The sequence below is a fragment of the Haemaphysalis longicornis genome, unplaced genomic scaffold, assembly GCF_048455015.1.
Source record: "Haemaphysalis longicornis isolate Haplotype H1 unplaced genomic scaffold, Haemaphysalis longicornis Haplotype H1 scaffold_10, whole genome shotgun sequence".
In the NCBI taxonomy this organism is placed as follows: Eukaryota; Metazoa; Arthropoda; class Arachnida; order Ixodida; family Ixodidae; genus Haemaphysalis; species Haemaphysalis longicornis.
This window is the reverse complement of record NW_027526204.1, coordinates 91,382,441-91,526,619: the sequence shown is the minus strand read 5'-3', so window position 1 is coordinate 91,526,619 and position 144,179 is coordinate 91,382,441. Positions and strand designations below refer to the sequence as shown.

Sequence of the window (144,179 nt, the reverse complement as noted above, 5' to 3'; positions counted from 1 at the left end):
GCCAACGGAGTCAAAATTGTACTGAGAGTCGCAAACTGTCATTGGCCAAATACACTGTCCTTTTGTCCTCGTTATGGATATGCATATTAAAGTTAGCTTTTCTGACTTCCACACTTCAGTTCTTTCCCCAGAGTGTACGTAGTCGTTCTGCAGTCAGTCCGTATTTATTTATTTATTTATTTATTTATTTATTTAGATTACTACATTCGTCCAAAGGGAATTTTTGTGGGAGATACATAGAAGAATGTGTACAGTACGAAAATGGACTGATCAATCTCACACTAAGGCAAAAATTATACGCATAAAAATATACAGGGACATTTATTAAAAGATTTCAACTAAGAGAGTTGCTCAACATGAAAGAAGAGCAAAGACAAAGGGGAAAATTAAAAAAAAGGAAAGAAAGAAAAACGCGAAACAAGAAAAAGACGGACATCATATGACACTAATCAAAGGGGTGATAAAAACTTTGCAATAAGCAGCATTGTGAAGCAGTAACAAAATATAAATACACAAATAAAAACCGGAAAAAATTCATGACAACTGAAGTTATATATGCTGCGTTCTATGTATTACAACGTTGTTTGCTACACTATATCCCGTCACTTAAAGTAATGAACTGGCGATTTTTTTGGATTAATATTTTAAAGAAGAAAGATAGCGAGAAGAAAGGCACAACTTCAAAGAGAAAAGGCAGTGAATGAAAATTATTCTGCACAACAGAAACAGAATGCAGATTTACGCGCCCTAAGCCTGCTTTCTTTTGGCTCTTTTTTTCTTTCGTTTTCTGTTTTTCTGGGCAAAACAGGGGGCCAGCTCCACTCACTAAATCTAAACGCAGAAACTAAAACTCGCAAACTAAAAAAAAAAAAAAAGAGAGAGAGAGACGTCGCGGTAGCCCTCTTTCCTCTTGACAGGAAGCCCTCCGCTGTGCCCGCAAGGCCGTGCCCACGCAAGAGCCTCTCTCCCCCCCCCCCGCAGGGAGAGGGGCGAGCAGTTTCCACGGTGCTTGTGGCACGGGTAGAGTAGCACGCAGGGGAACGGAGAGGGGGAACAATAGCGGGAATTTACCTAATATGTTTTCTGGTTGAAATGACATTTAATCACAGTTGTATTTTTGGGATGCCTGTGAAACGAGTAATCTTAGCGCTACTAACACGGTGACCTGACCAGCTGTAATATTGATTAGTTGAGCCCACTAATTGGGGTTATGGAAATCGGAAAAGGTTTAGGTTGCATTATTACTGGTGGACCAAAAAAACGCGTGGCATCACTGTCCGAAAACGTTCGTATCCCACACAGAAAAAAGCGTTTCTTGCGCCCATACCACCAAGAGATACGAAAACAAAGGGCCGACTGAAAAAAAGAAAAGTTTCCGCAGTGTCAAATCAGGGACTTAAATAAAACGATTAAATTTTGGAGAAATAGTCGCATCAGCATACTTAATAGTTCCTGGTTGGCTGTATAACATTACAGAATAGCAGAAATGTCGGTTTTAGCTGAAGCGATGAACAGAAGCAACGCATTAACTTATTATAATAGCGAAAATAGAGATAGTTGGTGGAAAGATATTACAAAAAATAAAAGGCAGCAAAATATATAAAAGTGAACATACGAGATCAAAATTAGGCACCTTATATATCTCCCCCCAGATAAAGACACAATAAAAAAAAGCCTATAAAAGAAGTACCGGTTCACGAAAAGAAAAATACAAAAACGGACCAAGCACTTAACATCCTGCGGTTGTGCGACATGTGTGATTGGCTGAGTTAACACACTTAATCGTTATATTTAACTTAAGCGGAAAGAATGGGTCGAACAAAATAATACGGGAAAATAAAAAATATATATATATATAACAGTATACTTGCGAAATATACCATATTTTTACCCCCTAAACACAGACTTAGAACAATGAAAAACCCCTCAAAACAACGACGGAAACAGGAATAGAAAATTGTCAAAACTTACCGTAGAGTGCCGTGCATCTGCCCGAAAATGCGGAATCGGCGGACGTAACACATTTAATTGTTATAATAGCGTAGATAGCGATAATTAATCGCAGGGAATGTGAAAAGGCATGCATACAAAAACGTAAAAATCCTAAAATATGTACGAAGAGTACCAATGAAATAAAATTTTTTTACCTTATATGCCGCCATCAGGAAGCGACGACAAAATTAAAACGATTCTTTTTTATCTTATAAGCCGCTCTCACGAACCGACGACAAGAATTAAACAATTCTTACAGGATGACGGAAACACGAATAAAAAATTACGAAAAGCACCATCGCCCAAAAGGCATTGTTGTAGGAGATGCATAAAAGAATGTGCACAGTCCAAAAATGGACTCACCAATCTCACGCTAAGGCAACAAATATACAAGCATAAAAATATACAGAGACATTTATTAAAAGATCGCAGCCAATAGTGTTGCTCTACACGAAAGGACCGTCGAAGAGAAAGGAAAGAAATAAAAAAAAGGAAAGAAGTTTGGAAAAGGCGAAGGAAGAGAAAAAACGGGCATCGTATAAAACCAATCAAACGGGTAATAACAATATTGCAATAAGCAGAACTGGGCAGTAGTAATAAAATATACAAATAACAAATAAAAGACAGGAACAAATTCACGGCAATTGAAGTAATGCTGCGTTCTGCGTGTTACAACGTTATCTGCTACAATATCCGGTCACTAGAAGTTCTGCCTTGGCGAGATTTTCAGACTTATTTTTAAAGAAAAAAGATAGAGAGAAGAAAGACCAAATTCAAGGAGAAAAGGCAGTAAATAACAATTAATCCGCACACAGGAACAGAATGCAGTTTACGCGCTCTGACTCCGCGTTCTTTTACCTCTCCCCTTCCCCCGTGTTCGGTTTTGCTCGGCAAAAAAGAGGGGCTGCTCCGCTCACTAGAACTAGACTCTCAAACAAAAACTAAAACTCACAAACTAAAAAAAAAAAAAAAACGTCGTGGTAGCCCTCCTTCCCCTTGACCGTAAGCCCTCCGCATCCAAAGAAGTTCACAAAGGCCGCGCCCACCCGTGGGGCCCGCGCGGGGAGAGGGGCCAACAGTTTCAAGGGTGGTTCTGGCACGGGTGAAGTCGCACGAAGGGGAAAGGAAAGGGGGGATTTCCCCGCGTGGCAAGTGACATGCGGGGGAATCGGCACTGTGATTTCGGAACGGGAGGATGGCCCGCGGGGGGCGCGTGCTACACCCTTTCAGCCGATGGTGTAGTACCTGGTGTAGGAATTTCAAGCGCGCCACTTTTGCTCTGTCCGATAGTGTTGAAAGACCCGCAAGAAGTAGCAAGTTCGTGGGCGAGTACCTGCTGTAGATGAACCTGATGGCTTTTCTTTGTACCCTTTCTATTTTATTTCTGTTGGAAATTGTGTGCGAAAACCAAACAACGTTGGCATACTCGAGAATTGGGCGTACGAACGTGGTGTAGGCCAGCAGCTTGGTACGCCATGGGGCGAGTTGAAAGCGGCGCCTAAGAAAAAATAACTTGCGCAGAGCAGCTGTAGTGATGATGTCGATGTGTGAATCCCATTGAAGGGTTGATGTTAGAGTGACAACTAAATATTTGTGCTGGTTGACTTTGGTAAGGACGGTTCCTTCAAGAACGTAGAAGTTAGAGGGATTCTTTTTCGCTGTAATGGTCATACACTAATTTTTTCTGTTGATGAACATTTGCCACGTGTTACACCAGTCGGCAATTTTTTTGAATGAACTATTTAGAGTGCAGTGGTCTTTCGGGCCCTTAATTTTTTTGTATATGATGCAGTCGTCTGTAAAAAGTTTAATGTGACAGTCTACGTTGCAGGTGATGCCGTTAATGAAAATGAGGAATAACAGAGGTCCTAACACTGATCCCTGGGGGACGCCTGAGGTGACGGTAACTGTATCGGATGGTGCTTGGTCGCAAACAGTGTATCGCAATATGAATGGGGTAAAAAAAATTGGGACCAAAATTTTAACACCATAGTGGATGATCCGTGGGAGCTTCTCGGGTGTTGTAGTGTCAGTGCCTTCTTTTCTGGACGGCATTATTTTGGTGTGTAGGAGCGCGAAGCTAGACAATTGCTTTTCTTGGGTTTCATAACAAAGAAAGGGAACATTGCACTACATTCATCAGTACCCAGCTGGGCTTTATCTAGGGGGTGTTACCTAGGACAGCTGAGCGCAGCCACATTATTGGGATGCCAAATTCTGATAGGGTGGTCCTGCTCGAGCTGCCCTAGCCCACACCACCTAGATAAAAAAGCCCAGCTACATACTGACATAGCACAAATACTAATGAAATGAGCAAGCGGCAACTACCGAAGGGAACTGCTTTTCTATGACAAATTAACGCGGTGTATGTTTGTAGTTGTGGTGTTAACTTGAGCTCTAATACCTCTCTTTATTTTTCAGCGTTCGTGCCCGAGTTCCGTTTCTGCAAGTACTTTGCAGATCCTCGATCTCTCCGCAGTGAGTACCAAACTTCTTTTTGGTGTTTCCGTCATGCTACCTGTTGATATTCACCTATCTGGTGCCGTGCCTGCGGAACTGCACAAAAAGATCACCACTGATTACTATACTCCCGAAGGAGCCGACTGATCGCCACCATCTTGGCCTTGGTTTAAAGCTTGTTTCTTTGTGCCCATTTAGGGACATCTCAAAATGGCGTCGCTTGAGTAGAACCAGTAGAACGACCGCCCTTGCTAGTTTTCCGAAGGCGCTTTCTGGGCCGCCGATTGGCTGGAGTGCGCGTGCGCAGTTTGAGTTCGTCGTCTGACGTCTCCCATTGGTCGGGTCCAGTGCACATCAGTTTTTTTTATTTTCGCCATCGCGGCGTCTGCTACGTGCGTCTGATGGACTCTCCTCTTCTGGCGCAGCGCTCACTTAGAGAAGTTTTGCTAGACATTTTTTTGGTATCTTCGGATTCTTCCATCGCACATTTTCATGACTGATGCCAGGAGACGTTACGTTTGAAGAGGACGACCCGTCGTGCGTACGGGAAGCGAGAGCGTCGTCCGCCCGCGTGGTGCGACTTCGGGGCGCTCGACTCAGAGGAATGAGAATTGTTGGCCGCGTCGTATTGCGTCTCCTTTCCCTTCGCCTGGCCAACTACCTCCGGAATCTAGACCTTGTCCAAACACATCTTGTCGACTTGACAAGGCTTTACACGGCGGAGGAGATCGCCGCGTGTACGGAACACGCAGACGAGATCAACCGTGGTATGGTGATAAAATGAGCAACGCAGCGTAAATTTGACCTCCTTGAAGCGGATCTGGAGCACTCGGTGGAAGAATCCAATCACAAATTTTTATTAGTGGATATGGCAATGCTTAAAGATATTTTTGCGTACCTAGAGTGCGGCAAGCGCTGACTGGCGGTGCCGGATTTGAGAACAGGCAGTACGGACTCGCCGTGAAGCTCAAGGTGACGTGCTTGGTTTACGAACATCGTGAGGAGCGTTTTTCGTCACCAAGGACCGAAGGATCTGGCAACATCACTTTTTTCGAGGTGAACGTAACGACTTTGAAAAGTATTCAAAGCATCGGAAAGGGGCTGACTGCTGTGTCGGATTTTTGTGCTGGGATAAACTTATACTATATCCTACAGAGGCCTACACAACAATACGTTCCAAGCGCACTTGAGAAAAGTGGTTCAGGTTTGCGAGGACACTGCTGCAGCCTCTGAAGCAGATAGTGTGTGTGTCGCAAGGCCTTGTACAGGGGCCTTGCCCAGCCGCCAAACAACGTTGATGTGATGTTTGATGGCACATTGATGACAGGGAACGGTCGTCACACATTGGAGTGGTACAGCAAGCCTTCTGCAACTTGTGAAAGCCCCTCCCTTCCCCCACTTAAAATTTCAGTGTTGCGAACTCAAAGGTCTGTTTTGTCACAGGATTGCCGTAACGTTTTCTGCTATAGACCAACAAAGCTTGCCTTTCGGCTAGTTTTTCCCCCCAAAAGGCTCTTTTCAGGGCCAACGACGTGATGCATTTGCAGAGAATGCACTGCGCAGTGTTCCACCCCTGTATGCTAAAACTTCCTGCGCAAGAACCGCGAATAAAATAAAAATGGCCTCACCAACGAACAAAAAAAAGGGGGGGGGGCATTTAAAGCAAGTCACCCCTCCCTCCTTTGCCATACCCAATATTCTGGGTAACAAAGTGCACTTTAATGAATGATGGCAGTTTACGAAAGACTGTTGCAGTTTTTACGACGCCAGCGAGACGACGCCAGATTTCACAACACTTGCAAGACGCCAACCGATTTGAAGTCAATAAATTTTGCTGAATTCCTGATGGTGTACGTTACTTGGCCTCTGGTATCTCCAGTTGTAGTTGACATTTTTGGAATCCAAAGACAGAAATGAGAATGGGAAGGACATGTCTTGCTTACAAAAAAATATTGCAGTCACATTACTGGCTATTCATTACATACCACATGGCCATCTTCTAATGCAGTTTTCTCAGTTTCATAATTTTGGTCATTTACCTCAGCCTTACGTAGCTTTTTGGGGACTTCTTTGTGCTTCATAAGGTCAATCTTGGTTCCATTTTTTCAGTACAACCTGGGGCACCCGATGACATTCTTACTTTTTCTATTATGCCATGCATATGACTTTGATATATTTTATTATTTTGATAAGCCAAAATATTGAATACTGCCATCGTTTATGCCTGACATATTTCTTTCGGATGCCATGGCTTTAAAAACGAATGTAATCGGGTATGGGAACTCTCTGGTTTTTAATTCATGTACTAAAAAGCTACAAAATGCAATGTGAAAGTTCATTAAAGCTGCAAAAGAAATTAGCTTAAGTACTGTGTTTAGACTTAGTAGGACACCTTTGAAACTAGCAGCAGCAGATCAAATATAATTGCATATTTGAAATCGACAGAGTTTCTGCCCATAAATAAAAGCTAGTTGTAAGACCCTCCGCCCCCCAAGCAGTTGCTGCAGAGATCCACACGCGAAATTCGTTTTTTCTGCTCACCGTTTCAACATGCTCTGTTTCTAGTGACTGCTTCTGTCGCACCGTTGTCTGCTCTGCTTTTGTGCTTGCTTCGCTATCAGTCATTCACCCTTTCCTTGGCTCCATGTTCACCCCTTGTCTTCCTTCCCTGTGCCCCCCATTCGCTCGGTTCCTGTGGTGGCCAAGCACTGCAGCGGTGGCTTAAGTGCTGGGCTCTGAAAGTAAAGGGCTGGAGACACAGCGAGGCATTCTGTGTCTATGAGGAGCACTTGTGGTCCTCTAAAATGTACTCTCGCTCCACGGTGGCCTCACCTCATCCCACACTGGCCACAAATTTAGTATAATTGAGGGGATCAGCCTTAGTGTCAGCATGAGCTGGTTGAAACTTTTGCGGTTGTTCCTGTGTGGAGCAGGGGGTGCACTCGTGTGGAACTACTTTAAGTCTGCGTTTCGTACATGAGGGGTGGGCAGGAGGGTTGTTTCACCTGACGCTGCGACATTTAAGAAAAATGTATTCAGTAAGGGAATTTCGTTGAACAGTAGCAGGTCTAATGTGCCACACTTAACTCTTTGGTGACACTTTTTGCGTTTCGTGGTCGCGGCAGGTGGGGCCTGTTGTAAACCTTGCTTTGAGCTTTCGAAACGGCAACGCTGTGCCGAGGCGTCCAGAAGACGATCTGGGCATGCTTCCAGTATTGTAGAGTGGGTCGGTGGGCATGACGAGCACGTACTTGGGCTTTTCAAGTGTCAATGGTATGCTGAGGTTTCTGAAGATTGCTTGTTGTTGCGGGCTTTCATCATTGTCTCCAAGAATGGCGGGGGTGACAAGCTTGTACTCTGTCCTCCTTGCATCAAAGTTCTCCGATGCGAGGTTAAGGTTTGAGGCAGAATGCAGGCAAGTTTCTTAAGAAATTCCTTTTGTGGCGACGTGGTTTGCTTCGAGGTGGTCAGTCTTGTTGCGTGGCTTGGTTGTTGGTGTGAGTGCTGCTGGGCGACTGCGTCTGTTCATGCTTGAGACTGGAGGAGGCGGAGGAATAACTTTATTTTACGCTGGTTAGGAAAGGGTGTCGTTTGCTTGAGGAGGGCAGGTGCCCCTATTCCAGGGCCCCTGTAGCCCTGGCTGCACTCGTGGCTCGTAGTACCAGCTGTCGCTGACCTTCCGGGTCCGAGCTGAGCAACGCAGCTTTCCACTGCTCAAGAGTTGGGTTGGGTATTCGGGGAATGTTTGGAAGGTCGGGGCAGGCCCACGTAACGTGGTAAAGGGAGGTATACTGAGTTGTGCAAGAAGGGCTTTTGTTCGAAGGGTGAATGTTAGGATACATGGCGTGGAGCCTTCCTAGGTGCGGGAAGGTGTTTGTTTGCAGTTGACGCCGGAATGTCGTTTCTTCTCTTGTTAAGGATTTGTGCGGAGGAGGAAAGGCTTGTCGGGTGAGCCGCTGGCGCTGTAGAATTGTGTTGTATTGCAGCATTATGGGCTCCGGGTAATAATTCTCCAGTGGCGCCCGGGAAGCATGGGCTCGGGCGACAGCGTTAGCTCGCTGATTGCCACAGAGTCGTGTCCAGGAGTCCACAATATTGTAACACTTGGGAGGTGTTCTGGCGCCTTGCTGGCGAGAATGCGGTGCACTATAGAAGAGACCCTGCCCCTTGCATAGCTCCAGCAGGTGGCCTGAGAGTCGGTGATGACGCGTACGTGTTTTTGGTTTGACGCGCTGGATACTATGGCCATGGCTATAGCTGCCTCTTCTGCCTCTGTTGGGCTGCTTGTGTTGACGGAGGCCGAAGATATCTCCTGCAGGTCTGGGTCGATGACGGAAATTACCATCGCTGACCGATGCGGACATTTGGCTGCGTCCGTGAACCTCGAATCTGAGTGACTGCCGAATCTGCACTGAATATATTTGGATCTTGCCGATCTTCTCCCTGTATAATGCACGGGGTGCATGTTCCAAGGTATTGGTGCCACGTTCAGTTTTAAGTGCGAATGCACTTCTTAAGCGACCCTGAACCTGCGTCCACCGGCGATCTCCGCGCACGTGGAGATGAGCGCGCGCAGCCTGGCCGCTGACATGGCACATACCCACGTGGGGGATTGGCCAGGAATCTCCTCGTCTTCCTTGGCAACGGGGGGAGATGGGCGCGCGCTGCCTGGCCGCTGACATGGCACATACCCACGTGGGGGATTGGCCAAGAATGGGGCGTGAGAAGGGCTAATGCACCTGCTTAAAGGAGTACTGACACGAAATTTCAAAGCTGAGATCCACTCTAGCAATCAAGTACAACAACACAAATAGGTGTCTGTGAATAAATGCATCTTTCTTTCTTTTTAGTTGTGTGTGTGTGTGTGATCTCTCTTTCGCGAACATTACCGAACCGCGCAAATTCAACTCGTGCATTCGCACTTTCACATTCTTCCCCTCGGGGAAATGCGGGGAATTTTCTCTCTGAGCTCGAGGCGTAAAGTCTCCGTCTTCGCGGTATGCCCTCCAGCGTTGGTTGAATATCCCAGATGACGGAGTACATGTCTTCCGGTAGGAGTGAGCGTGAGACGTTCCCGCTGGCTTATAAGGTGTGCTTCGATATGCTCCTCCACCGTGTTGTAGACGCTTAAGGAGAGGAGCTTGCCAGTTGCTGTGGTGGATGGTAGACCGAGGGCTTGTTTGTAAGCCTTGCGGAGGATGGTATCAAGCTTTTCCTTTTCGTAATTCTTGAGCTGGATATACGGAGCTGCGTACACGAGCCGGCTGATAATGAGGGCTTGAATAAGTCTCGTCACGTCTGAGCCCGTGATGTCTGTCGGTAATTCGGCCAATCATTCGCATTATTTGGGCTGCTGATTGTGTAATTCGTGGAACTGTGTATCCGCTCTCCCCATTTTGCTGTATATGCAAGCCAAGGATGCGCGCTCGATCAACAATGGGAATTTCTTGCCCGTCCAAACTCAATGTGACCTGGGGTTGCTCATATGCGAACCCTCGTCGCCGGCGTTTAACTGGAAGTAATTCCGATTTCTCCGGCGCGCATTGGAGCCCACTCGCTTGTGCGTATTGCTGCACTGTGTATACGGCTCTTTGCATTTTTTATTCTATCTCGCCATCCGATCCCGTGTCGGTCCAAATCGTTATATCATCGGCATAAATAGCATGATGGATGCTTTCAATCTCGTGCAGTTTCGATGGGAGCTTCATCATGGCTATATTAAATAGGGTTGGAGATAGTACAGCGCCTTGTGGCGTGCCTTTGTTCGGGGTTCTTATGGTGTTTGTGCGGAGATTTCCGATTCCTATTGTGGCCGTTCGGTTCGTCAGAAAGGATCGGATGAAGTTGTACGTTCGTACGCCACAGTTTGTTTCCATTACATTTTCGAGGATAGTATGATGGGCTACATTGTCAAAGGCTCCTTTCAGATCTAACGCCAAAATTGCCCTTACGCCGTGTGTAGAGGCCTGCTGGATGATGTCCTCCTTTAGTTGTAGCAGAATACCTTGGGTTGATAGTTTCGGTCGGAAACCAAACATTGTTTCAGGAAGAAGTTCGCGATCTTCCAAGTATGGCTGTAGACGGTTCAGAATTATGTGCTCGAGGAGTTTCCCTAGGCACGACGTGAGCGATATCGGTCTCAAGTTGTCTAGGGTCGGAGGTTTATTCGGCTTCGGGATGAGTACTATGTGGGCGTGTTTCCAATCTTCTGGTACGGTGCTGGATTCCCAGTGTTTGTTGTAAAATTTCGTTAGGGCTTGAACGGAAGAGTCGTCCAGATTTCTTAGGAGTTGGTTTGTAACCTGATCTATGCCCGGAGCTGTGTTGCGGGTGAGAGCAGCAAGTCCTTGTTTGACTTCAGCCAGCGTTATAGGGCGGTCTAGTAACTCGTTCGGTTCCCCTGTGTATTCAGGGTGTGTTGCATTTTGGATGTTGGAACCTATATATTTCTTAGTAAGCGCATCTAGGATTTCGTCATCAGTACCCGGGTGTTGATGCACGATGCGCTGAATGGTTTGCTGGCGCGCCGAATTGCTCCTGGTCAGATCCAGCAGGTGGCGGAGCAGTGACCATGTTTTCGCCATGCTCAATGTGCCTTGCAGGCCATTGCATAGCTGCTGCCAATTTAGTCGCGTTAACTCTGCGGCATAATTTGCAGCCTCCTCGGTAACTTTGGCTATCCTCAGTTTAAGCTTTCTGTTGTGCCTCTGCCGCTTCCATATTTTTCTCAGACATCTTGCATCCCACAGATGTAGGAGGTGCGAGTCTGCCGCAGGTGCATCTTTAGTTAGAGCAACTTCTGTGGTGCACGTTTTTACGTCGGCGTGTATCTGGGCAATCCAATCTTGTATGGATTCTATTTCAGATGTGGTGCCATTTCTGGCGGTACGGAAGGAGTGCCAATCTGTAATCTTGGTAGCCCCTATTTTCTTCTTGGTATGGGAGACTGGAAACTGGGTAGCGACAATATAATGATCACTTCCCAGTGTTTCTTCGGTATTCTTCCATTCGGCGTATTCTGTGTTCTTATAGTTAAATCAGGACACGTGTCTCTAGACACGCTATTTCCTACCCTTGTGGGGTGCTCCGGGTCTGTGAGCATTGTAATTCCGTGGTTTTGTATTGTCTCCCATAGGCGAGCGCCCTTGATTGTGGAGACATGATATCCCCACGCAGGATGAGCAGCGTTAAAGTCGCCCACAATGATTAGGCGGTTTCGCCCAGTTATTTTAGGTGTTTTGGCAAAAAGGTAATCGAAATAATCTTTTCTGCGGCTACGAGGGCTGTATACATTCAAAACAAATGTGCTTAAATAGCAGCGTTTTGGTGGCAATATTTCCACTATAACATGATCAACGTTGGTTCCATCTATTGCGTGCTGTATGACTGTGATTACGTCTGACCAACATGGCTGTCTTGCTTTCTGGATCGGTTGTGTATGTGGTGTATCCGGTTTGAGAGGGTGGAACTCCTATTTCTTGCAGAGCTTTTACGTCCGGTGGTTCTTCTAGACTGGAAAACAAACCTTCTTCAGCAGGGTTGGGTGGTGATACGGGCAGAGGTACTTGGATGGGGAAGTAGTGTCCATTTTTTTCCTACCACACTCGTAGACGGACCTTAGTGGCCTTGTGAGTCTTCACAACCATGAAAGATCTGCCATCGATAGAGATGAAATTATTAGCCACTCTTGCTCACCAACGGATTAGTATTTTTTTAGTTTTTGTACCGCAACATGAGCCGTGGATTGCTGTCAGAGACCTGTTATGTGTTAGGTGCAGAGGTTGGGTGCAGTGTAGGCTCCGTTAAAGTTAGCTTGATGCTTCCCGTCGTGATATTTCGGGAAAGAAGCTCATTGTCTTCAGCTAGGTGCATTAATAGCTCTGCTATACACGTGAATATGTTAAGGAGCGCCGGTAGCGCCAACATTATCCAAAGACAGTGTACCTTATGGCAGTAGTAGCGTACCCTGAAAAATGACATTGAGTATGGGCAGTAGTTTGGTCTATACATTTTGTTGTTCCGCCCTGAAAGCTTTCCATTACGTATCTTTGGCATGCGACCACTTCATTGCGTCGGGTCCGACTTACCCAGGAGGTGCTGTAGAACTTAATCAAGCCGTGTGAGAAAAGCGCGCAGGAGACACAAAGCAGTTCCAAAATAGGCCCAAAACAACGGTCGCTAAAGCACACAAGGCCGTTTCGCCAACGTGCCCGGCAGTGTGGTCATGCACCTGCGTGAGGGGAACGCTGGGTAACCATTCGCTGCGCCATCTACACTGTTCCGTGCGTGAAAACCACCCTCCCCCTCTTCAGCTACGTTAGAAGTTTCTGGGCGCGCATGCCACGAATGAACCGTTGGATGGTAGAGGTACAAAGTTTGGTTTAAGGGAGCACACTGCTATTAGAAACCTTTTTTTGCTTTCGAAGCAATTTTGACAAAACGTCATGGGCTTGTTTAGTTTTTTTAGCTGATTTTAAGTATCTAATTAGTGATGAGGGATAACTAGTTTGCGAGTGAATTAAAATTTCCAATATTTATTTTTGAGAACAATAAAAAAAAACTATTCAACGAACGATTACCAACAAGACATGAACAGATACCAGATGTTCTGTAGAAGGAAATATGGGAAGCAGTTTTTTTGTTTTGCAATCACATACACGTTTACACCAATTCTAACTTCCAAGTTTGAACTGCTCCTGCTGACCAATGAAAAATATTGCTAATTAAACAACTACTAAAACACAAAATGCAAAATCTGTTTCCCATATCGCATGGTTTAAATAAACATTCAGTTTCACCGTGCCAAAAAAAATAATCTTTCTAGCTGCACTACATGCTGGGATCTACCTCTCGAGAATTTTGTATCAGTGCTGTACCACTCGTGGTGAAAAGGTGGGGAATTATGGCAAAATATTTATTTCTTTGTTGAAATCGGGGCTCCATGGCTTTTATAAGCACCTGGTTCTGATGCACGTGCAGAATTGTTGGAGGAAAAAGTGTGGAAATAAAGAGAAGTGATGCGTCGACAACTTTTGGCAGCTCGACACTTAATCCCCACATATAATTTTTAAAGGGACAGACAACCGATTTTTGTCGAGTATATATTCTCTATCCCAAATGAAAGGGCATCACTTAAAGCACCTTGACGAGAAACGGTTTTGCTGATAACGCCGTAGAACTTTTTAAATCGATTTTTTTAGATCTACTAGCCGTATGCGTCCCGCCCAAAAATAGTGCTGGAAACCAGGACATAGAGTAGCTCGGCAACATACTTTTGTCTGTATGCGAAATGAAAAACGATATTGAAAAACTTGTTCCCAGCTAAAGAGTTTGAATCACAGGCTTTTCGGTTCCTGTATGTTTTTTTAATGCGACGGTCTATTTTGCACGAATGCGCCATCTGTTGGGATATACGATAGAAGGAATCTGACTTCACGTTGTGGAGGTGGTAGGTTCGATTCTCTCCGGGCGCGATGTTTTTTTAAGCTGCCATTGGCGTATTTGGAAACTGAAATCAAATGTTTTGCAAGAACAAACGCTCTTGACTCAGGCAGAATCGTCAAAGCTCCTTCACTGGGTCTGTTTACTGAATGGTGCCGTTGGTTCTGGGCATGAAGGCTCAGTTAGCCACACTGAGAGCAACCCAGCGACGGCGGGTGGCGTGTCTTTAAGATTTTCCAAATAATGTTTAAAAATATGTATACAAATTAACCACGTTTAAATACTTGCTTTAAAATGTTTTCAATACGTAAATAAACGTTTCAGCAGTTGCAGTAGCGGCCAGGTTTACAGGTCACGTGACAGGGACACATCGTAGCGTCAAGTTTCGACTCTACGAACCGCCACCCTTGCGATTTCACGAAGTTTGCTGCGAAAATAAAATTATTTCCGCCAATTTGTTTAGAAATTGCTTGTGGTTACCGGGCTATACAAAACGCTCACTTTCATATGTGCTAGAGAACATATACGCGGCAAAAATCGGTTGTATGTCCCTTTACGAACCTTGAGAAGCAGGAGGTGTCAAAACAAAGGAAGCAAGTGGTTTGCAAAGTTTACGCCCAAGTGAAATTGATGCAACCGGGACTCTCTGCCATTTCCGCAGTGCATTCGGTTATACAGTGTGCTGGCATAAGTGAGCATATGCGTAAGCTGGTGTGCATGTTGCTCTTTCTAATACTGCAGTCGCGCTATGTAAGCACGCTACACGTCTGTGGTTCTGCCCAGTTAAGTGTTTACAAATTAGTGCATGGCCTCAAAACTGCAACGGTGACGAAATTCACTTCACTTCAGAACATTAGAGAGTTGGAGGGTAAGTCCACGGTCGGTCTGAGTTCTCCAATCAAAGCGTTGGCTTTTCTTTGGGAACAAATGAACCGTGGGGATGGAAAGGCCGATATGCCTGCATAATGCTCGGCCATCGTGGTTCAGCGCACTCAACCCCGGCACCCTTGTGAAGAAATGAACTGTAGCAAATGTGTATCTGTCACGCCAAAACTCAAGCCGAAACCAGTTTATCGGGAACTACTTTGGTGCAGTAACACAGAGCAGTTATCTCCCCCCACCCCCAGAGCCTTTTGTCTGTTGCCACAGAGTTGTCCCCGAGTATAGATAGCTTTAGTAGCGCTGTGGCTTGAGCATTTCTTTCCGTGCAGTCTGTGATGGCCATCGCACAGGGAACTATTACTAATTTGTGTGTGTTAACTATAATGTGGTGTAATGCAATGAAGAAAAGTTTGTTTTTTATACATTCATTTCCTCCTGGTTGTTGGAATTTGTTGGGTCAAGACCGCAGTACACTGAAAACACCGTCGATTTACGCGCTGAAACCAGCTAGGAATTTTTCGGGTTGATACTATTCAGAAAATTAGTAATTGTGGGGCATAAAAGTCGAAATGTAATGCCTGAAAGCTTCAGAACCAATGCTAACATTTACGTTGCTGTCCTTAGCCCTAACTGCACCCCAGGTGTGTGTATCATCCTCGCGCAGTTGCTTAGAGCGAGACAGCTGTTTTCGCCAGAATTTAGCTGCCACGTTTGAAAATTATATACAGAAGTGCAGAGTGGCAGTGCGGTATTCTCAATCAGTCGTGCCGTTGCTCCGTAATTGTTACCATAATTTAACACCTGTGCCAGATGATCAGCAAACCTGACACATGTGGAGGGTCTGTGGGCAGCTTCCCGGGTGTTGTAGAGTCAGTGCCTTGTCTAAACGGCATTAGTTTAGCGTGTAGGAGGGCGAAGCTAGCCAATTGCTTTTTGGGGTTTCATAACAAAAAAAAAAAACAGAACATAGCACTACATAATTAGTACACAGCTGGGCTTTCTTATCTAGGGGGTGTTATCTAGGGCAGCTGAGTTCAGTCACGTTATTGGGATGCCAAATCCTGATAGAGTGGTCCTGCTCAAGCTGCCCTAGCCCACACCCCTAGATCAGAAAGCCCAGCTACATACTGACATAGCACTAATACTAACCAAATGAGCAAGCTGGCACTACCGAAGGGAACTGCTTTTCTATGACAAATTAACGCGGTGTATTTTTCTAGTGGTGTTAACTTGGGCTCTAATACCAGACATCATTTTTCAGCGTTCGTGCCCGAGTTTGGTTTCTGAGTACTTTGCAGTTCCTCGATCTCTCCGCAGTGAGTATCGAACTTCGTTTTAGTGTTTCCGTCATGCTACCGGTTGATCTTCACCTATCTGGTGTCGTGCCTGCGGAACTGCACAAAAAGATCACCACTGATTCCTATACTCCCATTGTGAAATTTTAGTGTAGCTGTTATTTTGCGATAAATTTAGTGCAGACGTGAGATAAGGTGTGTGTACTGCACTGTACTTGGCCTGCTAGCACAGTAGTCAGTGTTAGCGCAGTGCTGGTGCTGCGCATAGCCTAAACGGCATCACTTTGAAATTAAAATCGTTCTCTTTCTCAGGGATTGCATACGAGCCTCGAATTCTATTTCATGCACTGCCATGTGCCAGCTCGAAATATTTGTGCACATGAAATAAGAACCCTTCCCATGCCTGGTATGGTTCAGGGTGTCCTCGATTCATTGCAGGGGGGAAATGTCTGTCCCTGTGGTTTTCCTTGTGATTTCTTCTATACAAGCACTACTTTGGCAGTCCAGTGGCTTTTCTATGGCATTCGTGATTGTTGAGTGCAGCTGCACAAAGGGTAGGCTCCACGGCAGCACAGTGACTAGTAACCGTTGTAAGGGTGTCAAGGCGTTCATCTGATATACGGCCTGCTGGAGCACAATGCACGTATCGCCAGATGCCATCTTCAATTTTGATTCGCTTGTGTGATGCCGATTCAACCGATGCCCACGCAACGCTGTGACCATTCTCATAGCTTTAAAGCTGTCACCCATCCTATAACATTATGTAATGTAGTTTGTTCCTCTCATTTAAGCAATAGCTTTCTCATTGTTACCAGTCTTTTGTCTTTTTTCCAAGCATTATTGGTCAATACTGCCCCATGTTTCTGGTTTAGGAGCGTATCGTTTGTCGCTGCACTTGAGCTACTAAGAAAATGTTGAGAAAGTTTGATGATTTTCTATAATGTGTAAGCAATATTTTGCTCTGCATTGTAAAAACTGTTTAATCGTAACACGTGTTTTAACCCAAGAGAGGAAGGATTTGTTGTATTATTTTTCTGTAGCTATGACCACTCCAAGGGATAAATGCTGGGGCAGTAGTGCCCTGCAAGCAGCTTGATCGCAATGGGAGATGTGAAAGTGGTTTTGTCATAATAGGTGCATGACCTAGGGCCATGGTTCGTCATCTGGAATGCCTGGTGGGTAATGCTCCGGCCAATGGCATGCGCCACCTTATTCCTAGTTAGGCGTGTATGCGCTTGACGCTGTAGGGCGTGTAGCCTTGACGCTGCGCCCTAGCTGTCAAGTGCTACTGCAAATGCGCGCTGTTTCGTAGAACCGCCCGCACCCTGGTGGCGGCACGCCAGTTCTAGACATACGACAGATTTATTACGATGTGTCGTGGTGTGCCCTCCAGTGCTTACATAAAAGGAAATCCTCTGAATTCGCTATGGTTCAAGCCTTTGGCGAATAAGCGCAAGCTTCAGCTTTTTTAGATGCGGATCGTCTTATGCTCGGGGGTATGACTCGCGGCGTCGGCGGTGGTCCGGCGTCCGCACACCACCTGCGCATGCGCTCCTCCTTCTGATGATGATTTTGGCAGGATGACCCTAGGGATTGGCCTTGGGATTGACCGCATGCTTCGCTTGTCTCTGGTTGTGCTTGCGCTAGACTCCGTCATTCTTCAGATGAAGTAGGATGGAAGCAACAGCCCCGTCAGTGAGTGTGCTGACGCAATTAAGTGCGAGCATCAGCACAAACACAGACCTTTAGATATCACTGGGGAACCGCTGAAGACGAAGACAAAGCTGCTAAGAGGAGGGCATGTACGTTGCTGTCGCCCCGTCCGCAGCGCTTCTATGATGATTTTGGCAGGATGCCCCTAGGGATTGGCGTAGGGATTGGCCGCATGCTTCGCTTGACTCCGGTCGTGCTTGCGCAACAACTGTGCTCGGTCGCAACAGACCTTTAGATACCACTGGGGAACCGCTGAAGACGAAGAAGTAGAAAAAACAGCTGCGAAGAGCAGAAAAATTACACCCATAAGGAAAATTACACCCATCTCCCCGAAGGGAACCATGAGTAGGCATTACGGGGTTCACTACAATTCCACCAAATGTGGCTAACCAACATAACGGAAATGCAAACGGAACCCCCATGACGCTCCGCATCTTGCTCATGGTTTCCTTCGGGGAGATGGGTGTAATTTTTGTACGTTAGCTGCAATGCCAGCGATGTTTCTTATTGCGAACTGTTATCAGGCTATCTGCGAGTCGGTGAGCATGGAAATGTTCAAGGTTGGGGCACACACACCACAGCTGAGGTGATAGGTGATAGTTGAACCTCGCTATTGGTGTGGGTTCAAATAAATTATCCAGTGTTATGCAAGCTCAGCTGAAGGAGTTTTTTAGGCCAATAATTGTTGATCTTGTTGGTATTTTTGTTCTTGAGAAGTTTATAGGGTGTTCCATAAGTTAATCTGCTGGTCCATATGCCCTGCACGTATCTTTTTCGCTTCATGGTGGTGGGAGCAGATGCATTAGGCTGGACCAGTTTTGCTGTTAAAATGTCTCCACTTTGGTGGTAGCGAATTGCCAGGATTTGAAGTGTTTGCGCTGAGAGAGCAACTTTCCCTTTATGGAAGCTATTTGATCTGGAGAGGGTGGAACCGATTGTCCTGGTGTCATTAAGTGCATGCTGACTTGCACACGTTTATGAACCTTATTCGTGCACCAGGCTAATCTTCTCTGATCAACCTGTTGAGAAAGCACTGTGCTTGTTTCTGCAATCCCAGTTGAAATGGCTTACGGGAAAACTTCCATATGGGACCAGCAGGCTCTTAAGATCAGCAGGCTGTTTACTGGTCCAAGCTGGGAATGTGATGCTGGTTCCAGCTAGAATTAGTCACTTAGTAGGTAAAAGAAATATTGCCACTGGCATGTGCCTCCAGCTTCAGCAGCATGTTGTACGCCATACCCTTAATGCATTCGTATGTATGATTGTTTGCTCTAAAACAATTCAGCCCTGTCGCTTTTACCCTGTCGTTTTTATAGACGTAATTTCCTGGTGTCTTGTACTACCTAGGAAACACTTCTATGCAATGGCAATTTAACATAATTGCCATTATGAAGTTACATCAGAATGGCATTCACCTTCGCACTGTAAATAATGTAGGTAGCGTCTTTTCTTCGTTTGGTATTCAGTACACAGCACCAGCGGTGGTGGCTCAGAGGTTAAGAAATTGTGTTGCTGAGCCCAGAGACGCGGGTTTGATACCCGGCCATAGAGGCCGCTTTTCTGATAGAGCAGAAAAGCGAAAACACTAATGTTTTTGAGATTTAGGCGCACGTGGTGTCTTGTACTACCTAGGAAACACTTCTATGCAATGGCAATTTAACATAATTGCCATTATGAAGTTACATCAGAATGGCATTTACCTTCGCACTGTAAATAATGTAGGTAGCGTCTTTTCTTCGTTTGGTATTCAGTACACAGCACCAGCGGCGGGGGCTCAGAGGTTAAGAAATTGTGTTGCTGAGCCCAGAGACGCGGGTTTGATACCCGGCCATAGAGGCCGCTTTTCTGATAGAGCAGAAAAGCGAAAACACTAATGTGTTTGAGATTTAGGCGCACGTTAAAGACCCTAGGTGGTCAAAATACATCCGGAGCCCTCCAGTACGGTGTGCCTAATCACCTGTGTAGCATCTGCACGTTAAACCCCAAAATTGATCAATTCAGTACACAGTGGAGGAGAACACGTCCTCTAACAAAGATGTCTGAAGCACTGAGTTTGAAGTGGAGAGTCCTACCACACAAAAATGGGATGGATTGTGGCATTCACTACATTCACACTAAATTTCAAAAACGGTCTTGCTACTCGAAAAAGGTCTTGATATGTAGATCCCTTTGATGCTGAATTGACTACATGACGCTTAGTTTCTGCCATCTTCTCTTTGCGTGGACCTATGATCTCAGACTTTGTAATACCCGCCTGATTGGCTGTGCAATAACTATCCTGGCAGGACTTCAGTTCACCTCACTGGAAGTTGTTTCTTGCACGGGACACCTTGTGTATTCAAGGTGACGGTATTGGCAGCATCGCAGGCCTCGAGCCCAAAGTAATTGTAGCTCCATTAAAATACCCATTAGACGCTTCGCTCACTGCGCGTCACTGGGGCTGTTAGCTGTATATTCCTATGCGACTGGTACACCAGTCGAAAACAAAGTACAAATAAAGGCGAGAAATGGCAGTGATGTTAATATAGGTAATATGAAAATTAAATCAGCCGCAACTTTTATTGTGAGAGTAAAATTAAGGTGCCTGATGAGCATTTTTTGTAGGGTCAGCAGCACAATGGTCAGCAATATGACCACACGTCTGCGATCACTTTTGTTGCCTAAGAAATGTGGCCGCAAGGGATATGTTAAGATTTGAAGAACGCTTGTTGTAAAGAACATCTAAGCTTCTGGGAGTGCTAAAACAAAAAACAGCCTATACTATGTATGCTGCCTATGCGATATAAACAGCCAACTCGAAACATGTATGTTTTTTGTTGACACATTCAGCCCAGAGTGTTTTTTCTCATTTTGCAGGCAAGATGCAGAGCAAGGTTGACATGAGTAAGCATAATTTATTTTTTATGACAGGCAGCTCGTCCTTATCTTTGTTGTAATGTTATCGGAATGGGCAGAAATAAAGAACTCTAACTCTGCCTTGTGAAGCTTTACGTCAGGGTTGCAGAGCTGCAGGAATTAAGGTTCGTAGCGGTGTTGCTGTGTAGCCCAAGAATTTGGCACACATGCTTATGGCACATCTTTTTGCATCTCAGTCCCGCAGGGGCACCTTGTCTATTCAAGGTGACGGTAGTGGCGACAGCGCGGGCACGGGTCTATGAGGTTTGGACCCACCCACGCACCGGCTGTGCGTGGCTTAGCCGTGTCCGAGGAAAAGGGCATCCTGGTGGCGGAGCCAAAGCCAGGGTTGTTTCGGACCTTTAGAGCCTCCTGGTACCCCAGTACTGGTACACCAGTCGAAAACAAAGTCCAATTAAAGGCGATATATGGCAGTGATGTTAATATAGGTGATATGAAAATTAAATCAGCCGCAACTTTTATTCTAAGAATAAAATTAAGGTGCCTGAAGAGCATTTTTTGTAGGGTCAGCAGCACAATGGTCAGCAATATGACCTGACCACACGTCTGCGATCACTTTTGTTTGCTAAGGAATGTAGCCGCAAGGGATATGTCAAGATTTGAGGAACGCTTGTTGTACAAGAGTTAAGGAACATCTAAGCTTCTGGGAATGCTAAAACAAAAAACAGCCTATACTATGTATGCTACCTATGCGATATAAACCGCCAATACTATACATGTATGTTACTTGTTGAAAAATTCAGCCCAGAGTGTTTTCTCTCACTTTGCAGGCAAGATGCAGAGCAAGGTTGACATGAGTAAGCATAATTTCTTTTTAATTATGACGGGCAGCTCGTCCTTATCGTTGTTGTAATGTTATCGGAATGGTCAGAAATAACTATAACTCGGCCTTGTGAAGCTTTACCTCAGGGTTGTGAAGCTTTACGAGAGCTGCAGGAATCCAGGTTCGTAGCGGTGTTGCTGTGTAGCCCAAGAATTTGGCACACATGCTTATGGCACATCTTTTTGCATCTCAGCCCCGCAGGGGCACCTTGTCTATTCAAGGTGACGGTAGTGGTGACAGTACGGGCAAGGGTCCATGAGGTTTGGATTCACCCATGCCCGGGCTGTGCGTGGCTTAGCCGTGTCCGAGGAAAAAAAGGCATCGCTGGCGGAGCCAAAGCCAGGGTTGTTTTGGACCTTTACGGACTCCTGGTGGCAGGAAGACGCCACTTTGGCCCCTGCTTCCAGCAGACGGCACTCCAGGATTGACCCGCCCTGGGGAAAGCAGCCAGTCGCCTTTTCCTGTCTCCCTCACCCTCTTTTTCTGACCGGTCATCTTTCCATGCCTGTCTTGTCACCTACTCCTTTACCCTCAAGCGGAAAGGGTTATCTTTGTGCAAGATGGCCTACCTAGAAGATTTTACATAGTGGCCACGTATGGCTAGCGTGAATGCCTGCACGTTCCCCTGGTTGGGCTCCATGGTGGGCGGGCAGCCTGGCTACCGAAAACCGCATAGCTAAAAGCAAAACACCTCCTGATCGGTCCCTGAAAAGGACACGGACCGAAGTGACTGTTCAGTACTATTCTTTGTTGTTCAAGGAGTCGAAGAGCCTATATTCCCTGTAATAGCCAAGCCACTGAATCAGCTAGTGCGGAAGAATTACAGTGCCAGGAAACTTGAGAATGGTGATGTACTGGTGGAAGTCCACACCAGTCAACAAATTGCCAAAATTTCGGAACTTGCAGAGATAGAAAAAACAAACGTGACAGTGACAAGCACCGCTCACTAAACTTCTCCAAGGGGTTGTCTCCGAGTCTGAGCTATTTCACTTCTCTGACGTGGATATTGAAGATGAACTGGCGGAGCGAGTGGTTGCAGCACACAGAATACTGATCAGCAAAAGCGGGGAATAAATTAAGACCAAACATGTAGTCCGAATATTCAACTCGACGACACCACCGGACTCGGTCAATGCAGCGTATCTGCGTTGCAAAGTGTGGCCCTACATCCCAAACCACAAGGCTGTGCTTTCAGTGCCAACTGCTTGGTCACGGGTCCCAATCATGTCGCGGCAAACCGTCATGCACTAGGTCTGGAGGAAAAGCGCACAAAAAAGCGCTCGAGAAAGCACACGAAAGATGCGGAAAAAAGCAACACTGCGTTAAAGTTTCTGGGAACCATGGTGCGTTTTCCAGATCCTGTCCGGTCTGGAAGAATATAAAAGATGTAATGACCATCAAAACCACACAGAATGCAAAAAGGAACTTTTCAGGAGGTGGTGTGGCGGGGGCCGGCACAATTTCTGATGTATGTAGGCACGTAGGTCCAGAGGAAGGACCCGGCGTCGGCGTACAGTGCCCTCGGCAACCCTTCGGTTACCGTTTTTTTCGGCCGTTTTTTTCGTCGGCCGAAGGTTGGATACTTTTCTAACAGATGTTGTAACAGAAGGTTAACTACACAGCAGAGACAGAGAAAGGAAGAAATAAGTTCTGGAAAAATGAGTACATCTGCGTAGTTATTTGGGTGGTAATGGGCAGCAAAAGAGATTAAAATTTTTTCGGGGCACTTAAATACGTTATTTGAAGGCGAAAGTATCCCATGACAATATTTATTAGATATTCACTGGTGCATCATGCTTGAGCCTGTCTTCAGCTTCATTTCCTAGCCCTATGATATTTTGAACAGGCAGACAGGCGACAATTCATGCCACAGCTTATTCAGTATAAGTAGTTCTTTTCTCCACAAGGATGAGAAGCACATTAGAGTAAAACCAATTTGATTGCGTTTTCGCTGGTTGGACGCAATGTATGCACTGTTAGGGTTTTACGTAAGCTATTGGAACGCAAGCTGAAAGAAAGGTGCGTTGTCAGCCAAACACAGTTCCTTCATACCTGTACCGTAACGTTCCGAGCGAACGCCTACCCAAGAAACATGGGTTACCTCTAAAAATTGATGGCTTTAGCACCGATGAGTGAACAAAATAAACGTGAAATATCTATTCATGTGTTGATGTGGTCACGCATTTGCTCTTCCCGCACTTGAGCCGAACGTTCGGCCATCTGGTATTTTCTCTTTTCTCTTTATATGTCACGATTTTGGTTGGCGGTGCGGCCACGTTTTTCTAGTTTTTCGCACCTGACCCGAAAGATCCCCCATTTTGTATTTTTCCCTTATAAAATGCAAACGGTAACGATTGTGTGAAAACTTTTCTGTCTTTCCAACAGCCATCCGCGGCACTGCTCCAGTGGCCCCAGGTTGGTAATATATATTTTGTAGTACTGACGTGTAATTTAAAACCAAAGCTTGAATAGGTGATAAAGTGCGAAACAGGTTATGCGAATATTTTCAGCAACGTTTTGTGTTGAGTTACAGTTGCAGGCGTCAAGCTAATGCTGATATATGTAATTACATAGCATGAAAAATAGTCGGAGACAGAGTACAGTTTATATCACAAGAGTCCCGTAAAAACCGAAATTACCTTTCTTATATATTTTATTGGGAAACGGTGAGGAAGAGACAGAAGTGTGTGTGTATCCAAGTGCCGCCCATCAGTGTCGGTCACCTACCTTTTCTTGAGTTGTTTTGTAGTTCAGTGAGGACACCTGCATTTCAAGTGAACGTTTTGCGCTCATTTTTTTTTTCGTCCGCGGTCAGCACCCGGGGCGGTGGCTCAAAGGTTAAGGAATTGTGCTGCTGAGCCCAGGGACGCGGGTTTGATTCCCGGCCATAGAGGCCGCTTTTCTGATGGAGGAGAAAAGCGAAAACACCCACGTGTTTGAGATATAGGCGCACGTTAAAGACCCTAGGTGGTCAAAATACATCCGGAACCCTCCACTACGGTGTGTCTCATCACCTGTGTAGCATCTGCACGTTAAACCCCAAAATTGATCAATTCAGTACACAGTGAAGGAGCACACGTCCTCTAACAAAGATGTCTGAAGCACTGAGTTCGAAGTGGACAGTCCTACCACACCAAAATGGGATGGATTGTGGCATTCACTCCATTCACACTAAAATTCAAAAACGGTCTTGATACTCGAAAAAAGGTCTTGATATGTAGATCCCTTTGATGCTGAATTGCACTACATGACGCTTAGTTTCTGCCGTCTTCTCTTTGCGGGGCCCCATGATCTCAGACTTTGTAATACCCGCCTGATTGGCTGTGCAATAACTATCCTGGCAGGACTTCCGTTCACCTCACTGGAAGTTTTTTCTTGCACGGGGAACCTTGTGCATTCAAGGTGACGGTATTGCAGCATCGCAGGCCTCGAGCCCCAAAGTACTTGTAGCTGCATTAAAATACCCATTCGACGCTTCGATAACTTCGCGTCACTGGGGCTGTAAGCTGCATATTCCTGTGCGACTGGTACACCAGTCGAAAACTAAGTCCAAATAAAGGCGAGAAATGGCAGTGATGTTAATATAGGTAATATGAAATATAAATCAGCCGCAACTTTTATTGTAAGAGTAAAATTAAGGTGCGTGAAGAGCATTTTTTGTAGGGTCAGCAGCACAATGGTCATCAATATGACCACACGTCTGCGATCACTTTTGTTGCCTAAGAAATGTGGCCGCAAGGTATATGTTAAGATTTGAGGAACGCTTGTTGTAGAAGAGTTAAGGAACACATAAGCTTCTGGGAATGCTAAAAGAAAAAACAGCCTATACTATGGATGCTGCCTATGCGATATAAACAGCCAATACGATACATATATGTTACTTGTTGACACATTCAGCCCAGAGTGTTTTTCTCACTTTGCAGGCAGGATGCTGAACAAGGTTGACATGAGTAAGCATAATTTCTTTTTATTATGACGGGCAGCTCGTCCTTATCTTTGTTGTAATGTTATCGGAATGGGTAGAAATTAAGAACTATAACTCTGCCTTGTGAAGCTTTACGTCAGGGTTGCAGAGCTGCAGGAATCCAGGTTCGTAGCGGTGTTGCTGTGTAGCCCAAGAATTTGGCACACATGCTTATGGCACATCTTTTTGCATCTCAGCCCGCAGGGGCACCTTGTCTATTCAAGGTGACGGTAGTGGTGACAGTACGGGCAAGGGTCCATGAGGTTTGGATTCACCCATGCCCGGGCTGTGCGTGGCTTAGCCGTGTCCGAGGAAAAAAAGGCATCGCTGGCGGAGCCAAAGCCAGGGTTGTTTTGGACCTTTACGGACTCCTGGTGGCAGGAAGACGACACTTTGGCCAATGCTTCCAGCAGACGGCACTCCAGGATTGACCCGCCCTGGGGAAAGCAGCCAGTCACCTTTTCCTGTCTCCCTCACTCTCTTTTTCTGATCGGTCATCTTTCCATGCCTGTCCTGTCACCTACTCTTTTACCCTCAAGCGGCAAGGGTTATCTTTATGCAAGATGGCCTACCTAGACTATTTGCATAGCGGCCACGTATGGCTAGCGTGAATGCCTGCACGCTCCCCTGGTTGGGCTCCATGGTGGGCTGCCAGCCTGGCTACCGAAAAAAGCTAACCGCATGGCTAAAAGCAAAACACGTCCTGATCGGTCCCTGAAAAGCACCCGGACTGAAGTGACTGTTCAGTACTATTTTTTGTTGTTCAAGGATTCGAAGAGCCTATATTCCCCGTAATAGCCAAGCCACTGAATCAGCTAGTGGGGAAGAATTACAGTGCCAGGTAACTTGAGAATGGTGATGTACTGGTGGAAGTTCACACCAGTCAACAAATTACCAAAATTGCGGAACTTGCAGAGATAGAAGAAACAAACGTGACAGTGACAACGCACCGCTCACTGAACTTCTCCAAAGGCGTCGTCTCCGAGTCTGAGCTATTTCACTTCTCTGACGTGGAGATTGAAAATAAACTGGCGGAGCGAGTGGTTGCAGCGCACAGAATACTGATCAGCAAAAGCGGGGAAGAAATTAAGACCAAACATGTAGTCCGAGCATTCAACTCGACGACACCACCGGACTCTGAATGCAGCGTATCTGCTCTGCAAAGTGCGGCCCTACATCCGAAACCCCAAGGCTGTGCTTTCAGTGCCAACAGTTTGGTCACGGGTCCCAATCATGTCGCGGCAAACCCTCATGCGCTAGGTGTGGAGGAAAAGCGCACAAAAAATCGCTCGCAAAAGTGCACGAAAGATGCAGAAAAAAGCCGCACTGTGTTAACTTTTCTGGGAACCATGGTGCGTTTTCCAGATCCTGTCCCGCCCTGAAGAATGAGAAAGATGTAATGACCATCAAAACCACACAGAATGCAAAAAGGAACTTTTGAGGAGGTGGTGTGGCGGGGGCCGGCACAATTTCTGATGTATGTAGGCACGTAGGTCCAGAGGAAGGACCCGGCGTCGGCGTACAGTGCCCTCGGCAACCCTTCGGTTACCGTTTTTTTCGGCCGTTTTTTTCTTCGGCCGAAACTCGGATACTTTTCTGCCAGATCTTGTATATATACATAGCAGAGAGATATAAAGGAAGAGATAAGTGCTTGAAAAATGGGCACATCTGTGTAGTGATTTCGGTTTTAATGGGCAGCAACGGAGATTAAAATTTTTTGGGGCACTTAAATACGTTATTTGAAAGCGAAAGTATCCCATGAGAATATTTATTACTTTCACTGGTACATCATGTTTGAGCCTGTCTTCACCTTCATTTCCTAGGCCTATGAATATTTTGAACAGGCAGACTGGCGACAGTTCTTGCCCCAGCTTCTTCAGTATCAGTTATGCTCTCCACAAGACTGAGAAGCTCATCAGTCAGAGTGAAATCAATTTGATTGCGTTTTCGCTGGTTGTACGCAATGTATGCACTGTTAGGGTTTTACGTAAGCTATGGGAACGCAACCTAAAACAAATGTGCGTTGTCAGCCTAACACCGTTCCTTCATACCTGTACCGTAACGTTCCGAGCGAACGCCTATCCAGGAAGCATGGCTTACCCCTAAAATTGATGGCTTTGGCACCGATGAGTGAACAAAATAATCCCGAATCATCTATTCATGTGTTGATGCGGTCACGTATTTGTCCTTCCCGCACTTGAGCCGAACGTTCGGCCATCTGGTATTTTCTCTTTATATCTCATGGTTTTGTTTGGCGGTGCGGTCACTTGTTTTTCTTGTTTTTCGCACCTGACCCGAAAGATCCCCCATTTCGTATTTTTCATTTATAAAATGCAAAATGCTAACGATTGTGTGAAAACTTTTCTGTATTTCCAACAGCCATCCGCGGCACTGCTCCAGTGGCCCCAGGTTAGTAATCTATATTTTGTGGTAGTGACGTGTAATTTAAAACCAAAGCTTGAATAGGTGCTAAAGTGCGAAACTGGTTAGGCGAATATTTGGAGCAACGTTTTGTGTCGAGCTACAGTTGCAGGCGTCGAGCTAATGCTGGTATATGTAATTATATAGCTTGAAAAAATAATCGGAGACAGAGTACAGTTATATCACATGAGTCCCATGAAAACCCAAATTACGTTTCTTATATACCTTAATGGGAAACGGTGAGGAAGAGACGGAAGTGCGTGCGCATCCACGTGCAGCCCATCAGTGTCGGTCGCCTACCTTTTCTTGAGTTGTCTTGTAGTGCAGTGAGGACACCTGCATTTCAAGACACCTGCATTTCTTTTTTCTTTTCGTCCATGGTATCTTGTTGCCCCATGACCATAACCCGACTGTATACATACACCCCTTTCCGAAACACTTTTGATCCTTTCTCACCGTTTGGTATATAAGAAGTGTGGTCCAAGTCTTTATGGCAGTCATGATGTTAAGCGCACTTTGACCTGACGAAGGCGAGTCCTATTGCTGATTCGTGAGTAAACTCCTTTATTGTTCTTGCCGTGGGTCCAACTTGTAGGGGGCAGCCCTTTGGCGTCCATCTCTGGGCTGTGAACGATGACAAGACTGAATAGTGTAAGAACGCAAAGGACTAGAGTGTTGCGAAATTGGGAAGGGAGGGTGGTTCGCAGTGGCGGCGCCAGTGCTCTCTGAAAGCGTGAGGTTGACGTTGGCTGTATGCTGTAACAATTCTTGAAATTGTGAGGGGATGGCGGTTCGCCTTGGCGGCGCGATCGCTATCCGAAAGTGTGCTGGGGGGAAGGGGGGCAATGTGCTGTGCCCACACGAGACGCTCGTCTGCGTGACACTGGCGAAAACGTGATCGGGGGGGGGGGGGCGTGCATGTGACGTGTGCGTTCCAACCGAAGACGCTGGTCGCGGTTCCTTTCTGAGACGCACTTCGCGCCACCGACGCAGAGACTCATCATAGCTGCCATCGAGAGAACCCATGAGTGAATGCTGCGTCAGCGCTGCTCTGCGCCCAAATATCGCATTAGGGAGTATTGTAATCGTCAGCCATTTTTTACTCGTACTATTTCTGCGCGCTCCATGTGAGTTTACTCTCTCTCTACAACCTGTCGAATGTTGCGTAAAAATATAGTAATGGAATGTGGAATCATGTTGGCAGGTGGAGACAGTATTGCGGGGAAAAGGGGTTTATCGATACATATAACGAGTGCTCGCAGTCGAAGAAAGCCTACTTGGGCGTTAACCCTTAACCTTTGAGGCCCGGTATTGCTCAGGAGCAACAACCGCAAGAATATTTTTTCTCTCGTGCTTTGTGGTGGTTTTTACATTTAAATCAACCTCTAGACAAAATTAAACTTTACCTTCAAAAATTACAGGAGGCAGGCCCATCTCGTATTTTTCGTTTGATATCTTTGTACTTTGGGTGGGCATTCTTTCGGGACTTTATGGTAATACAAAACAGTAATGATTGTGTGAAAACTTTTCTTTCTTTTCAACAGGCATCCGCGGCACTTCTCCTGCGCCTCCAGGTTAGTAATCCATATTTTGTGGTGGTGACGTACAATTGGAAACAGGGTAGAGGAACATGCAGGTGTCAAGCTTATGATATATATATAATTATATACCATACGTAAATAGTCGAACACAGTACAAGAATAACGAAGTTTACTCACACATCGCGAATAGGACTTGCCTTTGTCGGAGTACAGTTTATATCACATGACCCCATAAAAACTTCGATCACATTTTTTACATACCTTAACGGCAACGGGCGAGGAAGAGAGCCATTAGCATCGGCCACCTACCATTTGTTGAGTTGCAGTCTTGAAGTGCAATCAGGACACCTGCATTTGCAAGTCTACTTTTTGTCCTCATTTTTTTTTCTTTCCCTCAACGGTCTCTTGTTGCCCCACGAGCATATACACCTCCCTAACGAAGCACCTTTCTCCTTTCTCACCGTTTGCCGCTAAAGTATATAAGAAATGTGTTCAAAGTCTTTAAGGCAGTCATGTGATGCCAACAAGGCTTGGGAGTGGGCTAGTTGGTGTTTTAACATCTTGAAGTGCAGAGGTGCGCTGCCTGACACGAAACTTGGTGTTTTAACATCTTGAATATGTTAACTGCCCCCCTTCACAAGATAATAAACAGTTGATAGTTTGCGCCTCACCTTGTCTGTTGTGTTATTCACCCTGTCCTACGTTTCGTGACAGGCAGCGCACCTCTGCACTTCAATATGTGATGCCAAGTGTACTCTGACCTCTGGCGAAGGCAGTTCGTAGTGCCGATACAGTAAACACCTTTGCGGTTGTTCTTGCCGTGTGTCCGGCTTTGTGCGCAGCCCTTTGGCGCCCGTCTCTGGGCTGAGCCGCGTCGCCGTCATAACCGAGTGAACGATGGCAAGAACGAATAGTGAAAGAAAGCAAAGGGGGAGAGTGTCGCAAAATTGGGAGGGTAGGGCGGTTCGCAGTGGTGGCACGAGCGCTGTCCAAATGGTTGTGGTGGGGGAGAGGGGCAGTATGTAGTAAGGAGGAGAGTGTCGGGAAATTGAGGGGAGGGTGGTTCGCCTTGGCGGCGTGACCGATGATCTGCTCAATACTGAACGTATACATCTTTGCTACAAAAAATGTACACACCTTGACATGGCATTTTTTTATCATAAAAAAGTGTTCAGCCAGTTGGCATTTTCAGAGGAATAAAAGCCTTGAGGCCAGGAAGCAGACTTGTGAAGGGATGTTGCACTTATGTTTAGCATAACAGGACAGAGGGGATTTTTAATATTATGTCAGAGCAGAAGCCGCAGTCTAATGTAATAAGTTACAGTATATGTGAGCTCAGGTCAACATTCATAAACGGGGAGAAGGCAGGAATAAATTGTGATTGGAAAGTTCACGATAGATGGAAGCGGGAATAGCGAAAACATTACCTCCAGCCCTTTGAATAAATTCTAGCAAAGGGCTAGGAATAAGATTTTCGGCAAGATGCCAGGGAATAAACGGACTGATAATGAAGCAGGATAGAAAGTTGGTATTGCGACATAAAGAAAAAGCGCGGTTCCAGAGTGCAAGGAAAAGAATCAGCAGGACGAACGCTGTCGGGGCAGCACTCCTCCTGTCTGGTTTTCCTTGCGGTCTCGTCAAACTGCGCTGTTTCTTCATGTCAGGTCATGAAAGCGCGCACAGCAGTGCTGTGGGTTTGAGTATATTCGCAAGTACTCTGTTGTGAAAAGCAGTAAGCTACCTCTGTCGCAAAAAAGGTGCTCAACCAATGTGTAGTCAAAGTGATCACGTGGGTAGGAGAAACTGCAGAAATAATGAAAGGATTTGAAACATACTTGGCTAAGCCAAACGAGATAAGTATGTTTGCTAGTCACTTGTGAATACAGAGATTCGACACTGACGTCTCTGCAACCTACAGTCACAGTAATGCTATCTTTTTGTGTTTTCAGCCCTAAACCGGCTTACCATGATGAGTGAGTGCAAACGTTTCCTCTTTACTCCTACTGGACGCAAACATTTAAGTCACGGGGCCTCGGCTTCTGGATTAACGAGTATTTGTTTCTTGACCAGTCCATCATGCCTTTCATGCTGCGCTAGCGTTTCGCGGGCGCACACTAGTGTCACTTCTTAACAGTCGGAGAGGTAAAATTGTAAATGCTGCATGAGTGCTCTCATTTTTGCTTTACAACCTCACAAGCCGACCACGGATGGCCAGATGTCAATTTCGCCACTGCAATCGTGGGACCTCTGTTACTGAAATAACTTTCGTACAAAAGTTTACTCCTCACACCACCATGATGTCTAACAGCGGTGCTTTTCAAGCGGCAAACAGCAGTGCAAGGTGCCCATCGGGGTGCGTAGTTCTGAACGTAACGCTAAACTGCGGGCAACATTTTGGCGTGTGCCCCATACACTACACACATCAGCGATACCGAAAAGCCAAAGTCCGAAGCTTGCCTCAGTACTTATGGGTATTTGTACCATTGTGGGCAGATGAGTATAGACCTAACCTCACGTTTGCCAACAAAAGTGATGAAACCTACACATTTGGCCGAGAACGTCTGCAGCTGTGCAGCCGTTGCAATCGAAGCTGCCATCTGCATCTTTTGTTAGAACGGCCGAGTGACATTCTTGGCATTTGCTATGTGCGTGACAGCAGTGATCTGAGAATTCTCAGAATTGTGCTGTCATGACCATTTTAAAGTGTGCTTTTGGAGCGAGCCCTGCTTAACTGAAAGCACAAGGAAGGTGGGGGGTAGGTTTGTTTGTATGCATGCCAATGGTTGGATTCCTTACTAAAGCAAGTGCGCCATGATGCAAATGGACGCAGTCAACATTTTTCAAACACAACTTCAAATGCATTCGTCCTGTGATGGTCATCGCTGATAATATCAGTGACTACAGGTCGTAGCTTGTGGGTTATGTCCAAATTTTCCACAAAGGTGTTTATTTTATTAAAAAAAACAGGCAGCTGCTGTGTCGTGGTTGATAATAATTATAAAACCTGTTTCTGCCTTTTGGATGAAACTTTATCAATTCTTACCTATAAAGACACATGTTAAATACAAAAAAGATCCGCAATATTTGAGGGAAACAGATTGTAATTTCAATAAATCGGAAACGGTATTCTGACAAAGTTCTGATCCCCCTTTCCGGAGCAACTCATACTACCGTGTTAAGGTTGGGGGAACCATAAACAGGGACGGCTTTCGCAATCTGTTAAAGCAAACCATTCAAAACATTTTTCTGCAGTGTGCGCTCTTTGATAATGACCTTGTTAAAACGAAGAGCTCAGGGGAGAATGAGCGGTTAAGACGGCACCAGCGCTACCTATAAACACCCCAGACCAACCTCCACTCAAACAGTGCTCGTTCGCCACACTTCTCCGCTTTTCTTGTCGTGCTTCCCATGTATATCATCATAAAGGGGCGATGAAGACAAAATCTAAGTTTGGTTCCCTGGGAACACTGCGTTAGTAAAATAACTCTGACACCTGTTTTATGTCGAACTTCTCTCAAATAAGCTATATTATGCAGAAAACAGGATGAGCATGCGACACCCTAGCGCTACGTGTCCTCACTGAACTTGTGTATTATGGACAGATCGTTGCGATTGGCTGAGGCTGATAAATTCGAACGCAAATAAACATGATTTATAAGCTTGAAGGATCGGCTATATAGCTTAAAGTGCACACTCTTTTTGTATCACTAACAATGGTGGAGAAAACATTAGTTTCAAAGGCGTAAACATAGAAGCACCAGCGTGTGGTGCGCGCACTAGGCCGGCCATAGCTGCAGAGCTGTTTGGTGCGTTAGGCTTGTCTGACACGCAGTGCCCAACTGGTATACGAGAGACTCTTACGTGACCATGTTGTCCCAGCAGACCCAAAGTTTCATGAAGCGGTTACTATCAGCCGTAACAAAAGTAAGGCAGGTAGAAATCAGTTCAAAAATAGCGCAACTGCGAACAGCGGCTCTCAACTAAGGAACCGTAGCGCCTTCTAGGCGGGTGGACGGTACACACCCTGGATAAGCCAACACTGACATTAGGGTGCACACGATGCAACCGGCGAATGAAAATTTTATTTTAAAATGCTTAATTTCTCAGTGGATAAATCATTGTTTGCTGGCGGACAAGGGAAGGGGGCACTAAAAAACCAAATATTTCATGAAAAAACTTGTATTTTGTCTTCATGAAACCTTTAAAAGTCATTCTTCGCTGTGATCATTGTTCGATGTTTCAACCTTTGTGGTGCTAGTAGGTCTTCGGTCGCTTATGCAGACTACAAAAGTATGCCTCCGCATCTGCAGGTTTTTGCCTATACGCCTTTTCTTGTTTGGAAAATGCGCTGCTTTTCCGAAGACCCACTCTCTGTAAATTTAGAAGTATGAAGTAGTCATTCGCCACACGAATATCTGCAGTTCGCTATTTCAGCAACTGTCGGAACCAACTTTATCACCGGTAGACGTAGTATTGCAGATGTAGCCACAGTTGATTTTAGCCCCAGTGCAGGTGCACCTCCGTGGTGTAGAACTTTGATACAGTTCAATAAAATGGGGTAGACAAGAATTATATTCATCTAATCCTTTTTTATTTTTGCAGCGAGCGGCGTGCCAACAAAAGGTGAGATCATCGTTTCCGTTTGGACAACGTGGCGATAATTGTGCGAGAAGGGGTTTCCAGGCCTTGCCTCAGTACTGTGGCATAGCGGATAGAATAATCACTGCCCACGTGAAGGACCAACGTTCGGATCAAGTCGTGACGTTCTTGTTTTGTGGTGGTATTTCTCTATATTACAAAAAGCCTTATGGGACGAGGTCGAACACCCTCCTCACTCTCTTTGGCAGCCCGAGCAGCCGGCAGCGGCGTCCGCAGTGCTCCTTCTAGGCCGCGCGTCTGTCTGGCCGCAACAGCCGTGGCCTAGAAAATTTTGAGTCTGTACAGTGAACGTGCTGCTGTGAGGAGCTAAACCTAACTGCCTCTTGCTGCTTACGGGTTTGCTAATGGGCTAGTTGAAGGCAAATTTATGTCATCAATCAAATCAAATGCTTATTCTTCGACAGGAAAGGGGAAACTGCGGACTAAAGCTGCGCACTTGCAGCTTGACAAAGCCTGCGTCTTCGATATAATGCTATGCCGCAAAGGTACCATGATGTAATGCACATTTTGTCGCAAAGAACACATACATGAAACCACAGTAAAATCAACAGAAATATCGCAAAACGAGTGCATGCAACGGCACAGGTAAACTAGATGTAGCGAACAGATAGAAAGCTGGCATGTAAATTTGGGCGTATTCGTTCTGTTGTGGGGACGCCATAAAAAGTTTAGGCTACAAAGAAAAAACAAACCTATTCTGTTTTGAAACAGAGGTGCACGCGAAGCGTGACCTCAGTGAATACGAAAACGAATACCTTCTGCCAATACCAAAATGCAGAGCTATTGAAAGCACGGCTTGCCCATTGTGTAGTTGACGGTGAACTGGCTGACGTGGCTTCTTTGGAGTACACCTTCGATGTGGTGTGATGCACCACGCATGGCGCATGCGCCAGCTGCTGATGACGAGGAACCGGTGTGTGCGCACCCTAGGTGCGCCGAGGCGTGACAGCTGCGGGTGAGAAGAGAGAGGGAGAAATCCCAAGGATCGCGACTTCGCGCGACACCACCACCGACAACGCAAGTCAGCCAACAAAAGCTTCGCTTGAAAAACAATTTCGGACAGGCTACATAACAGATGGACGTCAGCTTGGGGCGGCCTCAAAAGGTGCGCCAAAAAGCTGCAATTTTGTACAAAGCAGAGCACACAGTATCAACTTAGGTTGTGCAACAAATGCGCAAAAAACAGTAAACTAGGTGTAGCACACACAAACATAGCACGTCGCAGAATCACAGTGCAGGCGCTCTGCAATAATACAGCTATGTCCCGTTATCAATGCAGCGTACAGGATAGAAACGAAAACATTCAAAATAATGCTGCAATAAAGAGAAAGGATGAGGCGCCGTAACACGTAGCTTATTATAATATGCAATGTTAAAGGACGATCACCGATTCATGTCGTGGCGTGAAAGCGGGTACTCTATAGTGTACGTGTGCCGTAAATGTACCGGTGGGTCTTCCAAATACGTATCTAATCAAACTTTTGGCTTGAATGGCTGTATGGTAAGTCTGCCGTTCCAGTAAGAATGCCGTCACACCACATTTTACACTGATGCACTCTAGTCTCTCTCTGCAATGTCGTGTGCTGCACATACGGCCCACGTTTTTCCAGCACAAGGAAACTAAAGAAAAATAGTAGAGCGGAAGCATGTGGAATTTTAATTGCAGCGCAACACTTTCCACTAACCAAAAACCATCACATCGCAATTCATACGGACTCGCTAAGTGTGGCTGCAGCCAATGACAACATTGTCCTCAATCGCTTTTCAATCGCCTAATTAAAGGTGATAAGTCAACTCAAAATAGTTGTTTGCTGGGTTTTGGGAGAGAGCGGCATTTTGGGGGAACAAAATTTCTAAACAATACCACTGTGGCCGCTCTCTCCAGTAGCCTGTACAGTTGGCCAAATACAGTTGGCGTGAGCTTCGAGTTTTCATGCCTCAGCGCCGTACGATGGAAGTCAAGTTGCAAACAGGTCGAGATTTAATTGCATGCTCAGGAACCGCGATCAGCTGGGCCCATGGTGTGCTAGGCTGTTACTCCTTAAGAGTGTCATGAGTAGAGACAGGAACTTTAGGCACAATGCATATTTTTAATTTGAATCCGTATCGAGCCTATTCAACATATAAGCATGAACTAAGGGAAGAGGAGCATTTTAAGCAATAGTTGATTGTGTCTATACGTGCCTATTTTGAGGTTCGTGCCTATACAAGCTTTTAAGCGCCTATAAATGCCGTTTTTGTGCTGTCGAGTACAGATTTTGCCTAAATCAGTCGTATATCTCGATAACAAAATGGGAGATCTATTGTTGGACCGATGGGACTGCATGAGTATCTTGTCCCTCTCTGTTGCCAACTTGAGGCTTGCTAACATTGTAATTGAGCGCATATCTATGCGAAGCATTAGTCGCTGCTAACATCCCTTGGGCGAAGATCGAAAACAACACTTTCAAGAATTTCTTGCAAAAGTACTGCAAACAAAATGTACCACCAGAGTCAACTCTTCGGAAGGAGTAGCGGTGACCACTGTAGAGAAGACGCTACAAGAAATTAGAAGAGAAATCGGTGAATTCCACGTATGGATTTCTGTGGACGAGACGACAGATGCGACCGGACGAGTACTCGGTCACTCTGTAGACGGAAAGCTTGACGCAGAAGAGAAAACACGTTTCCTGGTCTGCTCAAAACAGCTAAAAAAAACTAGCGGCGAGACCATTGCCCGCTTCGTGAACTCGTCATTAAAGCTTCTGTACCCCCCCCCCCCCCTTCGGAGCCCACGACGACAGAGTACTGCTGCTCTAAACAGATGCAGCAGCTTATATGAATAAGGCTGGTGCACTTAAGTTTTTTTTTATCCAGAATTGTTGCACGTCACTTGCTTGCTCACGTTATTCATCGGGTGTGAAGAGCTGCGAAAGTGGTTCAGTTCTGTCAAGAAACTGATAGCTGCAGGGAAGGCGGTGTTCCTCAAGGCTCCTTCCCGCATTCATGCTTTCAGGGAGCAGTTGCCGGGTGTACCTCTTCCACCGAAGCCTGTTCTTACCTGCTGGGGGACTTGGCTGAAGGCAGTGGAACACTACAACCAACATTTAAACGGTGTTAAAGCTGTTTTTAGCAGCTTTGCAGTTCTAAATGATGGTACACTTCCGTGTGACTTGGCCTATTTGTGTGCCAATTTCGCGTTCTTGGCAACAATACAAAAACTTGAAAAATATTCAGCTGATTTTGGACGCCCAGGAAAGGTTCGCTAGTACTCCCAGGGGACCTGTTGATGACGGAGGCATAGAGAAGCTTAAGTCTGTCTTGGACAGAAATCCCGGATTTTCTACGCTGAAGGAACTGTCCGAGGTTTTGAGCGGCGGACATACCGCGATTCCAGATGGAATCAAAACATCCAACGTGCAGAAATACAAGTACGCTCCGCTAACTTCAGTGGATGTGGAGCGTTATTTTACTGCGTACAAGCAGATATTGACTGACAAAAGGCACAACTTCAAGCCCGAAAACCTGGAGATGGTGCTTGTTTGCCACTGCTTCCACAGCCTTTCGCACAGTGTTGGGTCACCCTAGATATTTTGAAAGCGCGACCCTTCGGGATTTCAAAAATGCAATTTTATTTTTATGAAACACTTTGTATCCTGTGTTCACTCAAAGCCGAAAAATTGCACTGAAATACCCCGCCTGAGTAAATATTACTCGAGGCTATACATGGCTATAAGGTAGTACTTAGCGCCTATATATGCCTAAATTACGATTTTGAGCGCCTACAATATGCGCCTAAAACCCGTTTTTTAGTGCCTAAACTTAGGGTCTCTTGTCAAGACACCAAAAAATCGCTGCTCGCGCATGCTCCGACTGTACGTTTGTACTTAGTCTGTACGTTGGCTACGTCTGCTGAAAACCACTGGGCAAAGGGGTCTCTTAAATCGTCAAATGCACACCAGCAAACCAGGTGACCAAAACCGAACCGAACCGAGAACCTGAACCGAACCAATATTTTTGCCGGAACTGAACCAGAACCAGAACCGTTATTTTTTTACCACGCTCAACCCAAACCGGAACTGAACCGAAAAAAAGTAACGGTTACCGGTTTAGGACGAAACGGTGGGGCCAGCGATCAACGCCATTCGGGGCTTTTGTATCTCGTGCCCCGTCAACATTAACGCTCCTTTCGTCGTCACAACATGAGGAGAGGTATGCGTATCAACGTTGCAAAGGTATGCTACTATTGGTAGTGCGAGCAGACTGCAAGGCTGAGTAAACTTTGACAGTGTGCAGGGCGCATGAAACATTGACTTAGCCCTTCCATAGCTGCGACTGAGTAATGACAATCGGGCCGCAAGACTGCTGCACTGCGCTTAGTCGAGGCCCAACAGCCGAAATGTGTATACGTGCTGCATTTCATAGTTTTCTTGAAACAGGTCATACACCTGGAGAGTAAATACTTGAGAAGTGAACCTCAAAAGCTGCCATGTGTGTGAGCCATTGGCTGCTGACCACAAAGTATGTGGGTTCGATCACCACACCGGGCTGCCGTTTTTCTGATAATGAAAAACGAAAACTACCATGTGTGGAGATTTCGATGCACGTAACGATCCCCAGTTAGTCTAAATTGCTATGTCGGCCTTCAATATACGGTGCGCCCCAGAGCACAGCAGTAGCTTCGGGAACTCAAAACGCGCCAATATCATTTGACAAGTGTGTTTCCATGGGCCCATCTCGTGGTTTTAAATTATTCCGCGCCGAGTTCCCAGACGAATAATTAGGCTCTTTTTTGGTGCCTTTAGCTGGCGAATAAGCGAAACAGCAAAAAGTCTATTTTACTGTAGACATCCCTTCGTTTGTAATAACGGAGAACGCAGCGACGCCGTGGTGCCTGGTGTCAGTTTTTCAGGACGCGTAGAGTGGACACCTTCGCGTTTTCCAACGGAGCGAAATAACGATTAGAGAATCAGAGAAACCTGCTAGAGTATGGCACGCACTTTCTACTTTTGCAGAACCTTGCAGGCACTACGTATTTCGTCTTGTATACAAAAGCGGCACCAAAGAAGTAGGTTACACATGCACAAAAACAGGCCGGCCCTGCATTATTCCATTTGCAATTCACTGGCTGGTATAAGTCACTGCTCTGCTGCCACTGCTACTGGTTCCGGGAGGAGGAGGCGATACTGCTGTCGACAAATTAAAGAGCGCCTCCTCAAAAGGGTTCCATCTCGTGGTTTGATTCCCTCCTCTAACTGCCTCTCCCCCGCCATGGGTTGTATGCTGGTTAGCTTACTGCTGAGCTCTGTAATATCCCCAGTGCACTTACGTTCCTTTTCATTACCCTCAAACCACAAACAGACAGTCTAATCACACTTCAGTTTGTGTTAGCATAATCGTTTAAAAGATTCCGCAGCCTAATGGACGTAACGGGGGCGGTGGTTAGGCGTAACGGAGGCGTATTCATATATAGGGACGCACATATTCATTCTAGGAATCTCAAAATGCATCCTAGTGATCAGAGTAATAATGTGTAACTGAGCGTTAACTAAAGCTCACATTTAAATACATAACATAATGAAACTTTATTACAAAAGGTGGACACGTCGGTCGGCTTGGGGAATAAAGGAAGGTGGTGGTGGGGGAGGGGGGAGAGAATAAAACTTTTGACTCAGACCCAAGAGGAGGGATGCTAACAGAGTATCCTAGATGACGAAACAGTTAAATTAATCGGCAGCATTTACCTGGCTGCTGTAGGAATTTTCGTATGCTACATCTAATAAACAGTACACCGCTGGTTAGACTCGTCGTCTGCTAATGTACGGAGGGTACACGAAGGTACCCAGGCCTAACTCTGGGGGTTTAACCTCCAAGGTGATGAATGATTGCAGAGAGGAGGTTGATTCCAAAGAAAAGAATGGAAGAGGGAGAAATTGTACCCCACAGACATATTATGACCGTTGTTGGTTTTAAATAGTCCCTAAGGCAACAAAAGGGCTGGGCGGGAAAGTAGCTAGTAATCTTCACTACAAAATGTTTTTTATAATATCTTGCCTGGTGGCTCATTATTGCTCTTAAAACTGCGCCAATTTTGGTAGGAAAATGCAGTGTGTTGAATGCACCAGCCATATATGTAGTTTTCGTGGTCGCTTTGAACTGCAAAACAGTTTTTTAACATTCTGATGATTTATTTAGTAGTTGTATTGTTTTTCAGTTTGCGTGTTTTCTGCTTTATTAACCATTTTCATGTACCGGTATGTTATAGCCCCTCCCCCCCCCCTATGTAATACAGTCCTGTGAGGGGGCCTGTAGGGGTATTCTGAATAAATAAATAAGAATAAATATGCCACCGAACCTGTTCGCGAACCGGTTCGAATTGTGATTCAGTCGAGCTGGAACTGGACCGGAACAAAATGAATTAATCCGAACCCGAACCAAGAACCGAACTGCTAATGGTTTCGGTTCAACACACCGGTATATACATAACAAACAAAACAACCCTCGGAAGGGTCCATACCTAGGCTATTCCTCACTCGATCTTCAAGACTCTTTTGTCACACGTACGGATAGGGCCATCAATATCACATCTGAATTACATGCAAGGAACTCGGAATATTCCATGGCATCGATCATAATTTTTAGCCAACAATACAATGTGGGCTCCAATGACATTTTTAACGGAGATAAAATTTTTACTGCTGCTTTCATATCGCACACAATCACATCCTGGCTCTATTCACCAGTCGTCCTATCCTTTAAAGTAGTCATTAACTTCCCGATCTTAGTAGTTACATGACACCACTTTTATCTTCTTTGGTATATGGCGTATTGCCCTGTGTCAATTGCCTTTAACCCGGCAACTATCATCATCAAGTTGCGAATTATGCCTTTTTTACAGCGGCTGTTACAGCTGTTTCTACGTTTGGCATGGGCCCCTCCACCAGTAAGTACATTCTTTTGAGACTTCAAAAATTACATGTTAGTTGTATAAAAGGTCGTCAATGGCTAACATTGCATTACCGAGACACACAAGATACCCGGGCACCTTGCGGCTAAGAAATTCGCTCAGAGGTAAAAATATTTTGTGGCCTGTGCTTGATATCATTCACTGCCAGTTTGAATTAGGTGGCAGAGCTTCTGACTTTCCACTAAAGCCCTGGTTGAATAATACAATGTTAGTATTGAGCCTAGCAAGCTTTGAGCCACCGTCACACAAAAAGGGTTGAGGAATCAAAACCAATAGTTTTACTAAACCTATGAATTACTACATAATAATAGGCACCTAATAATGATACTGTCACCTAAGACAAGCCAACCTAGCATAACCTAACACAGCAACGTAATCAAACCTAACCTAACTTTACCTAACGTAGACCATTACCAGTTGAAGTAATACTGCAGCCCTAGAAAATTTTCGTGCACGGAAACAAAACTGCCCAGAGAATAGCTGGTCTGATTTGAATGGGCTGATTTGAAGCACTGTCCTTCTCTGAACTGCTCTCCGAGTGGGTGTCATATTTAAACTGGCTGATATAGATTAAAGCACAAAGGCGGGGAAATCACAAGCATGCTGCTTGTGATTCAGCATGCTTGTGATTTTCTAAACAGTGTGTGAGCGTTAGGTTGCCTATTTGAAAAAGCGCCATGGGCGTCGTTGTCTAAAGCCCGTTCTCTCCTAATAGGTGCCCATGCACAATCCCTGCACGTTCCCTGTACACCTAAAAGCAGATTACATAGAGATGGAAGTTTTTTAACACTCCCCCATGCAGGTTAGACCCACGACTTGCACTTACTGGTGAAACCTGTCATCTGGCCAACATAATAAAAAAAATTAACACACTGCATCTTAACGGCTCCCCACCTTCCTCGTAGCGTGAATTTCTGCTTAGTTGTCTGACTGGAGAGAATAGCCGACTCTTCCTCCTACTTTTAATGTCGCGAGGGTAGCATGTTTGATTTTCTTCTTTAATAAATATTCTGTAATGAATTGTTGCCGTTTTCAATGAGTCCATTCAGACTTGGGTATTTACAGGAAATTGCGCTGCTTATAATATCCCCTCTTGGAGTGATAAATTTGTCACGGTGATATCGATGAATTTGTCAGTTTTGAAATCGAATGATACCATATCTTTCCATATCCTCGACAATAGGATTCCACTCAATGTTATTCATTTGCAGGAAATCTGTTAACCGAGGCTTAGTAATATACGTATTGTGCTTCGCATAGTTGAGCTGAGATTAACATATAGCTAATGTCCCTTTACCTGTGCGTCATGAATAGCATTTACTTAAGTTTAACTCAACGATCCTCCAGAAAAAAGCTTAAGTTCCACACTTTATTGTTATATGAACTTCAGTTTGCCTGCACAATTTGCCTGCACAGAAATAATATTGAATTACTTTAAAAAAAGTTCTAAAAAGGCAGCTGGCTTTAGTTATTCTAAATATAATTTCACACTAGGTCAGATCACTACTTTGGCACTAAGAGATAGCACTATAAAGCGTCGTTCAAGTGCTTTGAAATGTCAATTACTTGTCGACAGTGAGCGGATATTTAAAGAACTTTAAGACTCCCAGGTGATATTCACATATTAGCAGCGAGTGAACCGAGAACCCGGCATGTCTGAAATTATTAAGATCAAGACCTTTGAAATCGAAACACTTTAAAAGTTTTCCACGCGAGTTTTTGAGTACCAGTAGGAGTTGTACAAGCAAGTGTATGAAGCACAAGGGATTTTCGCTGGAACAATTGCGGGTGGCAAATGAAATACTTTTAATGGACGTGTTGTCAGGTATTTTAATCTGCGCGGCAGAATCGGTGTGAAATTGGCTATTCGAATTTTCGTAGGGGAACTTACCTGTGCGCTACCATCGGGTCCGCTTTAGAACTGTCCAAATACGGTGCAGTCCCTTTACGACAGCCAGCACTGCGTCGCGGCCGTTCTTGGCAGCATATTAAACTCTCCCATCGAGAGACAGGGAAGTTTTCTGACCCAAAAAGCATTAAGACACCGGTTAGTTAACATACCAAATCTTTGGGTGGGCGTGTAAAGGTTGTGTGCTGTGTAATTGCGTAGGAATTAACAGCGTGCCGAGAATCGTCTGGGTGCTAGGGAATGGTGCAGGCAATTTTATGCGAGGGTTATTGCATGCTTGCTTCAGAGCAAGCTCACTGTATTACTTCGTATATATCTCCTTGTAAAGCGTACAAATAGCAAATATACTCTTCCAGTTTTGTTTACAATTCAACAAAATTCAACGCCAACACCGAGGTTGAAAAAGAATCAACACGAGAAAATATTCGAGAAACATTGGCTATTCTACAGACAGAAATAAGCTGATCATACGCACTTCTGGCAATCCTGTGCTTACGAGGGTTGAACTCGGTTACCACAAGTGCGCAGCTCATAGGCTGTTCTGGTGTCTTCCTTTCGATTAAGGGCCAACCTTCTTAATTCGTGCAAGTGGAAAGTAATTATATCAGCAAGTATAGCTGAAACAGCTATTTTATCCACATGCGCTGCCGCAGAAAAAATTTCTACGCTTTTAAACAAGCTACTGCTTTCAATAAGCAACATTGCCACAACAAATTAAAAGTCAGGGGGCACTGAAGTGCGGCAGGTGAGAGAGGGATAGAGAGAGATCACTTCATTTTTAACCGGGTTCGCGGGAGCGGTGGGACCGTCGGTTTGAGGCCGGCGGCGACGTAAAAAATAGTTGTGAGTAGTAGTAAAAAAAATTCAGGCTATTACCAGCGCTTTAGGGCAGCATGTGAACAATATTTCCCCAGCATCTCAAGCGGTTTATTAAATATTACAGTGTCACATTAGCTAGCGTCAATATATCGGCAAGGAAGGTAATGGTATGTATAACGATTCAGTTGATTTGGGGCTAATATGCTGAATGCACATGTAAATAAAAACCATGTAATAAAGATCAACAAGGCAACACAAGTTCGTACCAAATGAAAACAACATCTGTGTGGTGTCCCCTAGCTGGTATGCTAGTAAATGTATGGATAACAGTTCTTACAAGATTGCAGCACCTGTTGCTAAGCCACTGACACATCAGGTAGCCAGTTATATATAGGCGCGGTCATTTACATTCAGCAACGTGCTAGGAGACAACGCTAGAGTGTAGCGTGTGCGGTCGTGCGTTCGCTGATGAGTCGATCACTTCGTTAGACGCAGCTTGTATGCGCCGTCACCAGAAAGACGGCAATTCGCTCTGCGCTCAAATTTTGCATTAGGAAGTATCGTATTAGCCAGCCTACTATTTTTCTAATGAAGGCGTAATTTTCGCTACTTTGTGTCCCAAATGTGGTGCACTAAGATAAAAAAGAGCAACGTGTTACATTACACCTGGTCTATAAACGATTAGAGTACAGTGTAAAAGTCGCCGCAATTTTGTAATAATAAATTAGTATTTTAATTTACTGTCCCAACAGTTAGTCTCACCAAGGCACCCATGAGGGACACCTGACTGCATTATTATCAGCGAAATACCAATTGTGTACCAATTGCGCACTCAGTTTTTTTACTTATAAAAGAAGTCCGCAAAATATGCAAAATGCCACGCGAGGGCATTCGAACTTTGCATTATAAAGCAACGCCCTCGAACGAGCTTCCTGTGAGTTAGCCAGAATGAAGTTAAGTAAAGGAAGAAGAAATTGCGACCGTGTTTGTGCATCATCTGTCACATGCGCTTCGCGAAACTCGCGGTTGCTCCTTCCATGCCATTATCAAGGTGATGAATTGACTTTTTGGGCTTTTGACAGGCAAAGCAGCTGCTTTCAACCAGCTTATTTAGTGCGCTGCCTTATGAGGCGGGTGTGGGCGCCGTTATGTGGTATTTTTATATCAGCCAAAATAAATGAGTGAGGAATTATTACGCCGCTGAAATTACCGCAGGTAGATGTCATTTGTGGATATCCAGAATTACTCATTCGCATTTGAATAATTAAGACAGTAGTTCTGGAGTTGACGATTACCTCACCTATTCTTATTGACGAAAAAATATTATGCACTTGGTTTTCTTCGAGTAATGCCATTGCTCTTTTTTAAAATCTTCCTCTTTTGAAAATATATACGGTTCCCCAACTGTAACATGCTGTGTACTTTCCTTGTAAATATAAAGTGTCCACAAATGCTTGGAGATAAAGGATAATTTGATGTAAACGGGTTCGGTATAGTCGGGTTCGACTCTGCGCCTAATTTGCTTTAAATCGTGTCAGTAATGTCTAGCAGGGCAATCTTTCGCATGAACCAAACTTGCATTTTGCCTTCATTGTCGTGTTAAGTTGTCAATAATATACTGAACGCAACTTTACCAGTTCCACATTTTGATGCCAACCTGGGGAGCAAGCACCTTCAGAAAAATTTTTGAAATGGTCGAGTGGTGCGCGAGAGAGTCGAGGGCCCTTGGCTGCAGCCGCCCATGCCCCCATGTTAATGCAGTACGGTGACAGTATTGCATGAATGGGACCCCAGTGTGCGCGGCCCTATTATATATGGTGTTGCACCCATGCTTTTACAGTTGGAGGAATGCCCGGCATGGCTCGTAAGTACCCTCGTGAAAGTTTTGTATAAAACTGGAAATAAGCAGGTCCTGTGGTTATCCACGTGTCTCGATGGCACACATGTTGTTGCAATTTGTACCGCAGGAGTAGCAGACTTCATTTAGCCCAGTATTTAATGAAACAAGTGTATGCACATGCACCGCGTTACATTCACTGAATCGTTAAGTGTAATAATGAATTTGCTTACCAGGAATGTTCGTAATGTGCTGAGAACCTTAGGCTTTTCTTTTTAAAAGAGAATTGTTTAGTACATAAACTGAAATTGTTTAGTACATAAAGTATGCAAACAGTGCGCACTGCCGTTGATGATTTATGGTAGAAGTAACGCTTCGAGTTAAAAATCGAGAAATTCTAGCTCAAATTATGAGGAGCGGATTAGGGTGGGCGTGTCCATTGAGCAATTAAGAAGTGGTGGACCATCAAGGTAACAGTAGCTTGGAAGATGGAAGCGCGAGAAAAAAGAATTGGTGGAAAAGGAGATTCAAACAGCACAAGATAGAAGATAAGTCAGTGATAGCGGCCTTCACCCTGCAGAGGAATGATGATCAGTTGGCCTATGTCATTGACACTGAGCACAAGTTGGAAGGTTCGATTTCCTCTTCGGCAGCTGTGGAGGTGTTTGTATGACGCCCTTTATGATGGCACGCCCCATAACAATGTCGGAACCAAGGCATCCTGGTTTAACTTGCCACGTGGCTCGCATTTGGGCAGGTGCTAAGGTGTTTCGAACCGTGCAGGAGCAGGCTTTATGAAACCACCGGTGAGAAGGGGAGGGGGGCGTTACAAATTGTGCTGGAGAGCTAATTTTGTGAGCGGTTGGTGAAAGGATGGGGGTGGCAGTAGTTTATGCGGTTGGTTCATGTGTGTGCTGCCTAATGGCCAGATGCATTGCATGACATGCGGCGTAACAAATCAGCGCATTAGTTAGAGACAGCTTTTGCAGCGAAAGTCTTGCGGTAGGTTCGCAGGAAAATTGTTTGCATCTATTGGGATGCTCTGTAGCTTATTTTGTAGCTCTCAATATACTCTAAGTATATTGAAAAAGAACTATACTGAATGGGAGGCTTAGCGCAAAAGGAGACGATGATGGTTGCATACAAGACAGGCGCATACGACACAAGGGCGAATTAGTGATAAAAAGTCAGATGACAAGGTTGGTTCTATCTGCCGGCAAAAGTTGACACCACTGTTTATCATCTCAAATATCCGATAGGGCTAAAAGCGAGGCGGCGCCAGTGGTTTTTTTGAATAGGTTGTTTGCTTTTTGAACAGGTTGTTTGAGACCTACACACTTTTGAAGGTCGGAAAGAATGACTAGACACGCGTGTATAATCTGCAGAAAAAGATTTTTAACATCGTGTTTGCGTCAAAAAAAGGGTCAAAATCTCCGCTAAAGGTGCGTCGAACCTTCGCTGAAAGTTAAATCGATCGTCAAACCATCAACGACGCAAATAGCAAACGAAAAACGAACCCATGCGACGATTGTTCGCGCACTAGTAAACGCGTCTACGAAGCATCTAAATGTATACCGATCTGTGGCTTGTAAGATAAATGTATACTGTTGTACTCTTTCTTAATGATCGATCCGTGTATTGTCTTATCTTCACAATTTTCAAGTAACCGTTTTGACTCTATGGGAGCACACTTTCACGACGCGCCCTGTGTACAGAGATCTTATCAGAATTTTTCAGGCGACCAACCAGTCTATGAAGAAGTGCATTAGTTTTTTACAGAACGCTATTGGTCCCACTAAGAAAGGGTCGGTTTAAATATTCATGATTGGACTTGCGCAAAACAAACGGGGACGAGGAAGGAACGACAAGGACGAGCTCGCATGGAGTGCGCTCGTCCTTGTCGTTCCTTCCTCGTCCCCGTTTGTTTTGCGCAAGTCCAATCATGAATCGTTTCCAACTAGGCCGGCTTGCTGTGAAGGTTTAAATATAATCACTGGGAACATTTTTCAGAACGTAATATTGCGTACAAATACTGGTCTGGCTTGCGAGTCACGACGAGCAGCTAACCTAAGCGTGGAGGTGCCGGGTGGGTGCACTGGGTTTGTGGCAGGGGCGGGATTTAAGTGAAGCATGGTAGAAGTGATCGCTGTATGACTCCTCGATACCCATTTATGGTGCACTTTGCCTGCGTTACTGTGCACTCGTGCAGTCCCCTAAAATAGTTACTGATTTTGCATAGTTACCATTGGGGAGATTTTGTTGCCTTGCTTTTGTAACCGACAGCTGTACTGCAAGGGCACTTTTACTGAGTGTGCGAAGGATACAAGTGTGGGTTCTAGACCTATTTCGGCTGTCTAGAGAGGGGGACCCCACCGTTTTTCCCCCTCGGATTCGCCACAGCTCGCAGAACTATAGGGCAGGTCAAAGAGTCGGTTTGGGTCAAGCAGTTTTCTGCTACAGTGTGGTTTCTGCACAGGATATTTGGCATAATGTACAGCTTGCGGGACAACCCGGGGTTCACGCACAATTTTTGCAAAACCGGCTTGAGTGGGATTACCGCATGGGCATTTGAGTTGATTCATAGTGTAGTAGGCGTCATTAGTTTCACCTACTGCACTTTCTTGCGAGCGGAGATCTTACTGTAAGATATTTAGAAATTTACTTATTATGGCCGCCATTCTGCTTTCACCAAGCTAGTCTTACTGTGGTTTGTTTTCTCTTTGTGCCGCGGTAACCTTACCTCGATTAACCTGTTGTGGGAGGTCGGAAATCATTTGGGTTTGCACTGTTAGATACTGCAGGCGGGCTTGGGTTTTTGATGGCGGGCCAATGGCAGGCTCAAGCCTAAATGGTGGTGTGTGGGTGGCCTGTGGCGTGTAATCACAGCACGTTATCTGCGATCGTGTGTACATTTTATTTCATCATATTTTGTGCCATCTGTAGATTACTTCTCTCATTCTCGTTTCCCCCACCATTTCCTCTTTCAACGATTAGAGTTCCAGCCATTAAAGAGAAAAAAGTGCGGTCGGTTCTAGCACTAATCCTCTGCTTCAGCTGCGACCCATGAGTGCAGTCTCTGTTGTAATTGCTATAGAAAGGGTGCTATGTTTTTCTTCTACTAAAAAACGGTAAAAAAAGATCGTCTGCAAAACCCCCTAAATTTTGTGTCCTAATTAATGTGCAGGTTGGATAAACAGTTCATACTATGCAATTTGGCCTAAACACCCACACCAGCCTATGACTGAACCCAATCATTTGACGATGTATACAGACGTGCTGCATTTCACCTAAAAATGTGCCTGAAACATAGAAGCTACAACATGGCACTCTCGCCTGAAAAAAACTAAGGACGAGAGAACTTTATATAGTAAACGAATTTATTTCTTGCTTAGAAAGATGCCGTAATTTCCCAAATTTTACATAGCTACACCCAAATAATCCGGTGTCTGCACACTAGACGGCAGCAAACGTCCAGTCCCTTTATTTTTAATAAGCTGTAGCTGCATTTGTGACGCCAGGGAAACCCAAGGCACCACGGTTGAGCAGAACTAGAACATGCTTTCCTCCATTTTTTACGCCCATCACATATTTTCCTGTCGTTACAAAGCATGAGCCTATCACAAAAAGCTGCTGTTCCAAGCAACTTCACTAGGTGGCTCGCCCAGTACTGGCAGCTATGGGCTGCACACATTTGTACAGAAAAGTAAAGTTATGCATACTAACACATAGTATACATTTTCATTCGTCTAGCCTAACAGAGAATACACATAAGCGCAACAAGGAACACAATTCATCTCACGCAGACTAAAATAAAATGATACCCGCTATCTGCCTATTCGTGATAGCAAAATAAACGACGAGCACGGCTTCGCCTCTATCTGAGGCATCGAATCGGGCTGCCCCGATAACTGGCTCTTCTTTCGTGACGGCGGGTGGTTTCTCCTTCCCCGTCGAAATCAGTGGGTCGTCGCCGACGCTGATGTACGGCGAGCCCTCTATGCGGAGTGCGGCCGCGCTTCGCACAGGGACCTCAACCTTGACCGTACAGTCGGTCGCTTTGCTCCTCGAGCTGTCCGGTATGCACGCGGCGCTAGCCTGCCGAGTGAGTTCGCTTTCTGGAACTGGGTCTTCATGCACGATAAGTGCGCTTCTACCCGTGTCTTTTGGAAAGACAACGGTTTCCTCAGACACTGTGCCCGCAATTTCGGGTACACTTTCGTCTGGGCCGTTGGGCGCCGATGTCATGACTGTATCCACAATCGGGATGTTACCGCCATCCTCCATCTGCGCATCACCTGTAGGATCATCGTCCTTCGATGTCTGAAGCGGTGCGCTTTAGCACAAATCTGGAGGCGTTTCCTGCTTGCGGATCGCGGATAAATCCGCCTCTTCGCTTCCAGAGATACCCTGTCCTTCCTTTGTCCCCTCAGTTTTAGTGCTTAGGGTACTGTTCTTTTCTCTCGCATTTTCCTCGTCTGATGAGGATTACGCCTTCAACCATGGTATCTCGAGTCGCCTTTTCAGAATCTCAACTTCAGCTTTGCGTGCTTTCTCCTCTCGCTCCGCTTTCACTCGCTTCATTTCATCCTCTGTTTGGCGGGCTTTCTCTTCTCGCTCCGCTTTTACTCGCTCCCTTTCGGCCTCTGCCTGGCGGGCTTTCTCTTCTCGCTCCGCTTTTACTCGCTCCAACTGAAGTTGTCTCTGAAATTCTTCCTCTCGTTCTCTTTCAGCCCTCTCAGCCTCTTCTCGTGCTGCCTGTCGTGCTTTCTCAGCCTCTTCTCGTGCTGCCTGTCTTGCTCTCTCAGCCTCTTCTCGTGCTGCCTGTCTTGCTCTCTCAGCTTTCTCGTTCTTTTTTTTCTTTCTGCGCGACCCACTGTCGTAGTTCGGCCCCTGACAGGCAAGCTTGCAGCCCAACGCTACAATTTTCTCTAAATCTATGATTGCAAATGTATCGCAATCTAGTGACGATGCTATAGCCTCTAGCTAGGTATATATACTCAGAGAAATCTAACGAGAGCACCAACTTACAAAGGCAGTAGCAACCTATGCCGCAAACGTTCCAGGCTTCCTCTCCTCATTACCGCTCAAATCAGACGTCCTGTCGCGGACGCCAGAAATTGTCACCCGTTTTCTTAATAGGGTGCACTGTCAGAAGATATGGGGAGTCGACTCAAGAGAGCCAACAAACCCCAACGAATCCACAGGGCATAGGTGACGAAGAGGGTGGCCGTCTGATGTGCGGCTTTCGCCGACCAGAGCGGCAAGAATGAGTAAGAGCCTTGAACGAAAAGAGCACACTTGTATTTGGACAGGCAAGACACTGAACAAGCACGAGGTAACGATTCGATAATGACAGACAACTTCGATCGAATTCAAATGCAAGAAACAGTTCAAAATTAGACAAAATGATACAATCAGGAGCGTTAACAAATGGATATTACGAGGTGGAGCCGTTAACTAAAGAAAAAAAAAACGAACAGTTCGATGCATATGAGAGACAGAGTCCCACAATACTCAACGACCGGGCCGGACGATGCACCGCTGTCGGAGGCGATTCGGCTACCTGGGAATGGCTTCGTTGTAGGCCAGCCCGTCCGAGACGATCACGGTGATTCGAGGCCCAGGGGTACGTTGGAGTCCTCCAGGGCGCGGGTCGCCGATGGTGTTATGCACAAACTGGCAGGTGCCGTTGTCACATCACGACGTCCAAACGTCGCTGGTTTCATTAGGCGCGGCTTCTCTTTTTATAACCACGCCGGCGCAGAGAGAGAGGGAGGGCACAACACACAACGCGCCCGCGGCCGTCAGTGAATAACTTCCCTCTTTCTCCCTTCTAGAATCATCGGCGCGCTTTAGCACTGGCAAGGCCACGCGGGCCTCCTGGAGAGTGCTCGAAGCTTCGGTGTAATCTGAGCGACGGAGCTTTTATTTTGGTATTTTCTTGCCGGCGAGCCGGCGAGTGGTCGTGTTACCGCCTCTTCGTTCGAGAAAGTTCCAGCATTGTCTCGGGGCGAATGGAACCGAACTGAATGAATCGAACTACTGCAAGAAGAATTAGGCACTGTACAAGAAAAAGAAAAATTTATACAGTACTTTTAGACGTCGTACTCTCGAGTTTGTGACAAAAGAGGAACCCTAAGATTCCACTACCTCAATGTTCAGTACGAAGTCTAATTTTTTGCGAAGGGACAATTTTATTTTTTGGACGAAAAAGAATTGCTTGTGTTTTTGCTAGGTTAATTGTTAGGGCATTTTGTTTTGTCCCATTTCATAGCGGATATATATGCTGCGGTTAGAGATTGTTTGGATTTCGCTAGTACTCCTTCCTGTGACCAAGAGACTGGTGTCGTCTGCGTAACAAATAAACGAAAGTCTGGGATTTTGGGTTAATGTGTAGTTGTCGTTTGGCTACACACTGAAAAGTAGCGGCCCTAAAATACTGCCGTGGGGGACACGGGTGCTTATTGTTGTTAATTTCGAGGAAAACTCGTTTAACGATAACTTGTGAGGACATCCATCCATGAGGGATGGTGGAGTAGGTGGCGCCCTCTGGGCGCGGGGCGGTGTGTGTGCGCGCGGGGGGAACTGGGGACTCGGCGGGAGTCGTGGAGTGGTCGAGGAAGTGAGCGGTGGTATAGTGCGTGTGGGTAAACCCTAACAAACTATTGTTTATGGTAAGACGCAATAGAATTAAGGACCACGCCACGCACTCCGCAGAACTCTATTTTAAATCGAGATACTATGGCTGATTGAGTCGAATGCTTTTGACAAGTCTATAAATCCCTAGAGTAAAACTGGCATCTGAAGCTATGAACAAATATTTCCATTGGTTTTAGTAGTGCAGTTTCAGTTGAGAAATTTTTTCTAAAGTCATGTTGAAAGCTGTTTAGAACTGAGTGAGGAATTTAGAGGACCGGGGGGCATGTATTTTTCAGTAATATTTGAAAATAGCGGCAAGATTGATATTGGTGTGTAGTTTTTTTTTAACTTTTTATCACCCCCTTTGAAAATTAGAATTACATTTGCTATTTGCATATTTATCATGAATGATCCTGTGGATAGGACTAACTTGCTTACATGTGTCAAAGGAAAAGCGACCAAGTCTGTCGTATACTTAACTGGCTTTTGCTATATTTTATGTGGACACAAATTCTTGCTCATCAGTGGGTGGAAAAAATATCGAGCTCTTGTTTGATGTTAAGTCTTGCTCATCTTTAAGTGGAAAATTAGCTTACGCAGAAATCATTAAACAAGTTAGCTAATTTGTCTTGGGATACCTTTTCACCCTAATAGCAGATGACCAGATTTTCATTCTGATTTACGAAACGCGGTAGTGTAGTTTATTTTCTTCCATGTAAGGTCAGAGCGTCCTACATCGTGTGAAAACATGTATTTGTAGTAGGAAACCTCAGCCTTTCTAATAACAAAACTTCATCGGATTGTTATCCCAGGTTTTAAATTCAAGCACGGCGAGGTCTTCGGTGCAAATGAATTTTTTACACACGCGGTTTTCCAAGCTTATCAGGTCTAAGATGTCATTGCTTATCCAAGGCTTTCAGCAGTGTTTTGTTAAGTAAAGCGTTTTAATAGGTAATGCGGCATTGTAAACATTAAAAATTCATCCATGAAGCAATCATAGGCTTCGTCTGAGGTAGATTTTGAATAGGCATTTTCTCATGTAACACTCGCTAAGGTTTCTCTGAAACGCTTCAACCTCGCTACTGACTTTTATCTCGAAGAACTGTTTTTTGGATGTTATTCTTTTCAGACTTCGCAGCAGATATAAACACCCACACGCGCACGCAGACGCATGCACGCACAGGTAGATGTGGTCACTTAAATCGACAGCAATGACATCAGCTTTAATAAAGAGGGTTCACTATTGGTGATAAAGAAATCTAGAAGTGTGCAAGACGTTTCAGTTACTGTGCTGGCAGTTGAGAATGACATTGAAACCGTGCATAGCAATTATGGAAGACAGTGATTCCTTTTAGATGCAAAGCCTCTCTTGCTCGGGGCTATGTCCGTTGTCCTTCCGGCGTCTGTCCGCACCTCTCCTCTCCACGCCAGCTGTGATAACGTCACTCTCTCTCCTCCCTCTCTCCACACCACCTGTGTGCGCTGCTCCTGCTCTCCCCCTCTCCACGCCAGCTGTGATAACGTCACTCTCTCCTCTCCCGATCTCCCCAACAACTGTGCGCGCTGCTACTCTCTCCTCCTCCCCGCCACTTCAGATAAACCAGGTCCGCGCCGCTCCCTTCAGTTGCTGCTTCGGTCTGCGCCGTCCGATGAGCTGACAATGGACGCCAACGATTCTGGCAGTAAACTGGCTGTCACGCCTTCAACAACGGCTTTGCATCTCCTCAGGGTTCCCACGTGGGAAGATGGTGTAATTTTTTTGTTACTGTTTTCGAGCATATTTACGTTGAAATCATTGCCTAACATGAGTTTAAGTTTATTTACTGTTGCAAATTCAAGCAAGCGCTGCAGATGGCTGGAAAAGGTATGGGCACTTCCACTAGCTGGTCGATATAGGCCGACGAACATATGTCTACCATGAACAAATAATGCCGTCTCATAATCATTCGTTACAACTGTAAATTCATTTTGGTTGTCACATGTAAATGATTTGTTTACCAAATTAATTACAGAAAAAAATTGGCTCCAATCCACGTTGTGGAGGTGGTTGGAAAGCAAAGCTTTAAATGATACCCACAATTGCCCATGCGACGTCATTTGAATTCACACACGTGGCTCTACAAACAGTAAAACCAGAGATTCTGCCAGCCGTTACCTGGAATTCGCGTGGTCGGTGTCCCGAACGCAGCAGCAGCGTCAGCTACTGCCGGGCTAGAGCGGCGGGCGCCGTCGCTGTAGCCCGGCCATGAGTTGGAGAGAAAACGGAGAGGAGCGTCTTTCGGAGGGCGATGCAGCAGAACCTAGCCATCCTGATGTGCTAGCTTGGGGCTACACCACCGCGCAACACAAGCGCAAACACGGAAACAATTCGGCATGTGAGGTTAGCGATTCCCATTTGTACCGATTTAAACTACTTAATTCAGTAAGTTCGGGAATTGCGATAAAGCGGAGGGAACTTTTATAATTCCTATTTAGCAGAACCTGTTGCTACTGTCTGCTTTTGTAATACCTCTTGAAACACAACCGAATTGGTAATAACCAATTTTGAAAACGGAGTGCCATTCGTGGCAAGCAGTGCGCAAAAGGTAGCTTTTCTCGAGTGGCCATATGTATGTATGTATGGGGTTTGTACATTTTGTTTTCCCGCCCTGCAAACGAATCCTTAAAGTATGTTTGCCGTACAACCACTTAATTCCGACGGGTTTTGGTTACCCTGGAGGGGCTGTCGAACAAGTTAATCAAGCCGTGCGAAGGCCTAAACTCTATAAAGGGTATGATTTCTAATGGCAAGATGGCGGAAGCATCTCTTGTGATGAACTGTCAGAGGTGGCCCATGCTGCAGGTGCTTGCGTGTGTCACCTTAAGAGTCCAAGTGCCCAAGAGCAGGGCAGTTTAGAGATTCAATGAGAGTATTCTAAGGCAGCCTGCAGCTCAGCTTAACAATATTTGAGAGGAATCTAAAGCTTTACTTCGCTGATAGTGCGGCGTTATGCGTCGCAGGTCGGCAAGCAAGGTACAGACTTGTGCCTGGAGTCGTAGATTGTAGCGCCGATTTTAATTCATTCGCCAGTTTCGTGGGGGGGCCCGCCGTGTTATACAATTGGGATTGAGACGGTGCATTGTCGTCTGTAACGACCTATGGCTCATCGAAGTGATGCCGCGTCGTTGAAGGCGGGTAATGGGCGTAATTTCTACTGATTGTAGCGGGAACACACCCTGTGCACCTTTTCTGCTTTCACAGCAGCAGCGTTGACTAGTATCAAGACGAAGGGGCGACGACGTTCACATTTTTTCAGTACAGGTTCTCCTAGCAGACGCCACGGCGAACCAAAAAAAAGTCAGGCACGCCCACTTCAAAGGTCTTGTTTTCGATAAAAGTGTTGTTTTGATAAAACTCGTGCGGTGAACGGCCTAGACGGTCAATAGATATCGCACCCACCCCTCACTCCTTCCTTTAACATAAAAGCCAGGAAAGCAGGTGCACATCACTGGGTCACAGAGACGAATGTGCAATTGGCTAAGCCCCTTTTTTGTTTTTAATCTACGACTTACCTGCTGGTAGCCATGTGCACTTAAGGTGGTCAGGCTCAAAGGGGTTTGCCTGTTTCCATTGTACGTTTTTGAAGCAGAGCTTATACGGCTCACTTGCGCCGTACATCGTAACACCAAAGTGCACTGCAGGACAGTGAACCTTATTACTTGGTTTCCACAGAGAGCACATGATGATGAAACAGGAAGCGCCTCAACAAAAAACCGCGTCCCGTGGTTGCAATTGAACCTGGATCCTCGCGTCATGAATCCCTCTGTTGCCCTTCTGCAGCGCTTGCCCCTGCGCTCCAGGAGCCAGGGGAGCAGCAAGGGGAAATGCTTGTCGTCCACCGGCAGGAGCAGGAAGTCGAACGCCAGCCGGAGGCAGGAGACCGGCGCCAGAGGATGGAAATGGAGCGGAAGGGAAAGTAAGTGGCTTTATTCTGTTCCGCAGCACTCGCAACCTCCACGTTTAAAAGCTGGGGTTGCTGGCAGTGTTGTCGGGTACAGTTAGATGGGCTTAAAATGGTTTACACTAGTGGCAGCAAATTGGGTGAAAATGTTGTGTTCCTGGTAGCTGTCGTGTCTGTGAGTCATTGAATCGTATGTGAGGCGCGCCTGGCTTCCGGCAAGGAGGAGTCAATAGTTAGAAAGCGTTTGCGAAGGTGTTGGTCTGTGAAAGTAGTTTTCACAGTACCCGTGCTGAGTTCCTAGTCCATCCGGATAAATAATCCTGTGCTTTGTTTACCGGAGTCTGAGGACCCAAGAGTTCAGAGTGCAGGGGGCTTCATTTTTACGTCCAGAGTGTTTATGAGCCGTTGACTCGCTCTTGAGATAGCTGTTTCACTCAGGCCATCAAGATGCCAGAGCAGAGGCCGCAGCAGCGCATGTGGCCTAACATAATTGGGAGCGAAGGACAGAATGAGCATGGGTAAAGGACGGTTCAAAATACAATAAAAAGAAAACACCGAAAAAGATTCTGATCTCATGCACTGACAACCTTTGCGTAATGCATCTGATGCTCGTATCCCCATAACTGCAAATATCCACGCCCATTTTTGATGTATTTTCTGAGAGGCTAAAACCAAAACTCCCGTGTGTTCGAGATGTCAGCGCGCGTTAACGATCCCCAGGTGTTCAAAATGATCCGTGTTAAACACGATGATCAGTCATGGGACTTTGTACCTCTGAAAGCCGAAGTTAAAAAATATTTCAACATTTTTAGGCGTCGTGGGATAGGAGCACGCGAAAAGCGATCAAAAGTTTTGCGCCGTAAGAAGAAGAAGAAGAAAACTTTACTTTTGTAAGGATCCCCTAGTGCGGAGCTCCCGGGATAGCCGACAGGGCCTTCTCTGCGCGTTCAATGAGTGTTCTTTGCACTTCCACGCTAGAGTCTTCCGTGCTAGAGCCTTCTTTCCCATGAAGTAAGCAGATATGTTGTGCACACAGGTGCCGAAGCTCGCCCAGCTCGCCTCTCTGCACGCTGTCGGTGCGCGTGATTCTGTCACTTCGTTGTTCGTGGGTCCCGTTATGGTTTACCACGCAAGGTCTTTGCTGGAAGACGCTGTGACACCATGTCGAGATATAGTACTTGCTCGGTACCCGGCTGTGCGAGTGGGAGAGATCGTAAAAGAAAAACAATTTTATAGGACTAAGAAGGTCCCTTTGACCTGAGGGCCTATTATTGAAAGGTATGATATATCACGATACAGTCAACGGTGAAATCGTATCAGTACCCTGGGATCGATCGCATTTGAAAGACGACGCCATGCCTACTATGTTTTTAATGAGCTAAGGGTGACAACCATCGTAATGAAAAAAAAGGAATTTGTCAGCATCGACAGGCTGCTAAAAAGGATGGACCCAGTCAGCAGAGGAGCAAAGACGCTGCACATAGTAAAGACGCTAGTTACACATTTTACTGTGGTGTTCTCGTGTATAGTGTACGCGCGTCAAAATAGCTGGTTATGGGGTGTTTGCGCCGAAGTATACAATCGGAAATTTGGAGGGTGGCAAACCCCTCACAATTAAAATCGAATGGCTCTCGTATCATGTAGTTGTAAAATTAGCTGAAGCAATGGAAAAAAAGCATTCATAGAAGAAATCCCCAATTTAGATATATAGCTCTTGTTTGGCTGCAGTTCTCACTGCGTTGAACCGTGCATTCGCGTAAAAGCAGTTTTTTTACCTAAATTAAAGGCAGAGTGAAACATTCAATCCTGATATAGCCAGTGTTCCAAAATTTATTTGCAGAAAACTAGTTGCTGCAGCGAGGGTCACTTGATGGTGCCGCTGTACAAAATCACTCTCCTGGAGGCACGCTAGGTTGAAGCAAACAAAAAATCTCGTGTGCGCGTCTCCTCACCAGAAAAAAACGAAACAAGGGGCTGGGGTATGCAGACATGTCCACACAATCACAAATGGGTTAAGGCACTAGGTGTAGCGATCTATTACCATCCCGAATAAACCTGGGTTCCCCGCTTCTTTCAACGAGGGGTGGTCGCTTTCCCCTCGGTGGGGAAAATAAGTCCCTGATAGTTGAACGTAAACAGCAGAGCGTTGTTTTACAGTTTAGCATTTATAAGACATTCATTTCATCTCGGAAATGAAATACAAATCTATACGACGAAGGAAGGCACTCTCGAGCCCACCTCCCATCCTTTCTTCGTTGTATTGATTCATGTATTCATGCATTTTTTGGATGACGTGACCATGCGGCGGTATGCATTTCAGTGAACTAAAAAGAGGACCATGTCACAGCCTGTTACCGTATCGCGCGGACCGGTGGCACCTCTAACACAAAGAGCGCCCTCTAGAACAGCCGCCATTCGCCATCGAAAATGTGTGCACACCTCCGCTAGACTGTACTAAATCGATTTCTCCACTCCCGCCCGTCCGCTTTCGCACGTCCGCTCCCGTCCGTCAACTTTACCTTCTAGCCACCGAATTCATTTCTTTGTCGTTCTGCCTCCTCCAAGTAGTCCCTTACAAATCAATCTTTTTGGAGCTCCATTTGCCTTAGTATTGCTCCATTTGCAGCATGCTACGGACAAGTAAAAAGTGCCTACCTGGTACACCTGCAGGTACCGGTAAATGACTGCACGCTCGCTGAAGCGCGGCTCCCCTGGACGAACACCACCTTTATAAAATAGCCTGACGCGTCAGTCGCTTTCCAATTGGAACAGTAGAGACGCCTCAGCCGTGTACACCGGCCCGCGCCACACCACGGATATGTAAGATGGATTAGCGGAATATGTACGCATTCTGTAGGCCCTAAGCCTGGAGGCGGAGGAGGGGCGCCTGGTGAATGCTAGACAAACCTACCACTAATTTGGAATATTCTGTGCTGCAGCATTGGCTGGCGGACATAGAAGCACGCAGGAAGGCTACCGAGCAGGAAGGGAAGGAGACAGCAACAGGAGGGAGCTCCCCCGATAGTTTCATTCTAATATATACTAGAGGGAAATCTGGCGCTGCAATCGCGGGCCGTTGTGGGCGCCGCCATTGCAGCTAGCGACGTTCCTCGCCCACCTGGCTTAGCTAGCCGCATGACGTTTTTTTGTCTTGAAGGCAAAATCAGCAAAAAAAGGGCAGCACTTGCTTCAATTTTATCATATCAAATGTAAATACTCTTTTAGAGTAATATTGCTGCTTTTTGTACCCAGAGGCAACTTTTCAGCCTGTTCATGAGCAATGCCAAGGACGAGTGGAACGTGCCTGCCCAGTACATGACGGAACGCTCACTGAAGTGCGACTCCCCTAGACAGTGGTGCCAGATTTATACAAAAATATGAAACACTGACTACACCGTCACTACAGCTGCTTGGTACTCTTTTTACCTTGCCCTAGTGGTTTATTATAAGCTGAACTGTATGGTCCTCCACCTCGAGGCCATGGGTCAAAATCAACGCCTCCAGCAACCCCGGCTGTAGGGCCCGCATTGTCTACAATCAACTACCCTTCTCACCTTCCATTTCTCATACCACCACTGTCCTCCCACCTTCACCCCCTTCCACTCTCACCGATTCGAATGCAGCTGTTCCCTTATATGACCACACTAACAACCTTAGTGGCAGTTTTCTCTCCTGTTTATGAATAAATCACCACTGCTACTATCTTGCCATTTCCCCCTTGGGCAGTGTTAGGCATGAGTCAATGGAGCGAAGACATTGGCACCAATTCTTTCTAGTATATTATAATTATCATAATCATCCGCCTGTGTACGCCCACTACAGGGCAAAAGCCTCTTCCATAGATCTCCAATTATCCCGGTTCTGTGCTAACTGCGACCAATTTATCCCTGCAAACTTGATGATCCCACTTGCCCACCTTTCTGTCACACCTGCTACGCTTGCCTTCTCTAGAGATCCACACTGCTACCCTTAATGACCAACGGTTATCTTGCCTTCGCATTACATGCCCTGCCCAAACCCATTTCTTCTTAATGTCGACCAATATGTCCTTAACACTTGTTTGTTCCCTGACCCACTCCGCTCTCTTCATGTGTCTTACCGTTACACCTGTCATCTTCCATTCCATTGCTCGCTGAGGCGTCCTCAAATTAAGTTGAACCCTTTTAGTGGGCCTCGAAGTTTCTGTGCGGTAGGTGAGTACCGCTAAGGTACAGCTGTCATACTTTCCTCTTTAGGGACAATGGTAGGCTGTCAGTCATTATCTGGGAATTCCTGCCGAATACAATCAACCGCGTTCTTATCCCTTTAATTATTTCTGGAAAAGGAGTCACCACTTGGCCTTAATGTAAAGATTTGCTTACCACTTTCATTGCCTCGCCACGAATCTCAATACGATGTCCCCTCCCGAGGCTTTTGAGCATTGGTGCGGTTTTTCGCGTATTACTTTTCAGGCCTTACTCTGCTTGTCCAATGCGGTAATCATGCTTTGCAATTCGTCCCCAAGAGTTACTTAGCAAGGCAACGTCATCAGCAAATATGAGGTAGAGGTATTCTGCGTTAACCCGTATGCCCACCTGTTCCCAATCCAATGTTCTGAATACCTGTTGTAAACATGCTGTGAATAACATTGGAGAGATTATGTATCCTTGTCTAACGCCGTTATAGGTATTTTACTGTTCTCCTTAGACTAGGGTAGCTGTGGAGCTATTGTTGGTATCCTGTAGTACTCTTACGGAATGGTTGTCTACACTGATTCCGCAATGCTTGCATGGCTGCTGAGGTTTTGACCGAGTCAAATGCTTTCTCGTAATCTATAAAGGCTATCTATAGAGGATGAGGATGCTCAACGCATTTCTCTGTCACCTAATTGATCGTGTGAATATGGTCTTTTGTTAAATAGCCTTTACGAAAATCCGCTTGTTATCTAGGTTGAATGAAATATAGGCAGACAAAATTCTGTAAGCGGTTACCTTGGTATGTACTTTGTAGACGACTGACAGTAAAATCACCTAGTTTAGGCGGGCACACAAAGCGCTCGGGCGTCTCGTTTCTTCGGTACAAGTCCAAGCGCTCTCGGCTGTCGGCCGCAATTTAGAGGCGGGAAAGCTACAGTTCCCAGCATGAGAGGGCCTCGCTCTCCGGTCACAACGGCGGTATTCAAACGAACTTCCACTGCGTCTTTATGCTTTGCAGCGTCGCTTCTACTTTGTAACGCGATGGCTGCGTCACGAAAAAATGAAAGGGAAACCTCGGAGGGGAATGCAAACCTAATTCTATTTCTCACCAAATAACGCATGGTTACTCGTCGAGCAAAAGCTGGAAGAGCTACGAAACGTATTTTCAGTCAAAACAAAATTTCATTCAGCGTTTAGTGTCCCTTTAGAAACGTTTTACTGTCTTTAAAGTGGTGTTGCCCGTAAAAGTGGTGTTGCCCGTACCGGTTCACGAATGTAATTGAATTCACTAATTTTGTCTTCATTCGAAATTGGCTCATTGTCAACACATGAAGGTCGCGCTTGGGTGCGCCTAACGCGATGAGGTAACGAACCGGCAGAAGTGTTTGGAGGCACGTGTAAGAAAGGAAATTGAGATGGTAGGCTTCGCAAGTTTTACGACTACGCATTTCTGGTCGAAAAAAAAACCCTGCGTTATCTCGGGCTTCACAATTTCGGTCGTCAATATGTGAGAAATTGGGATCAACGGCTGCCCCATTTTAGGAAAGCAGGCGAAATTACTGAAACGTAGTCATAGTCGTGGCCAAATCAAAGCGTCATTAAGACTCGATCGTTTTCAAATCTCAGTTTAGCCTACTAGCAAGTCGATTACTGCAGTGAGACTCGGTAGGGCAAATATACCGTATTATGTTTTAGTAAATTCACCTAACAGCCTGCAGAAGACCTTTCATGCTCTTCCCGGTCATTGAATGGCTGCGGAAGCGATGCTATCGCATTTTAAGTGTAATACTGCGATTGATAATCATCCGCGGCTGTGAATGATACGAAACGTATGTCACGAAAAAGTTACCGTAAAAATAAAACGTATTGTAATTTGTTTTTGACATTTTTTCAAGACCATGTTGTTTGGCCCAAGCCCTTGCTGATTCGTATTGATTGTGAGCAGAACTTGTAACATCATGAATTTATTCCGTTATATGCAACGCATGTCGATGGGAGCATCGCTTGAATTGATAACTCTAATTTAGCAACAGGTGTTATCGTTTAAATGCTCATAACGTTCTTGTCACGAACCACGCGTACATCTAGTGCCTACAATAGTCACACAATAAAAAAATTTCCAAATTTTGGTGCTATTTGTGCACTTGAATGACGCCATCTAGCAATGTCGCAGCTATTAGCCAGCCCACGTTTAGTTGCAGCAATGGAGTTATTCCATAGCCAGTTTGAAGGCAATCTCAACAAAAGCAAAGAGAAACTGGAACACATCTGCTGCGACGCGAAAATCACACATTGCCGTTATGTGCTAGCAAAAGTGCGGCTTTCGCAGCGCCTCAAGCAGGAAAATGAGCGAAATGTTTATCTCCAGTGTTGCAGAATCCCTTTATTAATAATTTACTTTCAGCTGAAAATGTTCAATCGCCTTTGTTACATACATCTGCGCAATTTGCCTTTAATAACATCCCCTCCATTCTTTCTTATGGTATAGTAAATCTAGTGCCCTCATTGTCAGTGTCGGTAGTTTGCCTTAGGAAGGAATTCAAATGCAAACTCCTAAATACGAAGGCTACGCTTCACCATTCAATGCCAAAAAAGTAGGTTATGGTTCAAATAGAGACCGTACGAAATTTCAATTTCGCTTACCTGTCACGAGCCCATCGAGCCGCCATGCTCGAAATGAGTCGACGCGCATAATCAAGCCTGTTTTTTTTAGCAGGAAAAAGTACCTTCGCCTCTCTTTTTCCAACTGTTTGAAGGTACGTGTACCTTCGTCTGTCAGCATATGTCGTTAAATGTCCAAAACTCTACAAAGCCCAGGAGACAAAAACGTTTGGGTTGTTGCTCCAGAGCAACTCTGGGTATGAACGGGTTGAGACGTGAAGTGTACTGCACATTAATGTTTGAACATTCCGACTCCCTTACGGTAATTGCTAAATGCTAATACATTTGAAAAGAACTGTAGTTGTAGGCAGCCGTGTTTGGCCCGGCTATGTTTGTGCCAGAAAACAAATAAAATGTGCAGGGTTTTTACAAAATTGTGTGTAGAGTGCACAGGGAAAGCAGTGATGGACTCTTCACAAGCGTACTTTATCTCACTACATGCTTGTTTTCTAGCGTGTACTTGCAGATTTGCATTGGAGGAACCGGCGCCGTGGCCCTTGGCCTACTGTTGCTCATCCTCATTTTGCCAAAAGGTAACTATTTACCATTCCGCATGAGTTTAGGCATTGTTTTTGTGAATAACGAATATCAGCCAACCGTTTGGTTTGCTTTTGTTATAACAAAAATGGCAGATTGAGACTTAGCAAAAGTAATGATATCTGTGTGTCAGTGTTTTTGACTAATTCGGTGAAAAAAGTGCAATCAAGTGCATATCAGCTTGTGAAATAGAAATCGCATTTAGGGCATGATAGTGAGTAGCTACTTAATATTTTCAGCACACGGCTTTCTTGCACGCCATTGCCCTCAGCATCTGTTGAACCGCTACTTTACCCAGCAGGTAATGCGGATGGTAGATCATGAATAAAGTGGCCAGTAATGAAGCATGAACTTAAACAAAAAAGTTGACTGAAACGCTTAAATATCATTTGGCTCATCCATGGAAAACAAATGTGTGTGAACGTGAAAAAAAAAACACAGTACTTAAATGTTTGAAATTGGCTAACGCAGTTGCTTCATCACAAAATGCGTCATTTGTGAACACGGTATTGATAGAAAACACTGCATGAGCGACTGGCACAAGTTGAACCTGATAATGCATGCTTGTGTTATCCTGAGGTGATCCTAACTTATGACATAAAAAAAGGGAAATAGTAAAGTGCCACTGAAATGAATTTGTAAACCGTCGGTTTGTGTTGGCATTGCATTGATGCACTCAAATAGGCATATTTGTTATTTTTTTTCCGTTCCCTACCATGCGACGCCTGCAGCGGCCGCGACAAGTACAACAGCAGTAACGTGAAATAACGCGAACTTTTCTTGCATGTTAGCTGGACGATGTTCATGAGTTTAAAGTTTGTGTATGCTCACTTGAATCTTTGCCAATTGTGGTTCGTCTTTAGAAAGACTTCAGTAAAATTGACAACAAGCGTATGTGTCGGATTGAATTTCTTGCGGTTTTTTGAACATTCCTTCAAACCGGTGTTGTTTTAGTTCCTGCTACACGTCCATAGCTTTCCATGTTATCCGTGGTCGCATATTAGCGGTACTTTAAGAATCTACACGTCCATGGCTTTCCATGTTATTTGTGGCGCATATTAGCGGTAGTTTAAGAATCGCGATGACCCGCTATTGCCATGTTGATGCCTGCAGAACTGTGTTGGATAAGCCTGCCAGTACCACTTTATGCGACCAAGTATAGAGGCATTCACCACTAAATACCCCTGTCCTCTCTTTGTATTATCCACCGGGCTGTGAAAGGCACGTAGGCACAAAGCAGAGAAAATAGTTGGTCAATTCGAAATAAACAGGAAAAAGAAGCCTGGGCTGGATTTGGACCTCCGCAGTGTGATACCACGAGCGTAGTGCTCCATACCACTGAGTTGCATGCACATGCAAGACACCCAGTAACAGGTATACTTCAGGAGGCTTACCGTAGTTCATTGCTGTATGCTTGTTTAAATGCAGAACTCTTTGGTGCTAAGCTGGGAATGTCTTGAATAACGCTTGTGCAGAAAGCTTTCCCCTAGCCAATACAAATATCTAATCGGCAAATGTCTGGTCGTGCTGCAGACCTGTCTGCTAGTTCACCTTCTGAAAGTGCTACTCCCAAAATAGCACGAAAGAGTGAGGAAACGTAAATTTTGTTTAGCCTAGACATCTTATACCCCTGCTTGTGTCCCGCAGGCTAAAATTTCCTAGACGATGTGAATGTAGTTTTGTAAGCGTCGAGACAAAATCTGGTGTAGAATTGGTATTATAAAGGCAATAAAAATACCTTTTCGATGTAGCGTTAAGTCGGCATGAAGGACGTTTTGTAAACGCCTGAAAAATACCTTCTGAAAACTAATCGTTGGATACCGTTGACATATGTTGGCTTTTATAGATGCGTATGAATCACCTGACGGGCCACCGTACATGCCTTTGGTAACGCTCTAAAACCATTGTCGAATAAAATGACGGAAGAAGTGTCGCGCGTGATTACAGTGTACCTGTGCCATTCGTGCGCTACAGTGTAACCTACATGCAATTACTGAAATAAGATTTACGGCTCAATTCTGCATCCTCAAATGATTCGTGTGAATTAGTTATCTGGCTGCCTTCATTCTCCTGTTTTCGACATCTTGTCTTGCTGGCTTGGCAGAAGCGACGCTGTCCATTTTATTTGGGCTAAAAAACAAGATTCAGCCCAGTAGGGTGCTTAACAGGAAAACTCAAACAGGAAGAGAAACACTGCTGAGACGCATTCAAACCGCACCGGAACCGCACGGCGAGAAAAAAAAAAGCAATACGGGCAAATCCAACCACTGAATGTTGCATACAACGAAAAAGTTTTCAACCGGTGACAACTAAAAATAAATTGAGAGCCCCACCGGGTTCGAAGAACATGTGGTTTCCAACAAAGCTGGATTTAGGTGCACCTGTGCAGTAGGTGCTGTGGCCGCCTCATCTGCAGGCATGCACGTCCGGCCGTTAGTTACAGCTAACGTACCTGGCTCCGCTGGGGTTCGCACGTCTGTGAAGCGGGAGTGCCTGCTCCCAGATGCCAGTGCTTGTCGAAACGTGCATTCTACTGCTACCCCGCTCGAGCAGTAGCATGTAGTTCTCGAATTGGTTGCTTGCGCAAACGGGGCTCGCTACCGCTGATGAAATACAAATACTCGTCGAGCGGGGAATGTTCACACCAGTAAAGTTGACAGTAAGGATGAAAGTTCACCTGCAGCTTTGTGCTGGTGCGGTATTTTTCCAGAAGTACTAGTAACCGTTATGTTTTCAATTGTGCCTCAAGGACCTTCTCGCACACACCCCACATCGGAATGAAAATTCAAATGTACCGCGTCATTTCCCGCAAGTTGTAATTCCGATGTAACAGCCAAACACCTGTCCTTCAAATGAGAACCCCCCAAAGTTAGCAAATTGTGTCGCGTAATACCAGTGTAGTGCTTGTTAAAAACCTCTCTTCAAAACAAAAAAAAAATGCATCTCACACCGCAACATCCGCGAAACATGCCACGCGCAGCATTTATGACACGCATACTTCGCCAAAGCCAAAATCAAACACGTCAATCAACTTGTACCGAAGGCTTAGAAAAGCTCTGAGCCTATACTGTCAAAATATTTGGTTTTTCCGCTTCCTAGATTGTAAAAAGTGCAAGCAAAGTTGAGAGTAAGTGGAAAATGTCTAGTGTGTCTGTCGAGTTCCTTTCTTTTTTTGCAGCGTGCATTTCATGGCTGAGGCTGGCCATCGTATGTTTTCTTGAACTGTATGCGGCTAATGACGAGGGCAAAACTTTTGGAAAGATAAACAACGCAGATTGGTGGTTTACACCAAGGGTCGGCAACCTGCGGCCCACGGGGCAGTATTATGCGGCCCCCGGAACGATGTCAGAATCCCACATTCCCTTTCACTTCCAAGAATGCCTTTGACCAGCATTTGACCAGAAAAGGCATTTTGACCTCAAAAGGGGTTTAATCAGGAAGAAACATCGCTTCCAGTTGGCGTTGTCCCCAATCTTCACACTTAGCCACATAACGACTGAACGCCCTTTTTTTGCGCAAGTCTGAAAAAGGGGAATCAGACCACCAAAAACCACCTGCTTGTTGGAGGTCATGTCTTGCTTGAGGGCACCATTCTAGGAGGTAGATATGGACCTGGAGCCCGTGCTGCAGCGGCGCCCCCGTGCAGTGGTACAAGAGCGGTCCCTGGTCTGGTGCGTTGCAAGGAGTGCTCCCTACTCGTGACTTGCTCCTCCGTTTGGCACCTCGCTTGCTTTCTCCGTCGAAGGATGTACGGCTTGAGGATGAGGAAGCGTTTGGGGTAGCCTGAGCGGCCTTCATGTGGGAGCGGCCACAGAGGGTGCACAGTGGCTCACAGGTGGGGCCCTGTTTTCGGAGTCGCACTTTTGGCATGTGTTGGCGTTTGGCTATGGACACGCTGTGGATGGATGTCCGGATTTTGGCATAGGGTCACACGGGAATTGTTTTTGTACAGCGAGCAGGTGTAGTCCGTGCCGAATAATGTAACGTAACAAAGTACATAACCTTGAGTCCGGCAAAGGGAGGTACCACCAGCTTTAATTGGTCAAGTGTGTGGCATGCGAACATTTGGTCTTGCCTTTGGTCAAGGCTTGCAAGGATTTCGGCCTTGACAAAGCGCAGGCGCACTCCCAGGATGACTTCTTGGATGAGCCATTGGATGGTAGTCCATACGGTGTGATGTCATGGATAGTATCAGCGATCTTAAATTGTTTCGGATTGCCTAGACCTTGGTCTGCATCTGGGAGCGGTGTGCTGATTGTCACTTTGCACGGCATCTAAGCGGACCATGAAGTTAGCCTTGCGCCGTGTGAATTTGATCGTATTGAACATAGCCAAAGAAATATCGGTCATTTCTGCGTTTGTATGCTTGAGGCCACCTTGTGAGCGCAAAAGCATTAAGGTTCTCTGGCGGATTTGGTCCTGTTCAGGAGCAACTTTGCGTATCAAAAGTCAGGCCTTTCGACGAATCGCGCGGTGAAAATAAATCTCTCTCTCCGCAAACATATTACGGGTGTCGAACTTTTTGACAATGTTGCAACCATAGTATCTCCAAAATTGACATTTTCAAGAAATATTGTGCTACCAAGTTGCGAATGTACATTGGTTGTACGGTTTGCATAACTGCTTCAGTTGAATGTTATATAAATTAGGTTCGGTGACAATTCTCCTGCTTTTAATTTAACATTTGGTTTGTTAGAGGCGTGCCACTCGTACAAGTATGTGTGGCGTACAAGTACCGGGAAGGTTCGACGAAAGTTTGTCGTCAAGGGTTCGACGAAAGTTTGTATGGTCAGGCATTGTCTGAAGAAACAGCAACGTCTGAAACGTCTTTATACTTTCTTTGAATTGGTCAGTGACTGTGTTACTATTGCTTCAAATCCCCAGAAGGAAAGTCAGCGGAGCGTCGTAAGGCAATATGCATATTTTTACTTCGACTTTACTAAGGTTAAAACTGTTTACGCACTAATAGAACAACCCCACACTTTCCGTGCCAAAAGTCTTGGTAAGGCTTACAGCTTACTGCTCGATAAAAGTGCGACAAGTAGCCGGGGGCTGGCCGAAGAATTTTGTCGGTTGTGTAATCAGCAAGCCGTGCAGTCAGCACAGTCAAGAAAATCCGGAAGAGTAGGCGTCATATGTAGTGTCATAGGAAATCAGCAAAGAGGATGCAAAAAGAACAGCAACCAGAGTGGTCGAAGCAATGCCCAAACTCCGAACTGTAATTGCAGAAGTAATCTACAAATCATGCCAGTGTCCCTTTAAGGTACACTTTATACTTCTCTTGCCAGGGAAATCAGCTCCAGAAAGCTGAAGTACTTTGCTACTAGTAAAACAAATTACTGGGAGTGTAAATCTTTCATAAAATTGGCCAGAAAAAAACGAAATAACATGCTTACAACTGCAGACAATCCGAAAGAGTAGGCGTCGTACGTAGTGTCATAGGAAATCAGCAAAGAGGATGCAGAAAGAACAGCAACACGAGTGGTTGAAACAATGCCCAAACTCCAAACTGTAATTGCAGAAGTAGTCTACAAATCACGCCAGTGTCCCTTTAAGGTACACTTTATACATTCTCTTGCCAGGGAAATCAGCTCCAGAAAGCTGAAGTACTTTTCTGCTAGTAAAACAAATTACTGGGAGTGTAAATCTTTCATAAAATTGAACAGAAAAAAACGAAATACCATGCTTACAACTGCACAAGGAGGAGCAAACTTTATTAACAGTGAAGTAGAGTGTGGTCGTGGGCGGGGTCCTCAGTCCAGGACTCCGTTGGTGCGGCCTGCCGTCTTCGCCCTTTCAGCGAGCCAAAGCTGCTTACTTAGGTCCGGGCTGGCAAACTCACTCTCCCACTGCATGCACATGAGTTGCATTAGGGATTGGATCAAGGTCTGGGTTTGACTGGCAGGCCCAGACCAAATGGTAGGGTGTAGCTGGGCTGCCGCAGTGATTGCACAGGGGGTAGTATAACGAGGGGGGATGGTGAGTAGGCGCGAGGGGTGTGGAAATGTGTTAGTTTGAAGCCGTCGAAGGGTGACTTGTTGTTCGTTTGTTAGCTGGTCGGCCGTCGGCGGGAAGGTGCGTCGTGTCAGCATGTAGTGTTGGGTGAGGCCGTATGTGATGAGTGAGGGACGGGTCCTCTCATCATCCTCTTGCGGTGCCCGCTCATCATCCTCTTGCGGTGCCCGGCGAGCACGTTCCGGGCGTAAGCGTGCGCCGCTTGATTGCCGCGAAGGATGAGTGAGCAGGTGCCCAGATAATCTTGACTGTTCCCGGCCGGGGGGGGGGGGGGGGGGGGTTGGCTTATAATTTGTGCGGCTACCTTAGAAATTCTTCCAGCCTTGTGCGTTCGACACGCCGCTGGTGAATCCGTAATGATGGTCGTGGCTTGGGTCTGCGTTAAGGCTAGTGCGAGCGCCACTTCTCGTGCTTCGAGGATGGTGGACTTGCGAAGGGTGAAACTTGTAATGAGAGCAGTGGGAGTGGCGACCACCGCTGTTTCGATGTTTGCGCGCGTGGAGTCCGCCACGTCCGTGAAGACTGTCGTACTCGATTGGCCATATTGTCTTTCAAGGGCCAGCGCCCTGGCCATTCTTCTGCCTTCGTGACTCTGGGGGTTCATGTTTCTTGGCAGTGGGGGAACGTTTCGCTTCGATCTTATATCCCAAGGTATGTCTACCGCAGTATCTGTCTCCGTAGTACATGTTGAATGTTTGCCTATATGAAGGAGTAGTATAGTAGAAGTATGTGGGTGTTTATGGCGCAAGGGCAGCCAAGGCCAAAGAGCGCCAAGATAATATTTAGCGGTCCTTCGCTGTCATTTTAGTGTCTAAAATATGTGTGGTATGAATATGATCCTAACATATAAATGAGCTTAATATATGGGTGTAAGGGGCCCTCATATTAAAAATATGAAGATAGTCATAATGGTGGATGAGGGTGACCATGATGGGTGCGTAACCCTCGGTAGCTCTCTTAATGGTGAGAGATCCAAAAGTTAGATGTGGTACGAGATGAGATTTAAAAAATTGGCTTCAGCGAGATATGATAATACGTTTGTTCGTGACCACTGGTATCGTCATCTAAAAATAAAGAGGGATGAAGTGGAATTCTGCACTTGTATAAATCAGGGAAGTGTCGCTGTCTCAAATCGTTTAAGGGTTTGCATTCGATTAATATGTGTAGTACTGTAGGCCGCTCAGCACATCTGCTGCAGACTGGGGGTAATGAACGAGTTAGGAGATATGAATGTGGGCCAAGTGTATGGCCTATTCGAAGCCTGCACATGGATGTTTCTTTGAACCCATTTTGTTTCTCTTTCATGTATTTGCCTATCTGTGGTTTTATTGTGTGTTCGTTATTGTGTGTTTGTTTATCCCAGTGTTGTTGCCAGCGTTCGCAGAAAAGTGTTCGTATTACTGGTTTCATGTCCGCGTATGGTACCTGTGAGATTTCGACATCACTGCGCGAAGCGGCCAGCGCAGCATTTTTGTCAGCGATCTCATTTCCTCGTATACCATAGTGCCCTGGAACCCAGCATACTATTATCTTCAGCCCTAGAGCATGTGCTGTCGCCATTTCCTGACTGACTCTGTTAATGATAACATTGCGACTATGCTTTCGTGAGTGCAGCGAGGTGACGACGCTCAGAGAATCTGTAAAAATAATTGATTGCTGTGTTTTTGTTCGTGTAAAGTGCTGTAGTGTTAGAAGAATTCCATGTGCTTCTGCCGTAAAAATTCCAGAATTTACATTCATCCTTTTTACACTGCAAAAGTTAGGGCCATGTGCAGCACATGAAACAGCAGTAGCACTTTTCGGGCCATCTGTATAGAAAGCATGGTACTGGTGGTACTTGTGTTGTATGTGTAGAAAACGTTGTACAATTAGCTTTCTTGGTGCATTCCTCTTAACGATCTCTCTAAAGGAAAGGTCGCAGGCAAATGATGAAACATCCCAGGGTGCAGTGAGGTCTGTTACACTGGTTTCATAGAGTTCATTGAAGGATATCCCTAGTTCTTCAGTTTGTCTTCTCACTCGCAAAGCGAAAGGCGGAGAAAGTGAAGGACGGTTTGAACACACGCTCATAGTGGATGTGTCTTTGATAATAGTGTTACATGAATTCCTTATATTTAAAGACATCTTAAGAGCATACGTTAGGGCCGTAAACATGCGCTGGTACTCCAAACACCGCCGGTCACACTCTACATGCCAACTCTAGGCGGGGCTTGTAGGGAAAGCGCCAGACGCAAGACGGAGCCCGAGGTGTAGAACTGGGTCTAACATTTTTCAAGCAGTTTTGCTGGCTGAGCCATATACCACGCTTCCATAGTCCATGCGGGACCTAACCAAGCTGGTAAAAAGATGCAAGAGGAACTCCTTATCTGAACCATAGGACTGATGAGACAGGACTTTCAGTATATTTAATGTTTTTAAGAATTTAATTTGGTCTTCTTTAAACGTGATATAAATGTCAGTCTTTCATCAAGGAGACGGCCCAGAAACTAGTGTTCTTTTGTGACAGCTAGTGGTAGTCCATTTAAAGTAAGGTCAGGTTCACGACAGAGCCCACGACGTTTTGAGAATAGGATACAGGTACTTTTCTGTGGGACTAATTTAAAGCCCTTCTCTTCAGTCCATTTAGAGAGTTTATTTATACCTTGTTGAATTTGCCTTTCACACATTGAGAGGTTGCACGACTTGTAACTAATCGGTACATCGTGAACGTACATGGAGCATGATATTAAAGGTGGCAACGACTTTCTGAGCGTGTTAATTTTGATAATAAATAAAGTACAGCTCAATACTTCACCCTGAGGAACCCCATTGTCTTGCACAAACAATCTGGAGAGTGCCGTCCCAACCCTTACACAAAATGTCCGTTCTGACAAGTATCCTTCTATTGCGTTAAGTATATTTCCTGATATACCAATAGATTTGAGGTAACGAAGGATGCCGTAGCGCCAAGTAGTATCGTATGCCTTCTCAAGGTCAAAAAATACAGAGAGACAATATTGTGTATGTATGAAGGCATCTTTGACATGACTCAAACGCTACCAGCTGGTCTGCTGTGCATCTACCTGACCGAAATCCTGCCTGGCAGTTATTCAGGATGCCATTATACTCAAGGAAATATGTCAGTCTTCTATTTATCATTTTCTCAAATACCTTAGTTAAACAACTGGTGAGGGCAATTGGCCGGTAGTTTGTTGGGAACGAGGCATCTTTCTCTTCCTTCAGTATAGCCACTACTATTGCCTCTCTCCAAGAGGTAGGGAAGCGTCCTGCTAGCCATATTTTGTTGTAAAGGTAAAGGAGTGTTTCGAGGGTGTCTGGGTGAAGATTCTGGATCATGGTGTACGCGATGCTGTCTCGCCCAGGTGAAGAAGCCTTACACCTGCCGAGAGCAAACATTAGCTCCTGCATAGTGATTTAAGAGTTGTACCACTCTTCTGATTGTCTGTTATCCCGAATCGGCTTGCGTTCTACAGATTTCTTGTATTGGATGAAGGTATTTGTGTAATGGGCAGAGCTCGATATGCATTCAAAATGTTGTGCAAGTGCATTTGCTTGGTCTAAAAGCGTGTCACCAGTAGCACACACCAAATGTACATTGTGCGTTTTCTGTCCTTTGAACTTTCGAATTCTATTCCATACATTCCGCGCATCCGTATACGAATTTATTGAAGTTGAAAAATACCGCCAGCTATCTCTTTTGGCCTGCCAGCGAGTGCGCCTACCCAGTGCCTTTGATCGCTTGAAGGCTACTAAGTTTTCAGCCGTTGGATATCTGCGTAAGACACCCCATGCCTTATTTTGGGCCTTTCGCGCAAGTCTGCATTCCTCGTTCCACCAAGGCGTCCCAAGATTACGAGTACCGCTCGAGCTCTGCGGAATGGCGCTTTCGGCAGACTCAAGAAGATGCGATGTGAGGAAGCTACAATGTTCATCAATGTCTAAATGGCTGATGGTAGTGTAGGGGAGTTTTGATTTTTTCCTAAACTTTCCCAGTCGGCATCACATTATCTGAATTTTTTATATGAATTGAACTATGGGGGCCAGATTCTCGACATCTTAGGGTGACTGGGAAGTGGTCACTTCTGTATGGGTTAGTGTCCACTCCCCATTCAGCAAGCGGAAAAAGAATAGAAGAGCCTATAGCCAGATCGATGTGCCAGTATGTGTGGTGTGTTGTACGTGGGCTGTTTTTTATTGAATAGGCAGGCTCCGGATGATAAAAGAAACTTTACCAGCAAGCGACCTCGGGCATCCGTGCGCTCCCACCCCCAGAGTTCACAGTGAGCATTAAAGGAGTACTGACACGAAATTTCAAAGCTGTGATAACTATGTAAAACGCTTCCTTTTTATCAGGAGATATCTCCCAGCAAGTTTCAACAGCAACAGTTCGGCGAAACATATTTAAAATCCATTTTAATCTTCGCTCGCACGAGAAAGCCAAGAGCGGGCCGACATGACATCATGTGCTACTTGCCCCAAACTGCCGACGCCGGGGCTCCCGTGACGAAGCCGACGCGCTGGCTGTGGTTGGCGCGCGCTGCTCGGGCGTATGTACACGTCATGGTTTTGGGACTAACGTCATGCTGCCCGGGCGTGTGGGGACGGCAAAGACCTCGGCCGGTCTGGGCGCGCGCCTGCGCTCGCTCGCGCGCGCTTCCAGAGAGGCAGCGATGCGGCAATAATCGTGACGTCATGTGATACATCCTGTTATGGCGGCCGCTCGGCGTTTTTCAGTCGAAACCGAAACTGGCACGAATAAACGACGCCGTAAATAAATGTTTACGCTGCGCTCGACCGTCTAATCTGTCATTCTATGACTAGTGGGCTGGTAGGCACGCATAGCAGCGAAAAAAACGAAAAACGAAATTTTCGTGTCAGTACTCCTTTAAGGTCGCCTACAAGTAGAAAAGGTTCCGGAAGCTCGGCAATGAGGGATTCGAATTCTGAACTTGACAGGTGGTAGTCAGGAGGAATGCATAAGCAGCAGACTGTAGTTAACCTACTAAAAATTATTGCCCGGACAACCACTGCTTCGAGGGGAGTGAGTAGCTGAAGAGATTTGCAGGGAACATATTTTTGCACGACAATTGCTACACCACCCGACGAGTGAGTGCAGCTGTCTGTCTTTTCTGAATACCGCGTATTGAGTGAGGAAGTTGGTTTCTGTGGGTTTTAAATGTGTTTCTTGTAGGTACACGATATTTGGCTGGTGTTTCTGCAGGATTTCATAGAAGTCATCGAGGTTTCCCATTAGGCCCCTACAGTTCCATTGGACAATGTTGTGAACTGCCATAAAAGTCCGCAAAGAAAATTGATGCTGCTAGTAGAGTAGTTTCATTATTCAAGGGGTCTTTTATGTGCGTATTGTGTGTTCGTTGTAGGAGCTGTTACTCTGGGCAGTGGCTTTTTTTGGCGCTCAAAAGAGTGCCGTCTCTCCTTGGGCGTCTGTGATGCCGGTGAGGATGGCGTTAAATCCATTTCATCATCTGATGCCCTTGGAGTTGCCATTGGGTCACGTTCCTTTGGACGGGCGCCCCGAGGGACGCTTGGTGGCCTTGGCCCATGTGCAGGCCGCGGCGGGGCGGATGACGAAGCGGCAGCCGCTGCCCCCATGTCAGAGTTCGCAGTACCCCCAGAGCCACAGAGGGGTATTGGAACAGGCACGGGTGAGGCGACACCACCTCCGAGCGTGTTTGTCGCCACTGTGACTGCGGAGTCCGCAGGCACTGTGGCGGCGTTGGCTGCCGTGGGCAGCATGGTGGGGGGCGGTGGCGGGACCAAGTCAGCGGAGCTGTACTGGGTTCTCATCGAAACGTTACGCCGCCCCAACCCCCGGCAAGCAGCGTCGGCGTAGCTTCCTGAAGGAAGCATCGCGTGTCTTTTCCGAGCCTCTGGGTATGAAATGTTTTCAGTTACTTTGAGATTTATCATTTCCTTCTCGTCTTTGAACTTCTGACACGACCGAGAGTAAGCGGCGTGAGGCCCATCACAGTTACAACATTTGAACTGTGCTGTGCGGCAACCGTCCTACTTGTGATCGTGCTCTGAGCATTGTGCACATCTTTCTTGGCCTCGACAGTTGTTAATACCATGCCCGTACCGTTGACACTTAAAGCAGCGTCGCGGATTCGGGATGTATGGTCTCGTCTGGCAGTGGAGGAAACCTGCTTTTACGGACACTGGCAGGGTGCTGCGGTCAAACGTCTGGATTATATGTTTGGTTCTTATCTCTTTTCCATCGCGCCTCATTGTGATACGTCTGACTGCCGTAACACCTTGCTCACGCAGGCCTTCGAGGATATCAGCATCACTTTCATTAAAAAGTTCAACTGACGAGATAACTCCTTGGCAGCGATTGAGAGTACGGTGGGGTGTCACAGTGATCGATCGATCTCCAATGCTTGTTTGCTTTAACAAGTTAGAAGACTGTTCTTTACTCTTGACTTCAATCAGCATGTCACCAGAGGTTAGATTTTTGCCTCGTAGTTTTTTCCAACAACACTTTCGATAAATTTTGCGATAAGGAACACGGACTTGGTGGTGATTGGTGTTTCTTTGTCAACTGGTTGCTTGACCAAAAATCGTGGGAAGTTCTCCGGGTTTTCGAACACAAGGTTTGAAACTGGCTTGAAGATGGATTCAGTGCGGGACCTCTTCGGGGCCCGATCAGGTTTAGAAAAGGGTTTAGAAAATACCATGCGCAATAGTATAGAGCAGGGAACAGGGGTGCTTTCTTCTCTAGCTTTACCCTGATAACTAGAGGTCCCGGAGCTCCCCGCCCGCTAAACGGACTGGGAGCCCATCGGGCGGAGCTTGACCAAGGCTCCGACGGCCACCGTTAGAGGCTTCTATCCCTCCGCCTTTATTTAGACTCATTGCCACGGTTGGTCACAGCGTGAGTGTGGGGCCTCGGGGTCCGCGGTGTCGCCAGTACCGTCACCAAGAATGCCCAAGGTGCCCCGTGCGGGGGCCTGTATGAAGAGGTAAATACTGTTAGTACAATGGTTGCATAAAGCTTTGGTCACATAATGAGAAGGAGGATTTCAGTTTGGAACTTTTTGAATATTTTTTCTCTGTGGGAGTTGTCTTGGTTAACTGGAATTCATATGGCTCTTAATTGACGACCATGTTGTAACAGCACAATGGCGCCATTTCACGGGTGCTTTTGGAACTATTCGGCACGAGGTTGAGCGGAGAGTCCTGGGGCAGTTACGCAGAAATGGTGACTTCTTGAGAGAGAGAGAGAGATAAAAACTTTTATTGACACCACTGGCCTAAGAAGCCGCCACCACGGCTTGTGCTCGGGTGACCAGTGGGCGCTGGGAGTCTTCGTCCGAGCGGCCCAGGGCCTCCGTCCAGTGGTCAGGGGAAGTTATGGTGGGGTGGGGGTCAGAGGGGCAGGTCCACATGTGGTGTTGCACTGTGCATTTAGCGCCACAATGTGGGCAGAACGGAGAGGGGTAGGCGGATGGATAGATGTGATGAAGGAGGGCTCGGTTGGGGAGCGATTCCATTTGGAGGAGGCGCCACAGCCGTTCCTCCGCGGGGGTTAGAGATGGGTGAGCCGGGGGCAACGTGTTGCGGGAGAGGCGGTAGTAATTTGTAACCTCCCTGTAAGTGGTGAGGGAGTCCCTGGCGGAGTAAACTCCTTGACCGGAAGTGGTCTCGTCAGGCGCACGGGTGACGAGTGCTCGTGCAGCCTTATGAGCCCACTCCGCGCCGTCTAGTCCCGTGTGTGCGGGCAACCAGAGGAGCTCCGTGGGATGCTGGGGGGGCAGAATTTTGAAGCAGAATTTTGCAGGCTAGCGTGGAGATAGTGCCGCTAGCAAAAGTTTTGATGGCCGTTTTTGAATCAGATAATATTAGATCAGGGGGAGGCCGGTGTGCGAGAGCCAGGGCTATGGCTACCTCTTCCGCAACGTGTAGGGTTGTGGTGGAAATAGTGAGAGACGTGAGAGGAGTAGTAGTCGGCGAGGAGACGACAGCTACAGTGAAGGTCGGCTTGTGCCTGTGTGCTGCAGCATCTACGTAGAAGGTGTTTGGCGAAGGGGGGAAAGTGGAAACGAGGACACGCGCTCGAGCAGCTCGTCGTGCAGTATGATGAGGAGGGTTCATATTGCGGGGGAGTGGACGGATTGTTATGCAATCTCTGTAATCAGGTGGAATGCGAGCCGTGGGGGTTGATGTAAGAGGAGTATGTATTTGTGCCTCCTTAAGTAAGAGTTGGCCAGGTGTGTGTTTAGCCAGGCGATGTATCTTGCCCGTACGGTGTGCTTCAATTAATTCGTCCAGGGAATTGTAGGTTCCGGTGGCCCATAGTTTGGCAGTGGATGCGTGATGAGGCAAGCCGAGAGCAGCCCTGTAGGCCTTACGGATGAGTCCATCTACTTTGGTGACCTCCGTGGTAGAAAGGGACAGATATGGGAGGGAATATGTAATGCGGCTCAGTAGAAATGCCTGGATAAATCGGCAGCGGTCCTTTTCCGTGGGGCCGTGGCCCCTAGCAGTTACGCGCTTCAGGAGGCCTATGATTCGCGTTATATGCGAGGAAAGGGTGTGTAGGACTGATGTGATTCGGCGATTGGATTGTATGACTAGGCCGAGTATTTTTATGCGATTCACAGTTGGTATAGGAGCATTATCCAGAAATACATGCACGCTGGGTGCTGTTTTAGGTGTGGTGGCGTGTGGGGATAGCATGAGGAGTTCGGATTTTGGTGGCGAGCATGTTAAACCAGCTTTCTGGGCTGCCTGTTGTACCGCTGATACTCCTGCTTGAAGTGTTGCTTCTATATCTGCGTCGCTGCCCCCAGTTACCCAAAGGGTGATGTCTTCAGCGTACATACTATAGCATAGCCGAGGGATATTGTCCAAGATGGGGGGAAGATTGGAGGCAGCGAGATTAAAAAGGAGGGGGGAGAGGACTGAACCTTGTGGAGTGCCAATGGACGGGAGTTGGTAAGTGGGGGATTGGAGGTCACTGATTTTGTAGCGTGCCGTGCGATTTGAGAGGAATGCCTTTAGCTAATTGTATGTACGAACACCAGGAGCTATGTTGGCAAGGCCTCGAAGTATGGCTTGATAAGTTACCTGATCAAATGCTTTTTGTAAGTCTAGGGCTAAGATGGCCGAATAGTCGTGTTTGGGAGTTTGCTGGAGGAGATCTGTGTACAAGCGCAGGTGCACGTCATTAGCCGCAAGGCCTGCACGGAATCCATACATGTGCGGGGAAAGTAACTGTTTGTCCTCAATGTAGTTATTGAGCCGGGCAAGTACTATTCGCTCCATCAGTTTCCCTAAGGAAGAAGTAAGCGATATAGGCCGAAAGTTAATGTGGGAGAGGGGTTTCCCTGGTGTAGGAATGAGAGTGACCTCTGCGTAAGTAAAATCGGGAGGGAGGGTTCCTTCTTCCCAGTAAGCATTAAACAGATCGGTGAGATATTTTATTGAAGGGTCGTCTAAATTACGGAGCATTTTATTGGTAATGCGGTCACCACCTGGAGCTGACTGCAGTCGGAGGTCATGTAGGACTGCCCTCACTTCCGCTTCAAGGATTGGTAGATCAAGGGGTTCGTTAGGGGGGCCGGTGTATTGAGGCAGTGGCTCAGGTGAGCCTGCTGGGACGTACTGCTGGGTTAGTGCATGGGGCCAGGTGAAATTGGAGTGGGTTAACTGACGGGCTAGTTGGGTTATTCGAGTAGATTGGATAGTTCGAGAGGAAGTGGGATCCATCAGGTGTCTTAGGAGAGCCCATGTGCGCTTCATGCTGATGTCATTTCGAATGCTGTCGCATACAGTGTCCCAGGCTGCCTGGACTAGCGTTTGGGAGTGGGTTTCTATAGACTTTACGAGGTGGGCAATGCGTGTTTTGAGTTGTCTGTTATAACGGTGCTTACGCCAACGGCGTTTAAGGCTGCCAAGAGCTTCCCACATGTGGTGTAGTCTGGCGTCTACATGGGGAGATGGTATGGCTGGGTCTAGGGGACGTTGGTGCCTGTGAACATCTTGGAGAAGTTGTTGTGTCCACTGTGCTAGAGGTGTACGTGTTGTGTCACTGGAGTTAGAAGCACGAAATTCCCGGAGGGCAGCCCAATCGGTTATGAGTTTGGAGTTTGCGCGGGGGGTTAGGGGGTTGGTTAGAAGCTTGTAAGTGTATAATGCGGTGATCGCTACCTAGTGTATAGTCTAGACGCTGCCAGGTGGTTGGCCCTGTGTGATAGGTGATCGCGAGGTCCGGTGTAGTCTCTTTGGACGCTATTTCCTTCTCGCGTTGGCTGATCAGGAGGTGTCTCGAGAGTAAAATGCTGAGTTTGGAGGAGCTCCCAGAGGTGTCTTCCTTTCTTAGTATCGCGTCGATAGCCCCAGGCCGTGTGGGGAGCATTTAAGTCCCCAGTAATAATGAGGGGGTGCTGCGCAGCATGGGCTTTGGCGGCTACAAAGAGGGGTTTGAAGTTGTGATGATGTTCCGAGGGTTTACTATAGATGTTGAGTATGTAAATTGGTGGTTGAGTGCTGTTGGCAGGGAAGAGAGTTAAGAAGTCGTGAGGGATAGGGCTGTCAACAAGGCTGTCCCGTTGTGCTGAGATGTTGCGCTGTACAAGAATGGCTGTGTCGTTGGTATGTTGATAAGTGCCAGCCAGCGGTTCCAGTGCCAGTGCCAGTGCCAGCGGTTCCATGAGTTTTTAAGGGTTCTGCCCATATAAAACTCTTCCTCGAGTGTTCTTTTAACTTCTGGCCAGAACACTGAGTCGAGGGACAAGCTGGGATATTTTTGAAAACTCTGCGTGAGTGCGTTGCGCTGCGCCACTGCGATGGCTAGGTACCGTGCCAACGGACCACCTATGGCGACAAGCAGGGCCGCTAAAGTGCTCTGCTGGAAAAAATACGGAACTGCCATGATGGCCAAACCCAGCGTACTGGATTGCATCGTTCGCCTTGCCGAACGACTATCTCGTAGACAGCTGTGGTGCACCTCGCCTGTCATAGGACCCATTTGCGGCCTATGGTGGCGCTGCTGTGGTGGAGCAGCGCGCTCAGTTTAGTTGGCGCACGCTGCTCATGGTATCGCTGCTAAAATGTGGGATGTCACGAATGTCACTTAGTAATGACGTGCACTGCCTGTGCGAACTTGGTGGCGACCCCCACCTCCATTGTCTGTATTTACTGAGTACGTAAGCTACTTTGGCTTTCATGAGACTGTAGAAAGTAATGTCCTTTGCCGCATGACTGGAATCTACTTGTGACGTGTTGAAAAGTAGCATAAAACACGTCCCTGGTAATAAGCTTTTTTTCACGATCGGTTTCCTTGAATTGTTTTTGTGTGAAGAATGTGGCTGTTAATTTTGTTACTCCTTCCTTCTTCCACAATTTGAAGGACAACTGCCGACAAGCGCCATCACAACGGACCTAAGCGAAACAGATTATCCTACGCCACCAGTCACAACCACCACCACCACCACCACCACCACGACTCCCACCACCACAGTGGCGACAACGCTTCCACCAGCTGGCCCGCGTAAGGAAATATCTCCCAATTTACGCCACTGGTACTGTCGAATTTGTGTGCCCTGCATTCTGGCATGTATCCCGGTGACAATAACCAGGGAGTATAGTTTTAATTTTCCTGTCAAGTAGGCCTTCAGCATTCCCTTGCCTGTGGAAAGTGACAACACTAGAGCCACTTTGGCAACCTAAGGAATGTTAAAATCTGGCCATGTTAAAATGTGCATATAGTGGGGAACGCTAGTTGGCTCTGTGTTATTTGTTGTAGCCAGCAGCACTGTTATTTGATCTCTGCGAAGGATTCATACTGCAGACTGCGGAGAATGTCCTGCAGGATGCTGCCAAACGTGGCATAAGTGCGGTAGCAGTGACTGTAAATATGTCTTCGTTATCTATTCGATAAGCTGACTATGCGGCTGTTGCTTCAAGTAATAACATGGCTGCAGCTATGAAACATGTTTATGTTGTCAAATTAAAATAGAAATTTTGTTGTAAAAAAATGTCTGCAACCTGTGGTGGTGCAGTACATGAAAATCGCTTTTTCTCTAGGTAAACCTAAGTGAAATTGTCGAACTGCTGTTTATGTTTGCATTGCGTGTTGCTACCGTGACAACATGAGATGCTGACAATCACAACAGGAGTCGCCGTCAGCCGAGGCTGTAAGGGGCATCACCCCTAAAAATAGCGACGCGGTTTTGAGGTGCCATGTGATTGGACAAGGTCCAGGACTGAAGGTATAACCAGTTGGGGTTTGGGTTCCATGCAACATGCGTGGCATCAATTGTCGTTGCGTGGGCATGCTAGATATCTCAGGAATCTGCATACTGCTTCTGCCACGATGTCAGACATGGAATGGGTCAGATAACTGTGCCAGCACCGCTTGAAATTGTTACCTTCATTGTCCGAGGTGCACGCAGTGGCTGAACGCCATCCACGCCATTGGAGACGCTCAACTATGAGGTGCTTCGCCTCAACTTTAGAGATTGCATGACTCGTCCCTGTGTCCTAAGAGTCATGTTCGCACCACTCCGACCGTCGAATTATTGGGCACTGTTCCCGCAAGTCTTCGGTGCTTATGTCAACTTGACGTGAACGAAATCTCGCCAGCGTGTCTGTGTCAGTCTGCACTTAGTCTCCCAACTCGCTCGTGGAGCACAGGAGGTTGCACTGGAAAATGGCAAATTCAGTAGAGAAAACATTAGCCAAGTGTTTAAAAATAACTCTGTGAAAAAGAAACACATGCGCTATAAGGAATTCGAACTCGCGAACTGCGAAGCAATGCACCCACTGCTTCAGACCACTCGGCGATAACCACAGCACTGTCGGGGGAGGGAAATACAAAATATATGTTCTATAGCCTGTTTATTCTCTTTAGTTTCAGCATCGCTCGCAGCTTAGATGAATATTTCTTGAATAACACTTCTGAAGTAACAGTCCCCCAAATTCTCAATAATATCTTAGTTCTATCGAATGCATTCCTTTGGCAGAAAAGCCACCGTAAATGTCGGCGTGCTCCTGGCCCCAGTGCGGGTTTACCTACGGCAAAACCTGCATCACACAACTCGGGTTAACGCTTTACCATTGAAATTCTGGTTTATTACCGTAATACCTATATTAAATTCGCTGACTCTTCAGTTTGCGTTAGATTTTCTACTAGCATCAGCGAAGTGTCGCATGAACGTTTGTGTGGAGCTAGTAACAAACTAATGGAACGTTCTTCCCGGCACAGATCGTGTAGTTGCCTTTTTTCAACTGAGTGAACGAATTGCGACGATGCGCTGGTGGCCGGCCGATTGACTTTGCCGGAGGGTCGGCATGCCTTGCAGTACAGTCGAACCCGGTTATGGCGAACAGTAATATGCACCGTGGTTAGTTCGATATATCCAATAGTTCGATTTAGCCAAACCCGCCTATAGCAATTTTTTTTTATGAGTTCGCAATACGTGACACCCCCCTTCCATTCTGACGTCGTAGAGAAACAAACGCTTAAATTATGCCCTTACGTTACACAAAACAATCCATTTATTGTATGCACTAAAGCTACTTTCCGCCTTAACTGCCTATTTCACAAAAGAGCGGTGATTTTTGTTTTCACTTTCGTTTTGGCATAAACGTCGTTTGCGCCAGTTCAAGTCTGTGCCCTTCAATATCGAAGTAATATTGGCAGAACACATCGACTTGTTAAAGCGCTTCATTAACCTTAGTTAACGCCCCGTAGAGACTGAGGATGCCGCTTGTCTCTTCGGTGCTTTCAGCAGCACCAGCTGCCATGACATCAGTGAGGTTGTCTGTGCCTCAGGGGCTCACAGTGAAGGCAAAGCCGTTTACTCAGGAGATCCGCAAAGGATACTTTTTCGGCACAGCATATGGAATGTTGGCGAGCTCTTCGCGCAGTTCGCCGATGATGCCGTCTCAGTCCGGACTCACTGACTGGATGAGATCCGTCGTGAATATCGGGTGTCGGAAAGAGTTACGAAAGGTGTCAGGCATCATGTCGCTCTATGCAAGGCTGAACATCTCAATCGTGATAGTCAGCCGCTCTGAGACCATGCATTTCGGTGGCAATTGTAGGCGCGCGGAGTTGGATATATCTCATTAGAACTTCGTTATAAGGAATATGCTTTGCAGAAATTTTCGTGACGAATTTGCTTTTGTTGGATATATAGCATAATTCGCTCCATCTCGGTTCGTTATATTGGGGTTTGACTGTAGCACAGTCAAGCCAAGCTATCTCGAATGAGCGTCACCCGATACGTCGCAGAGAATCGGCAAGCTGGATGTAGAGTGGAGGACAGCACTTGTGCGTGACAATGCGTGAAGACGGGTGCTGTCTACAGCGGCTACCACGGCTCAGCCCGTGCGGTGGTAGGCTGGTGCCACCGATGATCTCTTAAGATCCGGGGGTCTTCGCAGAAGGCCCAAGCGTGACAGGGTCCCTTCGGTGACTTGTGCTTCGCTGGGCTGGTGTCCGGTGCTGTCGGCGGCCGCTGTATCTGGAGGGAAAGATACCCCGGGCAGGCGAGTGAGGCCATTCTAAGGAATTTCCTCGGCCGCCTCGCATAGTTCTGCCGAAGAGTAATTGCGCGAAGCCTTCGTAGTGTGCACGATCTTGATACACCGGCTGTGTTGCTTCTAAACTCGTACATATGCACGCACGTGTCCAAGAGCAGATTGGCAGCGTGGGTGCCTACACAAGTGAGAGGGTGGTACGGAGCACATTTTTAACGCTCAAACCGTAATACATTCTCTGAAAGTGTTTTCTGAAAACGGAATGCGCCCAGGTTTTGAGATCATAGCACTGCACAACAGATAGGACACTTTTTGAAGTGTAAAGATTCGGGGAAGTCTCAGTATGCCAGCCCTCAGTTGCATAGAAATGTTGATAACTTTTTTTTTTCAGCGGAAATTGCCTGTTTTTATGATATCTCAAATATTCGGGACAAGAGAAAGTTTAACTGGACTGGAGCTAATATCTGCAAGGACATACATGTACGTATGACACTGCTTCCGACTGGAGAACTGGGAGGTAAGCATGCTGTCCTCGATGCAGCAATTTAATCCAATTCTTTTATACGGTGTGATATGAGATATATTAATGAGCACCTTCTGAAAACACTTATGTTTATATCCTTGTTAGAACCAGAAAATGGAATCTACTGGCACCTGTCTTTGCCCAACGACCACATTTATCTCATGTACTTGTGGGAGGAAATCTACGGAGGAAGAGATCTCCGAGGCTTGAAAAAAAGATTTGACAACAGAAAGAGGAGATATAGTCTGGGCTGGCTGAACAGCACCCATTTATCTTCGGTAGCCACGCTTAAGGTAAGCAGTTGTATGTGAGGGCTAAGCTTTCGTGTAAGCGAGCCGTTGGGATTTCCAGCACTATCTCATGCCTGTTTGTTTTCCCGGTCCGATCAAGTTTCATTGAATTTGTATTGCCGACTTCTTTTACTTCATCTCCTAAGATAATTGGTTAGAGGCATGAATCCAGCATTTAAGTATGTTTTGCTTTTATTCGGCAAACATGCACACGCTTAAAGGTCATTTGTGCTGAACGTTTCTGTCTTGAAGGCCTTTGTCGATGTTTTCAAATCCGACACGACTGGGGAGGACTCAGGAATCAGTCTTGGCCTTAACCTGAACGAAGAGAAGATCCAGCGGACCAGAGAACTGCTGTCGATGATAGGAAGTGTATCGCCAAAGTAAGACGCTTTTTGCTTTGTTCAAGCCGAGAATAAAGGTTGTGCACGTAGTGTGCTGCAAAGTGGAGGGTAATTGCTGGCTCCAAATTTTTATTGCGGGTTGTATTGAAGCTTGGCTTCAATGAGTAGTGCACATGCACAAGGTGAAACATAACACTGATGAGATTGCTCCGACATTTTAACCAAACTATGGCGGCGGCCGATTTTCTGATTGAAGCAAAAAGCAAACACGCCCGTGTGTTCGAAATTTCAGCACAAGTTAAAGATCCCCAGGTAGCCAAAGTTAATCCCGTGCACCCCATTACGGCGCGCCTCATCGCCCGCAAAGCGCCGGTACGTTAAACCCCACAATAAATCAATAAACCAAGCCCTGCCAAAATGTAGCTTCTGCTAAATTTCCAGCCCCGAGTTTTTACGTACTTTGAAATAGAGAATTACATCGTTTATGCCCTATGCGTGAACAAGAGAAAAAGCGTGTTTGAAAAGCAAGCGAATGAATACAACACGAAAGGCAGACTAGTCGTTTCTTCTGCCTTGTTTATAGTTCCAGTTGCGGTGCTTGCTCTGAAAATTGCAGCCAGATAACATGCGTGAGAGATAGCTGGAACACAAACCCAACCATGTTACTATGGGCGTCACCAGAAGTTTGTCTTAAGGAAGGCAAATCATAAAATACCCTGTTCTGCCTTAAAAGGTTAGAAGTTTAAAAGCTCATGTGTCAAACAGCTAGGAAATTACTGCGCTACATAACGGCCACATAAAAGGTCGTTGTAGCTGAGCAAAAAACTACTCCCGTTAGGGTACGCGGTACCATTGCGCGTGCGCAGAAGGACGAAACTGGTTCTGCACATGCGCAAGTGCGCCAACCGTGTACTGCGCACCGTACCGGAACAAGTTCTCCAGTGTGCCATAAACTTTATTATTACAAAGTAATACCGAAGGCGCTGGGTTTTCAAACTGCCTTGCGCTAACTAAATAACCATGCAAAGTTAACTAATGTTTCCAGTCGAGTTTGCTAAAAATTTACATTTGCTTTGTGCAAACCTGTTCTAAAAGTATACATCGTAAAATGCAGCATGCGTCTGCAAGTGCGGCCGTTGCGAAGTCGTTATCTCGCAAAGTGGTTTTCTCAATTTTTCACGATCCAACGAAAGCGGACCGAGTCAAGAAAATCGGTCCTCGGTATTTTTGAAGGAAGCCACTTTTTAATGCTCACTCGTGAGAACACGTCGTCGTGCGGAGTCTACGATGGCCGCTGGCAGAGCGCCGCTGATGTGATGGTGGATAGATCCCCTCAGTGAATTCCGGAAGATCTATCAGGTAACCAACCCACCGCGGTGGCTCAGTGACGAAGGCGTTGTGCAGCTGAGCCCAAGGACGTTTGTTTGTTCTGGCCGCAGTGGCTCTTTACATTTGGAGCTAAAAGCGAAAATGCCCGTGGGTAGGATGTTTTGTTAAAGATCCCCAGGTGGCCGAAACTAACCCGGATCCCGCCACTACTTGCGCCTCCTTCTCCAGGTGTACCTTGTGCACGTAACATCCCCCCTCCATCTTCGCTCGGGTATATTTATTGAAGTCCATGTTTATCCACAGTCAATGCCCAAGTTCTTCAGCTTTGCGAAGTTGTCCAAACAACATTATATTGTCACGAAGCCAAGGACGACGCAGTTGTCTTCAAGGAGAAACAAGTTTATTGGAGCGAACTTGTGCTCCCCTAACAACTCAAAAGAATACAGAGGCGGCGAAGCAGCAGTCAACAATGTAAGTTGCGTCGGCGAGCGTCGCAGGATCGAATGCTCCGGCGTCCGCACTGCAGGCTTTTTATCTTTCGGGGCGCGTGGTTCTCGAAACGTCGATTCGCATCGAGAACATAGTAGATCCAAGAAGATTATTCTGGGCTGTTCACGTTAGATAGGAATGCTCTCCCTATCACGACAGATAACACATGCGGCACAGAAAGAAAGAATGGAACACGCGCTTCCCTTGGCGCAGAGATAACACAGACCGGCGCAGCGGGGCGGTAAAAGCAAAACACAAATAAACAAACCCAATGTATGGTTCGCGGCATTACCCCCCCTCTAAGAGTGCATCGACCCGATGCTAACATAAGTGACAGTCCGAAAATAAAAATAAAATTCGTTATCAACCGTAGAAAGGTTTTAAGCGAACCACGTGGACGACTTCGGTCCGCGTGCGTCGTCGTGATGTTCCGGAATCACCATCGGGGATCACCTCGTAGGTAAGTTGGCCGACACGTCGTAGAATCTGGTAGGGTCCGAAATACTGTCGCAGGAGCTTCTCACTGAGTCCGCGTCGTCGGATGGGAGTCCAAACCCACACACGATCCCCTGGTTGGTACTCGGCGGCTCGGCGTCGGAGGTTGTAGCGGCCCGCATCCACCAGCTGCTGGTCCGTTATACGAACTCGAGCGAGCTGGCGGGCCTCCTCCGCACGTTGAAGATATCCGTGGACGTCGGCGTTGAGGTCGTTGTCTTCTACATGCGGAAGCATGGCGTCGAGCATCGTAGTCGGCCTTCTACCGTAGACAAACTCGAACGGCGTCAGCTGCGTCGTCTCCTGGATAGCCGTGTTGTACGCAAACGTGACATACGGGAGCACTTCGTCCCAAGTCTTATGTTCAACCTCAACGTACATTGACAGCATATCTGCGATTGTCTGGTTCAGTTGTTCTGTTAGTCCGTTCGTTTGGCGGTGGTACGCCGTCGTTCTTCGGTGATCCGTGTTGCTGTAGCGTAATACTCCTTGCATCAGCTCCGCAGTAAATGCCGTTCCGCGGTCGGTGATTAGGACTTCCGGGGCTCCATGTCGCAGCACAACTTGGCTTATAAACAACTTTGCCACTTCTTGTGCAGTTCCCCTCGGAAGAGCGGCGGTCTCTGCGTAGCGCGTCATGTAGTCTGTCGCTACGACAATCCACTTGTTATGTGATCGTGACGTAGGGAACGGGCCTAAAAGGTCCATTTCAATCTGTTGAAATGGTCTCGAAGGGACGGCGATCGGTTGCAGAAGTCCGGCGGGTCTTGTCGGCGTTTTTCGTCGCTGGCAGTCACGGCAGCTCCGGACGTAGTGGGTGACGTCAGAGGTAAGGCTGGGCCAGTAGTACCTCGCCTTGATTTTTCCAATAGTGCGGGCTGTGCCGAGATGTCCGGAAGACGGGTCGTCGTGGCACGCTTCCAAAATTTCGTCACGAAGGTCCGCGGGGATGACGAGAAGGTAATTCGCTCTTGTTCCGGGACTGAAATTCTTCTTCACGAGGACGGCGTTTCTGAGGCTGAATGCTGGTAAGCTGCGTTTGAAGGTCCTAGGAACGGCAACGTTGCATCCCTCGAGGTACTCGATTATGACGCGTAAGTCGGGGTCGGCACGCTGCTGGGCGGCTAGGTCGCTCTCCGTCACGATCCCGAAGAACGCGCTGTCTTCATCAGCGTCTTGTGGTGGTGGGTCGACGGGGGCGCGGGCGCCCCCGTCGGGGGCGCAGTCGGCGTCGGAGTGTTTCCTGCCGGATTTATAAACGACTGTAACGTCGAACTCCAGCAGGCACAAGCTCCACCGCCGAAGACGGCCAGAGGGGTCCTTCAAATTGGCGAGCCAACACAGCGCATGGTGGTCTGTTACAACCTTGAATGGCCTTCCATACACGTATGGGCGAAATTTTGAAATCGCCCATATAATACCCAGCACCTGTACCAGATGTAACGAAGCCAAGGACGACGCAGTTGTCTTCAAGGAGAAACAAGTTTATTGGAGCGAACTTGTGCTCCCCTAACAACTCAAAAGAATACAGAGGCGGCGAAGCAGCAGTCAACAAAGTGACTTGCGTCGGCGAGCGTCGCAGGATCGAATGCTCCGGCGTCCGCACTGCAGGCTTTTTATCTTTCGGCGCGCGTGGTTCTCGAAACGTCGAGAACCACGAAACATAGTAGATCCAAGAAGATTAATCTGGGCTGTTCACGTTAGATCGGAATGCTCTCCCTATCACGACAGATAACACATGCGGCACAGAAAGAAAGAATGGAACACGCGCTTCCCTTGGCGCAGAGATAACACAGACCGGCGCAGCCGGGCGGTAAAAGCAAAACACAAATAAACAAACCCAATGTATGGTTCGCGGCAATATCTTGACAGGGTCTCGACGCTCCTTACAATGTTGCTAGTTTCCCTCAACAAATGGAGGTGATGGGACGAAAGTAAAGGAAATGCGGTGGTGCCTCCAGATTTTTTCCTGTGCTTATGACGGAGTGCAAGTAAGGAATAAAGATCCCACGACTGTTCTTCCGGAGTATTCTTCCACACTTCGGCCAATGCAGTGGCGTGCAACCATTTGCTACGCACAGAATTTGGACCTATAGTCGTCCCCCTGTCTCTTCGGTAAGCAATAAAACGATTGCAAAAAAAATTTTGCCTTGCACGTTATGCACGTCAGAATAAATATGTGCTGCTGCACCGTTAGTGTCCGTTTGTCTGCTAAAATGGCTATTTTGTTGAAAATGCCACGTAACGCAACAAACAAATATGGTGCTTTCTGCGTTTTTCTATTGAATCGTTGAACATCAACTTTCCTAATGTTAGCGAGACATGTCCATCGATTGCGAAATAATAAAACTAAAAAAAGACAGCCTTGTAGGAATGTGTAAACTAAATGCGGTTTACCAAGTAAAGCGTGTAAACAAACACCTTAAATAATGTTTCAATGAGTACAAATATTGCGTGTTAATGGGCCACTGAATAGTCAGTAGAAGGTGGAGCACATATGTTTGTCTTTAAAGATTAGTGTGTACAAAAAAGGAAAGTTGGTTATGAACCATGAAACGTCAATTTGAGAGCTAAGAGGGTCCTCCGATTGGGAAAGTTGCTCCGGTGTGACGGTGGTGGTGGTGTTCACCAGACCAGAAAGTTCTTTTTTATGAAACAGGCCGCAACATTTATTCACTCGGCTTTCCTGGTATAAAGAAGCTTCTGATGTTGATTTTAGCTTTGCAGGGGCACCGCACTTGTCTAAAAATAGCCCCGCGATGCTCCTGCCACGGAGGCCGGGAATGCACCGTGCCATGCCGGATCCAATTTCGTTGTTTGACTACGAGGCACAAATTGTGGGTACGGTTTAGGTTAGCAGGTGAGAAGTACTGGGTTTAGGTCAGAACGCTACCTAAAATGCTCGTTCTGCCGATTTGAAGGCCGCCGATTTCACCGGTCGCTGCCGCCTAGCAGCAGAAAAAACAGTGTGTGTGTGTGTGTGTGTGTGTGTGTGTGTGTGTGTGCGTGCGTGCGTGTGTGTGTGTGTGTGTGCGTGCGTGTGAGGAGGGTGCGGAAGGAATGAATTCTTCACCCTGTACACCATTTTCTATAAGCAGCCGGGAAAGAAGGAAAATACTCGCAAACCAGTTCTCTCGGCGGCCCACGCGCCTTCCGCGTCCGGCGGACCAGCGTTGCCTGTGCGCGCTGGGCTGTTAACAACGCTCGGTGCGGTGTGCCCCGCTGCGTAGTTGACGAGTGTTTCACACCGTGTGCTTAGTTTTTGCGGAACTTTCAACTGTTTTAGCCAATGCTGCGATGCCGTTCAAGGCGCAAACGTCAACTGGTCAGCACTGTGCGGTGGTGGGTTGTCAAACAACCAGAGGAAGCGAGGAAAAGTCGCCGACAGCACGCATCTGCACGACACTACCTGAAGAAAATGCACCGTGGTTGCGACGTGTTTTTGCTGCATCGCTTCCCCTTCGGACACCGAGTTGAGATGTCGGTGGGCGTCGTTAATAAATCGCAACGACTTTGTAAAAACGACCAACTCTAGGGTTTGTTGGCTGCACTTGGACGGCAAGCAGACAGAGCGAAATCCATTTATCAGACGCGAAGCTGCGACAGGGAACGCAACCCCCTGAAATGTTGGAAGTAACTTTACCCTTTACAATATAGCATTGATTGATTGGTTGATTGATTATTTTATTGATAATGGGGTTTAAACGCGCCGACGCTTCATAGGTGATGAGGCGCGCCGTAGTGGTGGGCTTCGGATTATTTTTGACCACCTGGGCATCTTTCACGAGCGGCGATAAAATACATTACAATACTTACTGGTTCCTTGTAGTCAATTCAAAATACCATATATTGTTTGGTCATTACAGTTGATTGGCATTAAACAATCTCCTTTTCATCCAATCTCATCTCATCTAATTTTTCACACGAACGCATTACCCTGCATGCCGTACGATATGAAATATAACGTTCTTCATCGCACACTGCTGGTCGATAGCAGGCAAAGCAGGCAGCCCAATGTGGAATCGCAGCTCGAGATACGTGAACACTTCATTTAGAAAATACAGTCATGTCTCGTTAATACGGGCCCAGTTATTATGAAAACCCCGCAATATGGACGAAATTTGTGGCTACCAATCTCTCGCCATTCAATTCTGCCCCGTTAATATAGAAACCTGCAGTCCGGATTATGGATGGCTATTTTAGAGACGAAATGGGTAAATACATGCATTTTTGTCTCGTTATTACGGACACGGGATGTGGAAGTGGACAGGATCCGTGGTGATGCCTCACCAAGTGTGAATTGCTGGCACGACGAAGGTATTCTTGTCGGCAGCTCTGCTATGTAAGACTTGATCTCGCGGCGCTTCGTGAAGCTCTTCGACAGCTTGTTGCTAAAAAACCAAGATTTAGAAGCATTGGCTTTCTTTTAAACAAAGGAAGAGACCCAAGCCTGGGAACCTGTGAGAGACAAACAGATCCTGGAGGCTATCGGCGGATTCGCGCAACCGTCACATCAACTTGAAAAAAAGCTCTGTTCCGACGGAAGCAGCCGATGATGAAGACAGACAATCATTACTCGACGTGAAGCTCGCCGAGGCTGTGAGACGGCTATCGTATACTTTGAACAGAAGGGACGCCCTGAACGCGCACTTCAAGTAGTTGGACGTGGTGCACTTTCTGGACACTATAGTAGGATCAAAAGTATCACTGCAAACCACGCTTTTTGGGCTGAATAACCTTGTACTTTTCCGGGACAATTATTTCTGATTTTTCTGTTTTTCAACTTGATTCGTTATACTGGACGACTCACAATATAGACGATTTTTCTGGGGAACGGAGACGTCCATATTAACAAGACATGTCTGTAGCTCAACCTGTTCACAACACGGTCAAATGATTGATTGATTGATTGATTGTAGGGTTTAACGGGCCGACGCAACGCAGGCGATGAGGCGCGCCGTAGTGGAGGGCTCCGGATTAATTTTGACCACCTGGGGATCTTTAACGTACGCCGAAATCTCGTGCACACGGGCGTTTCTGCTTTTCGCCTCCATCAGAAAAGCGGCCGCCACGGCCGGGAATCGAACCCGCAACCTCGTGCTCAGCAGCGCAACGCCTTAGCCACTGAGCCACCGCGGCGGGTAACGCGGTCAAAGGAAAAGCTTCTAATGCCTTTGCACTGTCACGGAATCGAAAGTACTACAATTACAAAAACAGTTACTGCTGATCGCGTAAAGCATTTGTGGTGCAAACAGCGGCTCCACAAAGGTGGGCTCCGAGCGACAGGCCACATGCGCTACGCAGAGTAAGGCCAATCATGATCACGATCATGATAACCAATGTTAACTCGCCGAAATGTCGATCCTTCTGCACAACCTTCGAGTAGTAATTTGACTGGTTGTGCGGCCGTGTTATTTTCTCGCCCATGTAATTTCGTTATGTCAGTAACCGTCATGCATACTTCAGAAAGATTATATTGCATTGCAATGTCAACAGCGTAGCCATCGCCTCGTCGAAAGTCCATCGAGAGCGCGGATCAGCGTGATAACCATATGCTGTGCGCGCTCCGCATTCGACGTCCGCGCTTCCGTAAACATGACTAATCAGTGATCATTACAAGCATGGGGCATTGAAAACATGTATTTACTCCCCGATATCGATTTCTATGTCTGTCAGTGACATACCAGTACGTTCGTATCGCGGAACTACGGGGAACCACTGGCACCACTACCACCAGCGCTACTGCCGCTCTAAGCAGCAAATTAGGATGGTGAAAATAAAATAGAACACACACACACACACACACACACGCACACGCACACGCACACGCACACACACACACACGCACACGCACACGCACACGCGCACACACCGCACACACACACACACACACACACACCGCACACACACACACACACCGCACACACCGCACGCACACACACACACACGCACACACCGCACGCACACACACACACACACACCGCACACACCGCACGCACACACACACACACACCGCACACACCGCACACACACACCGCACACACACACACACACCGCACACACACCGCACACACACACCGCACACACACACACGCACACACCGCACACACACACACACACCGCACACACACACACGCACACACCGCACACACACCGCACACACCGCACACACACACACACCGCACACACACAACGCACACACACACCGCACGCACACACCGCACACACCACACACACACACACACCACACACACACACACACACACACACCGCGCACGCGCGCGCGCACCGCGCACGCGCGCACGCACGCACGCACACACGCACACACGCACGCGCACACACGCACAGACACAGACACACATACACGCACAGACACAGACACGCATACACAGACACAGACACACACGCGCGCGCGCACACGCGCACGGGCACGGGCACACGCGCACGGGCACGGGCACACGCGCGCACGCGCACGGAAAGAAAGGAGCACTTAACAGCCCAGCGTGGTGGTTTCGGCGGTCGCTTCATTGACGGCGCTAGCGTCTGGACAGAAAGAGCAAATGGTGGCGCTCACCTCTAGGAAGGAAAGTGGTGTATAGACCGGAAGCGCAAGTACGCCTTCAGGCACCTTGGTAATCTGGCCAGTGCACTTAGAGGAGAAGTGGTAGCAAAAGGTGGCAAGCGGGGCCTAAGAGTACCAACTTTTCAAGGGCTTACCTAGAGGCACATTGCTCGAGTCGCAAAAGGGAAAGGGGGGAATACGATCGTCCTGCACTCAAAACGCCGGCAACCTGCTGCGCCAGAACACATATCATACTTACCGAAACATCATTCGTACAGTCATGACCGCCAAAACAAACTGGCGGTGCATCGAAGAGGCATGAACCGCAGCGTTGTTGTCTGCGACGTCAGTGTCCCAGCAGCGTCAATCCTGATTTACTTGTGCGAGACCTTGCCGTTTCCTTCATTCTTCCGGATGTGCCCCCTTTCGACCTTTAGCCACTCAGTTTTTTCCGGGTGCCTTCGCAGAACTCGCGAAATGGGCACTCTTGTCTTTGATGGTCTCGTCCTTCTCCCACTGAGGCAGTTGCGGGTTGCTGCCACTTCAGGGGCGGGGCGCGAAATGCTTCGCCCGTTGTTCAGGCGCTAGATTTAAATTTAATTTCTTCGTCTTCATCTAAACAGGCTTCGGTGCCTCCCTCCAAGGGTATTGACCTTCACTCGGGGCAAGGGTGGGCGGGAAAGTAAGGCATTTACGTCGCAGAAGCAGCGGAAGACTCATCTTTTGACGTCATTTGCTACGAAGTGAGCAGACATGCGGTCAATTTTTATTGGTGGAGGTTGACTGATTATGAGCCAGCACAGCTGGTTGTGTAGTCAAGACCCAGCAAATAGGGTGCCTTTTTATAAAAAGGAGTGGTGTAATTAGGGTTTTCTGTCTATACTGCCGTACGTGGCCCTGTGCTGGGCAATTCCTTAAAAGGGGCCGCTTGTAGAAAAGTCGGGACTTGTTTAAAAGAAAAGTGGATTGTCACTTCGGAATAACCGTGAAATTTACTAGGACACGCATATAGCTTTCAGAATCTTCCTCTGAAATGCAGTTATAATAGGTTTGCGGCCACACCACGATTAACATAGTGAAACAGAATAAATCATACGCATGAACTTTCTGACACGAGGGCATTTATTAAAGTGGAATGAAAGGGAAGCCTGATAATTTGACGAATGATAGAAGAGTAGCACATCAGTGTAAATTTGAATAGAAGTAAAATATTACAACAAGGACGTCCAGGCCGTCAAACGCAGCACACGAAACTTACAAGGAAGAAATGAAAGAGCCCCCTTGCTACTGTAATATGTAACTGAAGAATAAATAGGACTGCATTATGGAGACTAAGAAAGAGACTTAAGACAGCTAAAGTGGCGAGGGGCCCGATTTTTCGCTAACCGCACACCACGTTCACAAGCTCGCAGCATTTACCAGGATGGGTGCTTCAGCAGCACTGTCGTTTTAGTGCTGCTTGCGGAGGTGAACGCTTCATTTGTATTATCGGTATATCTGTTCCCTTGGTGAAGACAGCTGTCATTCTTTTGCGGAAGCGCGGTCAGCGTGCGTTGCCAGCAAAAATGTGCACATCAAGGAGAGGCAGTGAAGTTAGTTGCCACATGGAGGTCAAAATTGTTCGTGTCTGGCAAAAATTTGTTGTTACACCGCTTTTTCATAAAAAAAGTGAATCCCAAATAGCAGTTACAATATCGATGGAAGTGCACTTCTCTGTTGCTCCTGTCGGCACAGAGTAGTCGGCAGTAGGCGAACTTTGTTTTCTTACACTCGTCTTTCTTTTTTGCTAAAAGAAAAGTTATGCCCTAAAAGGCATGCTCCTTGGCGGGCTTTAGCAACATCATAGCAGCTGTGTTTCCACATGTTCAATAAAACAACGCGAACATCGAAGAAATTCGAAATGCGTCTTGTTGTTTTTTAAGTTTGTAAAACCATAACTGTTTTCTGGCGTGGCGCAAAATGGAAAGGCGTTTTTTAACGCGCGAATCCAGAACACTAGGAGAAGTTGCGTCGCACGTGACATGGAAACTCTTCTCGAACATGCAGGTTCAGCCTCTATAACTTCAGGAAGGCCGGTTGGCGCAGGTTCAAGGAAGTGCTAACGCAGTCAACCTTTGGAGAGAAGTGAAACCGGGCGGCAAGTTCAGAAATCAAGTGAGGTGGAACAGCTATGAAGTCAAAGGGTTCCAGCTCTGTCTGCTCTTACCCCAGCCTTGAACCACTAGTGCTAGTTGCACCAATTTCTTAGCAATTTTTGTTCATGGCTAAACGCTGTTTCCTTTCAAGTGGTTCAATTTCAAATTTTTGACAGTAGTTTTACACCTTGCCCTCAGCAAAGACCCAAATATGAAACAACAAACTTCGGCCGCCAGCAACCGCGGGTCTCCTGCACCACCCTAGCATCTTTTTTTTAAATGCAGAGCATTTCAGTAACTCACGATGTCACCCGCGTTGACGTCCGTAGGCGTCCGTAGTCGTAGTCCGCACCCTCATCCTACACTATATAAAAAAATACTATCCGGCGCCTGGTTTCGATCCCTCGACCCTGCGGGCGGAACGCAATGTACATGGTGCTCTACCCACTGCGCCAGAAAGCCGACACAGAATGGGAGGCTACGAACGCGCCTTATATCCTTGACTCATTCAAATTACTGCTGACGTGCGCTCTCTCGTCAGCAGTTGCCACAAGTGCAACAACATTAACGTAACTCAAACTACTTAACGACGTGCGCCACCGGAAATACTCTGCATTTGATCGTGGCCCTCGCGAGGGGGATGTTTCACTGCGTCGCCATGCGAAGAGTTTGCCATTATAGTTTCCGCCCGCTCCGGTAGGTGTCGCCACGGCAGGGGAGCTGCGCGGGCATTCGTTTTTAAGTGCGAAGCGCTTCTTAGTCGGGCCTACTCCTGCTTCCACCGCCGTCCTCCGTCCGCAGCCTAGCAACAGAGCTAGCTAGCGTGCCTAGCAACGGCGCCGGATTTCCGACGCGTGAGGGCGCTCGCATAGCGCCTCCTCTCCCCCCTCGCCTACTCCCCTAAAGCCCCTTTACTACTCTCCAGCTCGCAACAACCTCTCTCGGCGCGCCAGCCAGGCCACTACACTATATAAAAAAAAACAGCATCCGGCGCCAGGTTTTGATCCGAGGACCTTGCGTCCGCAGCGCGACGATCTACCGACTAAGCCACGGACGCGACGCTGATATCAGTGTTAGTAACGCGCCTTATATCTTGAACGCATTCAAACTACGTCGTCAGCGGCGTGCGTTGGCGACTCAGCGGCGTTATAGCGGCTTGATAACTGCGTGGTGTACACGTGATACTACAAACCCGATGGAAGAGATGGAAGAGAAGGCGGCGAGGCGGTGGGCTGCGGGGGCCGAGCGCAAGAGCCGCAAGCGGGCCGACAACCGTGCATTCGCACTTTCACATTCTCCCCCTCGGGGAAATGCGGGGGAATTTTTTTTTCTCGTTAAGTTAAAAAGTGTGGTAATTTATTTTCTTGTGAAGTACGTGCTTGACTAAAATATACTTCCTTTCTTGGACTATTCCCTTATTTGTTCGTTACTCATAAAAATAAGGTGAAAAATAAAAATGCGCGTGCACATGGATGTTCGATAGATTTTGGAAAGAGCCCCACAGAGGCCTTGAAACCAGACAAACTACTTATCTGCTTTGTGTTGGGAGAGCTTGGGCTAAAAGAAACGACCACTCGCAGCAGGGTGCGTGGAGCCTATGTTAATGTTGGGCCAACCTTACCAGGGTATGGGTATAATAGGGTGTGAGCCGTGGGCTGTTTTTTGATGAAGCATTGTGTATTTCATAGTTCTGTTCACACGCACGACGCCAAATAACCTGCCATACAGATTCGCTGTTAAAGCAGGGGGGCGATATGGCATAATAAATGCGGCCCCATACGTGTGTGGGTATTTCTAAAGGGGGAGAAGGAGATGCATGCTGAAACTATACTTTGTGTAATGCAAAACAAAGCATCTTCCCAAAATGACTTTCCATAACAATTAAAATAATCAGAGCAGGGTCAGTAGGTTTCTGGAATGACTAGGAATACATTTGCAAGAGACTAAGATGTGGACTTACTGCCAGCTGTGGCGATTCGCGTCTGCTAGAGGCAGCATTCGTTGGTAGTATTCTTTTCCAACAGGCATGTTACAGCTGGAATTCTTTTTCTACGATGATCAATTCACTGAACGAGTATTTCACTGAACATGCGATATTTGGTTGAGCTATATTATTCCGGGGCTTTCTCGTGGAAAACCAGATTTTTGACGTACTGCTATGAGGATGTTTTCAAACATGCAGTTAGGATTTCAGGCTCATTCGGCGCGCCTATTCTTTCGGGGCACAAAGATATGTACGACACTGCTCAAAATCTGCAAAAAAAGTGATGTATGATTATTTTACGATACATAGATTTTCATTTGTGCATTAGGCAGACTGTTGCTACTTACGTTTTGATTGCGTTAGTCACCATGCATTATTTTATCATTTAAAACATACGTACGAGGTTGTAAAGAACGTACCAAATACGCAATTGGTTGCTCCAAAAGTCTAGCCCGACACGAGTCGTCCTTCACATAAGCGAATTGCAGTGATTAACTGATGCATGCGTGCTGGTGCCTAATTTTCCGGGGTATATTAGGTAGTCACTACGCAAAGATAACCTAACGGTATTGTTTGATTGTGCCCTTGACCTACAATTCTGCACCACGATGTTGCTGCGCCTGTTTTGCATTGTTACTTTGAGTGCAATTGCAGAAAGTACCACACTATCTCTGGACAAATAGTTGAACCTACTCCCACTTGCTTTAGCAAGTTCTCGCCTCGTTACCACAGCAGCAGCATTTATCAATGACGATGCATAATTCAGCCGGTGCAGTTACTGTCACGGGGGGTGGTTTACTTTACTACCAAATGACTTGGGCTTGTCTAAGTTTTGAAAGAAACCCTAAAATGTCTGAAATTTTTCTTTTCGGTGATGTCGCATTTTAACTGCTTTAAACTGTGTCTGTTTATACACCTTTCGAAGCCGTCACACAAGCTATAGCAGTGAGATCACACTGATTTGCTCTGAGATTTTAGGTCTTTACCCTTTTCATATTTATATTAAGATTTCGGTTCACAGGCGTGTTGTGCAGGCTGAAAATGCTAGGAATACTCAATTTAGCACGGCTGCTAGGCAGTAAGTCGACATAGCCAAACATCTGGAACCGGGCAAGGGCCATTCACTATAAGGGGCACGTCATACTTCTCTTGGTTGAAATGCATGGGAATCGTCCGGGAATAGCTCAAAACATGCCCTATGCCTTAAATACTTTATTCCGATTGATTGTAGGGTTTAACGCGCCGACGCAACTCCGGCAATGAGGCGCGCCGTAGGGGAGGGCTCCAGATTATTGTTGACCATCTGGGGGATCTTTAACGTGCGGTGAAATCTCGTACACATGGGCGTTTTTACTTATCGCCTCAATCAGAAAAGCGGCCGCCGCGGACAGGAATCGAACCCACGATGTCGTGCTCAGCAGCGCAACGCCTTAGCCACTGAACCACCGCGGCGGGTAAAGACTTTATTCTGGCAAGGTAATTGAACAGTGTTTAAGACTCCCTTGAGTCTATTTTTAAATGTTTTCCACAATAAGAATCTAAGTTTACACTAGGCACACTCTGGTGTCATGGCGTCTATGTGAGGTCACATGCTCACCACTTGTCCTTATCCTCAGAGAAGACATTCAAATGTTTCTGCTGGTTGCACCTTTTAATATCACTGAAATACCACTAATTTTCAGAATGAAGTTGCAGAAGTATTCTTTTAAATATTGTTTCAACGGGGCTTGTGGTGCTCGTCCTTTATATAAGGTAGAGTAGTAAACTGAATACTGCTGATGCACTTTCTAGATTCACGGTGTTGCTAATAAAACTCGAAGACTATGGAGGACAAAAATGCCAAACGTTTCCGTACTGGAAGAAGAATAAATCTCAGGTAAGTCAGCGGTACTCACCGGTACTCTTACCGGTACTCACCTACGGGGCAGAAACTTGGAGGCTCACTAAGAAAGTTCAACTTAAATTGAGAACGACTCAGCGGGCAATGGAGCGGAAAATGATAGGTGTAACATTAAGGGACAAGAAGAGAGCGGAGTGGGTCATGGAGCAAACTGGTGTTAAAGACATATTAGTAGAAATTAAGGAGAAGAAATGGACGTGGGCAGGGCATGTAATGCGAAGGCAAGATAACAGCTGGTCATTTGGGGAACAGAGTGGATCCCTAGAGAAGGCAAGCGTTGCAGGGGGCGGCAGAAAGTTAGATGGGCAGATGAGGTCAAGAAGTTTGCGGGGATAAATTGGTCACAGTAGGCACAGGACCGAGGTAATTGGAGAATAATGGGAGAGGTCTTTGCCCTGCAGTGGGCGTAGATAGGCTGGTGATGATGATGATTATGATGAAGTCAGCGAGTAGTTTCTAGGGGGAAGCTCTCCCCTGCCTAACGATTTAAGCTTTACTTCATAGACGAGGTGACAGTGTAGCTTTCTTTTGTCACAGAATTGAGATGTGGTAATGCTTTCCTGTAATGAAAATCAGCGAATGTTTCTTTTAAAAAATTAAGTCTCCTTAAGGTGCATTGTGGTAAGAGTTTGAGACCCTCAGAACCTTTTGTTATCATGAATCTTTGACATCAACTGCTGCCATATCAATGCTTTAACAATCCAATTAGACATGCTGGCCTGAGCGGGTTATTTTCGTTTAAACTAGGACAGTTATTTGTATTACCAATAACACCACACGATTAGCAGTGAAAGACTTGATGCGCCGTTATAAGCAGAGAATCCCCCATCCTTGTTTTCAGCTTAATCTTTTTAAGCAAAGCCAGCATACTGAAAGGCTGGCCTCTGTACTGCAGATAAACCGCTCTGCCCAAAACACCTCCAATGCTGCGTGGTGTTTTGTGTATGCAATACATCTACCATGTGACAAATCTTGTTAAGCTTGGGCGTCTTTCTTTTTAAGCAAGGCAAGCAAACTGAAAGGCTCGCCTGTATACTGCAGGTTGACGGCTCTGCCGAAAATGGCTCCCCTGCTGAGTGTGGGGCTTTTTGTATGCAATACAGGTATCATGCGAGAAATTGTTCTTTATGGAAAGTCACTTCTGTAAAATGCTGCTTATACAGAAAAGGTACACGCACATTCGTTGTGAACTAATGGCTGTTTCTCGCATGTCTTGCAGGAACTAACCAATGTTAAAGAGTGGCCAGCACCCATGGCGTTACCTGTCACCGCAGCAATCTACAGGGCCACCAGCAATGCTTCTGGCGGTGTCTGTGGCAGCTTTGAAATGTCCCAAGAAAATGAGGTATCCAAAAAAACGCGGCGCACCAAAAGCCATCGCTACAGGTGTTATGTTCAGAGGGGTCGAAATCCTGCTGGCAAGGCCATTTACGCAGGACGTACGTGATCTGCAGTCCTTCCGAAGGGTTCTCTGATTTATCTCACGATTCGCCAGTGCTCTTTTCCAGTGCAGTCCAGCTTTAAGCGTATTATTGCGCTGAAGCTCCTTTCAAGCACTTTGCCACAAAATTTCCGGCAGCGATGCAGGGATCAATGTCAGGCGATGCTCACTGTCAACACTATCCGCAGGGAGGAGTATAAGTCCTGCTATTTTTATGACGTTGCACACCCAGGTAGACCCCCTAATGGCTCTTTTCCTACTGTGACATTGATAAGTTTTCTGCTTTTTTTTGGCGGTATAATTTGGCGGTTACCGGCGCTTAAAAGCGAGCGAATGGGAAAGGGCACGAATGGTGTATAGGTATGTGGCTGACTAGCTATTTTGCCTAATGCAGCTGGCATTGTCAGAAGCAAAAATAAGATTTACTGTTTAATCCTAAACCCCTAGCATCATATTGTCATGTAGCCAAAGACAACGGAGTTTTCTTCAAGAAAAACACGTTTTTTGGAGCGAACTTGTGCTCACCTAAGAATACGCAGGCGATGCAACAGCAGTCAACAAAGTGACGTGTGTGGACTGATTTTGGCAATCAAATGCCGCGGCGTCTGCTCTGCGGTAATTTATCTCTCGGCGTGAGGGCTTCTCTACCAGTCGAATTGCATCCAGAACGCTGTAGATCATAGATTATTCTAGGGTAGTTCGCGACACTCTCTCTATCAAAGGAGACAACATGTGCGGCATAAAGACTAAAACATGCGCTTCACTTGACCTAGGGTTAACACAGATAACACAGCCCGGCGTAGCCATTTGGCCAAAAAAAAAACATACACAAACAAACCTAAAACATGGTTGGTGGCATGACCCCTCTCTAAGAGGCCATCGACCCGATGGTAAAATTAAAGACCGTCCAGACAAACAATAAAAAGTTTGTGATCGTGCGTAGTAAGGTTTCAAGGTGTGCGTCGCCGGATTGTACTTGAATTACCATCGGGTATCACCTCGCAATTAAATTGGCCAACACGTTGTAGAAACCTATACGTTCCGAAATACCATCGGAGAAGCTTCTCACTGAGTCCACGTCGTCGTATGAGAGTCCAAACTCACTCATGATCCCCTGGGTGGTACTCGGCGTCTCGGCGTTGGAGTTTGTAGCGTCCCACATCCACCAGCTGCTGGTCCGTTGTATGAATTCGAGCGAGCTAACGGGCCTTTTCTGCACGCTGAAGGTATTCTTGGACGTCGGCGTTGAGGTTGTCTTCTACGTGTGAAGGATGGCATGAAGCAGCGGAGTCGGCCGTCTTCTGTAGACAAGCTCGAACTGTGTGATCTTCGCAGTTTCCTGGATCGCTGTGTTGTACACAAACGTGACATACAGAAGGGCTTCGTCCCAAGTCACTTTACGTAGTCAACGTCGACGTACATAGACAGCATATCCGCGATCGTCTTGTTCAGACGTTCCGTTAGTTCGTTTTTTGGGGGTGGTACGCCGTCGTTCTTCCGTGATCTGTGTTGCTGTAGCGTAAGATTCCTTGCATGGGCCCCTCAGTAAAGTCCATTCCGTGGTCCGTGATTAGGACTTGAGTGGCTCTATGTCGCAGCACAACTTGGTAAATGAAGAACTTGGCGACGTATTGTGCAGTCCCCCACAGAGAACGCTAGCGCGTCATGTATTCTGTTCCTACGACAATCCACTTGTCCTCGGGTCGTGACGTAGGGAACAGGCCCAGAAGGTCCATTCCAATCTTGAAAAGGCCTCGATGGGACGGCGATCAGCTGCAGAAGTCCGGCGGGTCTCCTCGGTGGCGTTTTTTGTCGCTGGCAGTCACGGCAGCTTCGGACGTAGTCGGTGACGTCGGATGCAAGGTGGGTCCAGTAGTACTTCGTCTTGATTTTTCCAATAGTGCGAGCTGTGCCGAGATGTCTGAAGGCGGGTCGTCGTGGCATGCTTCCAGAATTTCGCAACAAAGGTCTGCGAGGATGACAAGATGATTCGTTCTCATTATTCCGGTTCTGAAATTCTTCACGAGGACAGTTTTTCAGGCTGTATGCTGGTAAGTTTCGTTTGAAGGCCGTAGGAATGGCTACGTTGCGTCCTTCGTGGTAGTCGATCAGGACGCGAAACTCTCGGTCGGCACGCTGCTGGGCAGCGACGTAGCTTTGTGTAGAATTCGCTGTCTTCGTCAGAGTTTTGTAGTGGTGGGTTGACAGGAGCGCGAGATAGGCAGTCGGTGTCGGAGTGTTTCCTGCTGGATTTAAAGACTACTGTAACGTCAAATTCCTGCAGGCGCAACCTCCACCTATCCAGATGGACAGATAAAAAGAAGCAACTTATTTTAGTCTCCTGCAGAGCAACACCCCCATTAAATGGCGCCGCAACGCGAGCCCTTACGTCGTTTCAGCGGGTGGTCTTTACTCGACTATGGCGCGTGCTACTCCCGCGTTCTGTCGGCCTTGGGGACAACGTTCCGGCGGTTTCGCTCAGCCTTTATCTTTCGAGAGCCGCTGAGACCTGCTGGAAGGCCCAGGGTTGGATTTCTTGGTCGTAGCACTTCGCTGCAGCCGCGAGCCGTTGTTGAGTCGTTGTACTTGTCGACGCTTTGTTGGGGACCTTGGTGCAGTCCCATAGTATGTGCGTTAGTGTGGCTCTCTCCAGCTGTCACACGCGGCACAGATCACTCACATACCCTTACGGGTACACATACTGCATCAACACTTGGGTGGGTAAGGACCCAGTCCGTAGTTGTCTGAACAGCGCCGCCTCCGCTTGGCTGAGCCCCCGGTGTGGGGGTGCGACAGTCCTACGAGCCTAGCGGAGGAACTTTATAAGTTCGTTGAACATCGTCATACGGTACTTGGCGCTACACAACAGTGGACAGTCGGTTGCAGTGGCGCGATTGATTAGCGCTCGCGCTACTGCATGTGCCTTCTTGTTGCGGTTGTGCTTGTTCGACGCATCGTTGCCCGCGTGCGTTGGGAACCACTTTATTTTAACACACCTGTTTTCTCGTTGGAGGTCGGCCGAGCACAGAAAGCGCACAGCCTCACCAAACACTTTGCCCTTGGAATAATTCTGCACTGCACTCCTCGAATCACACAACAGTCTGGCACCCGGGGTCGCCAATGTCCACCTCCTCTGCCTAGCACGCCTCTCGGACCCGAACGCTCGCCGCCGCCCACGTCGCGCCGGACGACGTCTCCATAACGGTAGCCACGAATGCCTCGCTCTCTCCCTGGTATTCGTCTGCGTCCACGAATTTTGCGTGCTCGTCCTTGGCGTACAAGTCGATGAGGGCCTTGGCCCTCGCCGCTGTTCTCTCCTTGTTAAATTCCGGACTCATGTTCTTCGGGATGAGGTCTACCCGAATCCGGCGCCGGGTCTCCCCCTGGACAGATGCGTCGCTGCTCGCCTTCTTCGCCGCAGGCGTGAATGCGGACTCTTGCAGTATGCGCCTACCGGTATCGGTCTAGAGAGCCGCTCCAGCTGGGCGAACCTTTGCATGTAGCAATTTCCTCGAGGGCATTGTGTACCCCAGACTCAGGAGCTTGTCGGTGCTTGTGCACTCGAACAGCCCGAGCGCCACCTTGTACGCTAGGAGTATTAGGGTGTTGATCCTATTCTTTTCGCACTCCATCCAATTGTGGAAGGCTCAACGTAGGCGACGTGGCTGATTACGAAGGAGTGCACAAGCCGAATCAAGCTCTCCTCCTTCATCCCGGCCTTGGGGTTGGCGACCCGTCTGATGAGACGCACTGCGTTGGTGATCTTGGCTGTAAGGCAGGCAACGGTCTCGCCGTTGCGGCGACGCTTGTCTATAATCATGCCGAGAACCCGTATCTTGTCGACCTCCGGGATCACCTGGCCGCTCCTCGTCACAATCTTTATCGCCTCGTCATCCCTGAACTCGGTCTTGTTTCGCCGGACGTATTTCGGTGGTAACACCAGCAGCTTCGACTTGCTCTACGGGCAAATCAAGCAGGATCCGTTTAGCGGGTCTTCGAAAGTGTCGACGGCCTCTTGCAGCGTGCTCTCGATGTGACCATCGCTGCCTCCTGTAACCCCCAGAGTTATGTCATCGGCGTAGATAGGGTGCCGGACCCCCTCAACTCGTGAGAGCCGCTCGGCCACCCCGATCGTAATGAGGTTGAATAAGAACGGCGAGATGACTGAGCCCTGGGGGGTCCCGACACTGTGGAGCACCTTCTCTTAAGGTCGCAGATCACTGGTGCAAAGCTGTGTGGTCCGGCCTGTCAGGAAGTTCTTGATGTAGTTATAGGTTCTTGCGCCCATGTTGAGTCTGGACACCTGGGCTAGGATCACAGAGTGCTTTACTTTGTTGAAGGCTCTCTGCAGGTCCAGCCCCTGGATGGCCTTGTTGTCTTTCGTTAGGTTGTCGTCAATGACCTCATCCTTCAACAGAATCATCGCGTCTTGGGTGCCGAGGCAACGCCGAAACCCGATGATCCTGGCGGGGTACAGTCCCAACTCCTCCAGGAAGTCCTGCCACCTACACATGAAGACGTGCTCCTACACCTTGCCCACGCAGTACGTGAGCGAGATGCGCCGGAGATTGTCTGTGTTCGGTGGGTTGTGGTCTTGGCAGTCTTCCACTGCTGGGGAAGTGACCCCGGCCTACAGCACTTGTAGTAACCGGTGAGGTTTTTGATGGCCGCATCGCTGAGGTTCTTGAGCGCTCTGTTCGAGATGTTATCCGGGTCGGCCGACGACTTGCTGTTCAGGTCATGCAGGGTCACTCGAACCTCCTCGATGCTGATGTCGCGGTCGAGCTTATCGTTGGCTTGACCTTCGTACTCGGGATGCTTTTCCGTGTGTGTGGCCGGTAGGTATTTGCTGTCGATGGGTCTGATTACGTCTTTCTCGAAAAACAAACTGCGCGCAAATTAACGGGGGCAAGAAGAAGACGGCACAAGCGCAGACTCGAAACTAGTTTATTATTGCACAATACAAATCTTTAAATGCCCAAGCGCCCAATCGCCACACCCCCAATGCGTCACAGTTCTCGGCGCACTCAGCCGACAATACAAAAAAAAATACCGTAACAACAAAACCACAAAACAAACTTAGAGGCGCACGAATGGCGAAAATCAGCATAGATAACCACATAAAACATGCATTAAGACCCCCCTCCCACTCCCGACATGCATGCCCAGGAGAGGCACCGAAATAGCGCTCAATGTGCATCTAATTAGGCGACTTCTCGATTAAGCAGGGCGATAGAGGGATGACTGATGCAATCGGAACCAGCTTTTATGATGTGGCTCGCTTCTACAATTTCTCGCGTTTGCTGGTTCTTATGTCGGAAAAGGATGGCTGTGCGCGCTCAAACACAGGGACACAATCAGGTCTACATGCGCGGCAATGAGAAGATAAGTGGCTCATGTCACGTTTTTTCTTTGAATAGTTATGTTCTTTAGGGCTGACATTCAAACACCGTCCCGTTTGGCCAATGTATGCTTTGCTACAGGCAAGTTGGTATCGAATAAACGACCCCCGTAGCACACGGTACGAACTTCTTTTGGTGATTAAAGCCACATGTCCCCTGACGGTTTTTTGCCTTTTAACTGTTGCACAGATTTTCCCCAACTTAATAGGAGCCGAAAACACTACGCTCACGTTATACCGTCCTGCCACTTTTTTTAGTCCCTGAGACATCTTATCAAGATAGGGCACCACAGCAAAGTTTTTGGGTTTTTGTTGTGGCATTTCGGCTTGCTTGTCAAATTTTACTGACTTTAGCAGCTTTTCACTGGCCCTGGAAACGATATGATCAGGGTACCCAGATTTTTTAAAATCTCCACCTGCTCTACGACGGTGGTGGCCATTGAATGCTCGCCGGATTTGGATACGGGAGATTTCAGGCAGGAAAGGGCAATGCTTTGCTTCACCACTTTTGAATGTGCCGACTCAAAGAGTCAAAGGGCTTTAACAGACCTCGGAGAATACTTAAAGCACACGTGCCCTTCCCTGAAAGTCAGCCCTAAATATAAAACTGGAGCACTCGATCTCTGGGCAATTCAAAGTTAAATCGTAGACCCTGACCACACTCCTTAAAAACTTTATCAGGGCGCACACTGCGAGGGAACCTGTCCACGTTGGGCGTACTCACCGCCATGTTTTGTTGTAAATTGGGGCAGAAGGTGTTCGCTGCCCCGTTCTCCCTTGATACATTCGCCGCCGCCATGAATGCCCATGCCACGATGGTGCTCTGAGTGCTCGCGATGTTAAGGCCTCCCCAAACCACCACCTTGGTCTCCTCCCTCGGTAGAATGTCCGGCATCCTTGCTGCCCTCGTCACCAAAGCTTTCACATTCCTGGCGAAGTTTTTTCTTGTAGGCCTCTAGTGACGAGGGGCAGTGACCTTGCCGGCTGGGGCCTTTAAACGCTGGCCCGCTTGCGACCAGCCCGCACCGTCATTGAATTCCTCGGAAGAAAGCTCTTCCCCTTCAACTTCAATCCACATCTGGCTAACGCCGGAATTCGCCTGTTCCCGATCAATGGACGTCTCTATATCGGTCGTCATGTTTGTACAGCCGCCACCCGATGACGACGGCCTTTCCTCTCCGAGGTTAGGCCTAGCTAGCTGTGGACTCCAGCTGTTCAATTAGGCTTGGCGGAGCGCCACCGGGCCTCACCAGAAAAGTCCCCCAAAAAAACGTACCTTTTGTTAGCGACTGGTACTGGTTGATGACTCGTAGCTTCAAGGACACATTAGTAATAGTTATGCGGCGATAACTAATAATTAGCACTGCAAAAATGGTCATAAAAGCTGGAGCCAGTGTGAGCACTTCAGCTCTCGTTGATGACTTCAGCGCCTTCCAGACGGCCAGAGGGGTCCTTCAATAGCTTTGCTTTTGGATGAGGATGGCCCCCAAGCCTATATCACTGGCGTCCGTATGAATTTGTTTTGGCGTTTTCGTTGAAATGAGTGAGCACAGACGGGCTTCTCAGGCGTTGTTGCAACTAGAATACTTCCTCTTGGGCGCTTTCCAAGCTGAAAGGGGTGATATATTTCGCCAAGCGTGTGGGTGGCTGTGCTATGCGTGCGAAGTTTACGACGAAATGCCAGTAGCCCGCGCATAGTCCGAGAAATCTTCACACGCGCTTCTTGTCTCGCGGTCTTGGGAATTTCGCTATCGCTGAATTTTTGCCGGGTCAGGTAGGACTCTGGGTCAGGCAGGCAGGCGTTGCAGACGGGGCCCAAAAACTTCAGCCCTTGGTACGTGTTCGGCACTTTCAGGCTTCAGCTTTAATCCCGACGTGCGAATGGCCTTGACTAGAGATTCCAACCTTGTAAGGTGTTCGTCGAAAGTCCGGGAGAATTCCGCAACGTCGTCGAGGTATACGAGGCAGGTGTGCCACTTCAAGTCTGCTTGCACGGAGTCCATGACCCTTCGAAACTTTGCTGGTGCCGTGCACAGCCCTAACGGCATCACCTTAAACTTGTATAGGCCATCCAAGGTTATAAATCCAGTCTTGGTCTCTCTCGTCCACTTCTTTTTGCCAGTAGCATGTATTTAGATCCATCGAAGAGAAGTACTTCGTGTGACAGAGGTGGTTGAGGTTGTGGTTTATTCGTGCAGGGGTACACTACTGTTTTGGTGATTTTGTTCAGTCGCCGGTAGTCAAACGCAAAACCTTAATGTGCCGTCTTTTTTCTTCACAAGTGCAAACGTCGCAGCCCAGGGGCTTTTCGATGGCTGCATAATGTCGTCACTCAGCATGTCGTCCACTTGTGTCCGGATGGCTTTCCGCTCGTGTGAAGACAAGCAATACGGTTACTGTTGGGTAGGTCGGGCTTCATCTTCGGTTATAATTAGTTGCTTCGCTGGAGGTGTCTGACGCAATTTTGAGTTCGAAGAAAAAATTCGCTGTAGGGACGCAGCAATGCCAGTAATTTGTTGCGTTCTTCTTCCGGTAACGTCAGATTCAGGTCGAAAAGATGCGGATGCTTGAAGGTATCTTCGAATGCACGTTAAAAGTCGGCGACCGTGATCACGTCACGTGCTTCTTGTGTTTCTTCGAGGAACGCAATAGGAGATTCCTTGTTGAAAGCAGGTGCTCCTTGGTGAAATTAGTGACCAAAACGTGGGGTTGGCGTTGCTGAAAGAGCGCACTGCCTCTTGCGAGAGACACACCGGGGTCGAGAAGCAACCTTTGGTCTCTCTACAATATCGTCGACGTCAGGAGCAGCATCTGCACAGTAGACGGTGATTATCAAGCTTGTGCGGGGCGGCAAGGTGACGTGATCATCAGCGATCCGTACAGCCGCACGGTGTTTCAGGTTCGGTTTCGGCGTCATAGAGTTATCAGACGAAAAAGTTGCCGACTCGTTCTTTACATCAATTATTGCACCGCTATCCGACACAAAGTCCATTCCAAGATTGCGTCGCGGGAGGAGCTGGGCAACATGACGAACGCGGCTGGGTACGTGGTGCCGTCTATGTTTGCGCGTATGTGGACGTTCCACTGGGTGTTACGCGATGGCCTCCTGCTGTGGGTATGTCGCACCGTCCCATCTGGTCGCAACGTTCTTCAGCTTAGACGCAAATGTTCCGCTCATTACTGAGTAGTCGGCTCCGGTCTCTACGAGGGCGACTACATCAAAGCCGTTGATGCACAACTGGACGTTGGACACCGGCTTCCTGGAGTTCCGTGTTTTCGGTCGGAAACCGTGCGTCGTTGTGGTAATCGGCTTCTCACTAGCAGGCCCGGTCATGTCCAGTATGCGTGGCACTGTTGGGCTGTCGTCGTGTTCCGGAGTCACGTGAAGGTTTGATCGGGTCTTCAGGCTGCGGGCACGGTGTGCGGTGCGCCCATTCGACGTAGGAGAGTTTTCGTTTTTCCGCCCGTGTGCAACTTCACTTTCAGAAGTTGCTGCTTTTAGATTCCTTTACGTAGGATTGGGGAACTCCCACACATGAAGTTTGCGTTGCTTCTATGGCTTGCGATCGGTATGGGCAGGGCGACGTGAACGGTTGAAGCGGGCCGGGATGGTCCTTGGTTGGTATTGGACAGGTATTCGACGACCTCAGTAGGGCACTGGCTCGGTCGTGGGCGTGTCGCGTCAACGGTGAATCATCGCAAACCGAGCGTCTTGTAAAGGTAGCGACGTTAGATGTGGTCGGCCTGTCCGCAGTGGTAGCACAGCGGATGATTATCGGCCGTTCGCCATACGTCCGTCTTCCTCGGCGTATAGTGTTAAGCTGCCGGGTGTGAGGAGGCTGACAGTGGATGGCGGTACGGTGGGACTTCTTGACGACAAGTTGTAGCAGGGCAGGCTGGACGAACAGCTGCGGAGTAGATCATAGCTTGTGGTTTGCGGGGTACTTCGGATGGCGTAGGAGTACCCAAAGCTGGTTGAATTTCTTCCCGGATTACATCTCTCATAGAGGCAGTTTCCGCAGTTCTTCCCTGACGACTGCACGGTTTGTCTCGCGTAGTGTACCGGATCTAATAGCCCCGTCTCCGCTCACCTCCAAAACCAGCGCATTGACTGGGAGGTTGTACTGCCTCGTTCGGATTTCGAGCATCTTCTCCTTCGCTTCGGCCTCAGACGCGAATTCGGACACAGTCTTGGGCGGGTGGGGGGTTGCGAAAAAGGCACGCGAAGAGCTCTTGCTTTACCACTCGCACCAGAAACCTGTTTCTTTTCCCCTGTCATTTCTGTGTCCACTCCGCAAAAACGTCGCTTCATCTTCTCGACAACGATCATGACTCTTTCGTTCGGGTGCTGTTATCGAGTTTCAAGCAAACGCGCAGCGCGTTCTTTTCTCACCACGGTAGTAAAGGTCTCCAGGAACTCGCTTTTCAATTGAGCCCAGTTGGTCAAAGAGCTCTCTCTCTCGTGGGTCTCGAACCAAGTTCAAGCTGAATCTTCCAAGTAAAAGCAAACATGCCGGTACGTTTCTTCCTCGTCCCACATTTAACCATTCTTCTGGGTCTTCAGCAGGGGCTCCTTCGAATGATTGCGGTTCCTGTGGCTGATGCAGGACTATTGGTGACGTTGGTTCTTGCACCATGGTGGTGGTTGCAGCAGTCGTTAGTTTGGGTCTGTCTGGCAGGAGGCCAAACTCGGGAGGGAGACCTTGCAGTCGGCGGCTGGCTCTAGCTGGACTGGCTCGGTGGCTTCTAGAGGTTGTTCGGAGCATAAAGGCTTCGTACCCAGCACCTTCACCCGAAGTCTTTAGCCAAAGACGACGCAGTTTTCTTCAAAGAAAACAATTTTTTTAGAGTGAACTTGTGCTCCCCTAACAACTAAAAGAACACACAGGTGGTGACACAGCACTCAACAAAGCGACGTGGGCAGACTGGTGTTGGCGAGTGGAATGCCGCGGCGTCTGCTCTGCGGTCGTTTATCTCTCGGCGCGAGGGATACTCGAACAGTCTAATTGCATCCAGAACCTTGTTTTCTATGAAAGGAGATATCACGTGCGGTATAAAGAATAAAACATGCGCTTCACTTGGCCCACGGAAAACACAAATATAGCCTGGCGCAGCCGGTCGGCAAAAACAAAACATCAACAAACCCAACACATGGTTCGGGACAATATCTTTGTCCCGAGTGCGCTCGCTTTTGCACGGTGAGATGCTGCCATGCTCCGTGAACGGAGATTACAGGCGCCGCTCCTGCCACCAGTGAGAGGGGAGCTTCTGATATCCCAGAAGATATCTGCAAGTAATCAAACGGACAGAATCGGCTGCCATGCAGCAATATTTTTTTCTGCAGCACGCACCCTTCCCACCAGCAAGCAGGCTGTTTGTATGCAATAAAAGAAACTTTATGCTGCAAGATCTGCCCCCCGGTCACTACGTAGTTCACAGGAATGTTTGGAAGTAGGCGCCTGGATTATATGGTGAAGGGGGGGGATACAATATCATATTTCCTCTTTTGACAACATGGCTGTAGTTATAACCGTGGAAACGCGGTGCTATTTTATTACTCGTTTATGTCCTCGCGGGTGTCCTTTGGTCTGACGCATGTGAAATCTGTGTAGTATGAGGGGCCTGTGCGTAGCCTGTGCGCAGTTCGTGTTATTCTTCACAGCTGTCACGCTAAACTGTGTTGTAATAATGTGAACAAAACGTTGTTAATGTTTTTCCTTTCAGGGACAACGTTGAAATAATAGGAACATTTATTCTTAATTTTCCGAAGTGTATCATTGCGCAGTTGTTCGAAACCCCACTGATCCGCAGTTTTCGCTCGGTTAGCTCTCCCGTTTAATAACGGAAACAACTTTGTGCAATTTTTAGGTGCGGATGGTTCAGTACTGAAAGTTGAATTGAAGTTGCGCAGTTCGTGTTATTTGTGACTGCTGTCAAGTTAAGCTGCGATGTTGTAATGATAAGGAGAAAACGTTGTCAACTGGTTGAGTATTTTTATTGAAAATGAGTATATTGCTCATGTTTAATTTTGTCTCCTTTCACGGGCAGAGTTGTAATAATACGACCATTTATTTTTATGTTTCTCAACTGTACCCTTGTTTAGGTCGAAACGTCACTTATTTTTAGTTTTTGCTCTTTTAGCTGTCCAGTTTAATAACGGAAACAAGTTTGTGCAATTTAGAGGCGTGGGTGGTTCAGTACTGAATGTTGAATTGAAGCAAATTGATTTTTTTGTGTTTTCAGGAATAAGATACTACAAATAAATATGGGTTTCCGGAAATAACGTCTTAAGTTTCACTGCTTCAAAATTCGCGATTTGTCTCTGCAAGCCTGCTCCAAAGCTTCTCCACAACGTTATTACTAAGGCTCCTTAAACTGTAATTGCATGAATGGAAATAGTATTTTTTTCACTCACTGGTTGCCCCGTTTAGAATGCTACAAAAGGATCCTCGAGTAGTGATAGCATGTTTGATAGCACCAGCCGATGGCAGTAGATTCACATGCTGCTGTGGCAGCTGTTCGCGGTGTCGTGGATGAACCTCTGGTGCCGTACTTAGATATTAAACCTCGTATACAACAGAGATTCCGTGAACTGTGGCAGGAGGAATGGAGCAAAGAATCACATAAGCTACATACAATGAAACCACACATGGGTAAGTACCTCATTGAGAAACAAAAGATTCTGTGAAGTATCTATTTGCAGACTAGGAATAGGCTACTCACGCGACGGACGCAAACACTCCCACTAGTTTGTGACAAGTGTGGGGAACGGCTCTCCGTGCTCCATCTGATAGTTGGGTTCACATCCTGCAATGCTGCCAGAAAACACTTCCCAAAAATCTGCACATGCAACATTTCCCTGCACCCTTCACTATTCTTGGGAGATGGACCAATCTTCACTTACAAATGCCTTCACGTATCTTGAAGATATAAGTTTAAAACCTATATCGTACAGGGCGTGACTTCAGACCGCCTGGTTCTTGAGGGAGTTTCTGATGATTTATGTGTGCCCGTCAGGGAGCCCCACTAGCTCAAGACACTAAGGCTCCGGGTGCTCTCACGTGTTAACCATGGTCCTCTTCGTCTGCCATCACGAGAATCTTCATGTTTTAATATACGGGCCATCTACACCAATATATACCATTTTTTAGGCAACACCATCCTCATCACGTATACATTTCAAGCACAAACTTGCATTGAAGGCCCACCTGATAGTCTTGGTACTCATTGGTTCTACATACTTTTGTGGAAATAAACACAAAGGTACTGCTAACCCTTGTTGTCCACACAAATTATATGTGGCGGCAGGGCAGACGACACGTTCCATGGTTGATGGTGAATTGATCTAGTTAGAGATTTTTTTCTACCGTATTTGCCGGCGTAAAAGTCGTCGCGATTTGTTTCTGAAATTTTTGTTGGTGGGTGTTATCCACGGGTGCGACTTATGTATGGAATTTATTTGGTATATGGCGGCCGTGTTTCGTCCGCGCTGAAAAAGGTGCCTGTGGGCTGCGGGATGTCAGCGCACATTGACACAGCTCTGTGATCTAAATGAATGAATTATTTGCTAGGAAGTCACAGGAAGAAGGCTTCGATAGTTTTGCCTAAACACCTTCTGTAAGTACATGCCATGTGTGTGTATCAGGAAACCTTAAGTGAAAAGTTAGTTCTGTCTAGACTTTCTACGGTAGATGCATGCGTCTTACACTGCTTCCCAGGGAATGCGTTCAGAGGAGGCGGCCACCGCAACCATGTGTACTTACATACAATAAAACCACACATTGTGAAGTATCTATTTGCAGATTACGAATAGGCCACTCACGCCATGCACGGATACATTTTGAATGGCACACTCCAACTAGAGATTAGTGGGGTTTCGGACAACCACACAAAAACACACTTCAGGTTCCTATTATTACAACTCTTTCCCTGAAAGGAGCAACATTAAGAACTGATCAACTATGAGTTTACCTGAATAACAAGTGCGTTTTGTACACTGGTGCGTCTTATACACCGGTGTGACGTTTTTGTTCGGAAAAACTGCAGTTTTAACGGGGGTGCGACTTATACGAAAGTGCGACTTATAGACCAGAAAATACGCTATGTACAAATGGCTGTACCAGTTTCAGCCAGGCTGCGTGCTGTCCCAGTTTCAGTCAGATTGCGTTCTGCCGACTCCGTCGTCGTCATTGAAAAGGGCTGCGCGACACTTAGAGCTTTTTGTCGATATCGTTACATAGCCACGCGGTAGAAAGCGACCGCCCGGCGGAAGTTGCAACAGAGCAGGATTACGGAGAGGTAAGGCGAGGGGATTCCGCCGCCACGGCTGTAAGTAAATGGTTCGTGATGGCTCTCCAGTTACAGTAACATCGTCACGGCAGTGACCAAATGTCGAAGATAGCTGGAACCATCGAATGAAAGTGCTGGGGAAGAGTCATCTTGCTTGTCACGTCTCGTATTGTCTGGTCACAGCTTGGTCAGGGACTTGGTCGAGTTGTGGTCGCGGCAGTGCTGGGGCTGCGCGACACAGCCTGCGCACCCACGAGGGCTGAGTGCCGTCCAAAAAAATCCCGGGTCATCTCCACTAACGTGAAACCTGGAGAGCGGCGAAGCATACAGTGTATAAGTGCATTCGAATATTTTCTGTCAACACGGGTTGCACTGATTGAGCTCTGAAGAAGCGCCGGTGGGAGAAGCAACCGCAAGCTTCCTGAAGTAGTGGCGCCCTCTTTTGGGGTGAACCAGGTTTAAGCAAATAAATGAGACAGAATGGCTGTAAGTTGTCTTTGTGCCACACACCGCAGCATGCGTTCTAGTGCGGGGCTTTGAGAAACGAGTGTCCGAGTGTTTTCTTCAAGTACACGTTTTTGTCCATGGGGATGAAACGTTCTAGCGCGATGCCTTAGAATACGTGTCCGGGAGTGTTGTTTTTGTACGCGTTACGTTTTAGCGCGATGCTTTCGGTAACGAATGCCCCGGTGTGTAGTACCGTGACTATATGAGACGACAAGATGCACCGAGAGCCCGAGCCCCGGAGGTGCTACGCCCCGAAAGGGTGTGCAGCTGACTGTGATGGGGATTTCCCCGCACCCTGCAATAAAAATGTTAAGTTGCGTCATGGCAGGACAGATGACCGAACCACCACTGATGGTGACACTATGCATTGAAAGAGGACCGCACCAAGACTGTTGGTGAAATTATGTATTGGCAGATTGTATTCATAAACCGGGGGACGGGGCGATGCATATTGTATATGTGTATAAAAGATTGTAGGTCTGTCTATTGCGACACAACGTGCTCTGATTGAGAACCAGGGAAGCGCCGTTGGGAGAAGCAATCACAGAATAAATGATAACCTACAGATATATATTGAAAAACTTGGAGAGAGGAGAAGCTTAGTGTATATAGATTGTAAGTCTCTCTTTTGCCACACGGGGCGCTCTGATTGGGCACTGGGAAAGCGACAGTGGGAGAAGCAATAGTAGGCTTCCTAAGGTAGTGGCGGCCTGTGTCGCGCTGAACCGAGTTAAGCAATAAATGAGACAGACTGGCCCTAAGTTGCGTTCGTGCCACACGCCGCAGCATGCATTCTAGTGCGAGGAATTTGGAAACAAGTGTCCCAATCTGTTTTTTTAGTACGTGCTTTTGTTCATGAAGATGAAACGTTTCAGCACTATGGTTTGGAATACGATTGTTCGGGATTGTTCTTTTAGTGCGCGTTACGTTTCAGCGCGAGGCTTTCGAAAACGAATGTCCCGGTGTTCGTACCGTGACTACGAGACGACAGGAGTCCCCGGCAGCCCGAGCCCGGGGGTGCAACGCCCTTAAGGGGTGGGCTACTGTGACTGGGATGGCAACTTTCCCGAACCCTGCACTAAAGGTGTTACGCCGCGTCACGGCAGGACAGGCGACCGAACCACGACTGATGGCGAAAGTATGCATTGGGAGAGATGCGATTTATGTAGAGACGGCCATAGCAATTAGGCCAGGTTTTGTGCTCTTCACTACTAGGTCATCGGTGGCGGGTCAACATACCATTGCGTGACACTTAGTACTGGTATTCCCTCTCGTGGCTACATTGAGTGTTTATGCGAACTTGAGAGGTAAATTGCAGTAAAAAGGGAGCACAAGTGCTTAGGTGTAGTTAGATGAAAAACTTACATTCGTTCCCCATATTAAATAACATTGTGAATATACAATTCATAAAAATCAAATTTTCAAAATTCTCTTCCTCAGTTTTGTGTTGTGAACGAACAACTCTATTACAGGTATTTACCAGCTCGGTGGTGTCTCGATTGAACTCTAGAAGTGCAGCGTATGGGGCAGCAACAAAAACCGCACTAAAGATGCTCGACCCAGGGCAGCACTTGGGGCTTCGCCTTTTGTATGGCGCTACCAGTACCTGTCCAGTACGAAGCCTGTACGCCGAATGCGACAGTCTGTGCCTAGCGCACCAGCAAACTTGTCTTCATTAGTTATATGCATCTATAATCTCATGAATAGATAACTATCATTTGAAACATGTTCCTAATGGTGCATACACGTCCAAGCTGTTTTTAAATAGCCCATCTAAAACTGTTCCCTCCTCAGCGTGCGAGAGAGGATGAGGGGTTTCTTGATTTTTCTGTTAGAGACACCTTCAAATCATCTTTTATTAATTATATCGCACCATGACACCTTCGCCCTGTGCCGTAAGACAGGTCTTTTGCCCAAACGTTTAAACAGGCTATCGAAAACTGTGATTGCGCTGCACTTCCTCTTTCTGCAGGAGAAATGTCTGCGTAAAGAGAATGTTTCTAGTACCTAGAAAGTAAATAGCATGTACACAGCGGACGCATATGAAATTTTTATTCTTGCAAGCAACAGTGTTGGATATCCCATTTCAAAGTCTATCATGCACATAGATTCACTCCAAGAGAATGTTTCTAGGACCGTGAAAGTAAACAGCATGTACACAGCGGAGGCATACAGCATTTTTGTTCTTGCAAGCAACAGTGTTGAATATCACATTCCAAAATCTATCATTTGCATAGATTCACTCAAAATAGTGGGAGCGTTATTATCCAGAGTCTTCCAAAAACTACATCGCGAGTCTTGTTATGAGAACAGTGTTTTCATATTCCTAAAATCTGTGATTCTTTGTTGGGCTCCAGGTCACTGTGAGATAGCCAACAATAAGATGGCATATGAAAGTACCGCTGAGGCTATACTAAGGAACACAGTACACGTAACCGTATGCTACAATTACAAACAACATCGCAAAACTTCGCAGTAATACTGGAGTGATCCTACAGAAAACAAACTGCACGCAATGAAACCACACTAATCACGAAGAACGGAATTCGCAGTACCGGCACACGGGAGTTGCTTCGCAAGGTTATTAGTAGGCCACACTCGCATAGCACTCACCTGCTGCAGGGATCGATAAGACCCCTATGGAACAGGTGTGTAGAGGGCCTATCAGTAATCCACATTGTCAATACAATGTACTCGACACAACACGACGCAAACACTTCAGAAAATTTTTACCGACAACATATTTCAGTATAGCCATCATACTTCCTAGAAGACTCATTGAATTGAAGAAGAAGAATCTTACTCATTGCGCAACACATTCTTGAACACAAAATCTCGAAGTCCCTCATATATACAGATTCTATGAGCGTTGTGCGCGCATTGACATCTTACAAGCCATGCAAAAACAGAATTGTCCATATGGTTTTCAACACTATTATGTCTATATCTGCCGAAAAACTTGTTCTGGTGTTGTGCTGGGTTCCAGGCCATGCTGGGATTGCTGGCAATGAGGTTGCGGATGAGAACGCCGCAGTTGCTGCACTAAGGAACACAATAGATATAACAATGCTACCACAGAGTGACGTTAAGCCACTAATTCGACAACACCTTCGTAGGAAATGGCAAGCACAGTGGAATGAACAGACAGATAACAAACTACACGGAGTAAAGCCACACTTGGGACGATACACAACTGACGCACACAACAGACACACGGAAGTCGCCTTGGGTAGGCTGCGCATAGGGCACACCCATGCGACGCACTCGTATCTGCTGACGGGATCATCTAGACCCCAGTGCAGCAGGTGCGGAGAGGCCCTATCCGTAGTGCACATACTAATCACATGCAAGGCACTTCACACAACACGACACAAACACTTCAGAGAACTCTACAGAAGACATATTCCCCTACATCCGTCGTATTTTCTAGGTGATGATGCCATTGTTTCCGTGAAACGTGTGTTTGAGTTTTTGCCAGAAGTCAAGTTTTTAAACCTCATTTCCTATCATGTATAATGAAATCTGGCCCTATACACCAGTCATGCTCATTGTCATTTTGTGATTTTACTTTTGTTTTTGCTGAGTTTACTTAGTGTTTAAGGTTTCACCCCTCATTAATGACCATTGTTTTGGCGCTCTTTGCCCCAGTTGGCCTTGCGCCATAAACATCCAACCATCATCATCATCATCATCATGTTTCGTGTAAAGCTTATTTTTCAGTTTTTGACAACTACTGATTCCATGTCATTCATGATCACAACCACCTTGTTCTCTAGGTACCTTCGTTGCAGTTTAAATCATTTGACATTTACTGCTGCTGATATATCTTAGTATTGACCGTCAACCCACTCTCATTAACTCTTCTTGGCAGTTTTCCTTTTGGCCTTACGTCATGAGTTTTCTAGCTGCACTGAAGGGCGAAATTTTAGAGCCCTTCCTTCATCGGAAAGAGGGAAAAGTCCAGTGAAGCTGGCAGTCTTGTTGGATTTACTGTGTTGTGGCTTTGCTATAAGGGGCGAGATCTCTACTTGCAGAGTAAGGACAAACGATTGTTCAGTACATACTATGACGTTTCATTATAGCGTGGCTATGCCAATCACAGCCGAGGCTCTAGTGTGTCCCACCGGTGGGCGCCTTCGAGGAGTGCGTCGCATTCAATGACAGCGAGGCGTAGATGCTGTGCGTGACGAGGGGTAGACACGAACCGCGAGAGAGGCGTTTTCATATTGAGGAAGCCGATGTTTATGCCTTGAAATATGCACATTGGTGACTCACATCTTCGTCTTTTTCAGCACTGGACAAATCCAGTGATGCAGAGTATAGGTTGTAGGAGGGCCCAGGGAGTGCTACCCTTATGCGTACCGGTCAGGGCCTCCTTTCAACATTGTCCAGTCTTGACCGGCCTTGGTCAAGTGCGAAGAATGGATACCCACTTCTGTGTACATGCGAAAGTGTAGAACGGGATTAGGATGTGACTCATAGACAGGGCAGTCTAAAGAAAGTCCTCATAAACTTAAAACAGTATAGCAAATCGTTGAGAATATAATGAGGTGCAAGCTGTAATCACAACTGTAAAGGGGTGCCAAAAACCCAGAACAAGGACATGTTTGTCAGTGTGTAAGGATTCAGCGGCATCACTTGCACCATGTACTTAGCGATATGCATGATGAACGGTTCAACACGTGGCAAAAGAATGTTGAGGTTACATGCATGATGCGATCATTCTCTAACGACAGAGAAAAAAAATTTCATCCAGTAAATGCTCGTATGGCGATTGGTGACAAAAGGGCCAAATTAAAAAAAACTGGGTCGCTGCTTCCTCTGCGCGAAACCGTTTCATCGCGCCAGAGACTGCAGGACGGCGCGAAGATTGCAGTGTGTAAACTGCGGGGGACGCCACATATCATGGATGTGCGACCGCAACTTGAAACTTGCGCCACCAGATAAGGTAACCATTGTTTCCAACTCAGCGACTGACCAGACAGAACGAACAGTTATTCTGCAGACAGCGCTTGTTTAGGCCCAGTGCACAAGAACTAAACGTTTTGATCTTTTTTGATGGAGGCAGCCAGTGCAGCTTTATTACACAATCGCTAGTACGAGGTCTGCACGCTGAATCGATGGGACACAAACTGTTGACCATTTCGGGATCGGAAATTCTTCGTTTCAAAGAAAACAATATCGAAAGCTGAGAGTCACGCTGTACAGTCAGTACGACAACCGCCCAGTGAAGATCGAGGCACTGGAAGTACCAGAAATATGTAACGACCTCTCCGATCTAATAGAGGAGCATGCTTTCCAACACACAAAAGGTGATCAACTTTCCTTTGCTGACGTTGCCGTCTTCGACATCCATCCTGACACAGGCATTAATATACTAACTGGCGCAGAATTTTACTGGACGCTGGCCACTGGAGATATCAAGCGTCTGAAGGAATCGCTGAGTGCTGTGAACACTGCTGTTGGATGGACTTTACACGGGAACAGCTTGAGGGTTAACAACAGCGGCAGAGTGGAAGAGGTTAAGACCTTCCACGTGTCTACGGACGAAATCTCACATCAGCCTAAGCCATTTTGGAAAATTGAACACCTAGGATTGAAAGATGAACCACAATTTACAGACGAAGAACACGACGTTTTCGAGAAAGACGCGTCGAGGAACTGGCCTGTAAACGAGATGGAGCAGTATGAGGACGTCTGGTGGCAGTAGATGAAGGAACTCGGCAGCGTTGTCGCTCGGCTGCAGGAGGAAAACTCCAAGCTGAGCCAGTGCAAGAGGGAGATGGCCACCAGTGCTGCTGACACTGAGTCGCTGCAGCAGCAGCTGGAAGCGAGCCAGAAGGCAAGCCAGGAGCAGGCTCGGCGGAATAGGCGGCTGCAGCAGCAGATGCGGCAGCTGTGCGACGAGTGGGGAGACCTCCAGGCTTTGCTGCACGATCAGCAGGGTCAGCTTCAGGCACTGCAGGAGCTGCTGGGCACAACCATCCGGGACCACGACGACCTGCTGCTGCATGCTCAGGACGCCCGCTGTGCGGAGATGAAGGTAAAGTTCGTGATCGATCTGGATGACCCCAACCAGCCGCGCTTCACGTTGGACGAGCTGAAGCACATTCTGTTCGAGAGGAACGAGCTCAAGGCACGCGTTAGTGATCTCGAAGACGAGCCAGCCCTGTACAGTGAGCTCTTGAGGCAACCTCGCTTCTGACCAGGCCGGCCGACCTGCCGAGGCCAGTGAAGGATGAAGACCTGCCCGTCCAGGGACCCATCAACCAACAGCCTGAGGAGAAGCGTGTTTCCATCGGAAGCTCCTCGGACATCCGGAAATTGTTCCAGTACGTGATGAACAACCTGCACGTGCCCAGGGAGGATCGCCGCTCAGAGATCTTGCCCGAACGTTTCAGTTTTCTCAGCACCCTGTGGCACCGCGTAAAGCCTGGATGACGCCGCTGAGTGGCCTGGCGGGGAGCCTTCTGAAGGGACTGCTCGCCCAAGGCCCGCCACCCCAGTGGCTCATTGATATCGCACCCTTCTTCGAATTTGCCACAGCCTTCCCTTCCTTTTCCCCTCCGGACTCTGCACTCCTGGTGTGACACCGCGAAGCTCTTCTCCTCGCGCTGCTGAGAAGTGCTTGTGTATGACACATTCCATGACCAGCGGGTGTCCACTGGCCAAAACACCAGCGGCACACTGGGCGCTTTCTGTTGCAGTGCATTGTTCTAATTCAATTTCGAGACCCAAGAAGTCCTGGTCTAATGTTAAGATGCGTCACCCAGCTGCAACCTGTTGCTTCATATCTGGCCGGCCCGGAGCCTGTTACATATTTAAAGCGACGCGGACAAGAAGAGGTCGACGAACCTGGCGTGAACTGCAGGTATGGGGGGAACGAGTGGCGCGTGCCATCATCATTAGGTTTTGTCCTCTCTCTACGTCGCCCGCTCCTCGATTTTCAAAACTTCTCAATGAGATTCAGCACGTCAGTATAGAACTCGTATAATCTCTAGCATTTTGCTGGGCATTGTACAACTTGAGGCTTTATAGCACGAAGTTTCATTAAAGGGTGAGCTATGTATGAGCTATGGGCTATGAGGCATGCCGTAATGAAGGGCTGCCGATAAATGTGCTGCGGAATAATTTATACTTGGGAACCCCTTATTACGGCGAAATCTGAGTTTACTTTTCCCCCGTAAAAAAAACCTAAGTCTAGGCTGAGAGCCCACCTGCCAATTTCATGCTCAGCGGGCTCGCCATAGTGGATCAGTGGCTACACGTTGGGCTGCTAACCCGTATCACACACGTTCGAACCTGCCATGGCGGCCATTTTCCCGATAATGACGAGAAACGAGAACACCCGCCTGTTGATGTCAGCGCACATTGAAGCTCCATGGTGGTTAAAATTAATCCTGAACTGTCCACCTGGCGTAAACCCTGGTATGTATGCGACTGCGGTGAATGCACAACAAAAACATCAAGCCAGATGTTATCACATAGGCTTTCCAGTCAGCTTTTTATTACATCAATGCGGCAATATGTGTTCCCCCCAGAAAATGGTGTGCCGCAATGAGGTGTTCTGAGTTGCACACATTTTATATTAAAATGAATAGTTTAAATAATGTTCTACCCCACTCACTTTTTTATTCTGTGGACGACGTGCAGACATGTTTCAAGTCTTCCAATTGGTACAATTGCGAGAGACAGGTCCAACTGGGAGGGAATAGTCTGTCGAGGTTGGTGAATCAAAACGGTTTGCAATTCAATGGAGACAAAACCACTTGCGTCATCTTTTCGAAACTACGAATACCACTATTGCATTGTCACCCCAAAACAAGGAAGGGTCTAGCGGAATGTACGGCACTGAATGTATCCCGGTATGGCCTTGTTACTTACCGTAGTGATAATTGATTTTTGTTGGTTCGGCCGTGCCCATGAACGTGCTGTGCTATTGCGGTTGATTGTTGGTCTGTAATTTTGTGCCTGTTGATGTCGAGTGACATAGAGGAAAACCCGGGACCAGATACTAAGGAAATGCTGGAGCAAATCCTAAAAAATCAAAAGGAAGCCAGCGACGCGACTAAAGCAATTAAGGCAGATATAGCAGCTTTAAATGCTAAGACCGCCAAACTTACCCAATCTCTTGCGCTAATTCAAGAAATGAACGTACGGATTCAATACCTAGCCTGTCGTGCAGCGGCAGGGAGAACATCTTGTTGAATATCAAAACCGAAGTTGAAGAAATAACCTTTTAGTTTTCGGCATCCCTGAGCAAAAATCTGAAACAGACCGACTTAATGGCGTCTGTTGTCAAAAACGTGTTTCACAAAATAGTCGGAGTCGACGCCATAATAAACGAGAGTATCCATCGAATTGGCAGAGAACAATCGGGAAAAATAAGGCCTGAAATAAAATTTCATGATTTCAAAGAGAAATGCGTAATGAAGAACTGTGGCAAACTGAAAGGGAGTTCGATTTGCGTGAGCAACGATTATGCCCAAGAAACCGTAGAAGCACGGAAGAAACTGTGGGATAGTGCGGCAGCAGGTAAGGCTCATGGGAAAAACAACGCTGGTTCACGATAAACTTAAAGTAGATAGCAGGCTTTATGGCTGAGACCATAAGCTGAAGAAACGTTTCTATTTGCAGAACAAGCGGGAATGGGTGATCGAGATAACGCACTAGAGGCATCAAATGAATCTAACGCCCCCCAGAGTCCTCCTGGTGCAACTCCGTCATCAGCATAGCTAACTATCATACTGTTGAATGCTCGTAGCATTGCAAACAAAGTAACTGATGTAGAGTGTTTGATATTATCACGGTCTCCTGACGTGGTAATCATAACAGAAACATGGCTCAGCAGCCCTGTATTAAGCGACTGCATTGTTCCAGTGGGCTACACTATGTTCAGGTGGGATCGAGATTCCCGAGGGGGTGGCTTTGCGATTGTCGTGAAATATTCAATTCGCTCAACACTAATTCAATGCACGTTACAGGAGTCCGTATGGTGTAAGATAACTTACGAAAATGTAGTGTACCTAATTGAAGCTGTTTTTTTTCGCCTGAATGTTTAGATGAACTAATACTTTTCTTTGGGACAATGGCTGGTGATTTTAACCTTCCCCATATTAACCGGAAAACCTTGACGCCTGGTAATACCGAAATATTAGGCGGAGATAATATTATTAAAGATATTGTTTTCACACAATCTTACACAAATCGGGAAGGAAGCCACTAGAATAACTACTGAAACCAAGTCAGTGATCGATCGTGTGTTCTTATCAAGCCAGTTGGATGACTAGATGGTGTCAGTGGAAGAGGGCATATCAGATCACCGGCTAGTTGTTGTCAACGTTAGCACAGAGAAAAGTGGTTGTCCAAAGTTTGTTTCTGGTGTAAAAGTTAAAAATTTTGCGGAAGCAGAAGACACTTCTATTTTAGATTTCTTAAAGTCGCCTTCGACAAATTTCAGTTCACCTCAGAATACGAGTTCGTTGAGACATTGTGGAATCAATTTAAGGCAATCGTGGACACCTGTGTGCATAGATTCATCCCATCTCGTCTTAGAAAGGTAAAACAACATAGCCCGTGGATAACCAGGAATATAATTTTATGAAAAAAAATTAAGACTACGAAAAAAAGCAAGAACAGTACCGAATTATCTCAAGCTCGTAAAACCCTAAAAGAAGCCTTGTCCGAATCAGAGTATGTTTTTCAAACATACCCTTGCAAAATTCTTAAGAGTGCGCCTCAAAATTCTGGCTTTATATGAGCGGCGGAAAAGATAAGACAGTGACGCAAAAGATTGAGATAGCAGACGAGTTTCAGTCGGTGTTCACGACGCCATCGGATGTGCACGGTGATAGCAACTTGCATTATTCATGCGCATTCTCGGTTGCTAAATCTGGATGCGAAGAAGGCTAGCGGCCCGGACAAAATACCAACTGCATTTCTGAAAAGATACCCAGAATTGGTATCGTTCTTCCTCGTTATTGTCTTCAGAAAATCTTTAGCAACTAACTATATTCCACAGGACTGGCTCTGCGCAATTATCATACCTTTGTTTAAAGCCGGCAACCGAATGATTATTAGCAACTATCGTCCTGTGTCACTGACGTCTGTTTGCTACAAAGTTATAGACCATATTATAGCAAAGCATATCATGGTTCACTTAGAGGTCAATCAATTACTTAATGAGTGTCAGCATGGATTTAGAAGTGGCAAGTCCACAGTGACGCAATTCATTCAAACAATTCATGATTTCAGCTCGGCTATAGACGATCGCCAACAGGCTGATGTAATCTGTATTGATTTTGCTAAAGCTTTTGATGTTGTCAACCACACTAAACTGCTTTCTAAACTGCGAAAGATGGGATTCAGGGATAAGATTTTAAATTGGATTGGCGCCTACCTGAGTAACCGCAAGGAAGTGGTGAGGATTGATGGGTCTTTTTCAGCTAAGCTAGATGTGTTTTCAGGTGTGACTCAAGGGTTCATGCTTGGCCTGCTGTTGTTTTTATTGTACATAAATGATATAAGTACTATTGTAAAGCCACCTGTTAAGATTAAACTTTATGCTGATGATTGATTTATATGCCTGTAAGCTGTACTAAAAATTGGGGTGTATTGAATTGTGGTGTTGCGAAAGGGATATGCAAATTACTTTCAAAAGCATGTACAGATCTCCAAGAGAAATATTGATGTGTACAACATCAGGAGCAACAACGCTGTAAAACGTCCTATTTCATATACTTAGGGGAGACCATTGCAAACAACGTAATTTGGCACCGTCCTATTGAATCGGTTTATTCTGAGTCATTCAATAAACTGTTTTTTACGAGCGAAGTTGTATAAAACATCGAAACACGTTAATCTGCTTGCATACCAAAGATATATTAGACCTAGCCAGGAGTACGCCTCCGTGGTTTCGAGCCCTCACCAGAAACACTTTGTCACCAAGTTAGAATGTATTCAGAGGCGTGCAGCATGGTTTGTGTGCTCTAGATAGAGAAGGCGGGATTCAGTAACTGATATGCTCAATTCATGCAATTCAGAATAACTAGAAATTAGAAGACGAAAACATAATTTCGTATAATCCAAATATTATTAAATCTACCTAAAGTCGAGTACATACGCCTTTCCGGAAAACGTAGTGCCAGATTGAATCATGATGCCCCCACTAAACCTTTCAACTCTCGCACAGACATCTTTCGGTGGTCATTTTTTCCGGATGCTATAGAACAATGAAAATGTTTACCCCACAATGTTGTTAATAGTACCAATGTGCTAACTTTTGACCGAGAAATCGATGCTTATTTTCGTCATGGATGAACAACTGCAAATTGTTTTCGTGTGTGCATTGCTTTGTGATTGCCCTTTGTTGTTTCTTGTTTTCTATTTGTACTCACTATTGTACTCCCCCCTGTTATTACCCTCAAGCGAGGGTTGACAGTATTATAAAATGAAATAAAAGATGTGTTGTCTGTATAGTTCCTTAAGTGTCTATGTTTTGTTGTGTCGAGTGCCTCGCACGTGATTCGGATGTGGACTACGGATAGGCCCTCCCCACACCTGCTACACACGGGTCTTGGAGAGCTAGTGAGCAGGTGTTAGTGCGTCGCATGCGTGTGGCCCATCCGTAACCCGGCCAAGGCGACTTTTGTGTGTCTGTTGCGTGTGTTGGTAGTGTATGGTCCCAAGTGTGGTTTTATTAAGTGTAACTTGTTGTCTCTCTCTGTATTCCAGTCTGCTTGCCATGTATTGCGAATGTGCTTTCTGATGTGTGGCTTGAGGTACTGTTGCTATGTACAGTGTATTTGTAAGCACAGCAGCAGCGGCCATCTGATCCGCGGTCTCATTACCAGCTATCCCAGAGTGGCCAGGCACCCAATACACACTCAGTTCAAGATTCGAGGCATAAGCAGTGACAATGGTCTTGAGGAGAAAATTGACGACATAGTTTTTGAATGTTTGGATGACTTTGTGGATGGCATAGATGACATGGAGTGTGGATGGCGCCACACTCAACGAGTCGGTATAAATGACAGATTTAGGGATGTTATTTTCGATGATATGATTTGCAACAAGAAAAATGGCATACGCCTCCGCTGTAAAGATACTGGTGTTTATATTCATGGTTTACTTGCATTACCACATCTTATTAGAAGGGACATCACAGGACATCAGGGGACAATTCCCCTAAAGGAGCACGCGCCGTATCTGTGTGGGAATTCCCTAGCACCGTCGATATGGGTTTGCACCGTGGGATCCACCTAGACCTCTGAGCTGCGATTCCCTGCTATAGCCACTACTTGTTACTTGTAAATAGCCTGCCGTTCTCTGCTGCGTACCAATATCATGCGAGAGAAGCAAACAGGCAAGTGCTTGTGACACTTTCCAGTGAAGCGGGTTCCCAATACTGCCCGGCTCATCGAAATAGTAGTCTAGTCAGCAGGGGTCTGAATCTTTGGAAAAGTTGAGGATGATGTTATTTTATTTTTACAAAAAGAGGGCTTTTTGTTATTTCCCATGCCTTCTGATAATTTTATTTCAATAAAAATGCTGCGACGTGCTTTGCATAGCCTGCCGTTCTCTGCTGCGTACCAATACCACGCGGGAGCAGCGCAAAGGCAAGCGCTTGTGATGCTTTCCAGTGAAGCGAGTTCCCAATACACACTTTACTGCCTGGGTCGTCGAATGAGTAGTCTCGTCAACAGGGGTCTGAAAATTTGGGAAAGTTATATATACCTGTATTATTTTATTGTTACAAAAAGAGAGCGTTTTGGTAGTTTCCATGCTTTCTGATCATTTTCTCCCAATAAAAATAATGCTGCGATTCGGTTTAAAGCGAATATCTGGGAGGATATCAGCGCTAGCGTTCAGCCGCCGTCCCGACCGTCGTTTTTGTGGGCTTATCCAGTGGTCCTCACTGACATCATGGCCAATTTGTTTCTTCAGTTTCCTTGTTTCTTTAGCACTTTATTTCTTTATTAGGTAGCGCACAGAGAATGTGTTGTTGGGAGATCCCCAATGCACTCGGCGTTGGGGAACTTAGGCACGTTTGGCAGGGGTATTCGTCGTGTTTGCGCGGAGCGAAGGTTCTAGAAAAAAATTGTCTTTAGAGTTTTGTAGTTTATTGCCCCGCGTTACACCCAAATGATAATTTTTCTGTGATGCTTGGTAATTGGTATGATTCGCGGTTCCGTAAAGGCGTTTTTTATTAGGGAGATTGCGGCGTTAGTATGAGCTCACGAGTAATTTTGATCTTGTCAGTGATACGGGAAAACTGTCAAACAATGAACGAATTTTCCGTTACAAGCTTCAAAATTTCTTGTTTTGTAGGCATTATGAACATATGTCTGGTGACCTTATGCAAATGTGAAGCAAATAATTTTTTCTGAACTCAGAGAGTAAGGTTATCTTTGTCATCCTGTCTTGATGCTAGAGTGTTATCGTTTGTTGTTGGGTATGTTATAGCTTGGTATAGGTTAAAGTCTAGTCAGATAAAAAATGCTTGGATTCATTGGATAGGGATTTACTGCAGACTTCGGAGTAAACACCATTTTTTTGAACGAAATGAAAACCGCTGAAAAAAAATGCGGGCTTCTGAGATCTCGCCCTTCTTGGCAAATAAAATTCCAGTGGAGGTTCCAAAAGGAAGGGTCGCTGTCAGGGGATGGCAACAGATACCAAATATCCCTTTTAGGGCAAAGTGCGAGTCTCGCAACCTGCTTGTTTCGTCCCCACGACTAGAGTGACTAGCACAAAAAAACCTTACCAAGCGGATCTCACTGGCGTGGCGGCTGCTCCAGGCTAACGCTTTCCCTAAACTCGTGGCCTACAGCTACTGCTACCCAGTACTGTGCACAGTTGAATGGAAAATTAATGGAGGCAGGGTGGCTCTGCGACGGTTTGGTCTTGGCTGCTTTAAAATAGGAGTGAAGGCAGATCGCTTCCCGTGTATTAGAAGTGAGAACCATGGAGCAGTGACAGACCACGCGGCTCAATTCTGACACATACGTGCAAGTCCTACTTGCCCAGATGACTGAAGTCGACCCCATGGTATACGGACTTTTGCTGACCGACTAAAGGGGGAAATAGCCCCAAGAGGATCTCGTCACTTGTCCTCCCGTGACACCATTCTGGGCGAAAGTTTTCCTCTTTCTCTTACAACTACTACTACCTAATGACCTAATTGAATGAGCAGGAGTTCGACCCCGCTTGTGGCAGCACCTGTGTACTGAAGAACAGGTCTTCAATCGAGCATGCGTTGATCGGTTTTAAAGTGGGCGAGCTTAACAATGAGAGGTCGTGTTTGGTTTTCGGAAAAGGAACCGTTTCAGTGCATGTGTTCAAATGCACCAGGGTGAAGTGCCACTTTTTGCTTTCAGGCAAGAAATATCCTTTCTACTGAGCCTTCCTATGCTTGTTTTGTTTTTATGCCATGGGTGTTTGACAATTTAAAGCACCTTTCATTTATTATAAAAGATAGTCCAACTGTGGAGCTTCCTAAGATCGAAATAAAGTAGATAGGGCTTTGCGATTTAATTAAACTGCTCTGAAAGTGTTGAAATGACGCCATGGGATACACGCGTCATTTTCTTTGGCGCTTGATGTGCATTCCCTTAGCATCGTGTACTGAAACCTATTGTGTAATGTTGGCTTTCCTGCAGTTTGTTTCGTTTGGGTGTGCGCCAGAAACCATTAGCTAAGCATAGAAAGCTTCGCTCTAACAGATATTTTGTGTGCAGAAGGCATTCGGCATGATGCATGGTGGAGAATGCATATCCCCTTTTTCTCACGACTGATGTCCATACATTTGTGCAAAGGTCTGTCTGGCTGAAGCATATCTGACCAGATGGTATTGTAATCAATCAATTGCATTTGTTGCGGACCGTGGATACCGTTGTAGTGGGTAGAAAGTGTTTGTTATGCACTCCCATGTTAGAGGGGGAGGGGTCGTACAATAAGTGTGCAGCCTAAATAACATAAGCCTAGGAATTTTTATACAAGCATTACGATTCCTTCTTCGTAAGCATGTCTGTCATTAAGCATTTCTGAATAAGTAACGGTTCCGAAAAAAAGGCATTATATAAGAAGCGGAAACTTTCTGCAGTCACGATAGGTGTACGCTTGCGGCGGGTAGCCAGGCCTGCTAGCCAGCTTCTGTTCCTCTTGATGTCGTCACTAGTATTTTGCGTTAACATTTCAATGATGCTTCACCAAAATAGATTATCGCTCTTCTTTTGCTGCAGAACATCTATATATACAGGGTTTTACGTATTCAGTGTGGTCAATTTCACAAATGCTTGGAAATAATGAAGGTGATAAGCAGCATAGTGCACTGTTTTGCTTTTAGACAGAAATAGCATAACACAGGTTGCTTATGTTCTCAAGCACTTAATGCCTCCTCTACCGGTGCACGTATTGGGAAAGCTAACCTATATTTCAACCTCACCGTGAGCTGGCACATGCACAGAAAAAGTTTTATAGGTGTTCGTTTTGTAATGCATCCATTATAACAAAAAAAATTTGCAACAAGAAAAACAGCTGCCTTTTTGCATTGGGGGGATGTTTCATGTGTTGGACATTTGAAAGGTTTTTGTGTTTTTATTCTCGGAAATATATTTAGTATAAAATTTACTGTGAGGTAAAGTGCCTTGATCCTATTTTCAGAGATAATATATACTGCGATGGTTTTGTTGCAGTGGGAATGCCCCAACACAACAGACGGCAGTACCTTTACAACATATAATAAAGAAACGTTTTTCGCCGAAAATCGAAACTCATTGAAAGAACTGGTAAGTGAAAGGTATTTAAAGCCTCCTTTGACAAAGTGCAATGAGATCGAAGCTTCCACTTAGTCGCTCGAGGTTGGAAACATAGCTGGTTGATATCTATGTAAGCACTGAAGCACACACCACGGTGCATTGCATTAGGTTTGCAATGGTTTATTTAGATATGCTGTCGTCAGTTTTCACTCTGGTAGTATAACAAATCGTCAGATCCATCTATATCCTCGCCTTCCTCGTGCATGACTTGTGGGCCCAAATCGGTTTGTCCGCAGGTGCGTCAGCACGCGCTAGAACTGGCGCCAACGTAAATCGAAACTCCCAATTCCACAAGGACCCCACTATGATTGCCAACCTTAGACAAATCTCGCTAACGCCGATGCTGCGTAAATTTCTTTAAGGAACTGCGCCCACCAGTCTCATCTACTATCTAGAAGACAATTTTTTTGCACCCATGCCCTGGGGGATTTCGCCCGAACCCTGGAGCAGACGATAGCCTGTACGTGCTGCTGCGACGGATGCTCAATCCGAGGTACACCAAGTGGCCAAGCATTTTGTTTGCATTTGATCTATGCCTTAGTGTGTGAAAAAGCTGTCATCGAGGCCTTTTAAGAAGCGTACCTAGGGAATACTTCTAAACTCTGTTCCTAGCTTTCTGGGCGACCACACCTTCGAGGTTAGTTCCAGCCGTCGTGACGCAATTTTCCCCAGCCGAACGAGACTACCACAAAAATCTTTGTCTCCCTTTGTATTTAACGTGGTGATGACCCGAGTTGCTGGGCGCCCAGCCGAAGTCGGTAGAGTTCACTAAACGGCCTTCACCGACGTTACTCTTGGTTGAAGCGGAGAGAGCACTGCTGTACAGACCGCGCCGCTTTTCGGCTTCAGGCGGCACCAACGACGTTTGAGCAGCAACTATTTACCACGGGCATGCAAGTGTCCATGGACGAAACCAACTGCACCCTATATGACTGGCACCCAAGGAGAGCGGGAAGGTACGACTCTGCATAGGTGGTCAACAGCTCATTCGATCGGGAGGCGGATAGACCCCCTTTCGGGGGTTCGAGTGAGCGAGAAGAGACGTACGCGGAATGGCTCAGGAATGGCTAAAACCATTGGGGAAGCAATACCTCCATGTGAACAATAGAAAATCAAATAAATTTGGAGGCGCCACATTCAGATTGCTGGCGACCTAGTGAAGGCCGTCCTCGTCTTGCGGACTACGTACGGTGCAATGTGGTTAAAAAGCGATGTACAGGGGTGCGCTTTCCATTATCACTGGTCTCCCGGGTCACACGAAAGAAGAGGTGTAACGGTACGCTGCCCTGCCAACACACGATGCGAACATCAACAGCCGTGTGCAGGGTGCGGAGGAGCTCTGTTGCCTTCCCCGAGCAGGACAGTACCTGCTCTTAGAAGAGAACTTTTTCTGGCGAAGTTGAGTCCTAGCGATTGTCGTAGAAGGTGCGCCAGGCAATGTTGAACCCCATGGGTGGTCAGGAGCTCGGGCGCGGAACTTACGGTCACCTCCAGCCCCGGACTGGGAGGGCTTGGCAAAAGCAGCCGGGGTAGAAGGAGCATTCCCAAATAGCGTCTGGCGTGGTATCTCGAGCGCACATTACCGGAAAACATCCCAACATAGAAAATATTGCACCTCTAAAAGAGGTCCGCAGCATTGATGAAATACCATACGGACCACAACACTGTTTATTGTACCTTAGGAACATGAAGTGGGGACGGAAGCAATTACCTAACTGCTAAGATGAACCGACTAAAGCACGCGCACTAGCGACGCACTGTTGCACACGCTGAGCAGGACACAAGCGGCGAAAATAAAGCACTCCATATATTTGTGGACGCCTCCTGGCACTCCGCATTTTGACTGAGGTTATCGCTGCCTACAGGCGCACGCAGCACATTTTTGCTTACATTACGATAAATGCCACAAAAACCGAGCTAAGGCTTCAGCCACGCTGGAAGGTGCTCAGATTTCCTGAAAGGCAAATAACATGGAGCTCTGCGAATTCCAAGAAATTACTATTCATACGGATAGAAACATGACAATTTCAGATCTCAAGGAACTTGCACAACGCCACAACACGGCACATAAACCAACGCTCCGAGTGACAAACATTTCAGCCGTCATCAAGGGGTCTCAGGTCAGGCAGGCAACCTTGGTAAGCCGCAGCCCCACGGGCTGGCGATCTGGGCACAACTTGGTCAAGGGGCTCAACCACGAGAGTTCGAGAGCGCAGAAGACGAAAGGCGGCAAATGAAGCAACGGCGCCGATTCAACATTCTAGCTGCCATCCCCAAAACCGACGACCCGTTGCCCAAAGCACTGTATTGGGAAGACTCCGATACAGTTTTCGTCAATCAAACCCGGTCTGCCCACGCCACAGCCGATAACACTATCGTATTGTGGCAATGGCGACGAAAAGAAAGTTACCCGACGTCCCCCCATCACCACCGTAGGGCGAAGGATGTTGCAGTGAAGCTACTCCTGAAGTTTGGGAGTTCGAGGGTCACCAGTGTATCCGCGATACCCCGTACGGGGCAATTTGTGTATTCAAGGTGGCGGTATTTGGCGACACCGCGGAACCCGAGCCCGCATACTTGCGCCGTATTCTAACGTTGCTAGGATTTTTAAGGTGAGCCTAGAAACTACAAGTGGTGACGGTCGGAGCCGCGGTGAAGTTCCGGCTGATGACCTTGTCTTTTTGCGAGGCAGGGAGGTCCGGGACCTATAGAGAGGCCGCGCCTCTGGAAGGCTTTAGGGATAAATGTGCTACAGGCATCAGGAAAGTCACCAGCCGATGGAACAATGTAGAAATATCAACTTGATTTTGAGCTGATCAAAGCTTCCTGAACATATCAATGCCGGTTTCATTGGGGATGTAATCCGTCTCTACATACCTAACTCGCGCACCGCTGCTTCAAGTGCCAGCAGTTCGGGCACGGTACAAACTCCAGCCGTGGCAAAACATGGGCGAACTGCATCGCACAGGACCACCGCAGCGACAACTGCAACACCACCACCTCACTACCCCACTTGTCCTAACTGTCCTGGACCGCACGCGGCAAACACCTGGACCAACGAAAAATTTAAGCAAGATAAGAAAATGATCCCAGAGGCCCGAAAGAGCTCTGCCTCTTTCTACCTGGGAATGTACGCCGTCGCAGCTCGCTGGGGAGTGGAGATGCGTCTAGTTTCCGCGGCAACCCTGGTCAGCCAGCCAGACCAGGTGCTGCTCTCTCCTCTCGCCGGATTGCCTCTGGCAACCCCACCTGTTACTGCACCATCTGCCAAAGCGGTAGCAGTTGGTATAGCAGCCAGCACCGATGGGGATAAAGCAGCTCTTCACGTATCTGCCTTTCCGGCCCCAAGAAACTTGATGGCGCTGAGCCATGAAGGGACGTGAAGGGAGCCGCGGCGACATTTCTTCCGCCGGACTTCCTGTGCCACGTGCGGCGCTCCCTGCGACCTCAGCACTCGCACCACAGGCAAAGAACCCCCAAAAGGGGGCGAAACCCAAGGGGCCCGGTTCGCTGGACGCCCCCGTGACTACGGATGACGACATGAACATCGAACCGTTCCTGCTTGTATCGCAGCAAAAGGAAACCGGCTGTGGCGTCCAGGGGAGTAGAGAAAGTGGATAACCACCTCCAAGAGTTCAAGCCCCACGACTTTTTTCCTTATTTCCCCCCCAAAAGGGAAAAAACGTCATGAACTGCAACTGCAGAGGCCTTATTAAAAACCGTCAGGTATATGACTTATTGCATTCCAGTCAGCGAAATGTGCTGTCTCCGAGCAGCTCATTTAAACTCCAAACACATAATTTCGTTTATTGGGATGGTGTGGCAAATATTGCCCGAAAAGTCTTGGCCTGTCACAGTATAGAATTTTGCACCGTCCTTGAGGTTGTTGGCATTCGTGAAATGGCATTTAATTGGTAATATGGTATGCTCCCTTTATGTCCCCCCCTAATTTTCAGCTATTCAGTTCCGACTTGTTAAAAAATCAGCTGTTCCTACATGCGGTTTGGTTAGATTTGCTATGTTGGCGCTTAGCTTACGGCAACCGACAGGCGCGGTCGTCCTATGCAACCCCACCGACGTAGGAGGTCGCTAAGTATCGCCCATCGCCTTGAACGTGCCTGCAGCTCATGGGGAATGCGGTACTTGCAGTCGGAAGGAAATAACTTTGTGCGGATACGTGCCTTGGACTCTGCTGAGAACGCAAACGGGGTCTCGAGACACCACCAACGAACGGCCGAGATCTTCTTGGCAAGTGGAAGGACACAGGCCAAGACGATTTCGTCCATGACACCCGACGCCGTCTTGTAAAGAACGAAATCAGCGTTCCTTGGTACTTGCCCCTACGCATTCAGCAACATGAAGCGACGTCTTCGTGGCATGGTCGCAATACGTGACGCGAACAAAGCTTTGCAGTGGGGGAAGTGGACGGTACGTAGGCGATGAAAGAAAGGGACGTGTCTATGGGCCTTGAGGAGGTTCCAGTGGTCAAAGATCAGGAGTTGCTGACAGATGCAGATTTGGCTGCCGTCGTGAGCTAAGTGCAGGGCTTCCTGGCGGACATTGGCATCCAGGGGAATGAGAAAGAAGGGTGCGGGGTTTTTCTTTGTAGCACTGGCGACGGATGAGGTGGCCAAATTATCCCTCCTCGCCCCGGACAAAGGCAACCATAAAGCGGACACCACGCGCGTGACACCAGCGAAACGTGACGGGGATTGGGACAGTCGCACGGGTCAGTCACACTTGTAGCCTGGATTCTAGTGACGGACACGAGGAAACCTCGCTCCTCCGGCAACTAGGGCTCGCCTCCTGGTATCTGTTGGGTGTGAGAACTCGTAACCACAAGCTAATAAGGATTTGCTGTATTGAATTAAGACAGTGTCCAAATCTGTACATCTCAGAATAAGGACACACCATTTTTGGGTAGAGGCAATGAGACAGTGGCGAAATCTCTAGATGGCAGACTAAGGGCACACCATTCGTGGGTAGAGGCAATGACCTATAGGGCGGCTACACCAACCACAACGCCGGCTCTAGTGCGCGGCAAAAGTGGCCACCGATGGGGGGTGTCTGTGGGCAAAGGCACCACACTCCGCTTGGCGAGCATGTTACAAGCTTACACAGATCTTTCTAAAGTTTCCGTAACCTCTAAACACAACTGCCTTGCCTTCAAGACATTTTAAAGTGAAATCTAAGACATGAACATACCGAGAACCTCAGATTTGTTTTCATAAATGCTTAGATGCGCCTACACGACCGCGAGAACCTTGGCGATTAGACACGCACAGCTTCGTAGAAAAAACAACTCGATGCCACACGGCCGTAGTTCGAGAAGTGGGAAGGAAGAAATGGCTATCAGTCATAATTTGAGCTATTGAGAAATGGCTATCAGTCATAATTTGAGCTCATAAAATTTGATGCATGATATGTTGAGGTGGCGACTGTGGGCCCTGTCACACTACCCTTGCTAAGTCACTTTTAAGAGCGAATGCTCTTTATAAGCGACCCCAAACCATCCACCGCCGGCGTCGGCGGCGGCGTCCGCAGTGCTCTTTAAAGAAAAAACAGCATCCGGCGCCAGGTTTCGATCCGAGGACTTTGCGGGCCGCAGCGCGACGCGCTACCGACCAAGCCACAGACGCGACGGTGATATCAGTGTTAGACGCGCCTTATATCTTTAACGCATTCAAACTACGTCGTCAGCGGCGTGCGTTGGCGACTCAGCGGCGTTATAGCGGCTTGATAACTGCGTGGTGTACACGTGATACTACAAACCCGATGGAAGAGATGGAAGAGAAGGCGGTGGGCTGCGGGGGCCGAGCGCAAGCGCCGCAAGCGGGCCGACAACCGTGCATTCGCACTTTCACATTCTCCCCCTCGGGGAAATGCGGGGGAATTTTTTAATTTAAAAAATCAATAGTGTGTAGGAAATTGGGGTATTTGCAAGATGGACGTCGGGACGCATTAGGGGACCATGCACGGAGCAAAGAATAAAAAATGCGAATTGTGCACAGTGAAAAATTATTTCAATATCTTCAATGCACAGAGGGTGTTACAGAAGGGAGTGCTTATTGGCATTAACATCAGAAAAAATCAAAAGGGAACAAACCATTGGGAACAGCAACAAGAAAAACAATAGTGGAGAAAAAATGCGAATAGCGTGCACAAGAGTTGAGATAATAAATGCAATCACAAGGAACAAAAGTACTTTCAATGGCTGTCTTAAATAGAAGGCACGTCGATAATACTAGCTATTGCAGGATCAAGAAGTTTTGGGATTGAAAGAGGCATAAAAAATTACACCATCTTCCCCTAGGGGAACCCTGAGTAGTATGCGCAGCAGCCATGGGGTCGACTGAAGTTCCCATTAGTTTTCAGTGAGTCGTTTCCGTTGACGTTCAGGATAGCGGGCCTTCGTTAGTAGATTCGTGACGTAGTTTCAATGAGTGAACGACATAAGGTGCGTTCATAGCACATGCGCCCGTCCCGGTTTGTAGCGAAGTGAGAAAAGCGGCACGTACAGCCTTTGTCAAAATTTTGTGGGCCAAGCCGGAAATGCGCACGCTGCAAAAATTTCAATGTACAACCTTACGTACCGAGCGAGGCTGAAACTTTTTATGTAGGAAAGCAAGAGAAAACACCTGTCATTCTTGCTGCCTTATAATATTTTTGCTACATTTAAAGGTAAAGCCGATTATTTGAATCCTTTGTGGTCGAGAAGGCTTACGATTGGCCCACAAAATTTTGACAAAGGGTGTGCCTCCTGTTGCGGCCAGAGAGTCCTGGGATCGAAACCGGGCGCCGCCTGTTTCTTTTTGTAGTGGACTGCGCTGACGTCAGCCCAAACGCTGACGGGGCTAAAGACACGCGCAGGCTCAGTAGAGTGCAGACGGCGGACAAGGGAGGGAGGGACACAGCCCCGAGCATGAGATGCTTCGCATGTAATAAGGTAGTGAGTCAGTAGTGAATGTATATGTTATGGCGATAGTCAATACGGTATGATATATACGTCTTGGAAGTCTAGGAAAACAATTTGGTGGTAAAGAAGACTGTACAGTCAGGCTGAAGAGTCCAAGTGGAACCATTTCTGCAGTTTGGCGGGTGTAAGGGCGGCATTAACGATAAGGTGGGGACACCAAACAGGTAACCATGAGGAACATTTTCGGCAAGCCGCTTTCCACCAGAGGGCATAGCTTGATCCGGTCGGAAACGCAGATGTAAACCCAAGCCGCGTGGAAGATCGGGAGAATCAAGAGTGGAGTAGATGAAAGGCTCCGCCACGCTGCATTACGAGCAGCAAGCTTATTGCCAAGCCCAGCCTATAGAAGGGGCCCACAGTCTGAACTTTGTGGCTTGGAGGATAAGCTCGGTAACACTTAATAGAAGTGTTCTCAAAATTTTTAGCGCATCGTTTATAATGTACAAAACGTAGCCTACTGTTCAGTGACTTTTAAATACGTAGACAAGTTAAAATTATTCTGCTGGAAAGCTTCAAAATGTTCTCTTAATAGAACGCATGAATGTGTACGCACCAAACTAAGCAAAATGGGAGTAAATGGCCTGTAGCGTAACTTAGTCCCAAGTAGGAGTATCCAATACTCCTTCCAATGGGAATATCGCCCTACTCCCAGCATTTCCGCAGTTTATTTAGTAGTATATGGGAGTAAGGTTTTACTGCCACTAAAATGGCAGTTTCCGAGGTGAGCATTGGGCGTGTATAGTATTTTCCCCCCGTAGTTTTTGGGATGCATGTTGAGAGTGCTGTTCAGCTGCGTGCAGAGTATATTTGCTGTTTGCGTTTTATAGAAGCACTGTGGGGAAATTTGTGACTTTATTTTGGAGCTGTTATGAGGCCCATAGCTCGTATTCATTTTAGAAGTTGAGTAACCGGTTTGGGCTCAATTACTAATTACTTGTCAGTACTTGCTTTTATTATTAATTACTAGTTACCAGCAATTACTCCGCTTTTTCTAACATTCCAATAGCAAAACGTGAATGGTCTGTTTTCGGCACACAATTTGTTGCACCGTAATTGCGTACATACAAACATGCTTCTCCAAACATAAATACCCACACAATATAAAATGCTCAAATAATAAAACGTACTATGAGAACAAGGTATCTTGCTCTTTCGTTGAAGAGAGCTCTAGAAGTCCACCAGGCATTCATAGTTGCGCTGTTCGTTTGCACTTGCTCCACAAACACTGACTTTGCTGCCGGCTCTTGGCATGTTTGTCACGAAGCCGCGGAATCACCGGCATTACAGGGATAGCAGGGCTCTCTAAATCTATTTCCACACTTGCAGGCGCGTGTTGTACAGCCGATAATAAAAACTGCATTGTAATGGCACCGCACTTGTCACTCGGTGCTCAAAAGTTCTGGATTTTTATAGTTTTGCACAGTGGCACTTTCATCCCAGACACCTCCGCTGACCAGCTGGTCAAGACCATGGAGGTCAAGTCGGAAATGCAACCCTTGCAGCGACCAACTTCACAAAGTGCTTTTCCATCGCCCTTTTCCCCCTTGTGTAGTGTTGGGTTAGTGCTTTTACACCCCCCGCGCGCTTCTCGCTCTCTCCCCCTAAAATTTCCATTGCCGTCGTTGTGACGCGTCCGCTAAATAAACATGGCTTACAGCACTGCTAAGCAAAACAGACTTCCACCGACCCCACAGAACACTCCAGCGAATGGCAATTTCCAATTTTCACCCACCTAGAACATGGAGAGCTCCTTTTGTCGACCTCCCCTATGCAGCCGTGACCATCATCCTCCCCAGTGAAGCCAAAGCAGCCGGTAGGTGCATGCAGAAGTCGTCCGCCACGTTCGAGGCTCGCCGGGCCCCTCTCGCACTTAAGAAAACCGGCTCTGGGGCGCTCGCTCAGCCAGCTTCAGCTTCTCCAGCACATGATGAGCCACGGGTACAGCGTAACAAAAGCCCTTAGTCTTGCTAGCTTACTTTCCATCGCTTTTCACAGTGCTTAAACGTTTCATTTTGGTCTCGACCCGCGCACAGAAAAGCCGAGACTGTTGAAATGCGCATTGCTTTCACACCGGTCGGCTTCCCCACTGACGTTCTGGGCATGGCACCCTCGAGGTCTCACGCACTACGTTGGCCTCTGCAGGTTGCGAATCGCACAGGCTACTCAATATGTTGGTTACAATAAAATAAGTGCAATGCTTACCTTGAACCGGCTCGCAACGGCGGTGGAACATCCTTCTTAACGAGGACCTACTGTCCGTTTGCGGCCACTGCATTTAGGCCTTGCGTTAGTTCGCTGGCGCGACCCGTCGGCTGAAAGGTCGTTCACTCGGAGCAGTCATTACAGTATGTCCATGTTAATCCAGGTTGGTACCACAATTTCACAACGAACGCTGATTGGCGGGTAGCACCTGGTAGCCATTTATGCGGCCGCAACTTCCCATCGACACAAATTTCGACAACAGGCAGACATTTTGTAAGGAGGCATAGAGGAGGGAGTGGGGAGGACTGGCTCAAGCACTACCAGCGAGTCAGCAAGTATAACAGGTGGGACGCGCCCACGCAGCATGTTCTTCTCATTGGACCTTACCGCATTACTGTGGTTTGAGAACACTGGGGACACATTTGATACGTGGGACAGTTTCGTCAACAAATTTCGGGTGAGCTTTGGCGACACGGTTTCCCGAAAGAAGGCAGAGCAGACTCTCTCGCAGAGAGCTCAAGTCCCGAGCGATACTTTCAGCGCATACATTGAAGTCCTCAAATTGTGAGGCCTGGTTAATTCTTCGATGACAGACGAGAAAAAGTGGGCCACCTGCTGAAAGGTATTAAAGGACGTCTATAACTACCTCATAACTAAGGAAGACAAGGCACCAGCTCAGGAGCCAGCTCAGGCGCCAGCTCAGCTACCGCGCTTTCGAAACGATGAAGATATAACGTATCTACCCAAGTATGGACACCTTGGGTTCGAGCGGGGAATGGGAATGAGCGTACTGCTTACAATGAAGACCATACGAGGCGTAAAGATTTCAGTTCCTCCCTCCCCCTCGGGAGTATGAAAATTACTTTTAGTCAACCCCTCACGCACGTGTCGGCTACTCCCGAGCACGCCGTTTCTTAGGTCAACTAGTCGAATTTCGTGAAAAGCGCACGTGCTACAACTGTGGTACTAGTAGGCACTTGCCAGCCTCCCCAGATATACGAACCGCCACCTCAACAACCATACATAGATAACCAGACCTACGCGTACTTCCAGCATTTGTTCCAGCCAACTACAATGCGCAACAACTTCTTTGGTTCTGACAGGAGCTTCACTCTTTCGACCACTTGATGGCCTCACGGGGGTGCGGTCGCGGGCCGCGGGTCGGTCATTTTCGCCAATTCCCCTGGCCGTCGTTATGTCGAAGAACGAAGTGACTGTTTCTATAGATGGTGGGAAGAGGGAAGCTTTGATTGGCACTGGAGCTGTAGTTTCAGTGATGAGTTTCGCTTTTTAAACCCGTCTTAGACCAAAAGTTGTTTTTCAGAGACCAAAAGATTCCGTTTCGTGAAGTCGGAGGTGAGCGCTTGTTTCCAGTATGAATCTTTTCAGTGAAGGTTTATGCTTGGAGAAGACAGTTTTCAAATGGAGTTTATTGTTTCAGCCCAGGCAACCCGTTAAGTTATATTCGGCATGTGAATCTCCACTGTTATATGAACTTAAAGGTATATTCCGCATCTGAAACTTATGTTGAAGGCTACAATAACAATGAAGGCCTGTGACTATGTTTGTCTCTGTAAAATTCAAAACATTTCGTCGAGGGAGCTGCGAATTTATAGTTGAGGCAGATACCGAGAGAGGTGAACGCTCGGTGAAGGGATTGCACGAACCATGTGCGCCATGTGATCGAGGGCTCTCAGCTTCGAGAGGCGATGGGGCGAGGGTGGACGTAGGTTTTTTGCTAAGATCATAGGAGGAGGGAAAAATCATTCAGGCGTTGCAGGGTAAAGAAAAATGCTTTACGGGGCAGGGACAGCAGGAGTCTATCGAATTTCGTCATTTTCAGGGAACAAGCAGAGACGGAGCCGATTTTCCCCCAAATGTAGCAATTTAAATGTAACTCCGACTAATTTAGCAACCAATTTTAAGCTTAAAAATTATGCAGCTAGCACGGCCTCAGGCAATTGCAGTAAGCTAGGATGTGCGTGGACTATTCATAGGGACACAATTCATATTGTTTGGGTTAATGGATTATGAGATTTAACGTGCCGACGCTAAACACGCGATGAGGCGCACCGTAGTGGATAGCTCTGAATTTAGTAGTCAATTTCGACCACATGGGGATCTATAATGTGCACCAAAATCTCGAACACACGGGCATTTTTGGTTTACGCCTCCATTAGAAAAGCGCACACCACGGCCAAGAATCGAACCCGCGTCCTTAATGTCAGCAGCATAACGCCTTAGCCACTGAGCCTCCGCGGCGGTTCTTACTGTTTGGGTGACACCGCTCAGTCTTTCATCAACTTTGTCACATAAGACGGAGAACCAAAAAAGTGTTGTAGCTTAAGCACAACTAATTAAAATGAGCATCTTATGTGCAAGTTAAAACTGCTGCATTGGTGGATTAAGAGTAACGGTAAAGAGGCTGCAGCTTAGTCCAAGGTGAGGCAGTGTATGGACGTACAGGCAATATATTTTTGAGTGACTCATATGAATCAAAAGAATACCAGAACAAGGCGATGCCTCCGCAAAATGTAATGTTGTTTAACCGGATTAACCCTTTTTTACAATGTTCTAACACGGGTGTTGTTTTTGAGCCGTGCAACGTTGGTTGTTGTTTTAAGCGATGCAGGAGAAACGAAACGACAATATTTTGTTCCTGATGAAATGTCTTTCAATGGCTGCTTACTTTCACGGAGAGTGGTGAAAAAATCGTGTTGGGAAAACCGCACAGAAAAAATTCCCCGCATTTCCCCGAGGGGAAGAATGTGAAAGTGCGAATGCACGAGTTGAATTTGCGCGGTTCGGTAATGTTCGCAAAAGAGAGATCACACACACACACACAACTACAAAGAAAGAAAGATGCATTTATTCACAGACACCTATTTGTGTTGTCGTTGTACTTGATTGCTAGAGCGGGTCTCAGCTTTGAAATTTCGTGTCAGTACTCCTTTAAGCGGGTGCATTAGCCCTTCTCACGCCCGATTCCTGGCCAATCCCCGACGTGGGTATGTGCCATGTCAGCGGCCAGGCAGCGCGCGCCCATCTCCCCCCGTTGCCAAGGAAGACGAGGAGATTCCTGGCCAATCCCCCACGTGGGTATGTGATGCGAACATCGCCGGTGGACGCAGGTTCAGGGTCGCTTAAGAAGTGCATTGCACTTAAAAGAAAGCACACATAGGTGTTAAAGGCATCAAGAGTGTACCTTCGCGCCCGCACAAACTCATTTTACGCTGAACTTCCGATGCGTGCTCCCATTATGCGCGCCCGAATGCTCGGGCTTGCGGGACTGCCGGCATTATCTGCAGACACGCGAGCATGGCATAGCTGATTCGGACCTCGGCTTTAAGGCGGTCATCTTAGCGTCGGTACCATCTCACTACCATCTTTTTGAACT

At 47.0% G+C, this 144,179-nt stretch overlaps 1 protein-coding gene and 1 pseudogene across 1 annotated transcript; both read left to right on the top strand.

The window, feature by feature from the left end:
* The first annotated feature begins 34,031 nt into the window (after nt 1-34,031).
* On the top strand, nt 34,032-105,700 carry LOC144159937 (uncharacterized). The gene is made up of 12 exons (XM_077691585.1): nt 34,032-34,071; nt 40,985-41,029; nt 45,622-45,645; nt 56,078-56,213; nt 63,488-63,567; nt 80,961-81,101; nt 84,489-84,614; nt 84,726-84,913; nt 85,163-85,293; nt 100,040-100,124; nt 101,368-101,493; nt 105,653-105,700. Exons 2-12 carry the CDS (start codon nt 41,014-41,016, stop codon nt 105,698-105,700), a joined length of 1,101 nt encoding a protein of 366 aa, XP_077547711.1. The 5' UTR covers nt 34,032-34,071; nt 40,985-41,013.
* Nucleotides 105,701-113,639: 7,939 nt separating this feature from the next.
* LOC144159936 (RILP-like protein homolog) lies at nt 113,640-122,227 on the top strand (annotated as a pseudogene).
* The last annotated feature ends 21,952 nt before the right edge of the window (nt 122,228-144,179 follow it).

Bases quoted from the DNA above. Each gene is read 5' to 3' on its own strand.
- LOC144159937 (XM_077691585.1), top strand. The intron at 81,102-84,488 runs GTAAGGAAATAT...TTTTTTTTTCAG, and splicing joins GCTTCCACCAGCTGGCCCGC to CGGAAATTGCCTGTTTTTAT. The intron at 100,125-101,367 runs GTAAGTCAGCGG...CATGTCTTGCAG, and splicing joins GGAAGAAGAATAAATCTCAG to GAACTAACCAATGTTAAAGA.